Source organism: Triticum aestivum, chromosome 4A, assembly GCF_018294505.1.
Source record: "Triticum aestivum cultivar Chinese Spring chromosome 4A, IWGSC CS RefSeq v2.1, whole genome shotgun sequence".
NCBI classification, from domain to species: Eukaryota; Viridiplantae; Streptophyta; class Magnoliopsida; order Poales; family Poaceae; genus Triticum; species Triticum aestivum.
The window spans coordinates 682,264,702-682,372,181 of NC_057803.1; the positions used below are offsets into that span (position 1 = coordinate 682,264,702).

At 44.9% G+C, this 107,480-nt stretch overlaps 5 protein-coding genes, 2 long non-coding RNA genes and 2 other non-coding genes across 10 annotated transcripts; 3 read left to right on the plus strand and 6 right to left on the minus strand.

Moving 5' to 3' along the window:
* Positions 1-7,882: 7,882 nt before the first annotated feature.
* Positions 7,883-10,597, minus strand: LOC123083102 (uncharacterized). Its single transcript, XR_006439207.1, has 3 exons — positions 10,506-10,597; positions 9,258-9,343; positions 7,883-7,982 (listed from the first exon to the last, which is right to left on the minus strand). It is a non-coding gene; the product is annotated as an uncharacterized lncRNA (long non-coding RNA).
* A 7,275-nt stretch (positions 10,598-17,872) lies between these two features.
* LOC123083103 (uncharacterized) lies at positions 17,873-20,646 on the minus strand. The gene is made up of 3 exons (XR_006439208.1): positions 20,493-20,646; positions 19,247-19,332; positions 17,873-17,972 (listed from the first exon to the last, which is right to left on the minus strand). It is a non-coding gene; the product is annotated as an uncharacterized lncRNA (long non-coding RNA).
* A 21,647-nt stretch (positions 20,647-42,293) lies between these two features.
* Positions 42,294-44,165, plus strand: LOC123088112 (ras-related protein RABH1b). The gene is made up of 6 exons (XM_044510276.1): positions 42,294-42,423; positions 42,532-42,602; positions 42,969-43,057; positions 43,396-43,507; positions 43,623-43,713; positions 43,866-44,165. The coding sequence occupies exons 1-6, from the start codon at positions 42,304-42,306 to the stop codon at positions 44,025-44,027; spliced, it is 645 nt and encodes a 214-aa protein (XP_044366211.1). The 5' UTR covers positions 42,294-42,303; the 3' UTR covers positions 44,028-44,165.
* Positions 44,154-44,225, minus strand: TRNAD-GUC (transfer RNA aspartic acid (anticodon GUC)). The gene has a single exon. It is a non-coding gene; the product is annotated as a tRNA-Asp (tRNA).
* A 749-nt stretch (positions 44,226-44,974) lies between these two features.
* LOC123088111 (mitochondrial arginine transporter BAC1) lies at positions 44,975-48,968 on the minus strand. The gene is made up of 8 exons (XM_044510275.1): positions 48,678-48,968; positions 47,150-47,239; positions 46,502-46,603; positions 46,296-46,400; positions 46,103-46,195; positions 45,832-46,032; positions 45,658-45,756; positions 44,975-45,563 (listed from the first exon to the last, which is right to left on the minus strand). The coding sequence occupies exons 1-8, from the start codon at positions 48,771-48,773 to the stop codon at positions 45,429-45,431; spliced, it is 921 nt and encodes a 306-aa protein (XP_044366210.1). The 5' UTR covers positions 48,774-48,968; the 3' UTR covers positions 44,975-45,428.
* A 12,913-nt stretch (positions 48,969-61,881) lies between these two features.
* On the plus strand, positions 61,882-61,954 carry TRNAR-ACG (transfer RNA arginine (anticodon ACG)). Its single transcript has one exon. It is a non-coding gene; the product is annotated as a tRNA-Arg (tRNA).
* A 1,131-nt stretch (positions 61,955-63,085) lies between these two features.
* Positions 63,086-64,050, minus strand: LOC123083105 (NDR1/HIN1-like protein 13). Its single transcript, XM_044505236.1, has one exon. The coding sequence runs from the start codon at positions 63,969-63,971 to the stop codon at positions 63,201-63,203; it is 771 nt and encodes a 256-aa protein (XP_044361171.1). The 5' UTR covers positions 63,972-64,050; the 3' UTR covers positions 63,086-63,200.
* Positions 64,051-69,015: 4,965 nt separating this feature from the next.
* On the plus strand, positions 69,016-74,447 carry LOC123088113 (uncharacterized). Its single transcript, XM_044510277.1, has 5 exons — positions 69,016-70,736; positions 70,988-71,150; positions 72,661-72,824; positions 73,564-73,822; positions 73,905-74,447. Exons 1-5 carry the CDS (start codon positions 69,394-69,396, stop codon positions 74,007-74,009), a joined length of 2,034 nt encoding a protein of 677 aa, XP_044366212.1. The 5' UTR covers positions 69,016-69,393; the 3' UTR covers positions 74,010-74,447.
* Positions 74,448-75,426: 979 nt separating this feature from the next.
* LOC123088114 (transcription factor APG-like) lies at positions 75,427-76,536 on the minus strand. 2 transcript variants are annotated; one of them, XM_044510279.1, is made up of 3 exons: positions 76,188-76,536; positions 76,012-76,077; positions 75,427-75,863 (listed from the first exon to the last, which is right to left on the minus strand). In XM_044510279.1, the coding sequence occupies exons 1-3, from the start codon at positions 76,302-76,304 to the stop codon at positions 75,465-75,467; spliced, it is 582 nt and encodes a 193-aa protein (XP_044366214.1). In that variant the 5' UTR covers positions 76,305-76,536; the 3' UTR covers positions 75,427-75,464. The 2 variants fall into 2 exon arrangements, with proteins under 2 accessions (XP_044366214.1, XP_044366213.1); XM_044510278.1 differs by having other exon boundaries at positions 75,970-76,077.
* Positions 76,537-107,480: the final 30,944 nt, after the last annotated feature.

The window sequence follows — 107,480 nt, forward strand, 5'->3', positions numbered from 1 at the left end:
TTGGATTTTCATCCGGCGGCTATCCTACCTTCTACCTGTGTGTGCCGCACCACCCCGCCCTGTCTTCCTCGCCGCCTCCGTCGACCTTCCTTCTAAGTCCCGTCCTTCTCCAACTCTAGCGACCAGTTTCTACCCTGCATCTGCACTGCCATTCTGTCAACCTATTTCCTCTCTTCCACCGGCGACGCCGTGGTCAGCCACGTCGGCCTGCTGCCTACGTCCATGTCCTGCCTCGGCCTTGCCGGATTTTTTTACTTCTTTTTATTATTATGAAAAATTTACCTTTTTAACAGGCTGCATTGTACGGCCCATATATGCTCTGCACATGGGCGATAGGCGCTTCAAACTCGTACACTAAGCATGACTAGTAGAATGCCTGTGCGTTGCCACGGGCTTTTCAAATATTTTAGGGAGTCATGTAAACAATTATTATGTACAATTTCGCATGTAGAGAAAAGATAGTACAATCACAATCATATAAGAGTTTAAACCACTTCCCTTGCAACCTAAATTGATAACAAAAAGGCAATTTGACAATGAATATAATATAGAATGATGATCCAATTAAAAATTGGTTACAAATTAAGATCTATTTGATGCTCTAAGAAATTATTGCACAATATCAGAAATGTTGACTTTATTCATTGGCACAATATTTGAGGGAGTACATTTTGGCACGAATAATTCACGTCGAAGGTCTTAAAATGTACTCCCTCCGTCCCAAAATTCTTGTCTTAGATTAGTCTAGATACGGATGTATCTAATACCAAAATGTGACTTGATACATTCGTATTTAGACCTTCGACGTGAATTATTCACCGATGAAGAGTAGCTCCTCACAGATATCTACAAACAGCTCCCTGATGACGACAGAGATAGACGCCCGCCGGATCCATCGAAAGAACGCAAAGGCCCTCCGCCTCGAGCTCGAGCAGTCGGTGCGCGAGGCGAAGAAGAGGGCGGCAGCGGATGCGAAAGCGACGAAGCTCGTGAGGCGGCAAAACCGCGTCGTTCGAAGGATGGTTGGCTAGATTGACTCCCCCAATATCATCAACGGCTGCGAGGCCCCCCTCTCCTACCACGGACACCTACATTTTTTTTCAAAACGGAGGCAAAAGATTTGCCTCATTCATTAAATAAGAGAGAAGTGTTTTAGAGTGTTACAAATGATCCGTATGCCCGGCATGGCAACTACTCGCGCACAAGAATACACCCCAGTTTTTTAGCTCCCGCGATAATCCAAAGCTTGACGTGATAGCACGGAGAAGGACCGGAGGCGGTGCGCTCTTGTGTCGGAAGACCCGAGCATTACGCTCGCTCCAGATCGTCCAAGAGACTAGCATTGTAAGTGAGGCCAGGGCTCGTCGGTTTGGGTTTTGCAAGCAGGTTCGCTTTTCCCACCATTCCAAAACGGATCCATCCAAATGCCAAGAGGAGGTGTCCATGTGTGCTAGACCAAATTCAAGGATGACCGAGTTCCATAGCCTTATGGTGTAGCGGCATTTGTAGAAGAGGTGAGCACCCGTCTCGCCAACACGATTGCAAAGCGGGCAAAGACCACAGTTTTGCCAACCGCGCCGCTCCAATCTGTCGGCTGTCCAAATCCGGTCTTGGATAGCCAACCAAGCAAAAAACTTGATCTTAGGAGGGTCCCAAGCCTTCCAGATCATAAAGTCCATGGGCGAAAGTGTCAGTCCAAGAAACTAAGCCTTGTAGGCGGTGGCCGCGGAGTAGGACCCGTCGTTGGCGTGTTTCCAAATAATGTCATCGTCAGTTTGTTGATCCAAGTGTAGGTCATGCACAAGCATCCATAACGTGAAGAATTGGAGGATGTGGGCACCGGAGACAATGGTGTTGCGACCAATCTTAAGAATCCAAGCATCTCCATGGAGGGCCTCCCGCACCTTCTAGTTCTTGCGCGTGAAGGCCGCATAAATCAAGGGGGCAATGTCCTTTGGTTTCCGCCCAAGGAGCCATGGGGAATCCCAAAAAGGTGTTTTGGCACCGTTGCCCAAAATGATGGTCGTTGAGACATAGAAGAAGTCCATGTCCTCCTCCGTGCAAGGGTTCCCAAGCCCCACCCAAAGCTTGTTTGGCTCCTTCCATTCATACCATGGCCACCTAAGGCGTAAGGCACAAGCAAACTTGTCAGTGTCTAGAACCTCAAGGCCTCCATACTCCTTGGGGCGGCAAACCACCTTCCAATTCACTTTACATTTGGCACCGGTCGTCTTATCTGAACCAGACCAAAGGAAAGCCCTCTCCAATTTGTTGATGTTGTGAAGAGAGCGTGGTGGCACGATGAGAGGTGTGATGGCATACACTGCTTGGGAGGCAATAACCGATCTGACCAGTGTCGTGCGCCCGATGGTGGTGATGTTTTGGCCGTCCCAGGTGGCAAGCTTGTCGGCCGCCTTGTCTTCAAGGTATTGGAAATCCACAGTCTTGAGCTGCCAGACCGAGAGTGGGAGTCCCAGGTATTTCATCGGGAAGGTGGCTCTAGACACGGGAACGGCACTGAGGACATGATCCAAGTCAACATTGGCACATCTGATTGGGACAACCGAACTCTTGTGGAAGTTGGTGCATAGACCCGTGACATCCCCGAAACCCTTCAAGATGGTGGCGAGGTTGTCGACGTCGCTTTTGATTGGGGCCATGAAAATAGCTGCGTCATCCGCATATAAGGAGGTTCTCATCATAGCGCCTCGTCCCCGAATCTTATGCAGGAGGCCCTTCCTAGTTGCCAACTCAAGAATTTGGTGAAGCGGGTCAATTGCGAGGACGAATAGCAGCGGCGAGATCGGGTCCCCTTGACGAAAACCACGACCATGATAGATGGGAGGTCCGGGCAGCCCATTGAGCAGGAAACGCGAGGATGAGGAGCAAAGCAGTGCGGCAATCTAGTCACGGAATTTGCTAGGGAAACCCCTACATTGCAGGAGGTCCAGGATGAATTCCCATTTGACAGAGTCGAAGGCTTTTCTTATGTCAAGCTTGAACAGAAGGGCAGGGGTCTTGCGCTTGTGGAGGCGTCGAGCAAAGTTCCGCACATACATGAAGTTGTCATGGATACTTCTCTTTTTTATGAAGGCGCTTTGGGCGTTGGAGATGAGGGCATCCATATGCGGGGCAAGCCGCAAGGAGAGCACCTTAGCAATGATTTTGGCAATGGCATGGATGAAGCTTATGGGCCTATAATCGGAGATGCCCTCCGCGCCATCCTTCTTGGGCAAGAGCACCACATTGGCGGAGTTCAACCATTGAAGATTGGACGTGTGAAGGGAGTCAAACCGGTGGATGACTCGCATGATATCAAGTTTGACGATGGCCCAACATTTCTTGAAAAAGATACCCGTGAAGCCGTCCGGGCCGGGAGCCTTGTCGCTTGGCATTTCTTTAATGGCGTTCCAAACCTCCTCCTCAGTGATAGTGTCATCCAGGGTGTGAAGGTCGACTGGCTGCACATTGAGCTCCTCCCAATTGAAGTCAAGGTTGCTCGTGTGCCCCTTCCCCATGACCTCAGAGAAGTGGTCATGGATGATCTTTTCTTTTTGGCCATGGTCAGTAACCCAACCGCTTGCGAGCTTGATGCGGTGGATGTGGTTCTTTCTTCTTCGGGCATTGACGAGGCGGTGGAAGAATTTTGTGTTTGCATCACCCTCCTTGAGGTTAGTGATTCGGGCGCATTAGCTCTTTCTGGCCCTCTGCAGAACTGCCAAACTGATCACCCTGTGTTTTAGTCTAGCACGTAGGTCAAGCTCCTCCGACGATAGGGGGCGCGATTCCTGCGCAATGTCCAGCCTTAGGATCACGAGTAGTGCCGCGTGGAAGTGAACGTGCACTGCTGAGAAGAGTCTTCTACTCCACTTCTTGAGACGTAGCGCGGTCTTCTTGAGCTTGTGATGCAAAATGAGATAAGGCTCCGTGTGTGACACGCCCTCGGCCCATGCCTTTTGGACGATGTCATGGAATCCTGGAAGGGAGGTCCAGAAATTTTCAAACTTGAAAGACTGAGGTCTTTTGGGTCCTTTGTCATCAGCAAGCAAGAGAGGGCAGTGGTCGGAGAGGGATGACGACAAGGCATGCAACACATGGGTGTTGAAGGTGGTGTCCCACTCGGCGTTGCAGAAGAAGGAGTCAAGTTTGCAAAGGGTGGGATTTTTCCTCTCATTGCTCCAGGTGAAACGCCTGTTCTGTAGATGGATCTCCTTAAGCTCGCAAGATTGCAAAGCGGCATGAAAGCGATTGATTCTGCTACGGTTAACATTCCATTTGTTTTTATCCCTGGCACGGTAGATTTGGTTGAAGTCTCCAGTGGCAAGCCATGCCACTCCCGGAGGTGGCTTCTGGCTAAGCAGCTCCGCAAAGAAAGCATCTGTGGAGGCGCTGTCGGTGGGGCCATAGACGGACGTGATTTTGAAGGAGGAGTCGGAAGTGCGAATCCGCACCATAGCAGAGAGACAAAAAGTCGAGGTGGTGATGTCGGAGACATGAAGGAGGCTGTCATCCCATAGCATAAGGATTCCGCCCCTGGTTCCGGTGACCGGTCGGTGCGCGAAACTCTGAAGCTTGTTTCCACCGAGAGAGGCAGCAATGTATCTGTCAACGGTGCTCAACTTAGTCTCCTGGAGACAGACCAAATGACAAGTGGTGTCAGAGATGGTAGCCTTGACAGCTGCTCTACGGTCCGGGCAACTAAGCCCTCTCACATTCCAGCTGAGTGTATTGATAGGCTGTTCTGTCATGGGTTCACAGCAGATGCCCTTTGACTAACATGAGGAATAACAATAATACAACCAGGAGGGGATCCAAGTCCCAGGTACATGGCCCGCGGCCGAACCTGACTAAACACCAACACACACACAATGGGAACACAGTCCCATCTACAGGACCCAAAGTAACTAAAACCTATGCACGAACTGGTTACGTGCAAACTAGTAGCAAGTGTAATCCCCTGGAAAGCATCAGGATGGCGTACTAACATAAAAAACATGAAGGCCCTAACCCAGGGACTGCCTACTCGGGCGATCGCCGGCTGTGATCCCTGGCCATCTTGTTCCAGCCACACAGAGTCCATAGCCGCTGCACCACCGTGGTCTATCAGTGCGTCCTCGACAGCAGCAATAGCACTATCGTCAAGCTTGAAAAAATCCCTCATGGCCACAATCACTTCAGGGGGGAGCTGCTCCTTGAATCTCTCCGTGAACACATTCAGGGTCGAAGCGGTGACATCTTCACCATCTTTGGTTATGCCCAGGCTGTGACAAAAAAGGCGCTCAGCCACCTTTGCAACCGGGGCAGCCGGCGTGCGGTTGGAAGGGCGCCTGATCCGTTGCAGAGAGATCCCGCCTTCCTTGGAGATCCTCATGCCTGCCAAGGTCTTCCGACGGGCTGCTGGAGGGCTTGGCCTCGGTCATGCCATGGGTGCTTCAGAAGGTTGCACAGATGTGAGCGGCAGGAGCGCCGGCTGTTTTGAGCAGAAGAGCGTTGCTGGAAGCTCTAGACAGGGCACAACGAGCTCCGCCAAGCCAGCGGGCAGGTCGTGTCCAGCATCAACAAGGCAAGCACGGGTTGGCGAAGGGGTTCGCTGCAGGTTGCCGTTGCACTGGAGAGGCGGAGTGGGCGAGGCTTCAAAGCCTGGGGGGCGCATCGGGGACATGTCCAGAAGAGGTCGCTGCATCATGGTCGGCGAACAAAGCTCGATGAGCGCCGGACTCAGGTTTTGGGAGGCCGCCGCAGCAGCATGAGCTTCGTCACGCTTGGAGGTCGGCGGAGTTCGGAGCACCGTTATAGGATAAAGGGGTGGTGATGCCGGGGGGTGTGTGCGTCCCTGGATATGCGCCTGGCAGAGGCCGGCCGCTGCTGCCTGACCGGGCTACGGCCCCGAGCGCCGACAGCATCTGAAGTAGGCTCAAGCTCCCCAACACGCATGGGAGGAGCGCACAGGGGCTACATTGACGGCTACATCCGTAGCAACGAGGAAGTGGCAAAGAAGTGCGTCCTTCTCTTCGAGTTTGTTACAATTTTTAGTAACATTTGTTTAGAACTATGTTCATCGGCTAACTATGGTGCTCTTTTGATCTATGTCAGATTACGTGGATATCTATGTCCCGATTATGTTGCATGCATAGTATGGATTTGGGGTATCATATATGAAGATCGAGGCTATGGACGCGACGATTCGAGGGGTGACCTGTCATTGTCCGGACACGCCCACGGACGTATAGTGTGCCTAATTTGATGACCCATGCAACCCATAGTTGAACCCAGCAACCCCCTGCATTGCTTCTCCTCCACTCCGCATTTCCAGACTCTTCTTGATAAATGTTGATCCCGTTAATCATTGATGGTTTTAATTGAAGAGCTAAAGATGCAAAGTTCATGAACTAATCTTTCCTCAAGATGTCCTGAACCAAGTATCGAGAGCACTCATAATTGTAAATGTATGTTATACTATATCAATGCCAACATCGTCCTTCAGAACATTGGGAAGAACAAAATACATATTTGATCCTTTTAGAAGAAATGAAAAAGATTACAAAATATATGTCCCATGTAGTCAAGAACTGCAAATTTTGAATAAGCTTGTGCTTGTACTCATCTTTCACTGCTATATGATGAACCATAATAACTAACCATCCTCCATCACCTCTTGCAAATCTCTGAACCTTCCATCCTTGATGCGCTAAACTGATTTTCAACATGACCAGTTCTGACCCTCACCACCCTGCTCAGATGAAATGGAGACTGAAAAGAACACGATATAAGTACATCAAGCAATCAGATGAGGCTATTGACAATCCATAAATCTCGAGTCCTACTGGTGGTATACATGAATAACCAAATGCCATTTATAATTATCCTGAAGGTGGCTAAATAGAAGGGTTACTGGTGGTACTAATTATTCTGTTGTTGGTAGAAAATCTTTTTGGAGATCATGGATGACTAACACGATGTTGCAATCAATATAGGTTGGTGTATATGGAAAATCAAAGCTAAAAATGACTCGTTAAGTTAGGGATACATAAAAAAAATTGTAAAAAGTGATAAAAACAAATCTGCAGCAACTCGCGACCCCACGAACTCGTATTCACAGTGAGCAAGTTAGTGAGGCCGCCACGGTAGGCTAGCACCAAGGGACAAGGGCAACAACCGCCTTCCCATCCAACCTACTGATTCTGTTGGCGCTACTTTCATCCTAAGCCCATCAGTACCGCTAGTGTGTTGGCACATACAGAGAAACTATGAATTGAAATTTTCATCCAAAGCATGAAAAATTTTAATGTTCCTCTCCTCTCCCATCCCTCATGTGAACATACCCAATTCGTGGTTGCCTCGCTACATTCAGCGTACCTCTGATGTGCAATGTTGTCTCCTCCAACTCTTAACAAATTCATTGTAGCTCACAACTGGATGGGCCTTGCGGGTTGAAGAAAATCCAAACCTAAATAGAAGCAACAAAATGAGGACAACTTATAAGAAAGGGAAAAGCGAGGAAGCACACACCTACATGCCCAAACAAAATATAAGATGCAACTACACTATGATTTACTCATTAAAGAGAGTTAAAAAAGCACACCAATCAGTTAAAAGAGGCATCATTCCCTGTTTAAGTCTTCAATGTAATTTAGATTTGACAATAATAATGCAAACCTTTACATTGAATTTATGGTATTGAGACAAAATAATATGCACTAATAACTGCTAATTATATCCATCTATATTGTATTATTAGCATGCAAAAGCAAAATCACTCGACTATACGGAAGCCTCGAGTAACATCCTCTGGGACTTTGACCTTCAAAAATGATTACTACACCAACAAACATAAGCATCAAACAGTAAGCTATTTAGTAATAGGATTTTCATACTATACCGCTGTTGGGGGTGGGAGAGAAGTAGAGCTCCAGGAGGCATCCTTTGTGGAGAAACCATTAGAGTGTTGCCCCAGGTTGGCATAATTAGTACTTACACAACTCCTGATAAAGCATACGATAATGTGTAATCCAATCCAATTCATTTCATAATGGGCGGTGGCTCTATCAAGCAATATCGTCCCCGTTCCAGGTGTGCCATAGAGCAGAACGCACATGAATGAGTATAGTAGTTAGGAGGGCATCTCAGGATGGTGATAACTGTATCGTTGCATCCCTGAGCTAACTGCATAATATGGTACTTCAAAGCACATTTTTCTTGAAACTTCCCAGGCGGCTTAATACTAACACGAAAAACAGTTACAGATAAAGCAGAGGCGTAAATTCACCTTCTCCGCGATGATCCTTCACCATAAAAGGTTCGGTTTTTATTTCCCGGACTCTAGCACCATTAAAAAACATTTCTTGAACCTAGGTACTATGACAATCGCATACATGTAGCAGAGAGGTATATTCTCAATGATCAGTACCAATGCTCCTATGAAACACCATATAAGCTTGACTATCTTTTGTACGGAAGATTCAGACAATTGAAATCTGAAAAGAAAAGTAGTGTAGTCCAGAAAAGAAAGGCACTGAAATGTACATCTATATATGATATCCAGAGAGCTCAAAAATAGTAAATTACTGCATGGTTGGTTGCAGGAGGTTGATATTTTCCTCACTGTACTCTAAATAGAGAAATAGGCGGCAGTGTGATTAAAAAGACAATATATCAAGTCACCAGTACAACATGGACATGGTTTTTTTAGTTGTTACAACTAACAAAAAATGAGCTTCTTGAATAGGTGAAGAATTTATGAAAGAAAAGGAGATAAGGACAAAGCAAACTGGAATGAGCCTTGATTAGGTAAGGAAACCCCAAACAGAGTCGCTACAATCTGAAAAGGCTCTAAGTTGGCACAATCATATTTAGATACTGGGACCAACTTGCGAGGATTCACCTATCTGGATATATATCGCATAAAACATTAACTACATGATTATTTTCCCATGAAGTTCTGTACACAGCTTACAATAAAATAGCTCGGTTCATCTACACTAATTTTTGCTCAGATCGATGGCGACATGTGACAGAATGGTACACGTAGCCTAAGCAAGAGGATTGAGAAATCCAAAGTGGAAGGCAATACACCAACCATTAATCAACCAAGAATAGTCAAAAAATTAAGAGCATGTGCCATACTCATACCAAATGGAGAAAGATTGAAATGAGAAAATGTTTTTCCATGAAGGAACAAAATTAAGACAACATGAATGGATAAAGTAAGAGGATTGGTCCTTTGTAAAGAAGAACTGGGAAGGAAGTACAAATCTAACCTTGGAATGAGGATTGATTATTCTTGTCTATCATCCCAACAAAGCATTTTCTCAAAGCTTTCTCTGCAATGTAGCGCGCTAGCACTCTACAATGCAAAAAAAATCATGAATATATTAGCATGTGAATGTGAATAAGATAAATAATATGAAGTCATGTATATGCATTAGATACTTGCTAGTGCCTGTGCCACCATCACCAGAATCCTTTAGTTAGGTTCAGAATATTTACTTTGAGTTGTAGCAGTCATCATCTATGCTTAACCCAGTTTTAGGGGAAATACTTAAGAATGATGAGGAAAAAATATCTATATAAGTAGCTCACATTTTAAAGCAGGCAGGCACACCTATTCCACAGCGATTTAGTTTTAGGGAGCTTGTAAAACTAAAAGACATAAACTATTTTAAACATGTACTGTCTTTGGGAAGCTTTAGGAATGTAGTGTATTAAGTAAGAGGCAGGAGTTGTGGATGTTTGAAAAATAACCCCTGAAAGAAATATGTGTCTAAAAAGATAGGAAATCAAGGTGCTCATGTTACCTTCGGAAGGTAGAAAATCACATGTAAAGCAAGAAGTGAGTTATAAGGGATCATATGCATTGATGCTTTTTTTATAGAGTGCACTACTAAAATACTATGGTATAGTGTGTACGCAAGTAATGGGCAACAATTGATACATGTAGATTATTATGTTAGAAGTATTTAGTATAATCAACCCACACAAAGTTACTGTTTTCTATCTAGTATAATGTCATACATGGAAACATGAAACTGGTATGGCTACAATCATTTAGACCTCTCCCTCTCTCCCTCTCCATGGCCCCTGATCTCTTTCTCATCATTGGTGATACAACATAAAGAGAAAAGAGAGACTAAAACACATGAGAGCTAGAGGATATACATTTTATCTACATTTTAAATATGTACAGAGAAGTAACTCTGGATGTCAATGTTAATGCAACAAGGAATCTAATGGTTTTCCAATGCATATAAGTAGCCTGATCAACATAGTTTCTGAATATATATGTAACTCATTTTATTGATTAGAGTAGCCATTGTATCAAGCAGTTTTGGATCTTCTGAATCTCAAGCAAAAAGATTGAAAACCAACTATTTCCTAAAATTACATATCAAAGAATATCCTATTTCAAATATAGATAAAGTAACATGCCAAAGCAAGCAAATTTAATAAATATGGGAGATTATTTATTTCCACAAGCTGAATCAAGGTCTCGACCAACATTTTCTTACCATATAAGGAAGCTCATGTCTAGAGCCGCGGAAGTGCAAACGTCCAAAGATATAATATTGCGCAAAAGCCGCTAGGCAAGCTTTCATGGAGTATTCGGCGTTTCAACTGTTCAGAGATGAGACATCCAAATCTGGACATCGCGTCAGTATTATCTTAGCCTGCATAAAATGAATTAAAATGTATGAGAAAGATAAAATATTCCTGAGTTTTAGGAAGCTAAGAACCAATTAATATATTTTTGGGCAAGAAAGAAGTGTATAAAATTAGAATAACAGGGTGTAGTACAATCTCAATAAATAATTTAAGCTAGGAAAAAAGAGTACATAATTCAGTCTGGTGTTTTTATTTCCATTCACAATTCATTGACATAAATTTATCTTCTCTCTTCATTTGTGCGAGACTGCAGCTACATATTTAAGTCACATATGTACATGAGCTTTTTTACGCACATAACTAAACTAAGATCATGCTTTCGCTTTTTAAATCCTGATTGGATGCTAGCATTTATTCCATGGCTCCAACATCAGTTAACCAGAAGGTTTGATGCAATACAATCCATCATCGCTGCAGCAGCCGATACAATCAATTTATAATGTAAAATGGATGGATCAAGCACAAAAAGGCCATGAAAGTACACACATGCATAGATTCACCACCATTTGGAGAAAAAAATTCATCCACCACTCTCTGGAAAATTCCTTACTTACCGCGGCTTAGTGGTGATGAACACTTCCGGCCTTGGACATCCTCCAACTCAGATGTGACAAAAGACCGGCTCATTGTGGAACCGCACAGGAGCTTCCGCGACTCCATCCCCCTCCTGTAGAGTCGTTGTTCTTGAGCGGGCCCAAGTTGGCGGCAGCCCCATTGTAACGCCCCGGACACATCCGCCGGTGGTCGTTACTCCTGGAGGGATCTAGACTGGCCCCACAGATCAATACAAGTCTTTTCTGCGCACTTTGTCCTCACTCGTGCGCACCCGGGAGTCGTTGTTCTTGAGCGGGCCCAAGTTGGCGGCAGCCCCATTGTAACGCCCCGGACACATCCGCCGGTGGTCGTTACTCCTGGCGGGATCTAGACTGACCCCATAGATCAATACTAGTCTTTTCTGCGCATTTTGTCCTCACTCGTGCGCACCCGGGAGCAACTTCCCGGTCGGTCACCCATCTTGACACTACTCCAAGCTGAGCACGCTTAACTTTGGAGTTCTGTCTGAATGGGCTCCCGGAAAAGAAGGAATTCCTTATTGATATGAGTAGTCTATCATCCTTAATAAGCCAGGCCATTACATACACCCCCACTCAGAGGAACCGACGTCCTCGTCGGGCCACAGGAACGTTCCCTCTTGGCACATACGTCTGTGCATCCAGTCCGGTACATGTGCCATGTCGGGTGCCACGATGGGTCACAGACGTCATGAACAACATGACCGCGCACCTGTCCGCAAACATTCATGTAACCGCGAGGGTCGGCTCTGATACCAACTTGTAACGCCTCACCCATCCTGACACTACTCCAAGCTGAGCACGCTTAACTTTGGAGTTCTGTCTGAATGGGCTCCCGAAAAAGAAGGAATTCCTTATTGATATGAGTAGTCTATCATCCTTAATAAGCCATGCCATTACATACACCCCCACTCAGAGGAACCGACGTCCTCGTCGGGCCACAGGAACGTTCCCTCTTGGCACATACGTCTGTGCATCCAGTCCGGTACATGTGTCATGTCGGGTGCCACGACGGGTCACAGACGTCATGAACAACATGACCGCGCACCTGTCCGCAAACATTCATGTAACCGCAAGGGTCGGCTCTGATACCAACTTGTAACGCCCCGGACACATCCGCCGGTGGTCGTTACTCCTGGCGGGATCTAGACTGGCCCCACAGATCAATACTAGTCTTTTCTGCGCACTTTGTCCTCACTCGTGCGCACCCGGGAGCAACTTCCCGGTCAGTCACCCATCCTGACACTACTCCAAGCTGAGCACGCTTAACTTTGGAGTTTTGTCCGAATGGGCTCCCGGAAAAGAAGGAATTCCTTATTGATATGAGTAGTCTATCATCCCTAATAAGCCAGGCCATCACACCCATCACCTAAACAAATTGAACTGTTAATGATCCAAATCATAGGTACCAATAGTAACTCAAAATGGCAGTAATGAACGCATATAAGGAGGTTCTCATCATAGCGACTCATCCCCGAATCTTATGCAGGAGGCCCTTCCTAGTTGCCAACTCAAGAATTTGGTGAAGCGGGTCAATTGCGTGGACGAATAGCAGCGGCGAGATCGGGTCCATTGACGAAAACCACGACCATGATAGATGGGAGGTCCGGGCAGCCCATTGAGCAGGAAACGCGAGGATGAGGAGCAAAGCAGTGCGGCAATCCAGTCACGGAATTTGCTAGGGAAACCCCTACGTTGCAGGAGGTCCAGGATGAATTCCCATTTGACAGAGTCGAAGGCTTTTCTTATGTCAAGCTTGAACAGAAGGGCAGGGGTCTTGCGCTTGTGGAGGCGTCGAGCAAAGTTCCGCACATGCATGAAGTTGTCATGGATACTTCTCTTTGTTATGAAGGCGCTTTGGGCGTTGGAGATGAGGGCATCCATATGCAGGGCAAGCCGCAAGGAGAGCACCTTAGCAATGATTTTGGCAATGGCATGGATGAGGCTTATGGGCCTATAATCGGAGATGCCCTCCGCGCCATCCTTCTTGGGCAAGAGCACCACATTGGTGGAGTTCAACCATTGAAGATTGGACGTGTGAAGGGAGTCAAACCGGTGGATGACTCGCATGATATCAGGTTTGACGATTGCCCAACACTTCTTGAAAAAGATACCCGTGAAGCCGTCCAGGCCGGGAGCCTTGTCGCTTGGCATTTCTTTAATGGCGTTCCAAACCTCCTCCTCAGTGATAGTGTCATCCAGGGTGTGAAGGTCGACCGGCTGCACATTGAGCTCCTCCCAATTGAAGTCAAGGTTGCTCGTGTGCCCCTTCCCCATGACCTCAGAGAAGTGGTCATGGATGATCTTTTCTTTTTGGCCATGGTCAGTAACCCAACCGCTTGCGAGCTTGATGCGGTGGATGTGGTTCTTTCTTCTTCGGGCATTGACGCGGCGGTGGAAGAATTTTGTGTTTGCATCACCCTCCTTGAGGTTAGTGATTCGGGCGCATTAGCTCTTTCTGGCCCTCCGCAGAACTGCCAAACTGATCACCCTGCGTTTTAGTCTAGCATGTAGGTCAAGCTCCTCCGGCGATAGGGGGCGCGATTCCTGCGCAATGTCCAGCCTTAGGATCACGAGTAGTGCCGCGTGGAAGTGAACGTTCGCTGCTGAGAAGAGTCTTCTACTCCACTTCTTGAGACGTAGCGCGGTCTTCTTGAGCTTGTGATGCAAAATGAGATAAGGCTCCGTGTGTGACACATTCTCGGCCCATGCCTTTTGGACGATGTCATGGAATCCTGGAAGGGAGGTCCGGAAATTTTCAAACTTGAAAGACTGAGGTCTTTTGGGTCCTTTGTCATCAGCAAGCAAGAGAGGGCAGTGGTCGGAGAGGGATGACGACAAGGCATGCAACACATGGGTGTTGAAGGTGGTGTCCCACTCGGCGTTGTAGAAGAAGGAGTCAAGTTTGCAAAGGGTGGGATTTGTCCTCTCATTGCTCCAGGTGAAACGCCTATTCTGTAGATGGATCTCCTTGAGCTCGCAAGATTGCAAAGCGGCACGAAAGCGATTGATTCTGCTACGGTTAACATTCCGTTTGTTTTTATTCCTGGCACGGTAGATTTGGTTGAAGTCTCCAGTGGCAAGCCATGCCACTCCCGGAGGTGGCTTCTGGCTAAGCAGCTCCGCAAAGAAAGCATCTTTGGAGGCGCTGTCGGTGGGGCCATAGACGAACGTGATTTTGAAGGAGGAGTCGGAAGCGCGAATCCGCACCATAGCAGAGAGACAAAAAGTCGAGGTGGTGATGTCGGGGACATGAAGGAGGTTGTCATCCCATAGCATAAGGATTCCGCCCCTGGTTCCGCTGGCTGGTCGGTGCGCGAAACTCTGAAGCTTATTTCCACCGAGAGAGGCAGCAATGTATCTGTCAACGGTGCTCAACTTAGTCTCCTGGAGATAGACCAAATGACAAGTGGTGTCAGAGATGGTAGCCTTGACAGCTGCTCTATGGTCCAGGCAATTAAGCCCTCTCACATTCCAGCTGAGTGTATTGATAGGCTGTTCTGTCATGGGTTCACAGCAGATGCCCTTTGACTAACATGAGGAATAACAATAATACAACCAGGAGGGGATCCAAGTCCCAGGTACATGGCCCGCGGCCGAACCTGACTAAACACCAACACACACACAATGGGAACACAGTCCCATCTACAGGACCCAAAGTAACTAAAACCTATGCACGAACTGGATACGTGTAAACTAGTAGCAAGTGCAATCCCCTGGAAAGCATCAGGATGGCGTACTAACATAACAAACATGAAGGCCCTAACCCAGGGACTGCCTACTCAGGCGATCGCCAGCTGTGATCCCTGGCCATCTTGTTCCAGCCACACAGAGTCCATAGCCGCTGCACCACCGTGGTCTATCAGTGCGTCCTCGACAGCAGCAACAGCACTATCGTCAAGTTTGAAAAAGTCCCTCATGGCCACAATCACTTCAGGGGGGAGCTGCTCCTTGAATCTCTTCGTGAACACATTCAGGGTCGAAGAGGTGACATCTTCACCATCTTTGGTTATGCCCAGGCTGCGACAAACAAGGCGCTCAGCCACCTTTGCAACCGGGGCAGCCGGCGTGCGGTTGGAAGGGCGCCTGATCCGTTGCAGAGAGATCCCGCCTTCCTTGGAGATCCTCATGCCTGCCAAGGTCTTCCGACGGGCTGCTGGAGGGCTTGGCCTCGGTCATGCCATGGGTGCTTCAGAAGGTTGCACAGAAGTGAGCGGCAGGAGCGTCGGCTGTTTTGAGCAGAAGAGCGTTGCTGGAAGCTCTAGACAGGGCACAACGAGCTCTGCCAAGCCAGCGGGAAGGTCGTGTCCAGCATCAACAAGGCAAGCACGGGTTGGCGAAGGGGTTCGCTGCAGGTTGCCGTTGCACTGGAGAGGCGGAGTGGGCGAGGCTTCAAAGCCTAGGGGCCGCACCGGGAACATGTCCAGAAGAGGTCGCTGCATCATGGTCGCCAAACAAAGCTCGATGAGCGCCGGACTCAGGTTTTGGGAGGCCGCCGCAGCAGCATGAGCTTCGTCACGCTTGGAGGTCGGCGGGGTTCGGAGCACCGTTGTAGGAGAAAGGGGTGGTGATGCCGGGGGGGTGCGTGCGTCCCTGGATATGCGCCTGGCAGAGGCCGGCTGCTGCTGCCTGACCGGGCTACGGCCCCGAGCGCCGACAGCATCTGAAGTAGGCTCAAGCTCCCCAACACGCATGGGAGGAGTGCACAGGTGCTACATTGACGGCTACATCCGTAGCAACGAGGAAGTGGCGAAGAAGTGCGTCCTTCTCTTTGACTTTGTTACAATCTTTAGTAACATTTGTTTAGAACTATGTTCATCGGCTAACTATGGTGCTCTTTTGATCTATGTCGGATTACGTGGATATCTATGTCCCGATTATGTTGCATGCATAGTATGGATTTGGGGTATCATATATGAAGATCGAGGCTATGGACGCGACGATTCGAGGGGTGACCTGTCATTGTCCGGACACGCCCACGGACGTATAGTGTGCCTAATTTGATGACCCATGCAACCCATAGTTGAACCCAGCAACCCCCTGCATTGCTTCTCCTCCACTCCGCATTTCCAGACTCTTCTTGATAAATGTTGATCCCGTTAATCATTGATGGTTTTAATTGAAGAGCTAAAGATGCAAAGTTCACGAACTAATCTTTCCTCAAGATGTCCTGAACCAAGTATCGAGAGCACTCATAATTGTAAATGTATGTTATACTATATCAATGCCAACATCGTCGTTCAGAACATTGGGAAGAACAAAATACATATTTGATCCTTTTAGAAGAAATGAAAAAGATTACAAAATATATGTACCATGTAGTCAAGAACTGCAAATTTTGAATAAGCTTGTGCTTGTACTCATCTTTCACTGCTATATGATGAACCATAATAACTAACCATCCTCCATCACCTCTTGCAAATCTCTGAACCTTCCATCCTTGATGCGCTAAACTGACTTTCAACATGACCAGTTCTGACCCTCACCACCCTGCTCAGATGAAATGGAGACTGAAAAGAACACGATATAAGTACATCAAGCAATCAGATGAGGCTATTGACAATCCATAAATCCCGAGTCCTACTGGTGGTATACATGAATAACCAAATGCCATTTACAATTATCCTGAAGGTGGCTAAATAGAAGGGTTACTGGTGGTACTAATTATTCTGTTGTTGGTAGAAAATCTTTTGGAGATCATGGATGACTAACACGATGTTGCAATCAATATAGGTTGGTGTATATGGAAAATCAAAGCTAAAAATGACTCGTTAAGTTAGGGATACATAAAAAAATTTGTAAAAAGTGATAAAAACAAATCTGCAGCAACTCGCGACCCCACGAACTCGTATTCGCAGTGAGCAAGTTAGTGAGGCCGCCACGGTAGGCTAGCACCAAGGGACAAGGGCAACAACCGCCTTCCCATCCAACCTACTGATTCTGTTGGCGCTACTTTCATCCTAAGCCCATCAGTACCACTAGTGTGTTGGCACATACAGAGAAACTATGAATTGAAATTTTCATCCAAAGCATGAAAAATGTTAATGTTCCTCTCCTCTCCCATCCCTCATGTGAACATACCCAATTCGTGGTTGCCTCGCTACATTCAGCGTACCTCTGATGTGCAATGTTGTCTCCTCCAACTCTTAACAAATTCATTGTAGCTCACAACTGGATGGGCCTTGCGGGTTGAAGAAAATCCAAACCTAAATAGAAGCAACAAAATGAGGACAACTTATAAGAAAGGGAAAAGCGAGGAAGCACACACCTACATGCCCAAACAAAATATAAGATGCAACTACACTATGATTTACTCATTAAAGAGAGTTAAAAAAGCACACCAATCAGTTAAAAGAGGCATCATTCCCTGTTCAAGTCTTCAATGTAATTTAGATTTGACAATAATAATGCAAACCTTTACATTGAATTTATGGTATTGAGACAAAATAATATGCACTAATAACTGCTAATTATATCCATCTATATTGTATTATTAGCATGCAAAAGCAAAATCACTCGACTATACGGAAGCCTCGAGTAACATCCTCCGGGACTTTGACCTTCAAAAATGATTACTACACCAACAAACATAAGCATCAAATAGTAAGCTATTTAGTAATAGGATTTTCATACTATACCGCTGTTGGGGGTGGGAGAGAAGTAGAGCTCCAGGAGGCATCCTTTGTGGAGAAACCATTAGAGTGTTGCCCCAGGTTGGCATAATTAGTACTTACACAACTCCTGATAAAGCATACGATAATGTGTAATCCAATCCAATTCATTTCATAATGGGCGGTGGCTCTATCAAGCAATATCGTCCTCGTTCCAGGTGTGCCATAGAGCAGAACGCACATGAATGAGTATAGTAGTTAGGAGGGCATCTCAGGATGGTGATAACTGTATCGTTGCATCCCTGAGCTAACTGCATAATATGGTACTTCAAAGCACATTTTTCTTGAAACTTCCCAGGCGGCTTAATACTAACACGAAGAAACAGTTACATATAAAGCAGAGGCGTAAATTCACCTTCTCCGCGATGATCCTTCACCATAAAAGGTTCAGTTTTTACTTCCCAGACTCTAGCACCATTAAAAACATTTCTTGAACCTAGGTACTATGACAATCGCATACATGTAGCAGAGAGGTATATTCTCAATGATCAGTACCAATGCTCCTATGAAACACCATATAAGCTTGACTATCTTTTGTACGGAAGATTCAGACAATTGAAATCTGAAAGAAAAGTAGTGTAGTCCAGAAAAGAAAGGCACTAAAATGTACATCTATATATGATATCCAGAGAGCTCAAAAATAGTAAATTACTGCATGGTTGGTTGCAGGAGGTTGATATTTTCCTCACTGTACTCTAAATAGAGAAATAGGCGGCAGTGTGATTAAAAAGACAATATATCAAGTCACCAGTACAACATGGACATGGTTTTTTTAGTTGTTACAACTAACAAAAAATGAGCTTCTTGAATAGGTGAAGAATTTATGAAAGAAAAGGAGATAAGGACAAAGCAAACTGGAATGAGCCTTGATTAGGTAAGGAAACCCCAAACAGAGTCGCTACAATCTGAAAAGGCTCTAAGTTGGCACAATCATATTTAGATACTGGGACCAACTTGCGAGGATTCACCTATCTGGATATATATCGCATAAAACATTAACTACATGATTATTTTCCCATGAAGTTCTGTACACAGCTTACAATAAAATAGCTCGGTTCATCTACACTAATTTTTGCTCAGATCGATGGCGACATGTGACAGAATGGTACACGTAGCCTAAGCAAGAGGATTGAGAAATCCAAAGTGGAAGGCAATACACCAACCATTAATCAACCAAGAATAGTCAAAAAATTAAGAGCATGTGCCATACTCATACCAAATGGAGAAAGATTGAAATGAGAAAATGTTTTTCCATGAAGGAACAAAATTAAGACAACATGAATGGATAAAGTAAGAGGATTGGTCCTTTGTAAAGAAGAACTGGGAAGGAAGTACAAATCTAACCTTGGAATGAGGATTGATTATTCTTGTCTATCATCCCAACAAAGCATTTTCTCAAAGCTTTCTCTGCAATGTAGCGCGCTAGCACTCTACAATGCAAAAAAAATCATGAATATATTAGTATGTGAATGTGAATAAGATAAATAATATGAAGTCATGTATATGCATTAGATACTTGCTAGTGCCTGTGCCACCATCACCAGAATCCTTTAGTTAGGTTCAGAATATTTACTTTGAGTTGTAGCAGTCATCATCTATGCTTAACCCAGTTTTAGGGGAAATACTTAAGAATGATGAGGAAAAAATATCTATATAAGTAGCTCACATTTTAAAGCAGGCAGGCACACCTATTCCACAGCGATTTAGTTTTAGGGAGCTTGTAAAACTAAAAGACATAAACTATTTTAAACATGTACTGTCTTTGGGAAGCTTTAGGAATGTAGTGTATTAAGTAAGAGGCAGGAGTTGTGGATGTTTGAAAAATAACCCCTGAAAGAAATATGTGTCTAAAAAGATAGGAAATCAAGGTGCTCATGTTACCTTCTGAAGGTAGAAAATCACATGTAAAGCAAGAAGTGAGTTATAAGGGATCATATGCATTGATGCTTTTTTTATAGGGTGCACTACTAAAATACTATGGTATAGTGTGTACGCAAGTAATGGGCAACAATTGATACATGTATATTATTATGTTAGAAGTATTTAGTATAATCAACCCACACAAAGTTACTGTTTTCTATCTAGTATAATGTCATACATGGAAACATGAAACTGGTATGGCTACAATCATTTAGACCTCTCTCTCTCCCTCTCCATGGCCCCTGATCTCTTTCTCATCATTGGTGATACAACATAAAGAGAAAAGAGAGACTAAAACACATGAGAGCTAGAGGATATACATTTTATCTACATTTTAAATATGTACAGAGAAGTAACTCTGGATGTCAATGTTAATGCAACAAGGAATCTAATGGTTTTCCAATGCATATAAGTAGCCTGATCAACATAGTTTCTGAATATATATGTAACTCATTTTATTGATTAGAGTAGCCATTGTATCAAGCAGTTTTGGATCTTCTGAATCTCAAGCAAAAAGATTGAAAACCAACTATTTCCTAAAATTACATATCAAAGAATATCCTATTTCAAATATAGATAAAGTAACATGCCAAAGCAAGCAAATTTAATAAATATGGGAGATTATTTATTTCCACAAGCTGAATCAAGCTCTCGACCAACATTTTCTTACCATATAAGGAAGCTCATGTCTAGAGCCGCGGAAGTGCAAACGTCCAAAGATATAATATTGCGCAAAAGCCGCTAGGCAAGCTTTCATGGAGTATTCGGCGTTTCAATTGTTCAGAGATGAGACATCCAAATCTGGACATCGCGTCAGTATTATCTCAGCCTGCATAAAATGAATTAAAATGTATGAGAAAGATAAAATATTCCTGAGTTTTAGGAAGCTAAGAACCAATTAATATATTTTTGGGCAAGAAAGAAGTGTATAAAATTAGAATAACAGGGTGTAGTACAATCTCAATAAATAATTTAAGCTAGGAAAAAAGAGTACATAATTCAGTCTGGTGTTTTTATTTCCATTCACAATTCATTGACATAAATTTATCTTCTCTCTTCATTTGTGCGAGACTGCAGCTACATATTTAAGTCACATATGTACATGAGCTTTTTTACGCACATAACTAAACTAAGATCATGCTTTCGCTTTTTAAATCATGATTGGATGCTAGCATTTATTCCATGGCTCCAACATCAGTTAACCAGAAGGTTTGATGCAATACAATCCATCATCGCTGCAGCAGCCGATACAATCAATTTATAATGTAAAATGGATGGATCAAGCACAAAAAGGCCATGAAAGTACACACATGCATAGATTCACCACCATTTGGAGAAAAAAATTCATCCACCACTCTCTGGAAAATTCCTTACTTACCGCGGCTTAGTGGTGATGAACACTTCCGGCCTTGGACATCCTCCAACTCAGATGTGACAAAAGACCGGCTCATTGTGGAACCGCACAGGAGCTTCCGCGACTCCATCCCCCTCCTATAGAGTCGTTGTTCTTGAGCGGGCCCAAGTTGGCGGCAGCCCCATTGTAACGCCCAGGACACATCCGCCGGTGGTCGTTACTCCTTGCGGCATCTAGACTGGCCCCACAGATCAATACTAGTCTTTTCTGCGCAATTTGTCCTCACTCGTGCGCACCCGGGAGTCGTTGTTCTTGAGGGGGCCCAAGTTGGCGGCAGCCCCATTGTAACGCCCCGGACACATCCGCCGGTGGTCGTTACTCCTGGCGGGATCTAGACTGGCCCCACAGATCAATACTAGTCTTTTCTGCGCACTTTGTCCTCACTCGTGCGCACCCGGGAGCAACTTCCCGGTCGGTCACCCATCTTGACACTACTCCAAGTTGAGCACGCTTAACTTTGGAGTTCTGTCTGAATGGGCTCCCGGAAAAGAAGGAATTCCTTATTGATATGAGTAGTCTATCATCCTTAATAAGCCAGGCCATTACATACACCCCCACTCAGAGAAACCGGCGTCCTCGTCGGGCCACAGGAACGTTCCCTCTTGGCACATACGTCTGTGCATCCAGTTCGGTACATGTGCCATGTCGGGTGCCACGACGGGTCACAGACGTCATGAACAACATGACCGCGCACCTGTCCGCAAACATTCATGTAACCGCGAGGGTCGGCTCTGATACCAACTTGTAACGCCCCGGACACATCCGCTGGTGGTCGTTACTCCTGGCGGGATCTAGACTGGCCCCACAGATCAATACTAGTCTTTTCTGCGCACTTTATCCTCACTCGTGCGCACCCGGGAGCAACTTCCCGGTCGGTCACCCATCCTGACACTACTCCAAGCTGAGCACGCTTAACTTTGGAGTTTTGTCCGAATGGGTTCCCGGAAAAGAAGGAATTCCTTATTGATATGAGTAGTCATCCCTAATAAGCCAGGCCATCACACCCATCACCTAAACAAATTGAACTGTTAATGATCCAAATCATAGGTACCAATAGTAACTCAAAATGGCAGTAATGAACGCACGGGTGAATCTGAAGCCATTGAAAGAAATTAGTGAAATTCAAAAGAATAAATCTGGGACATCTCTCTGAAGTATCTTAGTATGATCCAGAATGTCTGAGAACAAAAGCAATGTTGAAATGGAAATTACCCCAAATCTGCAGGTACATGTTGCTAACAACAAATTGCATGACTTATAAAATACATCAACTATGTCACAAGCTATCAGGACTTCCGAATCATAATGAGTTTCACATTTAGTGTACATGAAGAGTCCAACCAATTAATATATGATCTAGAAAAGTATACATGCACATTAACTTAAGTACTCTCAATCAAACTAAGCAATTGAATTCACAAGCATGGGATTATAGAGAACCCGGCAATAATAAAGAATGTTTCGGGTTTAAAAATAAGGATGATCAGGACAAACCTGCGTAAACACGTTTTAGAATGTGTCTCAGTGTGTGAGTATATTCATCATTGGACATCTCATTGATAGTTTCCAAATTTCCCGTGCATCGCCTAGACAGAGCTTGGGGGAGGCTCTCTTCCTCTCATATGCATCTCTTTCCTGATGAAATTATGAAAGCATATGATAAAACAATGTTAAGAAAATAAAACATTTGCATACGTCTTTTGTGCAAGTATCTCAACTGTAACTAAGGGTGAGTTGGAAACAACATGTCTCTTACCGTGTTGTCAGGGATAGCTAGCGCCTAGTAAACAAAAATGATTTCAGTTGGAAAACATAATTTCTGATGAAGTAGCATGATATTTGCAACCAGTCTGATTTGCTTCTATGTATTTTATTGAAGAAGAAAAACTACACCAACACCAACCAGAACGTGGGAACGAAAAAGAAAACGCAAAACTGTGTTGGTCATTGCCATAGCTGCAAGTCAATGAATTCTAAGATATTCTCCAACTCAAGAGGTACACCACCGTACATGCAATGCAAGCTACAATCATTATCATCTCTGAATGATCTTAATTCACAAAAGGAGTCTATTCACCATTAGTCAGTAGAAAGGAGATACAAGTCTTATGCGTAAGTAACATGATGGAAAATTAGATGCCAACCATTTATGTGATATTCAAACTTACTATATATTCCAAATTGCAAAAGAAAAAACTTTAGACAAAAGCCTGCACGATTACCGTCTAGATCTCATATAAAAATTTATTCAGAAGCCTAGAGCGGTGATTACTGAATAGTACTAATGCTAGCGTAGAGAGTATTAACTTGTTGTGAAAACGGAAGACCATATGGCCAAGAGTTTGTTGCGCCCAAAGGGTATGGCGTCCTCCCGTGGCCGACAGCGACGTGCAGCGCCCTGGATCAACCGTCCATAGCGACCTCCTTGACGCGACAGTTCCCGCCATCCAGCGCGCGCTCAATACCTGGGAAAAAAATCCCGCCCAAATCAGGATCCAGCGCAAAAAAAAAACAGACTCCCAAATCAGAGGCGATGCAGGGCAAAATCCATGATGCGGCCGTGGCGGCACCAATCTCTGCCGGGGAAGAAAAGAACAGCGCAATCGCGTAAGAAGGGCCAGCCGCTTGACCCGATGCCTGCGAGGTCGTCGCTTTCCTCGACGCGACCCTCCATGCGATTAACGCGACCATGCCCTGCCGCGGCGTCCGTGGGAATCCGCCATGGAGGAGATCGGGAGCCAACGGCAGCGCCGCTTACTCGAGGGGATCGAGAGGACGGCGGCGGCGGCGACGGGAGGGGATCGAGAGGAACGGCGTTCCTCCTGCGGGGTGGTTTTCTTGAGGGTGCGTGTATGGGGTGGGGTGAGGTGGGGTAGGAGGTGGGCGAAGGTTAACCGACGAAAAAAAACCGAACGAAAGTGATAGACGAAAATTAACCGGCGAAGACTACCAATTGCTTCATTAGGAGTAGAGATACTCTTCCTTTAGGAATAGATAAAGTAGCACCCTCATGTTGCGTCATTTGTTCATCGTCTCGGATTGCTTGCCGGTTATTAAAGATGGTCAAGACAGATCGGCAGGTAGCTACAGTGCCATCATTCATGGGATTAACCTCAGGGCGAAAGAGTTTAAAGAATGTCGTTCCATTCATGGGGTTAGGAGTGGTAAACTTTGAAGCAGGTTTATTAGTTAATTTTCCTCTGTCTTTAGAGTTTTTTTTTAACACTCTGTCTTTAGAGTTTGGTTGCCATGTTTTGCTTCATACGCCACATGATCAATTAACAATTTCTATGAACATTTTCTAATAAAGTCGCATGATCCCTAAAATGAAGCACCCCCATTTTTTTGCAAGGATAACTTTCTGTCTATTCACCAACTGTCAAGATAGTATAAAGAACATCAAAAGTAACCCCCCCCCCCAGTTGAAGCAGTTGGAAGAATTAGATCACCAAAAAAAGCATGTACCATTGAAGAGCGCAGGTTTTTGTTCTTTTCACTTTGTTTTTTCTTCCCTTTTCCTTTTTTATTTTTCTTTAATGTTTTCCCTTTTTATTTATATTTTATCCTTATTTTTCATTTTGCAAATATCTTCAAAATGCATGAATATATGCTGAAATCATGGACATTTTCAGAAGTTGCGAACATTCTTAAAATTCGAGAATATTTTTTCAATCGTGATTTTTTTAATTTGCAAACATTTTAAGACATTCGTGGACATTTTTGGAAATTGTGAATATTTGTTTCAAAACTGTGAACTTTTTTGAATTCAAAAACATTTTTAAACAATCGTGAATGTCTTTTTGAATTGGCAAAAAAGTTCATAATTTGGGAACAACATTTGAAAATTCCGGAAAAAATGTGTTCGTGAACTTTCTTTTAAGAGCATAACTGTTCTTGAATCAGTGAACATTTATTGAACCGATGAACTTTTTCTGAAATTTGGGAAGAATATTTAAAATTCATGGAAATTTATGAATTGTGTGAACATATTCTAAAAATGCAACAACATCATTTGAATTCACAAACATTTTGTTCAAATTTATGAACTGTTTTAGTGTACCTTTTTTCAAAATTATAAAAAGTTTATTATTTCCCAAACATTTTTTCACAATCATGAAAAAAAATTGAATATGCAAAACATTTTTTAAAAATAAAAAAATTGAATCCGTCAACCAAGTTATGCTTTTCCAGCCACAAAAGGGTGTGCGGGGTGAGCGTGGGTTACGCGTTCCGCGTCTTTGCGGCCGCAAAGGCTATATCTCACTTTTAGCCAGCCCGACGAATGACTTGCCAGAAGCGCCTACAGTAACGGGCCGGACCATTAGCGCATACCTAAAACAAATAATAAGTGGAGGAAAAAGGGGGCACGCATGAATCTAACCCAGGATCGTTCACTTGCAGCGCAGCGCCGGTTTTCTTCAGTTCTTTCTCTGTTTGTACTAGTTTTTCTTTTCTTTCTTTTTTAAGGTTTTCTTTGTTTTCGTTTCATTTTTCACTAGCATTTTTATTTTCTTTCCTTTTCTTTTTCTTCCTTTTCTTCAGTTTTGTTTGTTTCTTTTCTTTTTTTCATTCGTTTCCTTTTGTTTCCTCTCTGGGTTTCAATGTTTTTCTATACACATTTTTATATATCTATTATATTTTTCTAATACATGTTTAATCATTTCCAATAGAAGATTAACATTTACTGAATACATGGTCAAAAAAATTTCTATACAAATTTAATAGAATACCTTATTAACATTTTTAATATAGGGTCAATATTTTCATACACATTTTACATTTTTGATTAAAATACTTGATTAACATTTTCGAAATACAAATTTAGCATTTTTAGTACATTATCAACATTTTTCTATACATTTTACACATTTTTCAAATGTTTGATTAACAGTTTTTTAATACATTGTCAATACTTTTTAATATGTAATCAGCATTTTTTTTTCTATAGACATGTAAAAAGATTCAATTGCTTGATTAACATTTTTAATACACAATTTTTATTTCAAATGCTTGGATTAGCAAATTCATGATCAACTTCTTTCATACAAATTGCTTTTGTAATATATTTATTTTGAATATTTGGAATTATAAACAAAGGTTAGAAAGGGAAAGAAAAAACTTAAAATTGAAAAAAAAAACAAGGTTGTGGTCCCCTGCGTGCCTGGGCAGCCCATCTGGCACCTTCGTTCAGACGAGTCTTCCATCGAACTTGCTTGAAGCAAGGTACAGTCGCGACCCATTGCAGCACATATTATGAGGAATATGATGTCCCCGATGTTGGAATATAAGGAAAATTCATGATTAATTTTAGTAAATAATTCATGACTAAAATAAAAAATATCATGCAAGAGTCTAGCATACTAAATGAACAAGAAAACATGCACAGTAGCATCACACAAGAAATAGCAACTATAGATAGAGACATTAACGAATCACGATGGATGGATGCATTGTTCGTTAGCTGCTGGGGGAGTGGCGTTGTTGATGACAATGTTGGTGACGGCGATGAGTAACATCGCCCAACTTGGACGAAAAATGGCCCATGATGATGAAACTGAGCAGTCACGCGGATCGCTTCGCAAAAACCTAATTTGTCGTCTTCGGGTGCAGGATCACGAGGATGAAAGGTTTTGGAGACCTGCTCTCCCGCGCGCCGGTGTTCGGGATGGAATAGACTGTGGCAGCTCAAGTTGCTAGATGAGGCAAAACCCTAAGTGTTTACGATGTGTCTTTAACTATGGCCGGTAGCAGTATATATAATAGAACAAGAGGTGATATCATGTCGCGATCATGATTTCGAACCGACTTGGATTCAAAGCTGTATACTTACCGGATAAAAAATAATTAACTTTTCTGTCAAGACATCAAAAATAAAATGACAAAAGGAAGTTGCATCACTATAAGGCAACTGACTGGATTTCGTCGGACCATTCACGCGCATGTGGCATGCGCGCCCCAACCCTAACCCGAGCCCGACTCGGCCAGGCAAGGCGAGCGAGCGCGTGTGATCTCCTATTTCTCTCCTCAGCATACCACTTAGAGTGGTGGAGAGAACCCACTATATGAAGAGGTTTCACACCTCCTCAACTTCTTTGGTGGGACTAAACTTTAGAGCTATCACTGTTGGGTTTCGTAGTAATTTCAAAAAAATTCCTACGCTCACGCAAGATCATAGTGATGCATAGCAACGAGAGGGGGAGAGTGTGATCTACGTACCCTTGTAGATCGACAACGGAAGCGTTTGGTTGATGTAGTCGTACGTCTCCATGGCCCGACCGATCAAGCACCGAAACTACGGCACCTCCGAGTTCTAGCACACGTTCAGCTCAATGACGATCCCCGGACTCCGATCCAGAAAAGTGTCGGGGAAGAGTTTCGTCAGCATGACGGCGTGGTGACGATCTTAATGTACTACTGTCGCAGGGCTTCGCCTAAGCACCACTACAATATTATCGAGGACTATGGTGGAAGGGGGCACCGCACACGGCTAAGAGTATGATCACGTGGATCAACTTGTGTCTCTAGGGGTGCCCCTGCCTCCGTATATAAAGGTTCAAGGGAGGGGGGCCGGCCGGCCAAGGTGTGGCGCGCCAGGAGGAGTCCTACTCCTTCTGGGAGTAGGACTCCCCCCCTTTCCTAGTTGGAATAGGATTCGTGGAGTGGGAAAAGAGAGAGAGAGAGAAGGAGGGGGGCGCCGGCCCCCTCTCTCCTTGTCCTATTCGGACTAGGGGTGAGGGGCGCGCGGCCCAGCCCTGGCTGCCTCTTCTCTTCTTCCACTAAGGCCCACTAAGGCCCACTAAGGCCCATATACTTCCCGGGGGTTCCGGTAACCTCCCAGTACTCCGGTAAAATCCCGATTTCACCCGGAACACTCCCGGGGGTTCTTTATGTCTCGACCATTTCGAGACTCCTCGTCATGTCCGTGATCACATCCGGGACTCCGAACAACCTTCGGTACATCAAAATGCATAAACTCATAATATAACTATCATCGTAACCTTAAGCGTGCGGACCCTACGGGTTCGAGAACAATGTAGACATGACCGAGACACGTCTCCGGTCAATAACCAATAGCGGAACCTGGATGCTCATATTGGCTCCTACATATTCTACGAAGATCTTTTATCGGTCAGACCGCATAACAACATACGTTGTTCCCTTTGTCATCGGTATGTTGCTTGCCCGAGATTCGATCGTCGGTATCCCATACCTAGTTCAATCTCGTTACCGGCAAGTCTCTTTACTCGTTCTGTAATACATCATCCCGCAAATAACTCATTAGTTGCAATGCTTGCAAGGCTTAAGTGATGTGCATTACCGAGAGGGCCCAGAGATACCTCTCCGACAATCGGAGTGACAAATCCTAATCTCGAAATACGCCAACCCAACATGTACCTTTGGAGACACCTATAGAGCTCCTTTATAATCACCCAGTTACGTTGTGACGTTTGGTAGCACACAAAGTGTTCCTCTGGCAAACGGGAGTTGCATAATCTCATAGTCATAGGAACATGTATAAGTCATGAAGAAAGCAATAGCAACATACTAAACGATCGGGTGCTAAGCTAATGGAATGAGCCATGTCAATCAGATCATTCAACTAATGATGTGATCCTATTAATCAAATGACAACTCTTTGTCCATGGTTAGGAAACATAACCATCTTTGATTAATAAGCTAGTCTATAGAGGGATACTAGTGACACTCTGTTTGTCTATGTATTCACACATGTATTATGTTTCCGGTTAATACAATTCTAGCATGAATAATAAACTTTTATCATGATATAAGGAAATAAATAATAACTTTATTATTGCCTCTAGGGCATATTTCCTTCAGTCTCCCACTTGCACTAGAGTCAATAATCTAGATTACACAGTAATGATTCTAACACCCATGGAGCCTTGGTGCTGATCATGTTTTGCTCGTGGAAGAGGCTTAGTCAACGGGTCTGCAACATTCAGATCCGTATGTATCTTGCAAATCTCTATGTCTCCCACCTGAACTAGATCCCAGATGGAATTGAAGCGTCTCTTGATGTGCTTGGTTCTCTTGTGAAATCTGGATTCCTTCGCCAAGGCAATTGCACCAGTATTGTCACAAAAGATTTTCATTGGACCCGATGCACTAGGTACGACACCTAGATCGGATATGAACTCCTTCATCCAGACTCCTTCATTTGCTGCTTCCGAAGCAGCTATGTATTCCGCTTCACACGTAGATCCCGCCACGACGCTTTGTTTAGAACTGCACCAACTGACATCTCCACCGTTTAATGTAAACACGTATCCGGTTTGCGATTTAGAATCGTCCGGATCAGTGTCAAAGCTTGCATCAACGTAACCGTTTACGATGAGCTCTTTGTCACCTCCATATACGAGAAACATATCCTTAGTCCTTTTCAGGTACTTCAGGATGTTCTTGACCGCTGTCCAGTGATCCACTCCTGGATTACTTTGGTACCTCCCTGCTAGACTTATAGCAAGGCACACATCAGGTCTGGTACACAGCATTGCATACATGATAGAGCCTATGGCTGAAGCATAGGGAACATCTTTCATCTTCTCTCTATCTTCTGCAGTGGTCGGGTATTGAGTCCGACTCAACTTCACACCTTGTAACACAGGCAAGAACCCTTTCTTTGCTTGATCCATTTTGAACTTCTTCAAAATCTTGTCAAGGTATGTGCTTTGTGAAAGTCTAATTAAACGTCTCGATCTATCTCTATAGATCTTTATGCCTAATATGTAAGCAGCTTCACCGAGGTCTTTCATTGAAAAACTCTTATTCAAGTATCCCTTTATGCTATCCAGAAATTCTATATCATTTCCAATCAGTAATATGTCATCCACATATAATATCAGAAATGCTACAAAGCTCCCACTCACTTTCTTGTAAATACAGGCTTCTCCAAAAGTTTGTATAAAACCAAATGCTTTGATCACATTATCAAAGCGTTTATTCCAACTCCGAGAGGCTTGCACCAGTCCATAAATGGATCGCTGGAGCTTGCACACTTTGTTAGCTCCCTTTGGATCGACAAAACCTTCCGGTTGCATCATATACAACTCTTCTTCCAGAAATCCATTCAGGAATGCAGTTTTGACATCCATCTGCCAAATTTCATAATCATAAAATGCGGCAATTGCTAACATGATTCGGACAGACTTAAGCATCGCTACGGGTGAGAAGGTCTCATCGTAGTCAATCCCTTGAACTTGCCGAAACCCTTTTGCGACAAGTCGAGATTTGTAGACAGTAATATTACCATTGGCGTCAGTCTTCTTCTTGAAGATCCATTTATTCTCAATTGCTTGCCGATCATTGGGCAAGTCAACCAAAGTCCATACTTTGTTCTCATACATGGATCCCATCTCAGATTTCATGGCTTCAAGCCATTTTGCGGAATCTGGGCTCACCATCGCTTCTTCATAGTTTGTAGGTTCATCATGATCTAGTAGCATGACTTCCAGAACAGGATTACCGTACCACTCTGGTGCGGATCTCACTCTGGTTGATCTACGAGGTTCAGTGGTATCTTGTTCTGAAGTTTCATGATCATTATCATTAGCTTCCTCACTAATTGGTGTAGGTGTCACAGAAACAGTTTTCTGTGATGCACTACTTTCCAATAAGGGAGCAGGTACAGTTACCTCGTCAAGTTCTACTTTCCTCCCACTCACTTCTTTCGAGAGAAACTCCTTCTCTAGAAAGTTTCCGAACTTAGCAACAAAAGTCTTGCCTTCGGATCTGTGATAGAAGGTGTATCCAATAGTCTCCTTTGGATATCCTATGAAGACACATTTCTCCGATTTGGGTTCGAGCTTATTAGGTTGAAGCTTTTTCACATAAGCATCGCAGCCCCAAACTTTCAGAAACGACAACTTTGGTTTCTTGCCAAACCATAGTTCATAAGGCGTCGTCTCAACGGATTTTGATGGTACCCTATTTAACGTGAATGCGGCCGTCTCCAAAGCATAACCCCAAAACGATAGCGGTAAATCAGTAAGAGACATTATAGATCGCACCATATCTAGTAAAGTACGATTACGACGTTCGGACACACCATTACGATGTGGTGTTCCGGGTGGCGTGAGTTGCGAAACTATTCCGCATTGTTTCAAATGTACACCAAACTCGTAACTCAAATATTCTCCTCCACGATCAGATCGTAGAAACTTTATTTTCTTGTTACGATGATTTTCAACTTCACTCTGAAATTCTTTGAACTTTTCAAACGTTTCAGACTTATGTTTCATTAAGTAGATATACCCATATATGCTTAAATCATCTGTGAAGGTGAGAAAATAACGATATCCGCCACGAGCCTCAATATTCATCGGACCACATACATCTGTATGTATGATTTCCAACAAATCTGTTGCTCTCTCCATAATACCGGAGAACGGCGTTTTAGTCATCTTGCCCATGAGGCACGGTTCGCAAGTACCAATTGATTCATAATCAAGTGGTTCCAAAAGTCCATCAGTATGGAGTTTCTTCATGCGCTTTACACCGATATGGCCTAAACGACAGTGCCACAAATAAGTTGCACTATCATTATCAACTCTGCATCTTTTGGCTTCAACATTATGAATATGTGTGTTACTACTATCGAGATTCAATAAGAATAGACCACTCTTCAAGGGTGCATGACCATAAAAGATATTACTCATATAAATAGAACAACCATTATTCTCTGATTTAAATGAATAACCGTCTCGCATCAAACAAGATCCAGATATAATGTTCATGCTTAACGCTGGCACCAAATAACGATTATTTAGGTCTAATATTAATCCCGAAGGTAGATGTAGAGGTAGCGTGTCGACCGCGATCACATCGACTTTGGAACCGTTTCCCACGCACATCGTCACCTCGTCCTTAGCCAATCTTTGCTTAATCCGTAGTCCCTGTTTCGAGTTGTAAATATTAGCAACAGAACCAGTATCAAATACCCAGGTGCTACTGCAAGCATTAGTAAGGTACACATCAATAACATGTATATCACATATACCTTGTTCACCTTGCCATCCTTCTTATCCGCCAAATACTTGGGGCAGTTCCGCTTCCAGTGACCAGTCTGCTTGCAGTAGAAGCACTCAGTTTCAGGCTTAGGTCCAGACTTGGGTTTCTTCTCTTGAGCAGCAACTTGCTTGTTGTTCTTCTTGAAGTTCCCCTTCTTCTTCCCTTTGCCCTTTTTCTTGAAACTAGTGGTCTTGTTGACCATCAACACTTGATGCTCCTTTTTGATTTCTACCTCCGCAGCTTTCAGCATTGCGAAGAGCTCGGGAATAGTCTTATTCATCCCTTGCATATTATAGTTCATCACAAAGCTCTTGTAGCTTGGTGGCAGTGATTGGAGAATTCTGTCAATGACGCAATCATCTGGAAGATTAACTCCCATTTGAATCAAGTGATTATTATACCCAGACATTTTGAGTATATGCTCATTGACAGAACTGTTCTCCTCCATCTTGCAGCTATAGAACTTATTGGAGACTTCATATCTCTCAATCTGGGCATCTGCTTGAAATATTAACTTTATGCTCCATGACGTTCAAAACATCGTTGAAGTTCCGGTTCTAAGCCGTAAAGCATGGCACACTGAACTATCGAGTAGTCATCAGCTTTGCTCTGCCAGACATTCACAACATCTGGTGTTGCTCCAGCAGCAGGCCTGGCACCCAGCGGTGCTTCCAGGACGTAATTCTTCTATGCAGCAATGAGGATAATCCTCAAGTTACGGACCCAGTCCGTGTAATTTCTACCATCATCTTTCAACTTTGATTTCTCAAGAAATGCATTAAAATTCAACGGAACAACAGCACGGGCCATTTATCTACAATCATACATAAACAAGCAAGATACTATCAGGTACTAAGTTCATGATAAATTTAGGTTCAATTAATCATATTACTTAAAGAACTCCCACTTAGATAGACATCCCTCTAATCCTCTAAGTGATTACGTGATCCAAATCAACTAAACCATGTCCGATCATCACGTGTGAAAGAACATGCGGTGCCCCCATGTTTGGTTTTGGAAATTGATGACAATCTCTATGGACTAATGGTTTCCTTGAGTTATATTTGAAGGTTTTGTCCATAGGCTTTTCTTGGAGTACATGTGTTGGTTTCAAGAAAAGTTTGTGTCGACCAAGGTGCTATTCAAGGAATTATCCAAAGATTGGTCATTTGAGAGTTGAGCTTATTGCAAGCATGTCTCGAAGAAGAAGATTGTGTGATCATTCATGTTTACCTTCAAGACATCATCCAAACGAAGAGAGTTGGAAAGATTCAAGGTTGATCAAGACTAAGTCAAGAGTGAATCAAGTTGATCAACTCACAAAGCATAGAAGATGTACCGAGAGGGATCAAGTGATCCCATGGTTTGGTAAGCATTGTCCATTGTGCTTTGTGTACTAACCCATGGTCTATGTGAGAGTTCTACGTGGGGTTAGCTACATGTTCATGGGCTTGTGTCAAGAGGAAGATATCTCTCAACCCATGGAGAGGATGACATCAAGTGGTGATCGTCATCAAGATTGCCGTGTGCAAGTTCAAGTGGATCATCGCGAAGAGATCAAGTGCTTGAAGCTTTCCGGCCATTGTGGTGACAATGGACTTGTGAAGATGTGCCGAAGAGTGGCTCACCCATAGTGGTCTATGGGGGGGGCAATCATCTAGTCTTCATCGTGCCAACACAATCAAGGAAGGTGGTCCAACTTGAGGAAGTCAAGATCGTCATCATCTAGCTCAAGTGGACCATGTGCAAGGCAAAGGTTTGCCCTTGATAGGTTTTCTATTTTACCGGTCTCATGATGGTAGTTGGGAGACCGGGTTATAGGATCGATTGCCGTACTATCTAGGGGGGCTCTCGATGAGTAGCTTGATCGTATCGTTCGTAGAGAGCTCAAACCATTGCATCCTTGCATCATCTTTCTTGGTTCTTGTTTGGTTCTCTTTGTGAGTCTTAGAGCTTATGGTCATCTTGTTTTCAACAAGCTTGAGTTTGCTCAATTCGGAGCTCATTTGCAGAAGTTATGGCAGTTCTGATTTTCTTGAGTGTGGTTTTTGTCAGGGTCCCAGCGGTAGTACCGTGGTACCCAGCGGTAGTACCGCTGAGGAGTCACAAGCGGCAGTACCGCTCTGCAGCAGTAGTACCGCGGGCCACAGCGGTAGTACCGCTCCTCGGAGCGGTAGTACCGCTTGATGGTCTCAGCAGTAGTACCGTTGCGGCTCCGTGCTCCTACCGCCTCGACTCGAGTGCGCTTTTTCTCGTGTCGGGTTTTGCGGCACTTGCTGTGGTAGTAGTGGCGGTAATACCGCTTATTAGCGGTAGTACCGCCCTGCCTCCACGGTAGTATCGCTCTGGGTCCCAGCCCCAGCCCCTTTTCTTCTGGCGCGGCAGTACCGCTGAAGGGGAGCGGTAGTGCCGCTTATGAGCGGTAGTACCGCCCTGCCTCCGCGGTAGTACCATTCTCTGCGGGGCTGAGTGGGGGATAACGGTTGGATTTTCCCCCTCCTATAAAAGGGGGTCTTCTTCCCCTTTGAACCTTATCCTTTAAGCTCGTGTTCTTCCCCCATTGTTGACCTTCTTCGAGCTTGCTAACTCTCAATACCTCCATGGATTCTTGCTAGTTTTTGAGGGAAAAGAGAGAGGAGATCTAGATCCACATTTCCACCAATCACTTTCTCCTCTATGTGAGGGGAACCCCTTGGATCTAGATCTTGGAGTTCTTGGTGTTCTCTTTCTTGTTCTTCCTCTCATTTTCCTCCCTAGCATTAGTTGCTTCGATGGGATTTGAGAGAGAAGGACTTGGGCACTCCGTGTGCCCTTGCCATTGCATTTGGTGCATCGGTTTGAGTTCTCCACGTGATACATGGAAGTTACAAGTTGAGAAGCTTATTACTCTTGGGTGCTTGGTACCCTTGAGCTTGTTCCTCTTGGGTGCTTGGGCGACCTAGACGGTTGTTGGTGTTCGGAGCTCAATCATTATGGTGCAAAGCTCCGGGTAAGCATCGGGGTCTCCAATTAGGTTGTGGAGATCGCCCCGAGCAATTTGACGGGTACCGGTGACCGCCCCCAAGGGTTGCCAAAGTGTACGGGTTCGGTGACCGCCCCCAAGGGTTGCCATTTGTACGGGTTCGGTGACCGCCCTCAAGGGTCCCTTAGTGGAATCACGACATCTTGCATTGTGCGAGAGCGTGAGGAGATTACGGTGGCCCTAGTGGCTTCTTGAGGAGCATTGTGCCTCCACACCGCTCCAAACGGAGATTAGCATCCGCAAGGGTGTGAACTTCGGGATACATCATCGTCTCCGCGTGCCTCGGTTATCTCTTACCCGAGCCCCTTTACTTATGCACTTTACTTTGTGATAGCCAAATTGTCTCTTGTCATATATCTTGCTATCACATAGTTGCTTATCTTGCTTAGCATAAGTTGTTGGTGTACATAGGTGAGCCTAGTTGTTTTAGGTTTTGTGCTTGACAAATTAACCGCTAGGTTTATTCCGCATTTGTTCAAGCCTAAACTGTAATTATTTTAAAACGCCTATTCACCCCCCCCCCCTCTAGGCGACATCCACGATCTATCAATGTGAGATGGAGTAGTTTCATTGGTGAACATCACTATGTTGATCATATCTACTATATGATTCACACTCGACCCTTCGGTCTCCGTGTTCCGAGGCCATATCTGTATATGCTTGGCTCGTCAAGTATAACCTGAGTATTCCGCGTGTGCAACTGTTTTGCACCCGTTGTATTTGAACGTAGAGCCTATCACACCCGATCATCATGTGGTGTCTCAGCACGAAGAACTTTCGCAACGGTGCATACTCAGGGAGAACACTTCTTGATAATTTAGTGAGAGATCATCTTATAATGCTACCGTCAATCAAAGCAAGATAAGATGCATAAAAGATAAACATCACATGCAATCAATATAACTGATATGATATGGCCATCATCATCTTGTGCTTGTGATCTCCATCTTTGAAGCACCGTCATGATCACCATCGTCACCAGCGCGACACCTTGATCTCCATCGTAGCATCGTTGTCGTCTCGCCAATCTTATGCTTCCACGACTATCGCTACCGCTTAGTGATAAAGTAAAGCATTACAGCGCGATTGCATTGCATACAATAAAGCGACAACCATATGGCTCCTGCCGGTTGCCGATAATTCGGTTACAAAACATGATCATCTCATACAATAAAATTTAGCATCATGTCTTGACCATATCACATCACAACATGCCCTGCAAAAACAAGTTAGACGTCCTCTACTTTGTTGTTGCATGTTTTACGTGGCTGCTACGGGCTTAAGCAAGAACCAATCTTACCTACGCATCAAAACCACAACGATAGTTTGTCAAGTTGGTGCTGTTTTAACCTTCGCAAGGACCGGGCGTAGCCACACTCGGTTCAACTAAAGTTGGAGAAACTGTCACCCGCAAGCCACCTATGTGCAAAGCACGTCGGGAGAACCGGTCTCGCGTAAGCGTACGCGTAATGTCGGTCCGGGCCGCTTCGTCCAACAATACCGCCGAACCAAAGTATGACATGCTGGTAAGCAGTATGACATATATCGCCCACAACTCACTTGTGTTCTACTCGTGCATATAACATCAACATATAAAACCTAGGCTCGGATGCCACTGTTGGGTTTCGTAGTAATTTCAAAAACTTTCCTATGCTCACGCAAGATCATAGTGATGCATAGCAACGAGAGGGGGAGAGTGTGATCTACGTACCCTTGTAGATCGACAACGGAAGCGTTTGGTTGATGTAGTCGTACGTCTCCACGGCCCGACCGATCAAGCACCGAAACTACGGCACCTCCGAGTTCTAGCACACGTTCAGCTCGATGACGATCCCCGGACTCCGATCCAGAAAAGTGTCAGGGAAGAGTTCCGTCATCACGACGGCGTGGTGACGATCTTAATGTACTACTGTCGCAGGGCTTCGCCTAAGCACCACTACAATATTATCGAGGACTATGGTGGAAGGGGGCACCGCACACGGCTAATAGTATGATCACGTGGATCAACTTGTGTCTCTAGGGGTGCCCCTGCCTCCGTATATAAAGGTTCAAGGGAGGGGGGCCGGCCGGCCAAGGTGTGGCGCGCCAGGAGGAGTCCTACTCCTTCTGGGAGTAGGACTCCCCCCCTTTCCTAATTGGAATAGGATTCGTGGAGTGGGAAAAGAGAGAGAGAAGGAGGGGGGCGCCGGCCCCCTCTCTCCTTGTCCTATTCGGACTAGGGGTGAGGGGCGCGCGGCCCAGCCCTGGCTGCCTCTTCTCTTCTTCCACTAAGGCCCACTAAGGCCCATATACTTCCCGGGGGGTTCCGGTAACCTCCCGGTACTCCGGTAAAATCCCGATTTCACCCGAAACACTTCCGATATCCAAACATAGGCTTCCAATATATCAATCTTTATGTCTCGACCATTTCGAGACTCCTCGTCATGTCCGTGATCACATCCGGGACTCCGAACAACCTTCGGTACATCAAAATGCATAAACTCATAATATAACTATCATCGTAACCTTAAGCGTGCGGACCCTACGGGTTCGAGAAAAATGTAGACATGACCGAGACACGTCTCCGGTCAATAACCAATAGCGGAACCTGGATGCTCATATTGGCTCCTACATATTCTACGAAGATCTTTTATCGGTCAGACCGCATAACAACATACGTTGTTCCCTTTGTCATCGGTATGTTGCTTGCCCGAGATTCGATCGTCGGTATCCCATACCTAGTTCAATCTCGTTACCGGCAAGTCTCTTTACTCGTTCTGTAATACATCATCTCGCAACTAACTCATTAGTTGCAATGCTTGCAAGGCTTAAGTGATGTGCATTACCGAGAGGGCCCAGAGATACCTCTCCGACAATCGGAGTGACAAATCCTAATCTCGAAATACGCCAACCCAACATGTACCTTTGGAGACACCTGTAGAGCTCCTTTATAATCACCCAGTTACGTTGTGACGTTTGGTAGCACACAAAGTGTTCCTCTGGCAAACGGGAGTTGCATAATCTCATAGTCATAGGAACATGTATAAGTCATGAAGAAAGCAATAGCAACATACTAAACGATCGGGTGCTAAGCTAATGGAATGGGTCATGTCAATCAGATCATTCAACTAATGATGTGATCCTGTTAATCAAATGACAACTCTTTGTCCATGGTTAGGAAACATAACCATCTTTGATTAACAAGCTAGTCTAGTAGAGACACACTAGTGACACTCTATTTGTCTATGTATTCACACATGTATTATATTTCTGGTTAATACAATTCTAGCATGAATAATAAACTTTTATCATGATATAAGGAAATAAATAATAACTTTATTATTGCCTCTAGGGCATATTTCCTTCAATCACTTTCTATTTTACACATGGTTCACTTTGAGATTTCAAAAATTATTAATGGGCCAAGCCCGTTTAATTCTAACACCCAAACCGAAAGAATCCGAGGAGCAACTAGTTAACGAGCGCTCCTTCGGGAGCCTCGCAACGATCAGCGCCACTTGGCGCGCTCTCAGCCATTCGCCACGTGTCGCGTTCTGGATGCTCCTTTCGGATTTTATTTTTTTATTTTTCCACACGCGTTTTCGGCTTTTTAAACGGTTTTTTCCCGGGTTTTTTCGATGTTTTCGTTTCCCTCCGGTCTTTCTTAGCTTTTCAATCAAAAAAAATTCAAAAAAAAAAATTCGTGAAAAAACGCGTTTTCTTTTTTTTCCTTTCGCAAAAGTCACGGTTGTGTTTTATCGAGAGTCATGGTCGTGCCTTTCGGAAACGAAAAAAATGCGTTTTCTGTTTATTTTTTTTGCGAGAGTCACGGTTTTTCTTCCGCGAGAGGCACGGTTGTGCTTTTGCGAGAGTCACAGCTGTGCCTCTCGGAAAGGAAAAAAAACGCGTTTTCTGTTTTTTTTCTTTCGTGAGAGTCACGGTTTTGTTTCCGCGAGAGGCATGGTTGTGCTTACGCGAAAGTCACGGCCGTGCCTCTCGGAAAGGGAAAAAATACGTGTTTTCTGTTTTTTTCTTTTACGAGAGTCATGGTTTTGCTTCCGCGAGAGGCACGGTTGTGCTTTCGCGATAGTCACGGCCGTGCCTCTTGAAAACGAAAAAAAAACGTGTTTTCTGTTTTTTTTCCTTTCACGAGAGTCACGGTTTTGCTTCCACAAGAGGCACGATTGTGATTTCGTGAGAGGCACGGGCGCCCGTGCCTCTTTCGAAAAGAGAAAAAACCATGCTTCCGGTTCGGTTTTTTTCGTGAAAAAAAAGTTCGTCAAAACCTATCAACATGGGATCTAGTTTTGAAGATCTCGACGCGAGGAATCCAATGGTGAAAACGGTTCGATATTTGGACGCACGGTTTAAGAGATAAAACGTTTTGAATAAACGGATCTACGAAAAAAGGGAAAACACCCAGGTTGCGACAAGTGGCGTGCTGCATGTGCGCCACTTGTCGCGACCTAGGAAAGTGAAGTGTTCTTTGCAACGAGTACTCCTTAATTAGTGATTTCGAAGAATCCGTTCGCCTCTCGCGTTTCCTAAATGGGTCGGGCCAGTGCAAAGGAGTGTTGGCTTGCGAGCCCACGTCCTGTTGGTTTTTCTTATCTTTTGTCATATGAAACATCCATTGCAATTTCACAAAAATACTGATAGCATTCACAAAAATATTTGTGTCACTTCAAAATGTTCACAGGTCTCAAAAATATGTTTGTGGCATTCAAAAAAAATGGTCATCCAATGTAAAAAATGGTGGCATAACTTAAAAAAAATTGTTTGTGAGATTTACAAAAACAATCATGCATTTGAAAAATATGTTCATGACATTTGTCAAAACAATTATACAATGTAAAAACATGTCCAAATATATATTTTAAATTTCAAACTATAAAAAAATTTGACATTTTTAAAAACTATTACCCACTCTACCATATTTATTATTGCCGATTTAGTAGAAAGTTGCACAAAATCAATGATAATTAATATAGATCGAAGGTGCCAGTACAATCTAAATGTTCATGTAATTTTTAGAAAATGTTTTGTACCACTACCAAAATGTTCAATGTGTATTCAAAAATATCTAAATATTAGTTAAATGATTTGTTATAACCTGAGTTTTAAAAAACTATGCATCATGTATATAACTTTTTTATTATTTATTAAAATATTACACATGTATACAAAAAATGTACAATTGTTTCGACATGTATTCAAGGAAAAAAGGAGACAAAACAACAAAAAACATATTCCCAAAACTGGTCCGCGGAACCTTCCCAAAACTGATCTAGTGAGTTACTGTGTTCGATTAGGTACACTAGAGTAGTTGGAGTTCGCGGGAACCACCGGTGATGGATGTTGGCATTTTCTATTACATGCTCCGTGCGACTAAAATCACACACGGGAAGCCAGCCACGCAGCCCTGTACCTTACTGGTCGGTTTTTAACGGGTTATAGAAACATTCTAGAAGGTTCTGGTCCGTTTTTTTTTTGATTTTTTGTCTTTTTTTAATCGTTTTCTTGTATTTTAAAATATTAAAAAATGGTTTATGAAAAATTCAAAATTAAAAATCCTTTAATTTTTAAGATGTTTGCAAATTCAAGAAATTTTTCATGTTTTTACATAATGTTTAAAAAATAAAAATCTTCACGTTCAAAATGTTTTTGTAATTAAAAATTTTCCCCAAAAATGTTCATATGGTTTCGAAAATCATTCACATATATCTTCAAAAATGTTTTGAAATTTAAGAAAGAATGTTTTTAAATCGAAGGAAAAATGACGGAAGATTAGTAAAAGCGATAGAAACTATAAAAAAAACATAGGCTCGCTCGCTACATTGCGCTTGCATGGGCCTGCCCACCAGGACGCTACTTGTGCAGCACCCCTCCCATATCATGCAACGACCATCAAATAGGAGGTTCCATGTATGTTGTCACGTGGAAATATGGGGAACAGAGAGATCCTTTCGTTATATTAAAAGAAAAGAAAACCAGGGATCCGGGGGTATCTACCGCGGCTGGACGGCATCACCAACATGCTCAACTGTTCAGGCGCCATCGATCAGCCTCCACAATTCCAAACTATTGGCGATTTGATGGAAGGATCTTCACATGGTGATCGATGAGTAAGGTTTGTCGAGGGTGATGTTGCCAATGAGGAGTGGTTAGATGTCGAGGTTTAAACTAGGGTTGGTTTGTGTTAGGGATGGGTATTTGTTGCACAACCCGCCAAATGTTGTTGGTGTCATGTATCGATGGATGACTTTAGTTCCGTACATTTTCTGTAATAGAAAGGTAGACGACTCGCTTCGGCATTTGCATGATAATATACATGAAAAGGGCATTTGCAGCTAAGTTATCTTTCGATGAAATTATGAAATATTTTCGACCTCTCAGCAATCGTAGAAAAATTTAGACTAATACACCCCCACCCCCACCCCGAGCTTTGCCATTTGGACAAAATCAGGTTGTTATACCATAGCAACATGTGCAATTTCCCGTTTAAGAGAACAGAGGAGGCGATGTTTTGAAAGAAGAAGAAGAAGAAGAAGAAGAAGACAACGACCGATAGAAGCGGGTGACAACATGTGGTAAATGAATCGACACGGACAAAACTGCAAGCGTCTGTTGCAGTTAGGTCGCCCCCTTTTGGAACGCACCGATTACTAGCTTGGATTTATGTCGAACAAAACAGGGGGAGTGCTTCGTGGCCAAGGAAGAAAAAGTTGCAAGAAAGAATACAAACTTTCAAGGAGTAGGAGTAGTAGTAGTAGTAGTATTTGCATGGACGGATGGCGCGTCAACACACGGGACTCCTTCCCCAGCTGGCTTTGGGAACGTCCAAAGTCGCCCCGTCCCCTTCTCCGTTCAAAGCAAACCTCCTTCTTCTTCTTCTTCCGTCCGTCCCCTTTCCACTGGTTTCACGCGTCCAGACCCGATCGAGCATCCAAATTGCTCCAGGGAGCATCCAACTCGGAGCAGAAGAGATCGCATCGCCCGACTAGCTAGCTCCGGGCCGAGCAAGCAAGCAAGCAAGCGATGGCGCCGGTGGTGTCGGCGCTGGCCAAGTACAAGCTGGTGTTCCTCGGCGACCAGGCGGTGGGCAAGACCGCCATCATCACCCGCTTCATGTACGACAAGTTCGACGCCACCTACCAGGTCTCCTCCTCTTTCTCTTCGATTTGCAAAGCTCCCCATCGATCGATCGATCGCCCCAACCTCGTACGATTGGCAAATTCTGACCGCCTGCTGTGGCTCTGTGTGCAGGCCACCATCGGGATCGATTTCCTCTCCAAGACCATGTACCTCGAGGACCGCACGGTTCGCCTACAGCTATGGTATGCGATGGTTCCTCGTTGAGCTGCCTTGTTTTGGTTGTAGTAATAATAAAATTCAGTTGTGCTGCATATGTCCAGCTGGTTATTTGTAAACTCTGACACATCGATGCTTGCTTAATTGCCATATTCGAGATTGGGATACTTTTTTTCATCACCGTTTCCATGAGAAAAAGAAAAAAGAACATGGATGTATTATTTTTCCAAGAAGAATATCTTTGCATTTCCGAAATCCAGATAATTTTGCCATATCTTTAGAGAAACCTGAAGTTTAGGTCCTGAAATTATGCTTGGCACATTGCGAAACAACACGCAGATACCAGTAATTTTTTCCCCTGGTCAACTGTTTGTAACTGTGAAAATGTGCAGGGACACGGCTGGGCAGGAGAGGTTCCGGAGCCTGATTCCGAGCTACATCAGAGACTCTTCGGTCGCGGTGATCGTCTACGACGTAACAGGCAAGTTACCTGTCTATGTCTTCACAAAATATACTCGCCAGCACAATAAGTAACTAGAAAGTAGTATCCCGATCTTAAATTTGTTTTGGAACTACTGTATTTCGTAGAGATGCATGAAATCTAAGCAGACATATAGATGAATCAGTCTGAACTATTTCTTTTTTTTTCTTTTTTTTTTTTGCGGGGCAGTCTGAACTATTTCAGCTGAGGGTAATTAGTTGCAGTGACATCCTCAACCACAGAACTGTATCTGACGATATGAAGAAAGCACACCAGCATGTATATATCATCCTCGTACACTGACGGCCTCGTACCACCAATTCTCTTCTTTTTTGCAGACACGCAATCGTTTCTGCATACATCTAAGTGGATCGACGAGGTGAACACGGCGAGAGGCAAAGACGTGCTGATTGTGCTCGTCGGAAATAAAACAGACCTCGTTGATCAGAGGTACGCATTATATACATATCACTGAATCTCTGTGGAGAAAGCCACACTGCACCAATCTTGGCGGTGGTTCATTTCCTTCTGTTTGTTTTGTTCGCCTGAACGTTGCCACGTGCAGGCAAGTGGCCACGGACGAAGGGGAAGCCAAGGCCAAGGAGCACGGCGCATTGTTCATGGAGACCAGCGCCAAGGCCGGCTTCAACATCAAGGTTCTCCCAACTTGTTTTTTATCTATTACTCCCTCTGTAAAGAAATATAAGATCGTTTAGATCACTAGGGAGTAGAATCTATTTCTCCAGCCATTTTGCATCTCCAACTCCAGCCAAACATCTGACCGTGAAAACTCGAACCCTGACTGCAGGCGTTGTTCCGGACGATCGCCACGAACCTTCCTGGTATGGACGCGCTCTCGTCGGCCAAGCAGGAGGACATGGTGGACATCAACCTGAGGCCGGCCTCCGGGCCAGCAGGCTCAGGCGCCGCCGCGCAGCAGGAGCAGAAAGCAGGAGGATGTTCTTGCTGAGCTTTGTGTTCTTTTATTAGAGGAGAGTTTGCGGGCAGACAGAGCAAGAATGTAATTTTGGCCAAAACAGATTGCGGACAGAGAAATGAAAAAAATTGTTTAGGCGTGAGAACGAAAAAAAAAGTTCGCCGTTGCCGGGGATCGAACCCGGGTCACCCGCGTGACAGGCGGGAATACTTACCACTATACTACAACGACTTGGTGATGATTTCCCGAATGTTGCCCACTAATCGGCAAGGACGGTCAGTTACTCGTGTGCCTTCGCTGCTGCCATGTTTCTGCCTTGCAAAATTCACCTCCATTGTGTGAGCTAGATGAATGGGATGATGTACTCTTCTTTTCACAGAACTACAACAGGGAAAACGCCAGCCTGATCCTAAATTTAGCTTTAGTCTAAGATTAACAGCCTGATTAACTGCAAAAGCAAAAAAAACCAGTGACGTACTTTTATGTCCAAGTATGGCAGCATGATTCACGAGCGTAGATTCATGTCGTCCGTTCTGGACGGTGAGGCATTTGATGAGTGACTTTTGACTTTTGATTTACCAAGGCGACCGTAATCAAGCACGGTGACATAACCAGAAGTGGGTGCATTTGATGAGTGACTTTTGACTTATAATGCACTTGCGAATGGTGTGCACAAAAAGTATGACTACATATGAGCACTGAACAATGTCGCTCATGCCTACTTCAGCCTGTTGTGAAATCTTCCTGTTTACAACGACATGAGAACACTTCTTGGTAGTCACTTCATGATTGGTCCCTCCCTTCACCAAGACTATCAACCCTACCCAGTGAGGCTCTCTCTCAATAAATAGTTTAGATTGAACAAACAATAATACTTCCTCCGTCACAAAATGTAAGACGCTTTTTAACACTACACTAGTGTCAACAAACGGCTTACATTAAGGGACGGAGGGAGTACTTTTCTTTCAATCATAGAACACTAACCAGATATTCCCTCCGTCCCAAAATAAGTGACTCAACTTTATAGTAACTTTGCACTAAAGCTAGTACAAAGCTGAGTCACTTATTTTGGGATGGAGGGAGTACTTCTTATTGAAAACCCCAACGTTCATTCCAATCATAGAACACTAACCATACACAGTACTTTTCAAAGAAAACCCTAACTCGTAAACCATGAAATGATTTCCGTAATAGTAACAGCGAGCGAAGTGAGAGCAGTTAATCATGAAAACAGGGCAAATTGCTTCATTCCCCCAATAACCTCCGCAATCAGACTCGTGTCTGCACAAATAAGAGCCACTTTGCCCTTTTTTGCTGTCATCGTGATAAATACCATCCAGTCCAGGAAACATGATTAGTTTTTCCTGACTTTCTTATTGACTTTTGGGGGGAATGAAGCAGGTAAATACCGCCACAAGCATCGTATCCCTTGCATTAGTCACGCCTTATACCAAGAATCTTAGCACTGTACTCCCAGGCAACAATCGCTGCCGCATTGGCAGGGAATGCTCTTGCCAGTGTTGGCCCAAGACCAGCATAACATCCAGCCAGACCAGCTCTCCTATAGACCTGCAGCATTTCAGGCATAGCAGCCATGATCAAGCAAAGGCAATATATCTATCTAACGAAAACAGAAGATCATGAACCATCGCAGGGCATGTACCATGTTTAAAACCCGAAATGGATTTCGGCTCGACTGAGGGTTATGATCTGTCTGAATAATCGTTTTGGCAACATCCATTGGCAGGGTAGCTGTCCAGAACTGCAGAGTGCAATACTAGTCAAATTGAAGAAAAACGCATCTTACAATAAACTTGAAAGATTACGGTATACGTACAGCCATCCCACTGAGGCCACCACTCATGATTCCTATCCCGATATCTTTTGCCACAACCAAGCCACTGTTGCTAGAAAATTGCCGAGAATCTATATAGTTGTGCATCCAATATCGGCTGTACTCATAAGTGCAGAAGAAGACAGCATTGCCAATTGCCTCTCTGTACAGTGTTGCTAAACCACCACGAAATATACCCCTAACCTGTAACATAATAATAGATCCTTAGACTAGACACAATTTAGAAGAGCTTGCAGAAGGCCATTAAGCTCACCCCTTCACGCTGCAGTGTTTTCACAGCGCAATCTAGAGGGCTGGAGTACCGTGTCGCATACATCACATCCTTCCCTTGAACTTGCATTCTGCACTGGAGATTTCTTGAGATTACATCACTAAATGTCACCTGAATCATGCCTCCTGTGTACTCGCTAACAACTGTAAAAAAGAGAGATTGATGCAGGACTGACCTTGGTCAGCTCAGTCGGAGCAAGGATGCAGCTGATCAGGGCTCCACTGCAGGCAGCAGCAGGAATAATTACCTGCAGCCGCGGCTTACAATCCTCAGATTTTCCCTAAATTTAAAATGAACAGAGTAATTTAATAACTAAGATAAGGCCATGACAGAAGTATTTGCATTCCACCTGCAATTGGTATACCAAAGGAAAAAAAATACCTGTAGTAATTGTTTGGCTTGTGCATATGTGCCAAAAAAAAGGGAGCTTTCAAGTGCTATACCAATAAATGAAGATGATGCGCCTTTATACAACCCTCTTATCTGTCATGGAAAATAATCATGCAATGAACTTCCAGTCATATGTTGATAAAACTGTATGCTATCAAAAATGTAGATGAAGTAATCTATTGCAGTTTTCAGTTTAATACCTGTAGGTTCTAAAATTGTGCCTACCATTAACTCCAAAGAAAAATGGTAATTTGATCCGTTAACAAGATGAATGATGACAGCTCATCCTTTAATAAATTGTTCTAACTAGTAGAAAGATGCAATGAAAATGCTGTCATAAGATAGTTGATTTTTTTGTAATTTCCTTAGCTTCGTGAACTAGTCATGTATTAGAGGACTATATTAAATGAGTCTCCATAAAATCATACTTTCAATTGATAATAGTCAGATGAATACACAATGCAGTACTGTTAACTGAAAAAAGTTGCCAGTTTCATTTTGTTCTCTATGGAACAGAACATGTATATGTGGGACTAGAAAAACACCAGGTGCTTTGTATAAAAGCAACACACTCGATTAATTGAGTAATACTGAGTACAAACTAAATCTAAAGTGAGACATACAAAAGAAGGGGCTTACTCCTTCCTCAACCAGTATCCTACTAGTGCAGTGGAATGCATTCTTGTAGACCTTTCCGTGAGCCCTGGTGTTGTGAGCTTGCAATTTGACCTATTGATGAACAAAGTTATCTTGAATTCACATGGGGAAAATAATAAAGAAAATGGTTAACATATATTCCATCTAGGGATGCAGGGCGGGGTCCTGCATAAGCCCGCCAAAGTGGGAAGTTAGTTCAAACTGAACTGCATCACTAAAAATTTGCTATAACTAAGCTGAGCCTGTTTTGATTACAGAGCGGGGTGGATCGGGCGCCGCCCTGGATCCCTAATTCCATCCAAACTGCAGAGTTTTGCCTAATATATGCACAGGAAAACAAAAATATATTCTGGGCATTCTCATACACTGGAATAAACAAGAGAGTATCCTAATTACAACAAAAGAAGTACAATTAGTTTCCCAGTTTGCCAGCATCACCTCGCATGCCATTGGCAGCCAGACCTGTATGTAATCATAAAGTGACACAAAAACCTAGAACATGGACCTTGGGGCAACCATGCTTCTGTAGGGAGCAATGCCTTGTTTGGAAACTACAATGTAACATTGCTTAGTATGCCTCAAAAATCTCCAACACCGTCATTAGAAAAACACACTACTGTATGACGGTATGAGTTAACGAACAACTGGTCAGGGCCTCAAAGAGTTTAATTGTCAAGCAGAAAATCCTAGAACTAAGTCAAGACAATGAAACAATAAGATCCTACGGATATGATCATTTTTGGATGAAGTGTTTTATTAGGTAGCACCTGTGCAAACATCCAAAAAAATCCAAACTCAAAGAAGATAAAAGGCTTGGCATGTCCTGAATCAATGCAGTAATGCATGCGCGGTCGAATTAAAAGACGGCAAGTACAACCAGCTGAATTTGGAATTGAACACGACTGATATGAATGCCAGGTATTTCTAAGCACACTCAAAAGCCGGTAATATCAACCAAACTACCTACAGGTATCTCTCCATACTTCATCATCAGAACGATCACAACGGACAGATAGAGGGAATGATGAAAAGAGAAAAGTATTCTCAAGCAAGCAGTAACAAACATTGAACTTGCAATCTTGTAGCAGCAATTAGTAACAACAGCAATCATAATCTAATTACCTGTCAATACCCCCTCTCATTTAAATTCTTAGCCACAGCAATTTTAGGCCCGTTTGAGGGGCTTTACTCGGGCTCGATTTGGCTTATGAACCCAATACCTTGAATTCCTTGAGTTCTTCGTCACTAGCTGTTTACCTATGTAATGGGCCTCAATTCTGGTTTTAAAAGCTGTGTCATTATCCAACTTCGCGTGTGTTTCCTTTTGGCATTACGAAGTCTATCCCTAACAGGCATTTGATCGAACAGCAACGCTGCGGCCATAGCACAGCGTACAAAAACACAACCAGAGCACAGGAGCACAACAGATCAAATTACCGGCGTGCGGACGCACGCAAACACCAAAAGATGGATAAAAAGGGAAGCGAAGAAGAAAGGAAAGAGAATTTACCTTCACGGTGTCGAAAGGGTGGCCGACGACTACCTGGGCGACGCCTGCAGCAGATCCAGCGATGTATTCCTTGGCGGCGTCGCCTAAGCCAGCCATACCAGAAGAAGCACCGCAGGCGGTCGTGCAGCGCTGAATAGGAAAACGTCGAAGCAGGGAGCAACGGAGGTTTCCGGCCGCACGCCGGCGCCGGCGCTCGAGGGGAAAAGGAAAGCGCCGAGTCGTCGAGCAATGTTTTTTCGCTTCTGTTTCGGCAGGCGGGGGTCGTCCGGTGAGAGAGCAGAGAAAGGGAATGTTGTTGATGGGCTATCGGGGGCGGATGATATGGCCCATTTGGCCCAGTGTTTTGGGCTTCTCGAGCGGTTTTATACGTAAAAAACAACCCCTGCCTTCAAAAAAAATGAAACACTGCCAAGTCCCATAAACCTTGTTCTAAAAAAAATCCCACAAACCGTGTCTGCCGTCTAGCACCCCCACACCCCTCCGTCCCACCATTTCCCCTCCCGCCCACATTCTCGATCTGCATCAGCGCCGCCACCAAGTTAGATGAGGGCCTTAAGCATCTTCAACAGCCGTGCCAAAAGGCGCGCGCGTGGTGAACTGAGTTTTCAGCACGCGCGAGACGTTTTCGCACGCTCCAGCGGTGGCGGGAAATTAGCGCGCGCGGAAATCGTTTGCGCATGCGCGGGAAAAGGCGGCAGCTCGCACGCTATTTTTGGCGCACCGCTTCCAGCATGTCTTTAAATTGTGGCGCTCGTCACGCGGCTATTCCACATTCTCTCTTCCTCTTTCGTTGCCACGCGCGCCTCCCCCGCTTCCTCGTTGCTTCCTCGCCGCTCCAGCGCCCCGCCACCGACGCGCCACCATGACGTCGCGCCGTCGAGGAGCGTCGGGCTACCGCGGCGTCCGCCAGCGCCCCAACGGCTGATACTACTCCGAGATCCGGTCCGGCGATGTCCGGCTCGGCCTCGGCACCTTCGAGACGGCGCACGAGGCCGCCCGCGCGTACGACGCGACGGCGTGGCGCCTAGGCAGGCCGCGCCCGCAGATGAACTTCCAGGACGTCTACACGCTCCAGCAGGCGCTGGACGTCGCCACTCCGCCTCGTCTTATCACGGCACAAGACCGTGCGGAGCACGCTGAGCGGCAGCGCTGCCTCCTCATCGCCGAGGAGGACGAGCGGGCCATGGTGGAGTGGCGCCGGCGCCACCCGGAGGACATCGCCGACGAGCAAGCCTACTGGGCGGAGCAGACGGCAAAGCGTCACGCGGACCGGTTGGACATGCGTCGGCGGAAGGCCCTGGCGTTATCGCAGTGCGAGATCGTTGAAAATGGTGGGCAGTCGATCTTTTCGGCTAATGATCCTCGTTGAGACGACATGTGGCTCGATACTTCGGACCAGACCAGCGAGGATGACGGTGATGATGATGACGACGACTGGGAGTAGGTTGTAGTTTATCTAGTTGCACTATCTAGTAGTTTTTTATGTCGTTGCAGTTTTTATCTATCTATACTGTGGAACTATGTAAAAGATCTATGTATCGTTTTTATCTATGATGTAAAATATCTATTTTAAAATATGTACGCAATGTGCGTGGGATAGCTCGCGCTGCATTTTAGCGCGGCTGCTGGAGCCAGCGCTGTCCGCCGCGCTTTTTCAGACGATGGGCGCGCTGCAGATTGCTTTTTAGAGCGCCGCGCGTTGGGCGGGTGTTGGAAATGCTCTTATGACGATTCTTTTGATCTAGCTCGATCATGTAGGGCTGTCCTTCTTACCTAGTTTTCTTTTATGAAATCAGGAAATTTTATTAAAAATGAGCAAGGTTACAATCAGTAACCAATAGGCATACTATGGCACTAGAGGCATCTTGTAACCACATGTCGATCAGGTTCTCCACTCGCAACACATTAGCCAACAAAGTTACAAGTTCATTCGCCTCGTTGACAACATGGCCCATGCATGATCTATCCAGCCTTGCTTCCGTAAATGCAACAGTTACCTTTGTGTTATTTGAATGAATATGACTAATTGACATGTACAGTTTACATCATGTGTTTGTTCATGTTTTTATACCATATCACAACAATTCATTGTCTTTTTACCGCGGTTGTGTTGCGAAATGTTCTAAATGTATCTATTTTTCGAGCACATTTGCTTAGCTTTTGCCTTCTAGACTTGCCAAAAGTGAATGAAAACTAACAAGACCGATGATTTTTTTAGCAAAATCACAATATGGTATCTGCTATTGTGCATGTATAAATTTCAGGTGGAAAACAACACAAAAAGATATGCACAAAAAATCAAAGGAGAATACTGCCTGCTAGAGCTAGGCCCCTAGGGAGGTCTAGAGCGGCCGCATGGCGACAAACTCTTAAGTAGAACCACTCACATCATCTAAAAAAACACTTTAGGCCCTTCCCGGTGCTCCAAGGTGTACAGGTGCTAAGGACGCCACATAAGAAAAATAGTGATGTGGCAAAGCAATTAAAGAGGAGAGAGAGCATTATGGTGACCCAGGAAGAAACGGTGCTAAGCACGTGAACCTATGTAAAGTGACTACCAACCAATACATGAAGGAGATTAATTATTAAACAATTCTATGAGGGAAGCTTAGCTACAAAAGCTAAGCACCTATACATTGGTGGGGGGGTGAAGGAAATATGCCCTAGAGGCAATAATAAAGTTATTATTTATTTCCTTATATCATGATAAAAGTTTATTATTCATGCTAGAATTGCATTAACCGGAAACATAATACATGTGTGAATACATAGACAAACAGAATGTCACTAGTATGCCTCTACTTGACTAGCTCGTTAATCAAAGATGGTTATGTTTCCTAACCATGGACAAAGAGTTGTCATTTGATTAACGGGATCACATTATTAGTTGAATGATCTGATTGACATGACCCATTCCATTATCTTAGCACCCGATCGTTTAGTATGTTGCTATTGCTTTCTTCATGACTTATACATGTTCCTGTGACTATGAGATTATGCAACTCCCGTTTGCCGGAGGAACACTATGTGTGCTACCAAATGTCACAACGTAACTGGGTGATTATAAAGGAGCTCTACAGGTGTCTCCAAAGGTACATGTTGGGTTGGCGTATTTCGAGATTAGGATTTGTCACTCCAATTGTCGGAGAGGTATCTCTGGGCCCTCTCGGTAATGCACATCACTTAAGCCTTGCAAGCATTGCAACTAATGAGTTAGTTGCGGGATGATGTATTACGGAACGAGTAAAGAGACTTGCCGGTAACGAGATTGAACTAGGTATGGGATACCGACGATCGAATCTCGGGCAAGTAACATACCGATGACAAAGGGAACAACGTATGTTGTTATGCGGTCTGACCGATAAAAGATCTTCGTAGAATATGTAGGAGCCAATATGAGCATCCAGGTTCCGCTATTGGTTATTGACCGGAGACGTGTCTCAGTCATGTCTACATTGTTCTCGAACCCGTAGGGTCCGCACGCTTAAGGTTACGATGACAGTTATATTATGAGTTTATGCATTTTGATGTACCGAAGGTTGTTCGGAGTCCCGGATGTGATCACGGATATGACGAGGAGTCTCGAAATGGTCGAGACATAAAGATTGATATATTGGAAGCCTATGTTTGGATATCGGAAGTGTTCCGAATGAAATCGGGATTTTACCGGAGTACCGGGAGGTTACCGGAACCCCCCCCCCCCCCGGAGGTATATGGGCCTTAGTGGGCCTTAGTGGGAGATAGGAGAGGTGGCCAGGGATGGGCCGCGCGCCCCTCCCCCCCTTAGTCCGAATAGGACAAGGAGAGAGGGGGCCGGCGCCCCCCTTCCTTCTCTCCTCTCTCTTTCCCCCCTTCACGAATCCTATTCTAACTAGGAAAGGGGGGAGTCCTACTCCCGGAAGGAGTAGGACTCCTCTTGGCGCGCCACCTCTTGGCCGGCCAGCCCCCCCCCCCTTTGAGCCTTTATATACGGAGGCACGGGGCACCCCTAGAGACACAAGTTGATCCACGTGATTATATTCTTAGCCGTGTGCGGTGCCCCCTTCCACCATAGATCTCGATAATATTGTAGCAGTGCTTAGGCGAAGCCCTGCGACGGTAGTACATCAAGATCGTCACCACGCCGTCGTGCTGACGGAACTCTTCCCTGACACTTTGCTGGATCGGAGTCCGGGGATCGTCATCGAGCTGAACGTGTGCTAGAACTCGGAGGTGTCGTAGTTTCGGTGCTTGATCGGTCGGGCCGTGGAGACGTACGACTACATCAACCAAGTTAACGCTTCCGTTGTCAATCTACAAGGGTACGTAGATCACACTCTCCCCCTCTCGTTGCTATGCATCACCATGATCTTGCGTGTGCGTAGGAATTTTTTTGAAATTACTACGAAACCCAACAGTGGCATCCGAGCCTTGGTTTTATGTGTTGATGTTATATGCACAAGTAGAACACAAGTGAGTTGTGGGCGATATAAGTCATACTGCTTACCAGCATGTCATACTTTGGTTCGGCAGTATTGTTGGACGAAGCGGCCCGGACCGACATTACAAGTACGCTTATGCGAGACCGGTTCTCCCGACGTGCTTTGCACAAAGGTGGCTAGCGAGTAACAGTTTCTCCAACTTTAGTTGAACCGAGTGTGGCTACGCCCGATCCTTGCGAAGGTTAAAATAGCACCAACTTGACAAACTATCGTTGTGGTTTTGATGCGTAGGTAAGATTGGTTCTTGCTTAAGCCCGTAGCAGCCACGTAAAACTTGCAACAACAAAGTAGAGGACGTCTAACTTGTTTTTGCAGGGCATGTTGTGATGTGATATGGTCAAGACATGATGCTAAATTTTATTGTATGAGATGATCATGTTTTGTAACCGAGTTATCGGCAACTGGCAGGAGCCATATGGTTGTCGCTTTATTGTATGCAATGCAATCACGCTGTAATGCTTTACTTTATCACTAAGCGGTAGCGATAGTCGTGGAAGCATAAGATTGGCAAGACGACAACGATGCTATGATAGAGATCAAGGTGTCGCGCCGGTGACGATGGTGATCACGACGGTGCTTCGGAGATGGAGATCACAAGCACAAGATGATGATGGCCATATCATATCACTTATATTGATTGCATGTGATGTTTATCTTTTATGCATCTTATCTTGCTTCGATTGATGGTAGCATTATAAGATGATCTCTCATTAATTATCAAGAAGTGTTCTCCCTGAGTATGCACCGTTCCGAAAGTTCTTCGTGCTGAGACACCACATGATGATCGGGTGTGATAGGCTCTACGTTCAAATACAACGGGTGCAAAACAGTTACACACGCGGAATACTCAGGTTATACTTGACGAGCCAAGCATATACAGATATGGCCTCGGAACACGGAGACCGAAAGGTCGAGCGTGAATCATATAGTAGATATGATCAACATAGCGATGTTCACCAATGAAACTACTCCATCTCACGTGATGATCGGACATGGTTTAGTTGATTTGGATCACGTAATCACTAAGAGGATTAGAGGGATGTCTATCTAAGTGGGAGTTCTTAAGTAATATGATTAAATTGAACTTAAATTGATCATGAACTTAGTCCTGGTAATATTTTGCAAATTATGTTATATGTTCCTAGTGAAAATTGTGTTGAAAGATGTTACTAGCAATGATGCGGATTGGATCCGTGATCTGAGGTTTATCCTTATTGTTGCACAGAAGAATTATGTCCTTGATGCACCGCTAGGTGACAGACCTATTGCAGGAGCAGATGCAGACGTTATGAATGTTTGGCTAGCTCAATATGATGACTACTTGATAGTTTAGTGCATCATACTTAAATGGCTTAGAATCGGGACTTGAAAGACGTTTTGAACGTCATGGACCATATGAGATGTTCCAGGAGTTGAAGTTAATATTTCAAGCAAATATCCGAGTTGAGAGATATGAAGTCTCCAACAAGTTCTATAGCTAAAAGATGGAGGAGAATCGCTCAACTAGTGAGCATGTGCTCAGATTGACTGGGTACTACAATCGTTTGAATCAAGTGGGAGTTAATCTTCCAGATAAGATAGTGATTGACAGAATTCTCTAGCCACCATCACCAAGTTAGTAGAACTTCGTGATGAACTATAATATGCAAGGGATAACGGAAACAACTCCCAAGCTCTTCGTGATGCTGAAATCAACGAAGGTAGAAATCAAGAAAAACATCAAGTGTTGATGGTTGACAAGACCACTAGTTTTAAGAAAAAGGGCAAAGGGAAGAAGGGGATCTTCAAGAAGAACGACAAGCAAGTTGCTGCTCAAGTGAAGAAGCCCAAGTCTGATCCTAAGCCAGAGACTAAGTGCTTCTACTGCAAAGGGACTGGTCACTGGAAGCAGAACTACCCCAAGTGATTGGCGGATAAGAAGGATGGCAAAGTGAACATAAGTATATTTGATATACATGTTATTGATGTGTACTTTACTAGTGTTTATAGCAACCCCTCAGTAATAGATACTAGTTCAGTTGCTAAGATTAGTAACTCGAAACGGGAGTTGCAGAATAAACAGAGACTAGTTAAGGGTGAAGTGACGATGTGTGTTGGAAGTGGTTCCAAGATTGATATGATCATCATCGCACACTCCCTATACTTTTGGGATTAGTGTAGAACCTAAATAAGTGTTATTTGGTGTTTGCGTCGAGCATGAATATGATTTGATCATGTTTATTGTAATACGGTTATTCATTTAAGTAAGAGAATAAATTGTTGTTCTGTTTACATGAATAAAACCTTATATGGTTACACGCCCAATGAAAATAGTTCGTTGGATCCCGATCGTAGTAATACACATAATCATAATATTGAAACCAAAAGATGCAAAGTTAATAATGATAGTGCAACTTATTTGTGGCACTGCTGTTTAGGTCATATTGGTGTAAAGCGCATGAAGAAACTCCATGCTGATGGGCTTTTGAAATCACTTGATTATGAATCAGTTGATGCTTGCGAACCATGCCTCATGGGCAAGATGACTAAGACTCCGTTCTTCGGAACAATGGAGCGAGCAAAAAATTTGTTGGAAATCATACATACTGATATATGTGGTCCGATGAATATTGAGACTCGCGACAGGTATCATTATTTTCTGATCTTCACAGATGATTTGAGCAGATATGAGTATATCTACTTGATGAAACATAAGTCTGAAACATTTGAAAAGTTCAAAGAATTTCAGAGTGAAATGAAAAATCATCGTAACAAGAAAATAAAGTTTCTACGATCTGATCATGGAGAAGAGTATTTGAGTTATGAGTTTGGTCTTCAGTTAAAACAATGTGAAATAGTTTCACTACTCACGCCACCTGGAACACCATAGCATAATGGTGTGTCTGAACGTCATAACCGTACTTTATTAGATTGGTGCGACCTATGGTGTCTCTTACCGATCTACCACTATCGTTTTGGGGTTATGCATTAAAGACAGCTGCATTCATGTTTAAAAGGGCACCATCTAAGTCCGTTGAGACGACACAATCTGAACTGTGGTTTGGTAAGAAACCAAAGTTGTCGTTTCTTAAAGTTTGGGATTGTGATGCTTATATGAAAAAGTTTCATCCTGATAAGCTCAAACCCAAATCGGAGAAATATGTCTTCATAGGATACCCAAAAGAGACTATTGGGTACACCTTCTATCACAGATCCGAAGGCAAGACATTCGTTGCTAAGAATGGATCCTTTCCAGAGAAGGAGTTTCTCTCGAAAGAAGTGAGTGGGAGGAAAGTAGAAAACTTGATAAGGTAATTGTACCATCTCCCTTATTGGAAAGTAGTTCATCACAGAAATCTGTTCTTGTGACTACTACACCAATTAGTGAGGAAGCTAATGATGATGATCATGTAACTTCAGATCAAGTTACTACCGAATCTCGTAGGTAAACCAGAGTGAGATCCGCACCAGAGTGGTACGGTAATCCTGTTCTGGAAGTCATGTTACTAGACCATGACGAACTTGCGAACTATGAAGAAGCGATGGTGAGCCCAGATTCCGCAAAATGGCTTGAGGCCATGAAATCTGAGATGGGATCCATGTATGAGCACAAAGTATGGGCTTTGGTTGACTTGCCCGATGATCGGCAAGCCATAGAAAATAAATGGATCTTCAAGAGGAAGACGGACGCTGATAGTAGTGTTAGTATCTACAAAGCTAGAATTGTCGCAAAAGATTTTCGACAAAGTTCAAGGTGTTGACTACGATGAGATTTTCTCACTCGTATCGATGCTTAAAAGTCTGTCCAAATCATGTTAGCAATTGCCGCATTTTATGAAATCTGGCAAATGGATAACAAAACTGCAATCCTTAGTGAATTTCTTAAAGAAAGAGTTGTATACGATGCAACCAGAAGGTTTTGTCAATCCTAAAGGTGCTAACAAAATAAGCAAGCTCCAGCGATCCATCTATGGACTGGTGCAAGCATCTCGGAGTTGGAATAAACGCTTTGATAGTATGATCAAAGCATATAGATTTATACAGACTTGCGGTGAAGCCTGTATTTACAAGAAAGTGAGTGGGAGCACTACAACATTTCTGATAAGTATATATGAATGACATATTGTTGATCGGAAATAATGTAGAATTATTCTACAAAGCATAAAGGAGTGTTTGAAAGGAGTTTTTCAAAGAAAGACCTCGGTGAAGCTGCTTACATATTGAGCATCAAGATCTATAGAGATAGATCAAGATGCTTGATAAGTTTTTTTCAATGAGTACATACCTTGACAAGATTTTGAAGTAGTTCAAAATAGAACAGTCATAGAAAGGGTTCTTACCTGTGTTATAAGGTATGAAATTGAGTAAGACTCAAAGCCCGACCACGGCAGAAGATAGAAAGAGAATGAAAGTCATTCCCTATGCCTCAGCCATAGGTTCTATAAAGTATGCCATGCTGTGTACCAGATCTATTGTATACCCTACACTGATTTTGGCAAGGGAGTACAATAGTGATCTAGGAGTAGATCACTGGACAGCGGTCAAAATTATCCTTAGCGGAATAAGGATATGTTTCTCGATTATGGAGGTGACAAAAGGTTCGTTGTAAAGAGTTACATCGATGCAAGTTTTGACACTGATCTAGATAACTTTAAGTATCAATCTGGATACATACTGAAAGTGGGAGCAATTAGTTAGAGTAGCTCCGTGCAGAGCATTGTTGACATAGCTATTTGTAAAATACATACGGATCTGAATATGGCAAACCCGTTGACTAAAATTCTCTCACAAGCAAAACATGATCACACCTTAGTACTCTTTGGGTGTTAATCACATAGCGATGTGAACTAGATTACTGAATCTAGTAAACCCTTTGGGTGTTGGTCACATGGCGATATGAACTATGGGTGTTAATCACATGATGATGTGAACTATCGATGTTAATCACATGGTGATGTGATCTAGATTATTGAATCTAGTGCAAGTGGGAGACTGAAGGAAATATGCCCTAGAGGCAATAATAAAGTTATTATTTATTTCCTTATATCATGATAAAAGTTTATTATTCATGCTAGAATTGTATTAACCGGAAACATAATACATGTGTGAATACATAGACAAAGAGAGTGTCACTAGTATGCCTCTACTTGATTAGCTCGTTAATCAAAGATGGTTATGTTTCCTAACCATGGACAAAGAGTTGTCATTTGATTAACGGGATCACATCATTAGTTGAATGATCTGATTGACATGACCCATTCCATTAGCTTAGCACCCGATCGTTTAGTATGTTGCTATTGCTTTCTTCATGACTTATACATGTTCCTATGACTATGAGATTATGCAACTCCCGTTTGCCGGAGGAACACTTTGTGTGCTACCAAACGTCACAACGTAACTGGATGATTATAAAGGAGCTCTACAGGTGTCTCCAAAGGTACATGTTGGGTTGCCGTATTTTGAGATTAGGATTTGTCACTCCGATTATCGGAGAGGTATCTCTCGGCCCTCTTGGTAATGCACATCACTTAAGCCTTGCAAGCATTGCAACTAATGAGTTAGTTGCGGGATGATGTATTACGGAACGAGTAAAGAGACTTGCCGGTAACGAGATTGAACTAGGTATGGGATACTGACGATCGAATCTCGGGCAAGTAACATACCGATGACAAAGGGAACAACGTATGTTGTTATGCGGTCTGACCGATAAAAGATCTTCGTAGAATATGTAGGAGCCAATATGAGCATCCAGGTTCCGCTATTGGTTATTGACCGGAGACGTGTCTCGGTCATGTCTACATTGTTCTCAAACCTGTAGGGTCCGCACGCTTAAGGTTACGATGACAGTTATATTATGAGTTTATGCATTTTGATGTACCGAAGATTGTTCATAGTCCTGGATGTGATGACGGACATGACGAGGAGTCTCGAAATGGTCGAGACATAAAGATTGATATATTAGAAGCCTATGTTTGGATATCGGAAGTGTTCCGAATGAAATCGGGATTTTACCGGAGTACCGGGAGGTTACCGGAACCCCCCGGGAGGTATATGGGCCTTAGTGGGCCTTAGTGGGAGATAGGAGAGGTGGCCAGGGATGGGCCGCGCGCCCCTCCCCCCCTTAGTCCGAATAGGACAAGGAGAGAGGGGGCCGGCGCCCCCCTTCCTTCTCTCTCTCTTTCCCCCCTTCACGAATCCTATTCTAACTAGGAAAGGGGGGAGTCCTACTCCCGGAAGGAGTAGGACTCCTCCTGGCGCGCCACCTCTTGGCCGGCCAGCCCCCCCCCTTTGAGCCTTTATATACGGAGGCACGGGGCACCCCTAGAGACACAAGTTGATCCACGTGATCATATTCTTAGCCGTGTGCGGTGCCCCCTTCCACCATAGATCTCGATAATATTGTAGCAGTGCTTAGGCGAAGCCCTGCGATGGTGGTACATCAAGATCGTCACCACGCCGTCATGCTGACGGAACTCTTCCCCGACACTTTGCTGGATAGGAGTCCGGGGATCGTCATCGAGCTGAACGTGTGCTAGAACTCGGAGGTGCCGTAGTTTCGGTGCTTGATCGATCGGGCCGTGGAGACGTACGACTACATCAACCAAGTTAACGCTTCCGTTGTCGATCTACAAGGGTACGTAGATCACACTCTCCCCCTCTCGTTGATATGCATCACCATGATCTTGCGTGTGCGTAGGAAATTTTTTGAAATTACTACGAAACCCAACAGGGGGGGGGGGGGGGGGGACTAGTTGCTAAGATTTTTAATGCACTTAGCACCTCATTTAAGCACCCATGCATTGGAAAGAAGCCTTACATTGTTGGCTACTTTACAACAAGCATTTCACCATCACCATTGGCCATTAGCAATAAGTGCGTTAGATCCTACCTTACTTGCTTAGGGGATCATTGTAGGGGCACATGTGCTTGTATTTTTTTTACATATGTTCCGACTTCCAGACGGTTTTCTTTCAGTGCTATAATATGCATGTCGATTATGAGGTGTCTATTTCAAAATCTACCAGATCAGGTGCTCCATTTTCTAGAAGTAATCCAGACTGTATGGGCGCTATTCTTTTAGTATTATGATGTGCCCATCAATTAGGAAATGCATGTGGAAACTTTATAAATCTCAAGATCTATTTACTAGTATTTTTTTTTTGCTTGGCAATATGTGTCCCATTTTCACATAATAAAGGCCAAGTTACAAGCCACGTATAGTTCCAAATAACGGAGATAGCACGCAATAGCGCTAGCGCAATAGTGTGTCCGGTACTACTCAAATTAAATGTCAGTATTTTTTGTTAATGATATATAAATATACACAATAATATAGTGTTTTTACAAATCCGCTACGTGGACATAGCGCCCGCAATATCGCCCGCTATCCGCATTCCGCTACGCAGACCCCAATCCGCTATTTAAAACCAGTCAAAACTGAAAATGCTCATAATGGTAGGGAGTATGTTCACATACGTAAACATATGTATTTGTACTGTGTTTCAAAAGAACATGATCTTTATATTTTCGGGTATGCCACCAACTTAGAGTCATGGATAGAAGTACCTCGGATGGTCTTCTTTTTTGAGCCTTGCTATATATTTTTTAGCCTAAGTAACTCGAACGGTCAGTTTTCAGCAAATTACCCAGTTCGTGCTTCGCTGCGTTTTACAGAAGTGTTTGCAGGACTGGATCAAGTCGTGCCATTAGAAGAACCGGTCCTAATGGCCATTAGAAGTGTTGCTAAGATTTTTAATGCACTTAGCACCTCATCTAAGCACCTATGCATTGGAAAGAAGCCTTACATTGTTGGCTACTTTACAACAAGCATTTCATCATCACCATTGGTCATTAGCAATAAATGCGTTAGATCCTACCTTACTTGCTTAGGGGATCATTGTAGGGGCACATGTGCTTGTATTTTTTTTAGATATGTTCCGACTTCCAGACGGTTTTCTTTCAGTTCTATAATATGCATGTCGATTATGAGGTGTCTATTTCAAAATCTACCAGACCAGGTGCTCCATTTTCTAGAAGTAATCCAGACTTTATGGGCGCTATTCTTTTAGTATTATGATGTGCCCATCAATTAGGAAATGCATGTGGAAACTTTATAAATCTCAAGATCTATTTACTAGTATATTTTTTGCTTGGCAATATGTGTCCCATTTTCACATAATAAAGGCCAAGTTACAAGCCACGTATAGTTCCAAATAACGGAGATAGCACGCAATAGCGCTAGCGCAATAGTGTTCGGTACTACTCAAATTAAATGTCAGTACTTTTTGTTAATGATATATAAATATACACAATAATATAGTGTTTTTACAAATCCGCTACATGGACATAGCGCCCGCAATATCGCCCGCTATCCGCATTCCGCTACGCAGACCCCAATCCGCTATTTAAAACCAGTCAAAACTGAAAATGCTCATAATGGTAGGGAGTATGTTCACATACGTAAACATATGTATTTGTACTGTGTTTCAAAAGAACATGATCTTTATATTTTCGGGTATGCCACCAACTTAGAGTCATGGATAGAAGTACCTCGGATGGTCTTCTTTTTTGAGCCTTGCTATATTTTTTTTTAGCCTAAGTAACTTGAACGGTCAGTTTTCAGCAAATTACCCAGTTCGTGCTTCGCTGCGTTTTACAGAAGTGTTTGCAGGACTGGATCAAGTCGTGCCATTAGGAGAACCGATCCAAAGTTGTCAATGCAGACCTGCTGAAATTACAGCAAGGACTCCGTGGCCCAATGGATAAGGCGCTGGTCTACGAAACCAGAGATTCTGGGTTCGATCCCCAGCGGAGTCGGTTTTGTACTTTTTTGTTTTGCACATTCTTATTTTTACATAAAAAAACCTACCGAGCGTGCTTCGAAGCTCCTGCGACGAACATTTTGTTTTACCCACGGTTTCCCCGAGTCTCTCTCCCATAGTCACTGGCCTTGCGCAGCACTTGTTTCGAGAATTACTTGTCCCGTTCTCCGGTCCACCGCCCACACCGGCTTGCCTGAGCAAATACGACCCCCTGTATGTTCACGGATGTGAAGCCGGTCACCCCTTGTTTATCCACGGTTGCAACCACATCCCACATCTGCAAATCCTCGTTCTCATGCTGCTTCGTGCAACGTTTGTTTGGTCGCACCTACACCATGTATGAAACACACAAGCTATGTTCAAAAGGCAAGATATCCTAGAACTACTCGCCGTCGTCGAAGATGTGGATGACTCTCTTGCTGGAGCCGCCAACCTCGTGGTCAGGCGGCATGGCGAATCTCCGGCGTTTCCTCCTCCCCGTCATTGTCCGCAAAGAGCCGCTCCTGCCTCACTTCGCGCAAGTGGATAAGGCGGCGACTCGCCGCCACCTCCCGCTCGGACTAAAGCGAGCCGAGGATGGCTTGGTTTTCGACCACAGGGCCGAGATCGACGACGAGCGTCACGCGGGCGGCAGCACCCGCTTGCTTCGCGCTCCAACCGTTCCGCCTCCGCCTCCTCCATGCGCGGCGCCTGCTCCTCCATGCCCTCCATGCCGACGCAATGCGACATGACGTTACTTGACAACGCCCATCTCGGCCGCTATCTCTGCCCAACGCTCCGGCTTCTGTCGAACCATGACTGATGGCAAGGGTCGGAGCGGAAGGGGGCACATACGGGGAAGCAATGGCGGCGGGGACGAGAGGAAAGTGGGTGGGATGTGGCAGCTAGGGTTTGCCCTCGCCGTTCAGCTTAAATAGCTAGGTTCTTGGCTCCTCGGATGACGCACCGACCCACGCCATGAATGCGGCCACCAAATTGATGACCTCCCTTGACGGACCAAAGTATTTTCGCGTCCGTCTGTCAATGCGACATGACGGATGCGTCCAAATAGACTCAAATCCGTCCCATATATGGATTGTGTTCGAAAGGTGCCGGACAGTCCGGACATATGGGTTAGATGATCACAACAGCAGGTAGCATGTATCACGAGCGAACAATCTTCCATGATTATACACAAGTCCAGCAAGTCCCAGATTCCGGTTAGTAACAACTTACCTCGGCGCGGCGGCGGTCGGCGTCGGTCACTTCCCGAAGCTGCTCCTGCACTTCTGCGACGAAATGTGCACGTGCTTCCCTAGCCCCGCCGTTCTCATCTCGCACGCCACGGCCAGCCTCTTGGCCGCGAACGCGAGCGCGCCCACGTGCACCTGCACGGGGAACTCCACGGCGAGCTCCAGCGCCACGGCCTCCTTCTTGGACCCCCCGAGCGCCTTCTCCACCGCCTTGGGTGTCGCGTGGCCGCCGCCGCCGCGCAGCAGCACGCTGAAGTCCTTGGCGTCCACGCCGCCGTCCTCTGGCGTGCCCACGTCCGCGGCCTTGGCCAGGGCCGTGCCCCGGTGCAGCAGCCTGGCCGCGCCCCCGTCCTTGTACCACAGCGCGGTCACCTTGTTGGGGTTGACCGCCGTGAGGAAGAAGTCGTAGTCCACCTCCGCGTGGCGCTGCGCCGACGCGTTGCGCACGGAGAGCCTGTTCACGGAGAAGCTCGGCGGGGCCGGCCGCATCACCACGACGGAGAGCCAGACGCTGGCGCCCAGGAGCAGCACCGCGGCGGCCGCCAGGGCGAGCGTGAGCAGGAGGGGCGTGGAGCACGCGGAGCCGCCGCCGCTCTTGCCGCCGCCGGCGCGCTCCGCGCGGTACCGCTCGGCGAGGTAGGCGTTCTCGGGAGGCGGCACGCGGTATATCTGGTCCTTCTGGACCTTGACGACGTACGTCTCGTGCGGCGGGGCCCTGAGCTGGGCGAGGGCGGCGGAGGCCTGCTCGGGCACGGGCGGCGGGAGCGCCCTCTCCGCCATGGAAGGAAAGAGGACGGCGAGGTGCGAGGGGGCGGGAGGGAGCTGGCGGAGGACGTCGCATGAGGCGGGCGGAGGGCACGATTTGGAGGGAAACCGGGGGGAGCGCCCGTGCGCGCCACGGTTTTGGCGACATGCCTATTGTTGGCGGGTGGCACGCACCACCGCTCAAGGCTCGTCGCAACGGCCGTCGCGCCCTGATCGTATTGTTTCTCGCGAATTTGCTAGTTTCTCATCAAATGGAGATTATGTTTTGCGACTGATAATGAGAATTAGCAAAGTCTATCTAGCGAGGATTAACAAAGTCTATCTAATTTATATGTCATTGATTTTACGTAGAGGTTCATGTTATTTCTCTTCTTCTTTGCACTCCCTGTTATTCTGTTTGATTGAGTGAGATATACCTAGATAGACACCTTCTTTTATTTTATACTACTAGTAGAGGTCATCTGAGATCGGTGTGTCACAAATGAAATGCCCGAGTGTTCCAAAATCATGCGTCGATGCCAACAATCATTTTTGCCAAGAGTCGGAAAGCAACGGAAAGATCGGCCCCTTACGTAATCTGCGTATAACAAATCTCTCGCGGCCTCTGAATTCAATTGGATGGCCCCCCTTCCTAATTTCCTCCAAAAAAACTTAAGAATCTCCAATGGCAACCCGCAGATTTCCTCCCGCATCCATCCACGGATACGAATGCGGGAGGCCTCCATCCAACGTTGTCCGCATATATTTCAATCCGTATTTAGACAAACCGAATGAAATTCATGCAAACCGACTAATATTCATTAAAGTTCGGATAGAAAATAGCACAAATCACTCATACATAGCATGCAAATTAAGCCTGGTACAACAATGTCTCAAATTCGACTAGATTCCGTATGTCCAACAAGTTTTTCATCAACGGATCATGTTGTTCCACACATACTTTCCCTTCAGCTTCATCCAACATTGTGTGCACGTAAATGACCGTCCCTTCGTATTGTGGTGCACCACGCAGTGCGTGCGGGCTACATATAATGCGTAGACCAAACCAACATTGAGTGAATGAATCAATCAATAAGTTGAGCAAGAGGAAGCAAAAGTTACGTCTCGTCCTCTGCCCCGTGCAATGGTCACATTGTCTCGAGCTGACGAACCACGTCACAAAACATGATGACGTTGGTCTGGATAGTGTACCAACAATACGATAACGAACTCACGTTTGAGCTGTTGAATGATGAACATGTTGTAGGTTGCAATGTGATTTTGTGCACGAAACTTTTCATGCACTTGCTGCCATAAGGTCACCCCTCTTCTCCTGCCTACGAATTCCGCGGATACGGCCAACCACGCATCGCACAACAACTCATCCTCCATGATCGAGTAGCTCACCATCCTTCGTACTCTAAAAAACTACATAACATTTGAAAAAAAATCAATGGCATTTGACCAAACACCTGTCGTGCGTGGTGTTCGCCATGGAGGTCGTCGACGGCGGGGCGGAGCGTATCTGGGTAGAAACGACTTCAATGTGGACAACTCCGTTGTAAAGGCGAGCGGGCGCGTCGGTGCTGGTTGCGGACGTCCGACAATGCCTCTATGACGGCCGGAGACGTACAATAATGACGGCGGAGGTCGAGGGTGCGGATACAAAGTAAGGAGGAGAAGGGGCAAAGTGAAAGGAAATGGGACTGAGAGGGAGGATTGGGTGGGCCGTGGGTGTCACAATCCTACGTACTGTCCGGACTCCCGCAAATCTCCTCTTATTTTGTCTCCCATTTGCAGGAGAAAATACGTCCAGACCGCGGCGCGGACCGACACATACCCATGTTGAATGACTTTCACGATCCGAACGCATGCGGGCGGTTTGCGTATCCACGTTAAAGATGCCCTTGCATAGATGTAGCATTGCTCCCCCGTATATCCTCCCCTGGCTCTTCCGGAAATGTGGCAGAGATTCTATCCTCGTTTAAAGAAAAACTCTCACAATATGTTTGAAGAAAAATATTACTACTACTGTAGTACTGTGGTGAATTTTAACCATTGTATACCACTCCACTAATCCCACTCGCCAAACGTTCTCAACTGACGAATCGAATGCCCTTCATGGATGGCAATTAACATCCATTAACTGCACTAAAAGAAAAAATATTCTTGCTGCAATGAAGTAGACCCTCTAATGAAAAATCAATGCTGGTGTGCAGAACTGGAAACGCGCGATGTGACTTGGTCAGTGGTGCATGAAGACGAAGGATCGCATGGCTAGCAAGCATGGAGGAAATATTTCCTTAAAATAGTTGGGTGGGTCTCTTAGCCTGTCACATTTTTAATTCCCGGAAAAAATGCACGTACTAAAGTAGCTAAACTTGTACCTTCGCCGCATAATCTCTACTAGCTCGTTGCCAAAAAAATAAAAATAAAAAAGTCATGTACTTGGGCAGAGACTGCGTGAACGATTGTCCATCTGGTGCACTGAGCAGAGCTGTTGGAGTCGCCACACGGGCAAGTCTCTGCTCTCCTTTTCCTCGTCTGGATTAGCCAACAGCCAAGTGTCATATCTGTCTCTTTCTACTCTTTATTTTATTTATAGCAAGGGAGAGCAGTTTAGCCCACTTGCTCCTTGCACTTTTGTTTGGCGGGCATGTAAAAAAGTACTCCCTCCGTAAACTAATATAAGAGCATTTAGAACACTACTTTAGTAATCTAAACGCTCTTATATTAGTTTACAGAGGGAGTAGATAGTTTTTTTAAGTCGGCCTCTAAGAATCTTGATTCATTAGAAAAGAAGAGGATTGCTCGATTAATTAATGAAAAACCAGTCCCGTAATTTTTTGTAATGAAAAACCAGGCTAAAACCGTCTCCGTAGCCCAAAGAAGGCAACACCGGGCAACGTGGACACCCACGCGAAGATACAACAATGCTGTAGAGAAGAAGCACAAAACCAAGGTCGTCACCAAGCCGAGTAGATAGCTTCTTTTGTACTCCCTTAGAATGTTTCTTCTTAAGCCTCTCTACAAATTCCCTCATTACCATAGAGTGGCCAGCGGAACTAAAGAAAGACAATGTCATTGTTGTCGAAGTATAAAAAGAAACACTGGTTGATAAAACGGTTACCTTTTGCAAAAATGATATTCTAAATGCTCAGCATCCAACATGTTGGCCAACTTTGAGGTTACGTGATGAAACAAAGAACTCAAGTCCACTTGAGAAAACATTATTTTCAACCCCAAAAAATATATAATAGCCAATTTCAACTAAAAAACTATATGAACGCTTCATGGCAAGTCAAGCTCATAAATTTAAGATATTTCGACACGAAAAGAGACCAATATCATTCACTCGTGCGCGAGGGCTGGTTTTGCGCGCCCACCATCACATGCTGGTTATGTTTTTCACGTGTTATGTCTATATGTAATTGGTTTCTTCTAGTTTATCGCAGGCAACACGGATTGAGTGAAGTAAATGTGTTGGGTTTTTATTTTGTTTGATTTTCTTCCCGCGTGTTGTAATTTGGACTTTTGGTAAACAATGATGTGGCTTTGTTAGCAGTGGGGTGTCTTTTGGTCTATGTTTCCTTAAGTTTGCACTGGATAATCAAGTACTTTTTGTTCGGTATTCACGATACCGTAGAACTGGACCTTAAAAGCCTTGGAGAAAAAAGATTGCGCACAAGATACCAAGTTTTTACCATTACATCATCAAAACTGTAGTGACACACTTAAGATAAGTAGATAACTCCCATCTTCGAACTACCATCCTTAGTATCATACCTAGTTTTCACGTTAGAATGATTCTTCTTAGCCTCTCTACAAATCCCGCCGTTCCCAGGAGTGCAACCAAAACTGAAGAAAGACAATGCCATTGTTGTCTAAGTACAAGAAGAAACACCGGTTGACAAAAGCACTTACTTTTCGCAAAAAGGATATTCTAACTGTTTAGCATCCAACTGGTTGGTGAGCTTTTGAGGTTACGTGAACGAAAACATTCAACTCCACTTGAGGAAACATTATTTTTTACCCCCAAAACCAAAAAAAGCTTTCAACTATAAAAACTACGTAAAATCAATGTGCAACATTTTCATGGCAAGTTAAACTCAGAAATCCAAATCATTTCAACACAAAAAGAGACCAATAACATTCACTCGTGTGCGTGCACGAGTATTACGTTGCGGTTTCTTCTAGTCTATTGTAGGTAACACGGATTGAGTGAAGTAAACGTGTCGGGCTTTCAGTTTTGTTTTTTTGTTTTGTTTTGTCTGCTTTACTTCTGTTGTCTGGCAATTTGGACTTTCCGTAAACAATAATGTGGGTTTGCTAGCAGTAGGGTGTCTTTTGTTCTACGTTTCCTTATGTTTGCGCCGGGTGATCAAGTACTTTTTGTTTAGATTCACGATACCACGAAAAGTGGACCTAAAAAGCCGTAGAAAAAAAAATGAGAAGGTGCATAGTATAAGTTCTTAGCGTTGCATCATCAAAATTGTACTGACACACTCAAGATAACTCTTTTCTTCGAGCTACCATCGCCAGTATCATAATTAGTTTCCACTTTATCATAACAAGTTCTTTTGTCGTTCTCGTGAGATAGCGGAACCCAACCTAAAGTCGTAGGAACAAAAAGATGACGCAAAGTGTACCGAGTCGTAGAGTTATGCCAAAAAGTATTTTTTTTCAAAGTTTCATCGTCAAAATTGTAAATAGCATAAACGGCCCCTAAAAAAGAAACCACGTAACACAAATAGACATGCGAGCATTTTAAAATGCGCAACAAGACTAGCGTGTCATGTAAGGCAGGTTCTATCCCAATTAGTAGCACAAAATTCAAAGGGGGAGAGATGGTAGTGGTAGTTGTAGTAGCAGCAATGGGTGGGTGTATTTTTTTTTTGAGGGAACAATGGATGGATGGATTACCCAAAGCCGAAACAGAAAGGATGGATCCCAGATCTGGTGCGGTTAAAATCCATGCGGCGGGTAGAAAGATCGTCTATATCTGTTGGTAAAAAAATTAAAAAGTAAGAAAAATAATACGGTGGTACGCTCGTCCCCTCCGGTCAGTCGTCCAATCCAACCAGCAGTGCGGAGGAAGGGGAAGAGCTGAGGGAGCAGGGAGGAGGGGGGAGGATGGCCAAGCCAGCCAAGGGGAAGGAAGGGAAGCCCTGCGCCGAGTCAATTGGGTATATAAACCCACCATCGCCTCCCTCCTCTCCCCTCTTTTGCATGCCTCACCGGCCTCCTCCCCTCCCCTCCGCCCCATCCGCCTCCCAATGCACCACTGCTAACCCCTGCTCCCGATCCCCGTTCCCGATCCGCGGATTCCCCGCCGACCCCGCCCGCCCCCGCCCCCTCCTCTTGCAATCTCCGATCGGATTCTCTCTTCTCTTCTTCTCCTCCGCCTCCGCCTCCTCTCCGTTCTGGTTCCGTCGGGCGTTTGGTGTTTGATCTGGCGATGAAGGGCCCGGCGGCGGCGGCGCAGGCGGCGGCGGACGAGCGCCCCGAGGAGAAAGAGATGGACTTGCTCCTCAGCGAGATCCCCCAGGTCACCTCCCCGCAGGCGCACCGGGCCGGCGGCGGCGGCGCGCTCTCCCAGGGCCATGGCGGCGGCGACCGCCGTCACGGGTTCGCGCCGCCGCGCTACGCCGCGTCGCCCCGCCGCGCCGACAACGCCTGCTACGCCGTCGTCGTCAACCGCCGCGACGACGGTGATCACCAGGGCGGCGGGGGCGGGGGCGCGTACCACCCGCCGCTCCGCGTGTGCCCGGCGCCCCTGCATCCGTCGAGCCCCTTCGTCGCCGCCGCGCCGTCCCCGCTCGGGCAGCCCGTAGACGACCCGGAGAAGCAGTGGCTGGCCAACCAGCTCCGCGGCCTGCTCGTCGAGGACGCGCCCGCCGCGCCCCAGCCCACGCCCGTCGGCAACGGCGCCCCGGCGGACTTCTCTGCGGCGCGTGGCGCCGCCTACTATGGCTACCCCTTTGGGGCGCCGGGCTCCTCGGTTCCTGGCGAGCCCCTGGTGAACGAGCAGGCCATGGCGGCCGGCTACCGCTTCGCGCTCGGACCGGACGTCGGCCTGGGCGGCCACCCCGGCGGCCTGGAGGTCAACATGAACGGCTTCATGTACAATAGGACAGCAAACGGCACCGGCATTGGTTGGGGACAGGGCCTGGTGCACCCTGCTCATGCTCACCCCGAGCCTTTCATGCTTCATGGGCAGGCTGCCGCAGAACAGCACAACTGGGGGTTTGTTGGGACTGGCCCGATTGCCCTTGATCCCCGTGGTGGAGCAGCCCGTTCACCCAAACTGCACTGCGAGTACGGCGTGCCTGTGCATACCGGCAATCGCTACATGAAAGGCGGCATGAATAATCAGATGGAGGCGTTTCGCTGCGAGGATGGTCAGAATTTCGATGGCAAGAAGAACATGCCTGTTCTCTACCGTGCCAAGGACAGGAGGTTTCAGCAGCATGCCAACAACAACAGGGCACTGGAGATGGAGAGTCCTAGGATGCTGAGGTATGAGAACATGGTTGGAGTTAAGGGGTACATCTACTTCATGGCCAAGGACCAGAATGGCTGCCGGTTCCTGCAGCAGAAGTTTGAGGAAGGGAAACAACACGTGGATGTGATTTTCGAAGGAATCATTGACCACATGGCAGAGCTCATGATCAACTCGTTTGCCAACTATCTCATTCAGAAGCTTCTGAATGTGTGTGATGAGGATCAGAGGCTGAGGATCATCGCCGTGCTGACGGAGGATCCTGTGAAGCTGCTGAGAATCTCTGTGAACTCTCATGGGTAATTTACCTTCTCTTGCCTAAACTGATCAATTAACTGCACCATGATCCTGAAATTAGAAGTAATTTTACTTGCTAACCAATTGTCACAAATTATTACTGTATTTTGAGATTGCTGCAATTTGTGTTTGGATAAGGAAGTGCACTGGCAGTAGAAGTGTGAAATGATGCTTACATTGCAACATAAACCCCTTTTGTTACTAAATGCATGCAAATGATTGGTGATGATTTGGTTGTTGTGATTTGTTTCAGCACAAGGGCAGTTCAGAAATTGATAGAGACTGTTAAGGTCAGGAAGCAGATCGTGCTCATTATTTCGGCCCTACAGCCAGGCTTCATGCATCTTGTCAATGATCTCAATGGTAATCATGTCATACAGAAGTGCTTGTCAAACTTTGGTGCAGAGGAGAACAAGGTACATAATAGTACTTACATAGCTATTTTTGGCCATATAACTGACTTTGAGCAATTATTAGTTATCATTTTTTTGACAAATACACTCCATAAGTTTGAGAATCAGCACCATGACAATGAATTTATCAGCTATGTTCTGTGGACCTACCATGCAACCTGCACAATCTAGTGCAAATTAAATATTGAAGTACTTGAACCTACACATGTGCATAAACTCATAAGAAGTATGTTGGCTTGAATTTATAACACGTTGTTCCGTGTTTACTTACATTATGTAAATTTGCCGGCAGATGAACAAAAACTATACCTGTACATCAGTATGTGCATAATCTTAGAAGTTTATCTTTGAAAGAGTTTCATTAGCAGTTTATATGCGCTAGCCAATATTCAGGAGACTGTGTTTGCTGATTGTTATCTTAATTCCATAAGCATCACTGTATATACAAAAGGTACCTAGGACTTTGAGGTAGGTAGTACTAGGTCTTATTTTTATGTATCTGTGATACTTGGGATCTGGACGGCTAGGGATAACTAAAAAATGACCTGAATTTAAGTTAACAGATCGGGACATTAAAAAAATTCACGTCCTAAAATAATCCAAAACCTAATTGTGGTTATGCTTAACTAAATTACTAGTGTTTAGGTTCTCCAGTGGACTAATTTCTAGCATAATCATCCTAACGATGTTGGTTTGGTGTGACCCTTGAGCCCCCCCTCCCCCCCTTGTACTTGACTTTGATTATTATATCATGTGCATTCCTTTATTCTTCTGTTGTCTTTTACATATTTCTGAACGTACCTTGTGTTTAAGTTACCAGATCTTATTTGTATGTATGTGTTATACTTGGGGTCTGGACGACTAGGGAGACCTAAAATATGACCTGAATTTTTACCAGATCGGGACATTAAAAAAATCACGTCCTAAAATAATCCAAAACCTAATTGTGGTTATGCTTAACTAAATTACGAGTGTTTAGGTTCTCAGTGGACTAATTTATTGCATAATCATCTTAACGATGTTGGTTTGGTGTGACCCTTTGAGTCCCCCCCTCTCCTTGTACTCGACTATGATTATTATATCATGCATCCCTTTATTCTTCTATTGTCTTCTACATATTTCTGAACGTACCTTGTGTTGGAGAATAACCCGCAAGACTAATATCAGCAGGAATATTTGATTGATGCTAAGTTTTCTTTTAACATGGGAATATCTCGATCGTGAAGTTAATGTACCAGACCTTATACAAGTATATTCTGCACTTACATTATCCAATGGCAAATGCCAACGTATAGAAATTTATTTATGGAGCAAGTATGATCGCCTTACAAACTGTCAATAACTCAATGTCATTTTGAACGTCATATCTAGTGGTGAGCATGTTGGGTAAATTAGTAGTGTGTTATGGAATTCTTATGCAAGTGTATGAAGCTATGCAGTTATCTTGCTTGATTTGATTATATCGTTATCATCTGTGATGTATTTATTGATTTATTCTACTCTCTTTGGACAGTTCATATTTGAGGCTGCTGCAACTCACTGTTTTGAGATGGCAATGCATCGCCATGGCTGCTGTGTTTTACAAAAGTGCATAACTAGTGCACGTGGTGAATATCAGGCGAAGCTAATTGTGGAAGTGTGTGCTCATGCCTTTCAGCTCGCTCAAGATCCATTTGGGTAAACCCACCCTTCCTCTTTATTATCTTGTACTTTATGCTATTTATAAAGGAACATTCTTGCACTATGTCTTCCCAATTCTTTTGTGAAGCAGTTTTACTTGTCTGCTTACTTGTAGAGATCTTATCAGTGACATGTTATCAACACTAGATATATAGATTCATATTACTGGTGGATTTAATTAAAGGGAAGAATATCCAGCTTATACTGATAATACTTTTTTGATATTGTTGCTCGTTGCTCGCATTATATCATTAACTGATCTTTTGCTGGAGTAAGAGTTATCTTCACCTCCCTTCTCAGAAGAACCATATCTTCACACCATCAGCTTGATTAGCCCCTTGACCTTAAAAATCTTATTTTCCCATAGTTTCTGTTGCTCTAGATTCAACTCATTTTCAGGCGATAACATGTAACAGTAATTAGTCTTCACGGTCTGTGCATTTCACAGACAATACAATAAGGGTGCTGATAATGGAATGAACTGTGCCCTGATTACATGAACCCAACCTTTGTTGTAATACCTTCAATTCTTTTTTTCTTGCTCCCTTGTATAATCTGGGAGTTAGACATCCCCAACCAGATTTATCTTTTGGCAAGTAGTGAATGTATCTCCATCATGTGTTTCGTTTCTCTGTCATGAGATTAACTTGGTATTTTTCAAGCATGTGTTTGGCAACATGTAAACTATATTAACTCTGATAAAACTAAAGTTGTTTCCTATTTCCCCTTGTTTCAGCAATTATGTGGTACAGTATGTCCTGGACCAGAAAATTCCTTCTGCAAATGCACACCTGGCATCTCAGTTTGAAGGAAGTTATGTTTATCTCTCAAAGCAAAAAGTGAGCAGCAATGTGGTGGAGAAATGCCTGAAGGTCTTCTCAGATGAAGACAAAGCTGCCATAGTGTTTGACCTGATTTCAGTGCCTCATTTTGAACAACTGCTGCAAGACCCTTTTGCGAACTATGTCATTCATACTGCCCTTGTTAACAGCAGGGTGAGTGTTTCGATCCATATGATTTTTCAAAGTACGTCAAATTACAGCATGCATATTGCTCACTATCGTTTTTCCTTGACAGGGCCATCTCCATAATGCGCTGGTTGAAGCAATCCGCCCTCATGAAGAAGCCCTTCGGACCAGTCCCTGTTGTAAGAGAATCTCTAGAGCCATCTCTAGGAGGTGAAAGGTGTACAATCTGCAGCGCCAAAGAAATCTGTATTGTTGTCAATTTATGTTTCACTAGCTGTTTACTATGATGTATCTGCACACGGTCTTCTGAGTTCAGAAGGGTGGTTTTTGGCTGCAAGAAAGGTTCGACACATCGTCAACTTCTGTAGAATTTACCAGGTGTTGCCATCCGAGATGTACGTTTTGCTGGGCGCCTATTCCGATGGTGATGGTGTAGAGTTGTAAAGAAAAAACGTGTGCTTTCCGAGTTGTCTATTTTGTATCTGCTGTATCGTTTTCCTTTGGATTGTTGGACGGAGAATAATTAGTAATGGTGGACAAGTTGCTATAGTTGCTATATATTTTGGTCACTCCAACTTGCTTGAACTCTTCTCTCCAGTTTTGGTAATGAAATAATAGCTCATCATGATCATGTCTGTGGTATTACAGAAAATATATTGTAGTGCTCACCTGTTTTGCCTGTTACAGAAGGTATATATGGCGGGCGTTTCATTCAGTACAGTCGATATACTGTTGGACCAAAGCTGATTGATTATATGAGTATATCACAATTGAACGACTTAATACTATCAATGGTCTCTTACCTTGGTACAAATTGTTTCTTTGACGTAGCTTTTGGGCCATCGAAGTTCCTTTGAAGATCGTAATCTTTTAATCTTTTGATTGTCTTTTTCTAAGAGATGGTGTGCTTAGTAAGGATAATTTGACTAAAAGAAGCTTGTATTTTCATTGATAGCAAATTTGCTTGTTTTGCCTGGCGATAGCATACTTAGCTTGGATAAATTTGGTTACTAGGTTTAAGAGACAACCATTTCCAGGGCTAGTATGGCGCATTAGGCTGGTCATAGTGGGGAGTAACTTAGACTAGTAACATATGTATGTTACTAGTCTATGTTACTACCTTCATAGTGGGTAGTGTCATAGGTGTGGTAACATAGTTGCCTTCATTTATTACTTTGTAGACTCATTATGCATTGGAAACCGCTATGTGATGGTAACATATTATGTTACTCTATTTGCCTCTCTCCTCATTAACTACTTGCCACATCATCATTTTTGCTTATGTGGCATCTATGTTACTACCTATGTTACTCCCACTATGACCAGCCTTAGTCCTTGTGGACTGGTGGTGGGTGTGCTGAAATGATACTACAACGTGTGATAAAAAGTAACCAGGTAGATGCAGTGTAGATTCATTTCCAAGGTTTTCTTCTTGTGAACCAAACTGGTTTTTGATGTGGTCTTGACAGTTATCCTCGTGTGTACAAACTAGTTGTTTTTTGCGGTCTTTATTTTAAGATGTTTTTGCAGTTCAATTTAAACTACCAAAACGTCTTGCATTTAGAAACAGAGGTAGTACATGTACAAAGACTGAAAGTTTGAAAGGATTTCAAATATATCCAACTACAGACGCAAGATTTCAAATATAAACCCGAGACGATCACTAGAGCTAGGCTAGCCATTCCATCCGAGTGGCTTGATTCTGCCTCACAATCTTCTCCTCCCTTGCCCCTCGTTGCAATGCTGCTCCGTGGAGGCGTTTTGGTACTGGAGCAGCGGGGGCTGTCGGCTGTGGATGGCACAATGGTGGCGCCGCCACCGGTGCTGGCACCATCACGGCGTGGTAAGGTAAAGGTGGGCACGGGAGCATGGCCCCGAACGGAGCCATCCCTGCAGGCAGGAGCGGGACAGGTCCTCCGGCGGCGGGCGGCACCATGACGGCCGGCGCCGATGCCGTCGCCACGATGGGGTACAGGGCTTGTGTTGGCCTCACGTTCATTGCCTGGACCTGCTGCTGCAGCGACTTCATGTACTTGATCGTCTGCTCCAGCGTCGACTCCTGGTTAGTCTGCACAGCACAGAGAAATGTCCATGAGAGCGAGGTGCCTGCCATAAGAAACTTGCAGCTTCAGCTCACAAAACGCCATGAAGAAGAAGACTGGGCGATCAATTACAGTGAAATTCAGAAACCGGGCGAGCACCGAGTCTGAGCCGACCTTATCGCACCCAGGGACGAGCTGCTGCAGGGCCCTCAGCCGGTCACTGATCTTGCACCTTCGCCTCTGCACAGCCAAAATTTCACGGCGACGCGACGGTTCGTTCAAAATCGTATGCGCATGGGGATGGAGACGCGAGGCGATCGAGGAGGCGGCCAAAGCAGAGCACGTATTACCTTTTCCGGACTGCTGTGCGTCTCTGAGTGATGAGACGGCCTTGTCCTGTTTGGCCTTCCCGATGCTGACGCTGGTGCCGCTGCCGCCTTCCTCCTCCCGCTTGAATCGCTCCCCATGCTTGTGTCCTGACGATGATGATGGTGATGAGAGAGTCAAGCGGAGATACGAATTGCGTGCGCATGCTGGGCTAGATTAGCGCAGCCTCTGGCATCGGCATGATTGGTGCGTGCGCACGGCCGTTTTTATTGTCGCGCCGTTTCAGTGCTTGCAGAAAAGAGTTGAGTAAAATGGAGAACACAAGTTGGAAAAATATGTGAAAAAAACGAAAAACAAAATGCAAACTCCAAGATACTAGCATCCGGAGTCTGGCATCTTAGAATGAATGAGAGCCTAGGGGAGCCCCATCAGGACTAGAGCCCAGACGGGCGAGGCATAGACATGCTTCTCAAGCCACTTGAGATGTGCGCTGTTCTCCACCATGTGAAAATTATTTTGGGAAATTCAGTCCACTAGCTTGTTCGTTGGAAATTGCATGATGTTGTCCATATGCATGCTTGCGGAAACACGCAGATCAGACCACTAGGATAATCTGCATACATGTACTCCCTCCATTCCTAAATATTTGTCTTTCTAGAAATTTCAACAAGTGACTACATACGGAATAAAATGAGTGAATCTATACTTTAAAATATGTCTATATACATCCGTATGTGATGGTTCATTTGAAATCTCTAGAAAGGCAAATATTTAGAAACGAAGGGAGTACATGTTTTTAAAAGAGGAAGCATATTCGCACCTCGGAGGAACATCTCCAGACTCTGTTATAACATGACTTTCTTTCCTTCTTAAGTAACAGCCATAGCATGGGGCGCAGCGTTTTGGCTGTTGGGTGCATCTACACCCGAGGTGAACAGTCGTTTAAAATAGTAAAAGAAAAATCTAAATTTTGTTGTGATGCTAGATGCTCATGTGCGTGAAGTCCGTGCAAAATTTCGTAGAGTTTGGACATTTCAGTAGCTCTCAAAAAAAAGGACAAATTTTGGGATTGTAAGAAAGTTTACTGTTCACATACTGTTTTGACCAATTCAGTAACTCTCTGAGCAAGCTGAAAATTTGGCACGAACATCACGCATTGGAACATCTTCCACCTAAAAAAATTCAGAATTTTTTGAATTGTTTTAGTAATTTTTTTTTCAAATTTACCGTTCATCAGTTGCAAATGAGTCCGGACACTGAATTTCGTATTTCATTGTAAAAGAAATTCTTAGATTTTTAAATGTTTTTTTCAATTAGGATGCACCGAGTTCCATTGGGTATTTTCGATGCACATAGCAACTAAGAAAAACATGCATATAGTAATTGCGTACTTCCCCTGTCCGGAAAAACTTGTCCTTCAAATGAATGTATTTAGCACCAAGTTAATGCTAAATATATCCATGTAAGGTACAAGATTGAGATAAACTTTTTTGGACGGAGGAAGTACATGTGTTCTTGCCTTGACATCGGCCACGCCCTCCGTAGCTGGAAGCTTCCCCTTGCTCTCCGTGTCCATCGCCGACGGCTCGTTCTTCACCATCGGGCCGTTGCCGGCATTTTCGCCGCCGCTGACGATTGGGTGGTAGAGCCGCGCTGCCATCACGTCCTCGGAAGATGGCGGCTCAGGAGGCGCGCGCGGTGGCGAAGATCGGACGCAGGAAACAGCTGGCGCGCCTGCTTCCCACCCCGTCCCGAGCAGATATTCACTGCAAGAACACACACACACACACGTACAGGTAGGAGGATGAATCATGCATTGCGGAAGGACACAACCAAACCTAGCCACATGCATGCACGGAGCTGATGACCAACATGTCGAGGAAGTAGTCGTCGTCGTCGTCGCCGGCGGCGGCTCGTGCAACGGCCGCGACCTCGCCGGGGCAGTCGTCCTGGTACCACCATGGACCTGCAGCGGCTGGATCATGTCCGTCCATATTGCGCGCAACGTGAGAAGATCAATTAATGGTGTCCGTCTCTGTCACTGGAGTACTGTACAGCGTATGCAATGGCCAATGGGCCCTTTATATAGGGCGAGAATATTCAACCGTGGATACAATACAACTAACGTTGGCTCGGCAGCGCGCGCGCGCGCGCGCGTGTGTGTGAGAGAGAGAGAGAGAGGAGAGGAGATGTGGAGGGATATTGGCCGGAGCAACGGCCGACGTTGAAATGTCCACGTACGGAGGGAGACCGGCGTGGAACGGCGGGGCAAACAGGCCAGCTAGAAGACGGTGCATGAGGCTAGCTTAGCTGGAGGACGGCCGTCACCGGTGGAAGCTAGCAATAATACACTCCACTACTATACTATGTTCCACCGTACCGGCGGCGGCGGCGGCATGAACGGATAGACATTCGGGGAGAAGCTCTCTTTTAGGGCTTGTTTGGTTGCGCGGGTAGTGTACCCAGGGCAGCAAAGCCCCATCGGGAAGAATTTTCTTGGCAAGTGGGATCCCCTCCAACACACCGGAAAGATTTCAGTCTTATCCATGCAGTCATTTGGTAGCGGCAGGAGGCAGGGGAGCAGGGACGAGGCGGATGAGTGGAAGCGCATGGCGGCTGAGCTTTTTGTCGCGGCGAGGTGGGGAGAATTCTCCCTACATGAGGAGGCCGTGATTTCCTACCCAGGGAAAGGAGGTGGATCGGGGATAGAAAAGCCTCTGTCTGATGGCACCAAATGGGCCTACAGAAAAACCGGGCCGCAAGTTACTCGTTGTTTTCATGCTCAGGGAAAGGAAGGGGATCCCCCCGGGATCCCTTGCTACCAAATGACGCCTTAGATGTTGGAAGACCACGTACTCCGAAAAGACATAGGGAACCATATGTATGGTTCCAAGAACAATTTTCCTTTTTAATAATAATGTTACCACGAGAGCATCTACTACAACATAGCCTCTTGCAAGTGGAGTAGATTAATCCAGTTCAATGACACAGACGCACGTACGTCAAGCCTAAAATCTGACCCACGATGTCGACGGACCCAAACGTCGACCGCGCCGCGCGCACACGCAGCGTCGTCATGGCCGGCTGGAGGCACACATGCACCTCCCTGACCGACCGAAGTAAGACGGTAGCAATAATGCAGTGCGGTGCATCATGACATGATCTTGCCTCACGTGTGCATGGATGCAAGAGATGCACTAGCATGCAACGTAGTACTAGTACCAAATTCAGCATATACTAGAGTGCTATACATGCTTTCGCATGCGGACGATCCATGTGACACGCGAGGGCGCACGTCGACATTTCTAGGCAGCTGTTACATGCAACCGGGGGGCAGGCTAGCCGTGGCGCGCGCGGTACTACTCACCTGGCGCCCGGGTGGCCACCGGCCGTCGACGTACGTACTACGTGCACCAGCTTCGGCGGGCCGCAATGAGAGTACGTAGCACCTCGCTCGATCGCCGTCCATTTCTCGGCTTCGTCATGCGTTATGTCTTCGTTTTACTCTCTCCGTCCAACACTCTTATATTATGGGACAGAGGAAGTATTATTTATCATCGCTTGACCACTGAGTATAGATACACCATACTCACATACCACTACATTTTTATTAGAAAAATAATTCCACGAGAAAATATCCCGCTCTCCTCCAGCTCCGCACAGACGGCACTCATGTCCACCCTGTAAGATTTGATAGAAAGCGTTGAACCCTTTGCTCAGGCCGCATGTGTATTTATAGAAGAGTTGCCGTGGCTTACAGGGTTTGGAATATCGCTAGGATTCTTTCAGATTACAATGAGAGAGATAGACACGACTTGGAAAAGAAGAACAGAAGAAGAGATAGAAACAAAAACAATTTAAACATCATCATCTATCTCTACGTACTCTATTCTAACATCCTTCCTCAATCCAAACCTATGAAAATTTCTCTAGGTTTAGATTGTACTTGAACTCATTTAGTCTCCTCGTGGTAAGTGGTTTGGTGAAGCCATCAGCAAGTTCATCTCCTGTGGGAATAAATTTGATATCAAGTAGCTTTCGTGCTACTCTTTCTCTCACAAAATGAAAGTCAACCTCTATGTGTTTTGTACGTGCATGGAACACATGATTTGCAGAAAGATAGGCAGCACCAATGTTGTCACATCATAACCTTGCAGCTTGTGGAGCCTTGATTCCCAACTCGTATAGAAGAGTCTGAATCCACATGATTTTAGCGGTTGCATTAGCAAGAGCTTTGTATTCTGCTTCGGTGCTTGATCTTGACACAATAGCCTGTTTTCTTGCACTCCATGACACAAGGTTTGATCTCAGAAACACAACAAAACCACCTGTGGACCTTCTATCATCAGGGCACCCTACCCAATCAGCATCTAAGTATGCACTAACTAGCATGGATGGTGACTTAACAATCTTGATTCCAAGTCCCATTGTAAACTTTAGATACCTCAGAATTCTCTTTACTGCAGTCCAATGAACTGTACTTGGTGCATGTAAAAACTGACATACTTTGTTGACAGAATATGAAATATCAGGTCTAGTCAAGGTTAAGTATTGTAGAGCACCAACAACACTCTTATAGTTTGTTGCATCATTTGGTCCAAGTAATTCACCTCCTTCAACTGTAAGTTTTTCAGAAGTAGAGAGCGGTGTACTTACTGGTTGTTCCAGTCCTACCCTTCTTAGAATATCTGTGGTGTATTTCTCTTGTGTAAGAAGTATTCCATCCTCGATCTGTCTTACCTCTATACCAAGAAAGTAATGAAGATTACCCAAATCCTTGAGTGCAAACTCCACATTAAGATCACGAAGAAGGGAGGTAGTAGCTTCTGAACTGGAACTAGCAACAATTATATCATCAACATAGACAAGAACAAACATAGAGATGTTGCCTTTATGATAAAAGAATAATGGGGTATCTGCCTTGCTTGATATAAACCCAAGTTGTTGTAACCGAGTGCTCAACCTGGAGTACCAGGCTCTTGGGGCCTGTTTTAAGCCATACAAAGCTTTGTCCAACTTGCAGACAAAATGAGGTGTGCTTTTGTTTTCATACCCTGGTGGTTGTCGCATGAACACTTCTTCCTTAAGAACACCATGGAGAAACGTGTTCTGAACGTCTAGCTGACGCAAACTCCACTCTATGGAAATAGCAATAGACAAGACAAGTCGAATAGTAGCTGCCTTAACAACAGGGCTAAAGGTATCCTCATAATCAATTCCAAACCTTTGCTTAAACCCTTTTGCAACCAATCTGGCCTTATATCTATCTATACTTCCACCAGACTTTCTTTTAATCTTATAGACCCACTTGCAATCAATCAAATTCTTTCCCTTTTTTGGTGGTACAAGATGCCACGTTTTATTTTTCATGAGTGCTTGATATTCATTGTCCAAAGCCCCTTTCCATTCTTTGTGAGCAAGAGCTTCGGCTAAATGAGTAGGTTCACCTGAACTAGTGAGAAAAGCAAACTTGCGAGGATCATACCTTACTGTACCGTCCTTGTATACCTTGGGTTTGAATAATCCAGATTTTGATCTGGTGTGGCGCTAAGGTATTTCGGATGATATATGTGTAGAGGCTGCTGCAGTTTGCTCATTGCCAAAACCAGCCGCAGAAGATCCAGCTAAATCGCCCTGGACTGCCACGCCACAGGGCTCCAGATCCAAGAGGGGCACGGGATCCGGCGAGATTCGCCTCGCGCCAGATGCCCCAGCAGCAGGGCTCCGCATGGCGCTGTTGATGGGCCCCACTTCGGTCGGGCTGTCGGCCACAGGGCGCTCCGGTTCCCATGTGGTGTGCGCGGACAAGCTGCACCCCGCGATGTCTGGGTCCACACCGGAATCTTGGTCAGCCACTGGATCGACAGGTGGGCTGGCCCCGCCATGTGGCGCCATGGGAGACGCGGGAGACGCCGCTGCGCGCCGGACGACTGGGCTGTCAGTCTCGGATCGTGCGCGGCTATCAACCTGGGATCGCACACCTTCCCTGGCATCGCAGTTCTGCACCAGATCAGGATCGGATCCAGCGTTATTTTCGTCCTCTTCTGCACACATAAAATCATAGCCAAAATCTGCATTTTTTCCATTAGTATCTGAATTTTCTTTTGGACTAGACACATGATCATGTTCTATTAATTCTCCCCTGTGATCAGTACGTGACAAAGGATCCGAGAGAAGAGAAATTTCTGTTCGAAGGAGGGCTCCGGCATTGGGATGAAGTTTGGCGAAAGGGTAGATGGTTTCATCAAAGATCACATCCCTAGAGATGTAGATGCGTCCAGTTGAGATTTCTAGACACTTGTAACCCTTATGAAGATTGCTATAGCCGAGGAAGACACATCGAGTGGAGCGAAACTAAAGTTTGTGGCGATTATATGGACGGAGATTAGGATAACATGCACATCCAAAAACTTTGAGGGAATTATAATCTGGCTTTTTGATGAAACAATCGTTCTAAGGGAGTTGTGTTCCCAATAACCTTACTAGGCAAACAATTGATAAGATAAGTGGCAGCAATAAACGCTTCATCCCAATACTTTAGAGGCATGGATGCATGAGCAAGAAGGGAAATGCCTACTTCAACGATATGACGGTGTTTGCGTTCGGCAGAGCCGTTCTGTTGATGTGCATGTGGGCACGAAACATGATGCTCAATGCCTATGCTTCGAAAGAAAGAGTTGAGTTTCTCATACTCTTCTCCTCAGTCACTCTGGACTGTGATGATTTTCTTGTCAAATTGACGCTCAATGAGTTTTTGGAATTCTTGTAAGACATAAAAGACTTCGGATTTGAGCTTAAGCAAGTATATCCACGTAAACTTACTATAATCATCAATGAAGCTAACATAATATTTCTTTCTTCCAAAAGAATCTCTGGCATGACCCCATACATCACTGAATATCAGTTCCAACGGAGCATGAGACACACTATTTGACTTAGGATAGGGGAGTTGATGACTCTTGGCACATGGGCAAGCATCACAAATAGACTCTTTATTCTTACTACTAGACAATTGAAGATTGCCTTTATTCACTACTTGATCAACTATTTTTAATGAAGGATGACCTAATCTTTGATGCCACCTCTCTAAGGACGGCTTGACGATGGAGTAGACTTGACGATGATGCTTGCGGCTAAAAGCTCTTGATGTGATAGGATATAGACCACCGACACATCTACCGTGATGGAGGAGCTCCCTCGTTGCCCGATCCTTAATGAAAAAAAAATACTTGGGGTGAGTTTCAAAAAAAACATTATTATCGGCTGACAAACGAGACATGGAAGCAAGGTTTTTGTTGGCTTGAGGGACATGAAGAACATCTTTTAGAAGAAGATCACGTTTAGAATTAGGGAAATTAATGGAAGATTGACCAATGTGACATATGTCCATACCTCCTCCACTTGCGGCGGTGTTTATCCGATCATTGCCATAGTATCTCTCTCGGTTTGCAAGTTTCTCCAACTCACTAGTGACGTGATCTATGGCTCCGGAGTCAGCATACCAGATGGTGTCTCCAGCTTCTTCTTGCTCCCTGATGGCTGCAGCAACGTGGCGCTCTTCGGGCACGAAATCTTCATCATAGCGATGCCAACAATCTTTCACCTCGTGCCCTGGCTTCTTGCAGAGCTGGCACCGTGGCCTGATGTTGGAGTAGGAGGCGCCGGAGGGGCGTGGGCCAGTGTTGTTAGCGTGCCCATGCCCGCTGTTGTTGCTGTTGCCGCGTCCGCGCCCCTGCTAGTGACCGCGGTGACCACGGCCTCGGCCTCCAGTGCCGCGACCGCGCGTGAGGGTATTAACTGATGACTGGCGGATATTGTTACCTTGTAGAAGATTCATACGAGCTTCAAAGCTTAGCAACTGGTTGTAAAGCTCCTGGACAGTCACCGGCTCGATACGTGCAGCCTAGGCTGAGATCACTGGGTTATACTCGATGTCCAGCCCTTTGAGCACATAGGAGGTTATCTCTCCTTTAGAGAGGGGATCACCGGTGCAGGCAATATCATCGGCGAAGGCCTTGATCTTCTCCAGATACTCGGGCATGCCCATGCTTCCTTCGTGGAGATTGGCGAGGGCGATGTGGGTGTTGACGATCTGTGCTTGCGTCTGGGCAGCGAAGGAGGCGTGGATGTCACTCCACACCTCGGCCGGCGTCTGAAGAGTAGCGACCTGCGCAATAACCTCACATGACAGAGACCCCATAGGGTATCCTTGTACCTGTTGCTGCTGGGCATACCAGATCGACCGGGCGTAGTTGAAGACCTGCTCCTCCTTCCCATCTTTGGTGATGGTGATGGTAGGAGTGGGCGCCGGGCTTGCGGCATCAAGGAAGTGCTCCATATGTGCTCCCTTGATTTGGGGTAGCACGATGGCCTTCCAGAGGATGAAATTTGTCCTCACGAGCTTCTCAAATGGAGGAGACCCGAGAGAGGAAGCGCTGCTGGAGGTGGAAGAAGATGCATAGGTGGAAGGTGCAGATTGGGTGGACAAGGTGCTCATGGTGGATCCAATCAGGGCGGTGTTGGTGGCGGCGATGGTGGAAGCAGCGGTGCTGGCGTTGGTGCCTGACATGATTCTCTCTCGACGAGTCTCTCTGGATAGGTTTCAGGTTTCTCTCTCAATCAACTAGATCGATCTCTCAGGAAAGCTAGACGTACGAGAGGAAGGGCTTTGATGACCATGTAAGATTTGATAGGAAGCGTTGAACCCTTTGCTCGGGCCGCATGTGTATTTATAGAAGAGTTGTCGTGGCTTACAGGGTTTGGAATATCACTAGGATTCTTCCAGATTACAACGAGAGAGATAGATACGACTTGGAGAAGAAGATCAAAAGAAGAGATAGAAACAGAAACAATTTAAACATCATCATCTATCTCTACGTACTCTATTCTAACACACCCGCCTCTCTTCTCTCCCGTGATTGTGAGCTCCTGCTTCCATCATGCAGCTAGCATAAATATTGTCATATATGTAACCATACATCTGAAGTTTGTTTATCTCTGATCGCCATTTTGTTTTGACAAGATGTTGGAAACAAGATCAATGTTGAATATATTTTGCATTTTATATATTCAAACGCAACCGTAACATTTATGTGTTACCGAAAAAGGGTTTCCCCCGCTTCTATACCTACTATTAAAGGGAATAGGTATTCTTGGTTTGGTTTAGTCCTTTACGTTTGGTTTACACACGTTAAGTGATCTGGGCCAGTTACTTGTATGTTGATGGGCCTTTTATGGGCTTTCATAGAGAGACCGCGAAAAATAATTGGGTCAAAATAAATCGACATTGTGGGAATTGAACACAATACCTTATGTCTATCTCTTAGACTAACAACCAAAGACTTATGCACCTTTCATATTTACTAATCCCAACTCACTCTAAATATATGAGTGGCAGTCATCATGTTTATTTATTTATTTTTGCGAGAAAAGAAGTTGATATTAAAATGGCCAAATTACTAAAAGGTACACACAAAAAAGAAAATTACAACCAAGCCCCTCTGCAACCCGACTACGCCGGCGCCGTGGACGAGCCGTTGACGCGCCATTTGCCGCTGCTCGCTGACGCCTTGGATCGAAGCAGCCCCCGGGCGAAACGGGAAGTCTCCAATCAACGGTCCCTAAGGACCTACAACCATGGCCGCCATCGTCGTCGCACCGCTCAACATCGCCTTCCTTCTCCAGATCTTCAACCGCCGGAATTGCCATCCCTCGATCTTCGGCACGGGGGAACCTTGCACAGCCTCTCCACCGAGCAGCGAGCACGAAGAAAGGAGCTGGTCCACCGCGAAGCTCCACCGGAACTTCGCCGTCGAAGGGGAGACCAACACCTGCAAAAAGCCGATCTAGTCGCACCGCCGCCTCCACGACGCCACCGACTGGCTCCCTAGGCACTCCTACACCATGTACACGCTGCAAATCGGGCCTCTCCCGTCCTCCCGCCGCCGGAGCATCCGGCGAAGGGCGAGGGAGCCACCGATTCGACAACGGCGAGGTGGAGAGCCCGAGGTTCACACAAATCGCCCTTCGTTCCTGTAGATGGGGAAGGGTGAGGTCCAAGGCTCATGTTTAGGGAGAGCTAATTAAGCGAATGAGCTAATAAAGGAAGGATTGTGGGCTTAAATATAATATTTAAACGAATGTGGCTAATTAAAGAAAGGATTATAGGTAAATCGATGGAATAACTATTAGAAAGATTGTGGTCTTAATAAATTCTACATGAAGGATTTGAGGTAAAAAGGTAGCATAATTAAAAGAAAGGATCTATAGGCCTTAATGTGTTGGGGCTACTAAATTAGAAAAGGAAGGATTTAATTCCCGACTAAAACGGGCGAGGACTTCATGATAATTAATGAAAGGATCATACTTAAATGCCATTAAAAAGGATTGTATTTAAATGAAATCAGTGGGACATTACGCCCCGCAAAGAAAATATGAACATGACTAAATTGCGACATATTTTTTATGTTCATTTTGTAGAAGGACGATGCTGCGTTGCAACATGTTCTTCATAATGAATCCAATGTTGTGGGACATTATGCTTATGCAAAGCATCAATTTTTCTCGTTGCAGCGCACGGGCATATGTGCTAGTTATATTATAAAGCAACCATCACCGATTACAACCGAGAGACCAATACAAATGCACACCACCGCCGCACACAACACACACACCCAAGGCAAGATATAAAGGTGCCGGGCACCGAACCACAACCCCACCGACAACCAAGCAAGCTACACATGAGTGAGGGATACCCCTTGGAGCTGAATGAAGACCTCCACCAAAGCCAATAGAGAGGTGAGCCGGACAACGACGAAGCCAGGAATCCAAAGCGGTGCCTCCCAGAAGGGTACGACCATGGATAGCAGCCACCGCTCGAACCCAAAGATCAAGTTTTCACCCGGGCACAAACATTTATGTATTTTGTATTGAAATTTTTACTTTATATGTTTTCAAACTTTGCGTCTCCCTCCAAACGTCCATCCCACGTGTACGTGCACATGCTTAAATTAAACGACAACAATCTTACTGTTCATGATGTGAAGCGTCTCCGGGTGAAGAAGCATTTCTAACCCTCGTGGTGGTATTGGAGAGGAGTTTTTTGTAGATACTGATGGCTCCAGTGATGATGATTTTGAGCTACCTCCTCGTGCTGATAAGAAGTATTGTCTTGCTAAGGTAGAGGCCAAGATCAAGAAGACCTTCTGCATTCAGGTTGGTATTTAGCTATATGATGCCCATAAGAAGGAGAAGGAGCCACGTTGCCGCCAGATCCACATGATGAGGGCCTTGCACCTTGATGTTGCCAATGGGTAAGAGAAGGATACCACTCTAGGGGATAGGTGGATCTCACAACACAATTGGTGGACCGATGATGATGAGGTGCCCGAGGCCTCCACTGCTCACCGCCAATGTTCTACACGGTATGATGCCGAGAGCTCCACCGTGGCCGAGGAGTCAGAGGGCGATGATGATGAGGAGGAGGACGATGAGGACCGATCCCATGGGACGCTAGCATCACTCTTTCCCAATTTTGCATGGGTTAAGTCACAAGCTTGCACCTTATTTGTTGTCTCTTTGTGCTTGTGAACCTATCTTATCTTAGTTTAACTTTATTTTCTTTCATTATGAAGTTGGTTTGTTGGAGACTTTGTTTCACGTGGTCTAAGACATGCAATCCTCGATGCATATATGTTTTACTATCTTGTCTTAACTTTCATGTTTGTGGAGCCCTATTTATTATCTTGCCATTATACTTTGCTCCTCTGCCGGTTGGTGTGAAAGTTTGCTTTATACTATCATCCTGCGATCTTTTACAAAGTATTGTTGGTCTATACAATCTAGGTGGACCGTTGACCCTACTTGTGTGTAATTTGCATTCCCGAAGCAAATTCAAAATAGTGCACACCTTTAGGAGGAATCCACCTGTATTTCCTAGGCCATGGACGTACTTTGCAAATCCTGGTGATGTCATCACTCACAAAAAGGGAGACACTAAAAGGGCATTTCTCACCCTAAGTGATTTTGGTGTTGATGACAATGCAATTTCCGGTCTAACCGTGTCCTTGAGCTACACATGCATATTCAGAAGTGGCACAAGACTATTAGGTATCTCTTTGGAAGGAAAAGAGCGAAGATGGTGTTTCGATGATTTTACCTTCTTTGTTTCATAGGAAAATTGGACTATTTAGAGGGGGTCTGCATTAGAAGGTATGGGTGGAATCAAAACACGTACATGAAACCAAATTTGCACACACATTATCTTCCCACTCTTTCGACGAGAACCTCACTCAAATTCTGATGTTCATGTTTTTCACCACCCAGGAGTACCAGGGTAGTGACCGGTAGTACCACTCCCTTCATGGGAGCAGTACTGCTTATGACTACCCTTAGGCCGGTAGTACCGCGCCCTTGGCTGATAATATCGCTTCCTTAGTGGAGCAGAACTACCAGACCAAGTGGCGGACCAAAGCGCAGAGGAGCTAGCCTTCACCTTTTTGGGCGTGGTAATAAAGCGACAGTACCATTGATGTATCGGCTATTGTGTTTTAGCCGGTAATACTGGTGTCCACGACGGTTGTACCGCTTAGACATATGTACTGTTGCTTTGCCTTTAGGGTGGCAATACTATCACCTTGACTGGAAGTACTGCTCTCTTGTTGGAGCAAAACTACTGGACCAAGTGCCAGACAAACTGTCACAGAGGGCTCATTCCCCTAGCTTTACCCACGGCAGGAGGGCGGTACGGCTACAGTAGTACCAGCTATTTCATAATAGCTAGTACTATCATGGTTCTATGCGGCAGTACCACTTAGGCCTTTGCAGTGCAATCTGAATGGGACTGCGGTAGTATCGCTCTTCAAAGTTCTAGTACCACTTAGTCGAGAAACTGTGTAACAATTGGATTTGTGTGGGGACTATAAATTGGAGGTCTTCTTCGCAAAGTTGATCTACCTCTTTGCTCTCTCTCCTTCTTTGTTGTCCAAAGCTTTACCTTGCTCAATCTCTCTCCCTAGCCACTCAAACTTGTTGACCTTCTAGGATTTTAGAGAGGGGACTTAGATCTACACGTTCACCAAAGGAATTTTGATTCGCCTCTACTTTCTCTTGTCAGTCTTGTTACTATTGGGTGTTTTGGCACCCTAGACAGAAGAGGTCACTTCGGAGCTCAAATACATTATGGTGAGACTTCGTGGTGTTGTCGAAAGCCTCCAATTGAATTGTGGAGATCGGCCCAACCTTGTTTGTGAAAATTTCATTTGCCACCTCCAAGGGCACCGCATAGTGGAGTCGTGGCACCTTGCATTGTGCAAGGGCACAACGAGAATAAGGTGAGCCGTTGCGGCGCTTGGTGAGCATCGTGCCGCCGCACACCTCTCCAACGGAGATGTATCGCCCTTGTAGGAGGAAACTCCTGGAATTACATCAATGTATCCACTTGTGGTTACTTTTTTCCTTCACTTACTTGTTACAAGCTAGCTTTATTGTGTATCTTATATAGCATGTGTTGTTACTTGTGATCTTGGCATATAGGTTGTCCATCTAGTTGCATATCTAGATAAGCTATATTCTTGTCGTATCCCTTAAAATTGGAAAAAAGATTAAAAATTGATAGTTACCTATTCACCCCATCTAGTCAACCATACTTATGCTTTAAAGAGCTCCATATCTACCCATTCACTTTCATGGCCCTAGACTCCTTCAAGTGCGTGGCACTATGGACAGGGAGGGTGGTCCTCTTTGACAATGCTCATCAACATCGATTGCTTGTCGCTGATGGGGTGAACCACAGGTGCACACTCAACCATCCATGTGGCCGCCACCACCCACACTCACGAACACATGCTCTTTGCCCCTTTAAACCAAAAAACAAAAATGAAAACTCAAGAAAATGTCCGAAAAATGATGACAACTTCAAGGTCTACATGGAGTATGCGATTTTAACGCCCACGATGCGGCTATATCTCCTACGCGTCGAAGCACGACTTAGAGGCATAACCGCATTGTAAGCAATGTCGCAAGTGAGGTAATCTTCACACAACCCATGTAATACATAAGGGAAAGAGATACATAGTTGGCTTACAATCGCCACTTCACACAATACATGAATAAAGCATTACATCATCCAGATACAATCAAGGTCCGACTATGGAAAATGCTACACAAATCCCCAATCGTCCCAACTGGCTCCATTACTGATCAACTGGAAACGAAACAACATAATGAACACGATCTTGATCGAGCTCCTCCTTGAGCTCGGTTGCATCACCTGCACGGTATCATCGGCACCTGCAAACTGGGTTTGGAAGTAATCTATGAGTCACGGGGACTCAGCAATCTCACAACCTCGTGATCAAGACTATTTAAGCTTATAGGTAGGGTAAAAGGTATGAGGTGGAACTGCAGCAAGCACTAGCATATATGGTGGCTAACATACGCAAATGAGAGCGAGAAGAGAAGGCAAAGGCATGGTCGAGAAACTATGATCAAGAAGTGATCCTATAACAACCTACGTTCAAGCATAACTCCAACACCATGTTCACTTCCTGGACACCACCGGAAAGAGACCATCACAGCTATACACGCGGTTGATGCATTTTAATTAAGATAAGTTTCGGGTTTTCTATAACCGGACATTAACAAATTCCCATATGCCCATAACTGCGGGCACGACTTTCGAAAGTTCAAATCCCTCCAGGGGTATCCCAACTTAGCTCATCACAAGCTCTCACGGTCAACGAAGGATATTCCTTCTCCCAGGAAGACCCGATTAGGCTCGGAATCCCGGTTACAAGACATTTCGACAATGGTAAAACAAGACCAGCAAGACCACCCGTTGTGCCGACAAATCCCGATAGGAGCTGCACATATCTCGTTCTCAGGACACACCGGATAAAGCTAAGCGTACAGGAACCGACGTAACCCAAGTTGCCAAGGGATGGCCCCGCACGGTGCTCTAGTTTGGACCAACACTCAGAGGAGCACTGGACCGGGGGTTTAAATAAAGATGACCCTTGGGTCCGCAAAACCAAGGTCGGGCCTTGCTGGAGGAGTTTTATTCAAGGCGAACTGTCAAGGGGTTCCCATTATAACCCAACCGCGTGAGGAACGCAAAATCAAGGAACATAACACCGGTATGACGGAAACTAGGGCGGCAAGAGTGGAACAAAACACCAGACATAAGGCCGAGCCTTCCACCCTTTACCAAGTATATAGATGCATTAATTAAATAAGAGATATTATGATATCCCAACAAAATATCCATGTTCCAACAAGGAACAAACTTTAATCTTCACCTGCAACTAGAAACGCTATAAGAGGGGCTGAGCAAAGCGGTAACATAGCCAAACAACAGTTTGCTAAGACAAGATGGGTTAGAGGCTTGACATGGCAATATGGGAGACAAGTGGTAGGTATCGTAGCATAGGCATAGCAAAAGAGCGAGCATCTAGCAAGGAAAGATAGAAGTGATTTCGAGGGTATGGTCATCTTGCCTGAAATCCCGCCAGGAGGAAGAACGAGTCCATGAAGAAGACAAACGGACGTAGTCAAACGGATCCTCACAAACCCGACGTTAACGGAACCATCCGAAGAAGTAACACCGGAAAGGAGCAAACAACATAGTAAACAACCACCACATAAGCATGGCATGATGCATGTAACATCCCAAATTTTCAATTTGGAAATGTTATACATTAGATCATCATGCATATCATATTTTATTTTGCTTTTGGTTTTGATCCTAGAAAATCCTAAGCAACTCAAGGACCCACGGAGAGAGTGGGGGATTTTGTTATTTACATATTTGAGTTTTCTCAAATTTTGTAAACAGGATCATTTGATTTTATTTATTTTATCATCAATTATTTCTATTACAAAAATATGAGAGAGGGAATAAAATGAATTTCCCAAAATATAGAAATATTGAGGATTTAATAAAAAATCAAATAAGATTTATTTGGAGTTTTTCGGTTTTTTATTTGAATTTAGGAAAAATGCGCGTTTTTCAAAATTTCGTTTAGGGCCCAAATAAATGTTCACTTTATCGGACTTGATTTTAGAAACCCGAGAAAATTTATTTCGTGATTTTTGGAGTCTGTTTAGTATTTCTTTCTATTTTTCTTCCGACTGTAATTATTTAAAAAAAATTCCGTTCGTCGTTTTTCTTTTTCGTCGGATTTTTCCGCGGTTATTTTCTGATCGCGATTTCTGATCCGATTTTCATTTTAGTATAACTTTTCGCTCGTTTATCGGAATCAGGCGATTCAAGCGCCTGGAGTTTCGTCTCGAAACCCTCTTTCCGAATAATCAACTTAAACAAGTTTTTGCTTCTGTACTAGAACGAAGTTGTTTTCTTTCGCCGTTTGATTTCTTTTGCTTCGTTCGATTTGATTCTTTTTGCAAACCAGGGTTCTTAAGTTGAACTTTCTGGTTAGATCTTCTATTTGAGTTTTACCTGTGCATTAGATGAGTACTTATTGTATGCTTGTTTGTTTGTCTGCGATAGAATGCCCGGAGTGCGCCGCCTGTTACTTTGAATCTCTAGGTTTCGTAGATCATCAGCAAGGCAAGTAACACTTTGATCATACCTTTTTCTACTACCCAGTTTTATTGCATTAGATCAATCCTCACACATTGCATGATTAAGATCTAATTAAATTGTGGGATGGAAAGTAGATGAGGTAGTACCTATTACCTGTTTATTATCAAACCCTTGGGAATTACTTCTACGTTTGCTTATTATGCCATGCTATGCTAGTAGACGTGGATTGGGTGAGTGAAATCCATGACAGATGTGAGATTGTTAATTAATGGTTTATCTAAGGTGGCAACCTAAACACACATCTGGGTGGATTGAGGTACCTGGATATTCCAGGACTTGCCTGTTTTTCTTTTGGACCGCCACCCAGGCTCAAAGGGATCATGAGATTATTCATACTAGAAACTTCCGTGTGCAGCCACAAGCCATTATGGGCTCTGGCATAGTTGATTAAGTTGTGCGAACTCTTACAGTGGTAGACTAGCAGATGTAGGGGATGTAGGTAATACGGTCTACCCGATCGTAAGGTGCTAGCGCTTCTGAAAGACTATGTCTCGGTCATCCGTCTTCTCAAACACCATGTAGTGCGAGAAAACAAACGGAGGCGATCGAGTCTTGTGGGGAAAAGTGCGCAAACATCTACATAGTGTAATAAACTAATCATGGTTAGCCGTGTCCCCGATTATGGACATCTTGAGTATCTAGTACCTGGATTTTCATGTGAATCTCAACATGTTACTCTAAAGTTAATTTTGTTGGGTTTAATGATTTTTAATTGGGATTGAGAATGCTGTCAACCATTCTCAATGTTTAACAACCACCATGATAGTAATTAAATTTATTCCTTTGAAGTAGGGAAAAATTGGCTTTACGCAAAAACTGTAACCATAGAGCTTTTCCACCAGCCAAATATGCATATAGTATAGCTGTTGCATCTCATTACTCTCTATGTGTTACCTTGCCAGCATATTCCATGTGCTGACCCGTTTTCGGGCTGCAACGTTAATGTTGCAGACTTTTCAGACGACGATTAAGGAGTTTTTAGGTCGTGGTTCTATACTCAGTGATGCCGTTGGAGTTGATAGACTCACCTATCTTCCAAGCCTTCCGCTGTTATCGTTATTAGATGGCCTTAAGCCATATTTATTGTAATAAGTTCTCTTTTGAGACATTCGATGTAATAAGTGTGTGATTGCTACTCTGCTATAAATCCTTCGAGTACTGTGTGGTGTCAGCATTACTGATCCAGGGATGACACCGGAGCACAGAGATCAGACTCTTTGAGGTCTGGTCGCTACAATGCACAACCAAGTATGATACATGTCCGGTTTAATGATACATGGCATGACAAAGTGCACAGACAATCTTACAAATTAAGTGGAGCTCAATATGCCACTCCGTTGCATATTGACGAAACACCACGTGACTTATTTAGCTCGATCTCGTTTATGTACTCAATAATATTAAATGTTGTTAGCATGGCAAGAGGTGAAGCATAATGAAACTATCTATCTAGGCAAGTTTAAATGAGGCCGAAACAACAAAACAACAAGTCCGGAAACTCCTCATGTGCATATTTTAGTTATGGTACTGTTCTGCCCTAAACACAATTTTAGGGTTGTTAAACATGCAAAATGAATTCACCATGTTAAACTAAACATTTTTCCACCCCATTTATATATAAAGTTTATTAAATTTGAAGCTACGGTTATTAAGTTATGAATTAAAGCATTTTAACATGGCATAGGAGCAAAATTTAACCAAACAAAATTTTAAACATATTAAACATGGATGAAAATGACATATTATAAAACTAGACAAAATTCTAAGCACTTTACATATATAATTCATTTTAATCCGATGCACGGTTATTAAGTTATTAGATGCATGATTCTAGGGACTAAACTGCAAAACGGTTATTTCAGGAAAAAGCTAAATTCGTAGCAGCAGGAAAAAAACCAGGACGGGCTGCATTGGGTTGAACTGACCTGCTCACCACGGGCCAGGCCCAGTCGGGTGAGAGGGGCAGCTGGGCCGCGGTCAATCGGGCGAAGGGGAGGCGGCCCACACGGGAAATTGCAGGGGAGCCAGCTGGGCCTTGCTCGGCGTGGTTGCTGGAGACGCTGGCCTCACGCGGTCGCTCGCACGCTCGACCAAGCGACGCAGTCAGCAGCGGGAGAAATAGGGGCGCAGGTCGACGCACGCGGCGCGACGCGGCAGGAGCTCCGGCGAGGCGGTCTCGGCGGGGACCGGTCGGAACGGGACTGGGGCGGCGGGATCCGGTGGATCTGGGCGCGGGGATGGAGCTCCAGCGGCGCGACTTGGGCTCCACGGGGGGGCAGCGGCCGATGCTGTTGACTGAAGAAAGAAAAGCAGAAGAGGGTTCAGAGAGGAAAAGCACGGGGAGGAATTAGAGAGAGACGGCGGCCTTGGACCTGTTGGCTCGAGGAGAGGTCAGAGGAGGCCGCGGGGTCCTGCTGGTGCTGCTTCCCATCGCCGGCGGGGACGGCTGGCTTGATCCGCTCGGGGTCGAGGAGCTCCTCTCCTTTGGGTTTGAGCGGGACAGGGAGGAGGAAAACGCTCGGACAGGAGGCGGCGGCTGCGGGATGCCTCGGGCTCCTCTGGTTCGATGCGCAGCAGACGCGGGAGGCGAGACAAGGCTGGATTGGGTGGATCGAGGGAAGGGGGGCTGGTTGGTTCGGTGGCGAAATCGAGGAAGGGAAGGAGACGGCGCTGGTTGGGCAGGTGGATCGGGGTGGATCTTGATGTGGATTTGGGAGATAAGTGCGGCGGCGGTGGCAGGCATAAGTCCCTAGATTTTAGGGTTAGAGTAGAATATATAGCGAGAAGATATTTGGGTAGGGGCTATCTCGTCCCTCCGATCGTAATCGGACGGTTAAAAAAAGGCTAGGGAGGCCAAATAAGAAAACGGTGATGTTTTAAAGATGTTTGGGGATGATCCGGACCCAACAGTGACGACCGCACGAGAGGTCTATGCACGGCGCAAAGAGGGGTAGGCTGGGCCTAGGTGGACTGTGGAGAGAGGGTTGGTTTGAGAGAAGAGGGGAGAGATGCAGCCCGGCAGGGTTTCCGGAGACCGAAAACGTCCGACGTTAGACCGGCTATAATGCCGCTATAGATAATCGGTGGGGCGTAAAACGAACTCTGAATGCGATGAAACTTGGCAGGCGGCTTATCTATACTATAACAACACCGCATGCCAACTTTCAACCCAATCCGAGAACATTTTCCGACCACTTATAGAATACTATTCCGGACATGCCGCGGGCGCGTGCAAGTGTGTCTGGGCTCAGAACGGACAAACGGACGGAACTGGGGAAACCCGGACGAATGCAAGTTTTGAAAACATGATGATGCAATGCACATGATGACATGACAAGAGGCAACACACAAGCGAATGACATGGCAACGACAACGAATAACTGAAGGACACCTAGCACATCGCTCTCGGAGTGTCACAGCGATCGAGTGAACCAAGAAAGGGATGCATATTTATTCACATGATCATACTTCTTGTTGCTGATACTAGAGAGTACGAGTACACAGAGGAAAACAAGCAAAACAACATGAACTAAAAACAAGGCCAAAGAAAATCGAACCTTGGAATGAAGAAGAACGAGACAGTGTAAACCAACGACTGCCGGACGGCCGAGCGAAGCCCACCCCTGCTAGAGTGAAACGAAAGAAAGCAACACAGGCTGACAAAAAGGGAAAATAAAATTTAAATAGATGAAAAACTAAAATAAAATAAAAATACAAGCAAAAGTGGAAAAACTAAAAACAAATAAAACTCAATGAATGAAGCCAAAGACCTTATCGTTGATCGGATTGACTGTCGGAAAAGGCGGGTGAGAAATTCCCCATGGCGGAAGCGGCTCAGTCTCCCTCATCATCCAGGAGCAATCAACATACCTACTCTATTCTTAAGATTCACATCCAAGTTGAGTAATCGACAGTGTTTGTGCTAGTTGTAACTTGTTTTCAGGGGAGTACTTGACTAGTTTTTATTTGAAGGCATTATAGCATGACATAAGTTAGAGGTAGTTTTCACACAAATCAACAACTCTAGAGGTTTTTAAAGAATACCCTAATTATAGAGAAGTATGAAAAACCCTGTAATAAAGTACTTCCTCTGTTTCTTTTACTCCGCATATAAGATTTGGTCAAAGTCAAGCTACACAAAGTTTGACCAAATTTATATAAAAAATATGAACATCTACAATACTAAAACTATATAGTATGAAAATACGTTTCATGGTGCATCTGATAATATTGATTTCATATTGTGAATGTTTATATTTTTTAATATAAAGTTAGTCAAACTCTACAAAGCTTGACTTTGACCAAACCTTACATACAGACTAAAAAGAAACGGAGGGAGTAAGTTAGCACGTGGAAGCAAAACTTGAAATACAAGACCCACATGTCATTAACTAGTGGAGTGGCTTGACTGGCTTGGATCGAGCCAGGCCGAAGTTGGGCTGTGTCAGAATTGTTTTTAATTCAAATTTCACCAAAATTAGGCAAACTCTCAAATCGTTAGGCATAATACTATTTAAAAAAATTACATATTACAAGACAACCTAGGTTAAATTATTGGCCATTTTTCAGTATGTCAAAAAGGCTTAAATGTTTTATTCAAACTGGACAGAAACTTTCAAAGACCATCCAAATTTTCAAATGGCTAAGCAAATGATCTCAATATACCTAGCATACCCTCTGGACATAGACTTAACTAGAAGGGTCGGGCGTGCTTTGCTGCGCCGTAGGTGTTGTTGGGCTTCTTAAAAAAATCACTTTGTTTTAAAAATATTGGGTGTATTGCTTTTTGTGTTGGGTTTCTTCAAAAAATAATCACTCTGTATCAAAATAAAAGGTGTATTGCTTTTCTGAAAGGTCAACCTTTTTAAGTTTGATCAAACTATAGAGAAATATATCAAAAATCCATAATATCAAATCGGTATTTTTAAATTCATCATGAAACAAATTTCCATACATTTTGTTTAATATTGTGGATGTCGATGTTTTTGCTCTGAACTTGGTCAAAGTTAAAGAAATTTAACTTTCTACAAAACTAATACCCTTTATATTTTGGAACCGATGAAATATTTAGTTTTGTGGGTGGGGGAGATGATAGAGTGTGTTTTATTTTTACTTATAATGCAGCAATTTGGTAGGCCTTTCGTGGTATGATTCTTTGTTATCCGCTAACCAATCTATATTTATGTGAAAAAAAATTCTCAACCGGTGGTCGCATGCACTACTATATTGGTGCTAAAATATCACATGGCAGCGCTTTTTTCCCAGATGATGGGAGGGTAAACGGGATTGATATGTTTTTATAGACCGGTTGCTGCTGATTGATTTGAAAAATCTTTGGCCCGGTGTAACACCCTCGATGCGACTATAGCTCCCACATATCGAGGCACGACTTAGAGACATAATCGCATTGAAGGCATATGTCGCAAGTAAGGCAATCTTCATAACATCCCATGTAATGTAAATAATAAAGGGGAGATAACATAGTTGGCTTACACTCGCCACGTCAATCAAGTACATAAATAACATTACATCATCCAAACACTCATGGCCCGACTACAGCGCCAAAATAAAAGAGAACCCAACATGCGACACGGTCCCGTTCACCCCCAACTGGGCACCACTACTGATCATCGGGAAAGGAAACATAGTATCGTCGAGAGTCTTCGTTGAACTCCCACTTGAGCTCATACGCGTCTCCTGGAGCGAAATCATCAGGCCCTGCATCTGGTGTAATAGTAATCTGTGAGCCACAGGGACTCAGCAATCTCGCACCCTCGCGATCAAAACTATTTAAGCTTAAAGGTATGGCAAGGTAAAATATATGTGGAACTGCAGCAAGCGACTAGCATATATGGTGGCTAACTTATCGCAAAAGAGAGCGAGAAGAGATGGCAAAGCACGAGCGAGAAACTAGAGAGCAACCTGCGCAAACATTACTCCAACACCGTGTCCACTTCCCGGACTCCGCCGAGAAGAGGCCATCATGGTAACACACTCAGTTGATTCATTTTAATTTAATTAAGGTTCAAGTTATCTACAACCGGACATTAACAAATTCCCATCTGCCCATAACCACGGGCACGGCTTTCGAAAGTTCAATCCCTGCAGGGGAGTCCCAACTTAGCCCATGAAAAGCTCTCACGGTTAACGAAGGAATAGACCTCCTCCCAAGACGTTCCGATCAGACTCGGTATCTCGGTAACTCAAGACACTTCGACAGGTTAAAACAAGACCAGCAACACCGCCCGAATGTGCCGACAAATCCCGATAGGAGCTGCACATATCTCTTTCTCAGGGCACACTCAGATGAGCGCTCCATACAACTAAAACCAAACCTCGAGTTTCCCCGAGGGGGCGCTGCACATGACTTTAGTTTGGACCAACACTCAGAGGAGCACTGGCCCGGGGGGTTTTAAAATAAGATGACCCGCGGGCTCCGGAAACCCGAGGGAAAAGAGGCTAGGTGGCAAATGGTAAGACCAAGGTTGGGCATTGCTGGAAAAGCTTTAACCAAGGCGAACTATCAAGGGGTTCCCATTATAACCCAACCGCGTAAGGAACGCAAAATCCGGGAAGATAACACCGATATGACGGAAACTAGGGCGGCAAGAGTGGAACAAAACACTTGGCGAGAGGCCGAGCCTTCCACCCTTTACCAAGTATATAGATGCATTAAGATAACATAGCAATATAATGATATCCCAACAAGTAAATAAAAGATGTTCCATCAAGGAACGGCCTCCAATCTTCACCTGCAACTAGCAACGCTATAAGAGGGGCTGAGCAAAGCGGTAACATAGCCAATCAAGCGTTTGCTAGGACAAAGGTGGGTTAGAGGTTTGACATGGCAATTTGGGAGGCTTGCAAGCAAGTGGTAGGCATCGTAGCAATGGCATAGCAAAAGAGCGAGCAAACTAGCATAGCAAAGATAGTAGTGATTTTGAGGGTATGATCATCTTGCCTACACAGTTGTCAGAGTTGACTGGATCCTCAAAAGCAAACTCAATGGGCTCCTCGTTAGCGAACTTGTCTCCCGGCTCTACCCAAACAAGACAGACAAGCAACAAGGATACAATCAACCACGTGCAAACTCAAACAACATGATGCAAAGATGATATACTATGCGGGATGCGATGCGGGATGCAAAATGCAAGATATGACAGGAAATACATGAACCTGGCCTCAACTTGGAATTCCAAGGGTGCCACTGGAAAGATGAGATGAAATCGCTTGAAAACGATATAAAGAACGCCGGAATCAGAGTTACGGTTTGGAAATGGCAAGCGATTCAAAAATGACATTGGTCTGCGATTTACAGCAAGTAGGCATCTAAATGCCATGAGATGAACATGCTACAGCACCCAAACATGACAACAAAATATATGGCAGGGATGCACACAAGTTGCTTAACAAAAGTCTAGCACTAAGCTACGGCCAATTCATCCATTAACCGGTTCAAATAGGCATGGCAAAATGCAAATGGCAAAACAGATCTGAGACTTAATGAAATTAACACTTGTCTGGAATTTCAGATCATATAGCCCTCTTCGGAGCAACAAAGTAACATGCTACAGGACCTGAACATGACAAAGAAAGACATGGCATGGAGCTACTCAACAAGCTTAACAAAAGTCCCTTAGTGACCTTGAGCCAAAAGGGATCACAAAATACAATTGCAAGCACGTGAACATAGCAAAAACATAATCAGTTTTCAGACTTACGGAAAACTGGGACATGCTGAAATATAACTCAAGTAGGCATGTTTACAAGCTTGATGCACTCACTACGGTGCAAGTCATGGCAAGGCAAGCATACACCCATCAAGAAGGCACAAAATTCAAGCTAGACATGGCAAGAACAATGACATAGCATGCACGGATCAACTACAATAACGTCGGCAAAATCGCAAACAAGTTAACGATCTGCCCAGATTCGCAACGAAGCAAAAGTAGAGCTCGATTGACTCAAGCTAGGGTGCTCCATAATTGCAAACAAAGACATGGATGGATAGAGCACTACAATATTAACAAAATACCCATACTGATCATCCTCAAAAGAGGCACGAATCACTAGGAAACAACATGAACATATGGCATCGTGAGATAAACAATCCCAGGACAGTGAAATTACTAAGTCCCTGAAAACAGACTTAGCAAGTGCACCACTTTGCAAGCTTGCACAAGTCACCACACACATCCTAAAAAATACATGGGTTGCACTTCTGGAAAGATGACAAAACCCTTAACAAAACACATGTAGAACTCACGGGCATATCATGCACACAATAATCATGGCAAAAATGACAAAAGTGCTAAACGGAGTAACAGATCTGACAATTAACTCAAGTAGCCCTCTTCTAACAGCATTTCGGGTATCAAGATGAACTCAAATGAAAATGATGCAAAGGAATGAAATGATGTACTCTCTGAGATGAACATTTTGATATGCCATATGCCCAAATCGGAGCTACGGATGCAAAGTTACGGGGCCTCGAACAGGAGCATATGAAGTAAAAATTCTGGGACTTAGCGGAAAAAAAACGACCTAGGGTTAGGATTTCAGATCTAAGATCCGGGCACGGATTACGAAGTTCACCGGGGATCCCACCGGAGCTGACCCGGAGCTCGCCGGAGTGGGTTCGCCGGCCGGGGAAGAGGGGAGGCGAGGCCGGGGCGGCTCCGGCCGGCGCGGTGGCAGCGGCGGCGGCGGCGGGCGGAGGCGGCGGCACGTGGAGGCGGCGGCGGCAGCGCGGCGTGGAGGCGGCGGCGGCGGCGCATGGAGGCGGCGGCGGTGGCGGCGCGGCGCGAAGGCGGCGGCGCGTGGAGGCGGCTTCACCGGGCGGCGGGGCGAGGCGAGATGGGCCCCGGGGGCTGGCCACGGGCCTCCCGGGCCTGGCGGCGGGGTGGAACGGCGGCGGAGGCGGGCCAATGGTGGCGTGCCACATGGCGGCGGCGGGCGGACCGGACGTGTCCGTCGGTGGCGGATGTGTCCGGCGGCGGCGGATCTGGAATTTAGGGTTAGGGACGAGGGGAGACCCGGGATTTGGAATGGGGGGTGTTTAAATGGGCATAGAGGGAGCTAGGGGAGTCCAAATGAGGTGCGGTTTTCGGCCACGCGATCGTGATCGAACGCTCTAGGACATGGAGCAGAGTTTGGTGGGTTTTGGGCCAAAATGGAGGGGTGTTGGGCTGCAACACACACGAGGCCTTTTCGGTCCCTCGGTTAACCGTTGGAGTATCAAACAAAGTCCAAATGATACGAAACTTGATAGGCGGTCTACCGGTAGTAAACCAAGGCCGCTTGGCAAGTCTCGGTCCAATCCGGAAATGTTTAATCCCCACACACGAAAGAAAGATAGAAATGACCACCGGAGGAGAACGAAGCGCCGGAATGCAAAACGGACAACGGGGAAAATGCTCGATTGCATGAGACGAACACGTATGCAAATGCAATGCACATGATGACATGATATGAGATGCATGACAACGACAACAACACACGGAGACAAAGACCCGAACCCGAGAGAATAAAATAACTTAACACCGAAAACTACAAGAGTTGGAGTACAAATTGGGAAAGTTACATCCGGGGTGTTACAACACTCCACCACTACGAAAGGATCTCGTCTCGAGATCTAGGACTGAAAGAACGCCGGGTACTCAGAACGGAGGTGATCCTCGCGTTCCCAGGTAGCTTCACGGTCGAATGGTGTGACCACTTGACTTTGAGAAATTTGATTGACTTGTTGCGAGTCTTGCGTTCAGTCTCTTCAAGAATAGCAACTAGGTGCTCACGATAAGAGAGATCTTCTTGGAGCTCAATGTCCTCAAAGTTGACGGTGCAGTCAGGAGTCTTGAAGCACTTTCGAAGCTGAGAGACATGGAACACGTCATGAACATTTCCAAAGTTTGAAGGAAGCTCGAGTTGATAGGCGAGGTCGCCTCTCTTGCTGACAATCTTGAAAGGTCCCACGTATCTAGGGGCAAGCTTCCCTTTGATACCGAAGCGACAAGTACCTTTCATAGGAGAGACGCGGAGGTAAACATGATCTCCGATCTCGAAAGCCAAATCACGGTGCTTACTATCATAGTAGCTCTTCTGGCAGGATTGGGCTGCTTTGAGGTTATCACAAATGACTTTGCACATTTCTTCTGCCTCTGTGATTAAGTCATTACCCAAAAGCTGACGTTCACCGGTTTCAGACCAGTTGAGAGGGGTATGGCACTTCCTGCCATACAGAATTTCAAAAGGGGCCTTGCCCGAACTTGCTTGAAAACTGTTGTTGTAGGAGAATTCAGCATAAGGAAGACAATCCTCCCACTTCATACCGAAGGAGATCACACAAGCCCTGAGCATATCTTCAAGAATCTGGTTGACACGCTCGACTTGACCGCTAGTTTGAGGATGGAAAGCTATGCTGAAGCGGATGTTGGTGCCCATGGCCTTCTGAAAAGAATCCCAAAACTTCGAGGTAAAGATGCTGCCACGGTCTGAAGAGATCACTTGAGGAATACCGTGCAGAGAGACAATGCGAGAGGTATAGAGTTCCGCCAATTGAGCTGAAGTGATCGACTCTTTTATAGGCAGAAAGTGAGCCACTTTGGTGAGTTTGTCGATGACAACGAATATAGCATCATTGCCACGCTTGGACTTTGGAAACCCAGTCACGAAGTCCATTTCAATATGGTCAAACTTCCATTCTGGAATGGCAAGAGGTTGGAGGAGACCTGCTGGCCTTTGGTGTTCTGCCTTCACTCTTCTGCAGACATCACATTCATTCACGAATTGAGCGATCTCGCGCTTCATTCGAGTCCACCAATAAGCTTGCTTGAGGTCCTGATACATCTTCGTGCTCCCAGGGTGGATGGAGAGGAGAGAATTGTGAGCCTCGTTCATGATCTCTTTACGAAGTTCACCTTTGGGTACAACAATACGATCCTCGAAGAAGAGAGTGCCCTTGTCATCAAGGTGGTAGCACTTGTACTTGGACTGACTCTTGGCAATCCCAATCTTCACCTTTTTCACCATAGCATCAAGAAGCTGAGCTTGGCGAATCTGGTCTTCTAAGGTAGGTGAGACTTGAAGGTTGGCGAGGAAACCTTGAGGAACAACTTGCAGATTAAGTTTGCGGAAGGCTTCACAAAGCTCGGGTTGATAAGGCTTAAGAATCAGACTGTTGCAGTAAGCCTTTCTGCTCAATGCGTCAGCAATCACATTGGCCTTGCCTAGAGTATACTCAATACTCGGATTATACTCTTGAATCATTTCGACCCATCGAGTTTGCCTGAGGTTGAGATTAGGCTGAGTGAAAATGTACTTGAGACTCTTGTGATCAGTGAAAATGTCCACTTTTCTTCCCAATAGAAGATGTCTCCAAGTCAAAAGAGCATGCACAACTGCCGCCAACTCGAGATCATGAGTGGGGTAGTTCTTCTCATTAGGCTTCAACTGGCGAGATGTATAAGCAACCACTTTCTTCTCTTGCATCAATACTGCGCCAAGACCTTGGAGAGAGGCATCACAAAAGACCTCGTACGGCTTGGATTCATCAGGTGGAGTCAGAACTGAAGCAGTGATCAATTTCTCTTTCAAAGCGTTGAAAGCAATATCACACTCCGGAGACCAAACGTACTTGACGTGCTTCTGAAGAAGATTTGAGAGAGGCTTCGCGATCTTGGAAAAGATTTCAACGAATCTTTGGCAATAGCTTGCGAGACCGAGAAAACTGCGGAGTTGCTTCATGTTCTGAGGAGGTTCCCAATTCATAATTGCAGACACCTTCTCAGGATTCACGGCAATGCCCTTGGCAGAGATGATATGACCAAGATAAAGAACCTCATCGAGCCAAAATTCACACTTGGAGAACTTGGCGTAGAACTAATGTTCTCTGAGCTTATCAAGAACCAAACGCAAGTGCTTGGCATGATCTTCCTTGTTCTTGGAAAAAACCAGAATGTCGTCGAGATAGACCAAAACAAAGTCATTGGTGTAGGCTTTGAAGATGAAATTCATCATGCGGGAGAACGTCGGAGGAGCGTTGGTGAGGCTAAAAGACATGACAGTGTATTCATATGAACCAAAGCTTGTTCTGAATGCTGTCTTGGGAATATATTCTTCACGAATGCGAATCTGGTGATAACCCATACGGAGATTAAGCTTGGAGAATACTTGGGCACCTTTGAGTTGTTCGAACAGCTCATTGATGTTGGGAAGTGGATATTTGTTCTTGATGGTCTTCTTGTTCACTGGACGGTAATCAACACAAAGTCGGTCCGTTCCATCCTTCTTCTTCACAAAAAGAACACCACAACCCCACGGAGAAGAACTAGGCCGAATGAGACCCATTTTCTCTTGCATATCGAGTTGCTTCTTCAGCTCCTTCAACTCTTCAGGTCCGAGCTTGTAAGGACGTTTGCACACAGGTTCCGTGCCAGGCTCAAGATCAATAACGAATTCAACTGGCCGGTGCGGAGGCATTCCTGGAAGCTCTTCTGGAAAGACGTCTTGATATTCGCAAACGACTGGAATTTGAGAGATGGCATCCAATTCACCCTTCTCATTGAGAGAAAACAGACGGATAGTATTATCCCGAGCGGCAAAGACAATTACATCCTCAGACGAATGAGTCAATTGAATCTGCCTGGCAGCACAATCAAGATGTGCCTTGTGCTTAGAAAGTCAATCCATTCCGAGAATAAGATCAATATCCGAGTAACCAAGAACAATTGGGGAAGAAAGGAACTTGTAGTCACCCAATGTGATAGTAACCTCAGGGACGCAGGTGTTAGCTGTCATCTGCTTTCCCGGTGACACAATTTGCAAGGAACTTTGCAGATACTGATAATCACACTCATACTTTGATGCAAAAGGTTTGGAAATGAAGCAATGCGATGCACCCGTGTCAAAAAGAACTTTTGCAGGAATATCATTAACAGGAAGGTTACCCATGATCACATCTAACGAGTCCTCTGCCTGAGCTGCATTCATCAAATTGACCTTGGCAAACTTGGGGTTATGCTTGACCACAACTGTACTTGCCGATCTCACAGGAGGAGGAGGAGGAGGAGGAAGATGCATCTGGTTGAGACACTTGTTGGCATAGTGACCCTTCTGTTGGCACTTGTTGCACGTGACCTCTAAAAGCGGATGGTGATACGGAGCACTCGATCTTGGAGCTTGAGACGAAGTCTTGTTCTGAAAGCCAGGGTTGGGTGGGTGGGAAGAACCACTGCCACCTTTGCTCTTTTGCTGAAACGGCTGCCGGAACGGAGGAGGAGGAAGCCAAAACTTCTGCTGCTTGGCCACTTGAGTAGAGGAAGAAGGAGTAACATCTCTGACTCGCTTCTTGAAAGCATCACACCTCAACTGAGCTGCCTCTTGCTTCAGTGCCATGTTGTAGAACTCATCGTACCTCAAGGGCTCAAAGAGAACAAGAGCGAGCTGAATATCTTCTCTGAGACCACCCCTGAACTGGTATATCATGCTCTTCTCATCAGGGACGTCCTGCTTGGCAAAGTGGGCGAGCTTCTGGAACAACTTGTTGTAGTCATAGACAAACAAAGAGCCTTGCTTCAGATTGCGGAATTCCTCACGCTTGCTTTCAACCATGCTCTGGGGAATATGATGAGCTCGGAAATCTCGACGGAAATCATCCCAAGTGATAACACGTCCACCTCGGGAATCCTTGTACTGCTGGAACCATTCTGCAGCTTGATCTTTGAGTTGGAAGGAAGCGAACTTGACAAAGTCCTCAGGCCTGACGTTACTGCACTCGAAATGCTTACACAGATCCACAAGCCAATCGTCAGCATCGGTTGCCTCAACACAATTGCTGAAAGTCTTTGGCCCATTAGCAAGGAACTGGTTGAGTGTAGCAAAGTGACTCTGATTGCTACCTTGATTCCCTTGACTGCCTTGATTGCGCTCTTGAAGAATTTGCATGATCAGCTGTGTGTTTGCATTGGTTGCGGCCATCACAGCTTGCCATGCCTCTGGAGGAGGTGGAGGTGGTGGCGGATCAGGATTCGGAGTCGTGCGCGTTGGAGGAGCCATCCTGAAGAGGTTGACCACCATTAGCACATTGATAGATAAATATTGAAGCTGAATCCAATGGAATGAAAATTGCAACATATAGTCTTCACATCCGAACAAAATGAGCGAATGCATTCCTCTTGAAATGGTCACATATCCATAAATTGAGAAGCCACGCAGAATTAAGGTAGAGAAATAAATCAACTAGGTACGGATCAAGAACGAATAATCGGTAAGAAATCCCAATCTCAAACCAATATCCGTGGAAGAAGAACTAGAGCTACTAGAATTCCCACCTATGAACTCCCGAACCTTTCCGGTTATGCAATCAGGTGTTGGGGATACAGGGGAAGCATAATATCTCACCCAAACTAGCAAATCCTACATCTAGCTGTATCCATCCTTCAACACATAACCAAGAAACCTTCGGAAACCATCTACCTCAACCTTCGAAAAGCATCCGTTATACAAGTTATGGCGATACTCCCGAACTCCCGCCCAGTACTGGGTGGCGTCGAGGTTATCTCACCAACGAACTGCATAAAAGAGATTTTCGATGTCGGCGTACTAGACTCAGGTATTCCAGAACTGCAACGATAAAATTATGATGACAACACCTCAGAGCTCAACTCCCCAGGACACTTCCACTAAACCCCTGACAGGAGGCACCAAGTTAATGTTC

Bases quoted from the DNA above. Each gene is read 5' to 3' on its own strand.
- LOC123088111 (XM_044510275.1), bottom strand. From the start codon at position 48,773: ATGGCTGGCTTAGGCGACGCCGCCAAGGAATACATCGCTGGATCTGCT. The intron at 46,401-46,501 runs GTATTTTTTTTC...TTTTAAATTTAG, and splicing joins AAGCCAAACAATTACTACAG to GGAAAATCTGAGGATTGTAA. The intron at 46,196-46,295 runs GTCAGTCCTGCA...AGAAATCTCCAG, and splicing joins CTCCGACTGAGCTGACCAAG to TGCAGAATGCAAGTTCAAGG.
- LOC123088112 (XM_044510276.1), top strand. From the start codon at position 42,304: ATGGCGCCGGTGGTGTCGGCGCTGGCCAAGTACAAGCTGGTGTTCCTC. The intron at 42,603-42,968 runs GTATGCGATGGT...GAAAATGTGCAG, and splicing joins ACGGTTCGCCTACAGCTATG to GGACACGGCTGGGCAGGAGA. The intron at 43,714-43,865 runs GTTCTCCCAACT...CCCTGACTGCAG, and splicing joins AGGCCGGCTTCAACATCAAG to GCGTTGTTCCGGACGATCGC.
- LOC123088114 (XM_044510278.1), bottom strand. From the start codon at position 76,304: ATGGGGAGCGATTCAAGCGGGAGGAGGAAGGCGGCAGCGGCACCAGCG. The intron at 76,078-76,187 runs GTAATACGTGCT...TTGGCTGTGCAG, and splicing joins CGCACAGCAGTCCGGAAAAG to AGGCGAAGGTGCAAGATCAG. The intron at 75,864-75,969 runs GTAATTGATCGC...TGTGCTGTGCAG, and splicing joins CCCGGTTTCTGAATTTCACT to ACTAACCAGGAGTCGACGCT.
- LOC123083105 (XM_044505236.1), bottom strand. From the start codon at position 63,971: ATGGCGGAGAGGGCGCTCCCGCCGCCCGTGCCCGAGCAGGCCTCCGCC.
- LOC123088113 (XM_044510277.1), top strand. From the start codon at position 69,394: ATGAAGGGCCCGGCGGCGGCGGCGCAGGCGGCGGCGGACGAGCGCCCC. The intron at 72,825-73,563 runs GTAAACCCACCC...CCCTTGTTTCAG, and splicing joins CTCGCTCAAGATCCATTTGG to CAATTATGTGGTACAGTATG. The intron at 73,823-73,904 runs GTGAGTGTTTCG...TTTCCTTGACAG, and splicing joins CTGCCCTTGTTAACAGCAGG to GGCCATCTCCATAATGCGCT.